Source organism: Anas platyrhynchos, chromosome Z, assembly GCF_047663525.1.
Source record: "Anas platyrhynchos isolate ZD024472 breed Pekin duck chromosome Z, IASCAAS_PekinDuck_T2T, whole genome shotgun sequence".
In the NCBI taxonomy this organism is placed as follows: domain Eukaryota; kingdom Metazoa; phylum Chordata; class Aves; order Anseriformes; family Anatidae; genus Anas; species Anas platyrhynchos.
Window position 1 is genome coordinate 41785266 of NC_092621.1, and position 144179 is coordinate 41929444.

The window sequence follows — 144179 nt, forward strand, 5'->3', positions numbered from 1 at the left end:
AATCTAAGAGGAAAATACATTTTAGTTAGAATATTGTAGCTGAGAACAGAAATCTGAAAGTCTAGGCATAGCTAAGACTTGACAACAACCTTAAATGTACCTTTTTTCCCTTGTTTATTTTTCCTATTACTGAAGGAAGAATCATTTCTCAGGGAACAAAATACACTTATTTATAACACAGTATGTAATCAGTTCAATCTATCCCCTACCCATAGCAACAACAAAACTTCTACTCAGAACACTGAACAGGAATACATTAAAAACATGACATGAGCCCTTCAGAGGTTTTCAATTATTAGTTTTCTTGCATTGCACAAAGGTACAAGCTGTCATTGTACAGTGGCTTTTTAAAATGCAGAGAAATAGATGTGTTTCCTCCATATACAGCCTTAAACATAAGTGTTGCAAAATTTCTAACTCTCCTTTTTTTTTTTTTTTTTTTTTTAATCTCCCAGTTTCTTCATGAACTCCCAACTCCTACTTAACCCAGGGGAAGAAAAAAAAAAAAAAAAAAAAAAAAAGGATGGAAACTGTAACAATGAAAGGCAGCAGAGTCCACAAGGCAGGATATGGATCTTTGGGATGCTCTATTTCTTTTCCAGGCTATACCATTAGCTCCCTGTGTTGCCACAAGCAGGTCATTCCATTTGGCTACTGCAAGTTCCCTGCTATGCAAATAGTAACAAGACCACTTGTCCATGTCATAAAGTCTTCTGAGGAAATAAACTCAGATTTACTTGTTACAAACCAACTGATTCTGAAGCTCAAGACTGAAATCCGTAAGACTACTTTTGTTGGAAGTTAATTCATGACAATTAATATTACTGCTAGCAATAATTTAAGTACAGATAATCAAGTTATTCAGATCACCTCTTCATCTTAAGTATACAAAAACTTTATACTATAGAAAATTTATTTAAAAATAACAGTAAATCCAAATGAACTGATCAAATGAACTTATTCCTGTTACTGAAAGCTACATCTTTGAAATTCTGCTAGTGTGATGACAAATGTTAAATGTACCTTTTAATATAATACATTTGTGATCTTCACCTTGCACATAATTATTTAATAAAGTCTATGGATTAGGGAAAACAATCTGAAAATGAAAAAAATATGGCCTTGAAAACAGTCACCAATCAGACTTCTATACACGCAGTTTAGAGGTTCCTGCTATGACTTTCAACTGGAACAGGTAAAGATGTGCTTAATCATAGCAACTGAGTGCAGTCAACTTTTACTTGCTTCCATAGGAATTAGTACCTTCAGCATCAGAGAGTGAAGCAGTCATAAACTCATATGAGGTTTATCACACAATGTTTTCTAAAGATTGTATGAAAAAGAATATCACTGTGTCTGCATTTATCTTGTGCTTTTGTAGTCAGACACTTGTAGAAATATGGTATAGGACACATACCTCATTAAAAACTCATACACTCTATTTTACAAATGTTGGTTTGTAATTAGTACTTTCCTCAATTACACAAGCAACCAGTTCAGTGTTAAAGTTTAAAAAAGTATATAACAACAATAAACTACTTTAATGACTTAGTTCTTTCCAAAGGTGTCATAATGGCAAATAGGAAAAATCAGAACATTTTAATATATTTTGTAAAATATTAGCAAATGTAGTTCAGGAAAATTCAACAGAAAGTGGTGTAAAAACAGAAGTACTATGCTGATATGATTGCAGCCATATGTTATGTTGTTTTATTTTTTCAGCATGTCATCAACAGTTTTCTTTTGATATGATCAAAGAACCACACACATTCACTCAAATAAGGTATAAAGAAATCTGTGCTTCTGTTTTTCTTTAGTTTTCAGTCCTTCATTTTTGTCTGTTCTCTAAATCAGAAAATTTGAGTGTTCTCATGGCAAGGATGTGTATCAATTAAAAATGAACTGTTTACTACAGAAAAGCTAAAAACTTTAGGACCTTTTGGATATGCATATCAATGGTAGGAACCTGATTGCACTCAGGGGAAATGCTCTCAGTTATCACAGAAGTGCTCAGCACTCTAGTGATATGTGCAGGAAAAATACACATAAAGAAAACTGGATTAAATGGAAGGAAATAATTCTGGCCAAGTGAACAATGCCTACAATATAATTGATACACACATTCTGAGATTTCATTAATGGCTAGATACGTAGATAGTCTTGGGCTCTTCTGCTGTATGGCTGGACTACATGATAGTGCATCAAGATGAAAGGAACTTCCATTTATTGTAATGATGTAAAATCTCCTAGTGTCTACAAGTGCTAAAAGTAGATTTTGAAGCAGTAACATAGCACAACCAGTTACATTGTACAAACATTTCCTGATCCTGTTAAATATCCTAAAACAGTTTGTACTAACACAGAAAATGTTTTAGGGCTTCTTACTGCCAGTGATATTCATTACAGCCAGTGAACACAAAAACACATCTGTCTCCTACTTAGGGGGAAGGAACAGCGTCATGAAGCTGACCATCTATCTTACATATTTAGGGTGCTAAGCACTGAAAAATTGTGACCTGGCCAAAAAATTATCTATTCGTGTTTAAAATAATGAGGTTTTTTTTTTTTTTAGTCTTTTTTTAAATGTAAAATTTAGTTTTTTTTTTTTTTTTTTTTTTTTTTTTTTTTTTCATGTGTCCAGTGAGCTTCTTCCTTAAGAGATGACATGCAAATTTTAAGTTTTTCCCTTCAGCTAGAGAATCAAGTGTTACTCCATTAAAAAAAAACGGAGGTACACTAGCAGATCCACACCTCTGGGATCCATTCTTTACTCTACAGGATGTGGAGAACCTTACAGGAATGAGACCCAGGTCCTGAGTTCCTATTAACCCCCACTTTTAAGAATATTCAGCACAGTTCAGCACTTTTGAAAATTATTCCCAGAGTCATGTCATTTACATAACATTTACATAACATTTCCTTATATTTCCAGTTCTTGCTTAGCAAGGTGACTGTTTCTGTCCCTATAATACAGATTTGTTTCAGCCATGATGATGTTCACGATAGCAAGTATGGTCAGTGAGGCCCAGATGGGCTAAGGACTGGAGAGCGACTTTTTACATAGGCAGATACAGATAGGACAAGGAGAAACAATTTTAAAATTTTAAAAGAGGGTAGATTTAGATTAGATGTAAGGAAAAAGTCCTTCACTCAGTGGCTGATAAGGCACTGGAACAGGTTGCCCAGAGAAGCCATGGATGCCCCATCCCAGGAAGTGCCAGGCTGGATGGGGCTTTGAGCAACCTGATGATGTGGGAGATGTACCTGCCCATGGCAGGGGGGTTGGGACTGGGTGATCTTTAAGGTCCCTTCCAACCTAAATCATTCTATGATTCTATGACTTCACACTTTTTTTTTTTTTTTTTTAGATGGAATATAGAACTACATAAAGCATGACCATATCCAAATATATACTGGAGCCCTAGAAATTTCTCAGCAGTGCTCTTTTCAACTGGGCACTAATTTTTAAATTGTTAACAGTTAAGCAGTTAAGCTAAGGTTGCTTATCTGTTAAGAGTAATGATACTTAAGTATTTTAAAACATTTATGTCTGATCACTGAGACCAGCCTTGTTTAAACTAAAACAGAAATAAACTGTTTCAGAATTTTCTATTAAAAAAAATAAAAAACACAGCAGAGAGGGACAAGAAATGGGGTCTAATATATAGCTTCCAATAAGAACACAGAAGTTAACCTAAGGATCTTGGCCATGTTTCAGTTCTAATAATTGCATTTTTGTTCTCTTAATTCCCTCTATAATTTCATATAGGTAGGGATTTCTTAACTTCCTGTCCTAAACTGTTGTGTAGCTTGCTATTCATTAATGAACAATGCCATTTTCTAGTCAGGTGAAGCTTAAGTCATACATGAACTGTCTGGATTTTACCAAATTAACTATTAAGAAAATTCCCTAATTTCAATTTAGTCACATGTAACTTGTCAGGTAGTTTCACTAGTAAAAAGAATTGTAGTTCTCCAAAGCTCTACTTCTACTCTTCAGCTGAAATCTGTAAGGTATTAATATTTTAATACACAGCAGTATTTTCACCGAATAAAAGGGTATACATGCTGTATTTTGAATAAAATAATTTACATTATTCTGATCCCCACAGAAGGATAACATATAAATGTTTATGGAACATACACATAAAACATATATCATTAATGTTCAACAACAAGCATGTGTACCAAAGTAACTCTGAGCAGTTTTCCCTGAATTTTACTCTGTCATTTGAGTACATTTTTCCTGATGCTTAGTTTTTACTGAGTGCATTATGGACTTCTCTAGGGAGCAGAAAATGTGTTTTTTAAGTAAACATGGAATGCCTTGATAAATCAAAACATTCAAATGAGATTACTATTGAAAAAAAAAATCTATTCTGTTTTTAACTGAAGTTCTATGTTTAGGATAATAATAAAACCTGTCATCCCAGAAGACTGAAACAAATTTTTATTCATTGTTGCAATATTGCACATTTCTTAAAAACAAAATTGTCATATGAAATGTAAATAATGTATTCCCATAAGCTAATCAGAAAGAAGTAGAAATTGCCTACAGCATACTGAGTGATAGATATTTTAATGTGGTAATTAAAAGGAACAGCACCTTTTAAGTACAAATATTCCTATATCATAGATGTTCACTGTTCTACACCTTTACCTACTAAACAAAAAACAAAGCAACCCACAGCACAAATGAATCACACATCTTTAGAATACTGACCTAAGACAATAAATTTCAGAGCACTGCTTAGAATGGTGGCTGGGTAAAACACCAGAGGATTGTTTTTATGTTTAAACAAACAAACAAGCAAACAAACAACACTTCTTGCTACATATTACTTTATATTGTTTTAAATTACACCTTTGAATCTTACAGCTGTGCAGAGATTTGTTTTTATGAAGATAAGGCCCCAAACACCTACTTTAAAGTAAAAGCCTTATTTTTCAGCTTTAAAGTCCAGATTACAAGAATGATATTGCTAGGCAATGTGCACTGTTCAGTAGTGCCTACTGTCTGCAATAAGCTCTTTACAATTAGTCAAGACAACTCTTTAAGTGGAAGATGCAACGTATGTTTCTACAGCCACCACTTATGTACTGGACTACAAATGCTAACACTGGCATTACAAAGTAGTGTAGAGCAGGAGCCAGATCTTCAGACATGTAAATCACAGTAGTCTTATTGCAGTTGACTGAGGCACAATGGTTTATAGCACTATAGGAGTTAGCCTGGCATTACTGGGAGATATAAATATGAACTATAAGAGTATGAGTCACACATGCTAGCATTTGGAATGCCTAGATAACTAAACAAAAATTAGTCAGTGTTTAGATAAGTAAAGTACACATGAATATTGTTAGATCTTTTGCCCCAAATTGAAATCTAAGTCTACCACCACTTTCAGCTTCACCATAAATTCTTAGATCCGGAGACAATCTCAGAAAGTTTAAGATACCTAAATCATAAGCCTAACAGTCTGGTACAAGTCCAGCAAGTCATTTAGGTATAAGCTTAATTTTAACCTAGTGACTAGCTCCACTGAGTTGATAGCACAACTCATGAGCTTGAAGTTAAGCAAATGCTTAAAGTATTTTACTGACTCGGTTACAACTATTAGACCAGGGCTTTGTGAGCCTGCTTCTCAGACACTGCCAAATCTGTAGTTAGTTTGAAACTAGAACTGGTGTTGATGTGGAGAAAACCTCAGCAATTCTGTAAAAGCCAAGGGGCACATGAATTATATGTCTTTGCAGGGATTCCTGGATTTACATGTACTAACCTTGGAGCTTCTTACTGAAATATAATAAATAAATTACAGATTCCACAGCCCTGTACAAATATTAATTACAGCAAGTCTTATCACTCTTCCTTATAGCAAAACTGAAACTAAATTGTCTAAAACCAAGCAGTGAGTGGTGGAGCGGATAACACACTTCTAGCATGCATTTATTTGCTCCCTACTTTGATTTGATATCTGACTCAAAGATCTAGACACTCTGTTCGACAAATCAGACTTTGGGCTGGTGTTATTGCATTTTAGCTAATCAGTTCTAGGTGGAACAGATGTAAAATTCATTTCTATTCTTTCTGTGTCTTTGCTTGCAAGGAAGAGAAGTAGGTGATGTACTTCTGATTCATTTAAAAACATACTTGGTGCAAATTTACAGCTAGAGAATACCATAAAGGTGAAAGAACGGGTTAGAGACAGTGTGTGAGCACAAACTCCTCCCTCCCGGATCCAGAGAACAAGAACATCTTGTTTGAGGAGGGTGGGGAGGATATCTCTTGTTTCAAGTATGCCCCTATTTTTTTTCCTCCATTACCAGAACTGCATGCCCTTCCTGATCTCTGCCTGCTCAAGGCGCTGCTAGTCCTGTGTCATCATGAGTACTGACATTTTTCTTGGTACACAAGTTGCAAGCCTTAACATTTTATAACGTTAAAAAAGCAGTCTAAACATTAGAATCCAAAGTACTCCTTTATGAATTAATTAGCAACGTGGCATTTGACCTCCTACGACTGTGGTCTGTAATTTGAGGGTTATCATTAGCAGCCCCTATAAAACGGCTACAATGGATCTGTGAAAATTGCCTTCTAATTCACAAAAATATTACTCTTAAAATTGGGCTCATTGGTGTTCTTTATTTGGGGGGAGGGAGGATAAGGAGGAAGGGAAAATGAGGGAGGAGAGGAGGGGAGAAATATTTGAATTCAGTTAAAGGAAACTAGTATTTATCTTGCTTTCTTGTATTAAAAAAATAACAAGCTTTATTCATAATATGTTTGGTAAACGTAGTAGTAACAGGTTGGTGTAGAAAATAGGTATAACGTCTTTTAACTAAAATATCTCTGATATTTGGTAGATAGAAAGCTTTTATAAACTGTTTTCTGCTGGGTTACCATCTTCAGAGTCTCAAAGCTTCCTCCAGTTAAGGTTAATTTATTGTTTGTAATAGTGCATATGCCTTAACAATGTAAAGAGCATTTCCCACAGATCAGTTAATAAGATGCAGCACAGAGAAAGGACCAATGAATCTGTTTGTTACAGTCTACTTAGTGAAGCTATGACTACAATACTCCAATGCTGAAGTCAGTGAAAAGACACCCGCACAACACAATCCAGGGAAAATGCAAGCTGATACAGCACAAAAGATTCTTTGTTTAAGAGCAGCAGAAATTTCCAGCAACTGTCTGTACAAAAATGCAAGATAGAAGAGAATGTAATTAAATAACAAAACAAACCCAAACTAAAAGAGAATCATTATAAACCAGGACAACGACACTTTGTTTTTAAGTGCACGCGATGAATTTTAAAGATCTTTCCTCAGAAAGGGCAATAAAGTATTATGGAGGAGTGACACATTTGATGGATGGGTAGGTTCTGAAAAAACACATTATCAGTTACTATTTCTTGTTTGGTTCTGGTCCAGTAATTTTTATTTGAACAGGCCACATGCTAGCATGGTTTTGACTGCAGGAAGACTGTTGTTAAAGGAGGTACAGTTTCATTGACTGTATTCAGGTTTACTCTACCTCTACCCCTCCTTTTTCTTTTTCTGATAGGGACTCCTATGGCAGGCACTGTTTCAAGTGTTAAGGGGAAAAAAAAAATGTTTGTTTAGCAGATTACTCCTTGTTTTGTTTTCAGTCACCTCCCAGTTCAACCCAGTGTATCTTGCAGGTCATTTAGGAAAAAAAACAATTTTATTGCTTCTCAAGTTTATTTCCCAAATAGTTTGACCCTCTTGGTTTTGTTCCTTCTCTCTTTTTCACCAATATTCATCCAAAGCAGTGTCATTAAACCTGATGGAGTCGCTTCACTTGAGCTATGAGCAATCAGGGAGCAAATCCCCATTCATTGTTTACTTAAGTAAACTTTTCAGAGCCTTCGTGAGATTGCCTCATCAAAAAGGATTAGTTATCAGGAGGAAAACTTCACTGTTTACCTTTCAAACAGGTGTAGGTTAAAGAACTGCTGATACCTGGAGTACCTGGAGTGAGGATGACTACATTACACCCAGTTACAGAGATAAGACCAGTCCTTCAAATAACAATCATTTCCCATTTACTTTCTTTAACTGTGGATTGTCAAGGTCCACCCACAGCACCCAGTGAAGAGAATGGCATTGTTTACACTCAGTTTTCAAGGAGAAACTTAACTGGAGAGGAATTATTCTTCTTATTTCTCAGGAATTAAAGGTGTATTTAGAGTACAACCCTGGTTCTTCATTGGATGAAAATACACTGCCATTGAATAGAGTTTTCTGTTGTTTTAGAAGAATAAACACATATACAGAAGCTATTTTTTTGAATTAGTCTCTGCTAAACACATTAATCTACTAGTAAATCTAGCTACTAAAAGAGATGCGTGTGTCTTAGTCATGAATGTTGCTCCTGAGGAAGGTGCAAAGACAATAAAACTGTTTCACAATACACAGTATCTAAATTTCTGATTCCCAGTGCTTGCTGAGTCTGCAGGACAATAACAGCATGCAAGTCAACAGCAATGTATGACTGCAAATTAAAAGAGCAATGGTGTCTTCTCCCTTTCAGAGCAAGCGGGAAATTTGCAGTATAATGTGGAAAAAGAGATCTTCAAAATCTTACTTGCATTCTGAATACATATATCTCTCTATATATTTAATTCTCATATATTTTTGATCTGTGTAGTTTACTCACTTTTACCAAAGTAATGTTAATATAGTGATTATTAAGAACATTAAATATTTTTAGATTCCATATAATATTCTAAAGGAATATTACATTAAACTATTTTTTCTTTATTTTGACCTCTTGGAAAGTACACCTTTCCTCACGCTATTAACGTGCCTTGAACTTGTAAAGTTCAATTGATTTACATAGTTTCCTTGCACGACAAGATATGTGGTTCTAATACATATCATTCCACAACGTTAATTCCTAAACAGCGATGCCTTCCTTCTCAACAATTCAATGTGAAAACACATCCCCTTTTAACTTAGTATGTGCTTTTAAAAAAGCTAAAGATTCAAAAAATGTGAAATAGTATTCATTGCACCTAAGAAGCCTTGAGTTAAAGATTTAACTCAAAGAATTAGATTTATTCATTAATTTATATGGGCCAGAGGCTAAATAGTGACTTTCATTGATGGTGTTGCAAAGGCTTGGGGAACTCTCTTTGCCTTCAGAGGCATGAAGTGCATCTTGGGTAGCAAGAAGGCATGCTAAATCTGTTCTTATCTTCTAACACTGCTAGCAGACTCAACATTGCAGTAAGCATTGAAGCCTGGTTAGGGAAGATGGTAAGCCACATGTTTTCAGATAGTCACAGCTTCTAGGATGGAAGTCCTCATTCTTCCTGTGTTGGGGGTGACTGCATGTGAGGTCTGTCATGTGAGTGAGTGACTTCCTCATCATCCTAACTCTGCCTTTCAGCACTTAGCCAAGCCCACACATTGTCTTATGAAAAAAAAAAGACAATTACTTTTTTGAAAGCTAAGGAAGCTTTGGATCCAAGCCTGCAAATGAACTGATAGATTTTTCCTAAGATTAACATGTGTCCTGTGAATAAAATGCGCTAAGAAATATTGTTGCATTCTCATCAGAGTTGTAATATTTATTTAGCTAAGATGTGACTATAAATGTGACTATAATATGTGAAAATACTTGATTGAGGTCCAGCTTTGCAGATCATGTCATATCATTATTGGTTCATGTTTATTATAAACTAGAAGAATGGAAGAATGTTGATACAAAATGTGGGTTAAACAGCTTCATGGCTATGGCCATTTAACAAATATTGTAGAGAGGCCTTAAGACTAACTCCTTGCCTTGCAGAAAGCACTCATATCTAGAACCTGATAATAAGGTGCATATGAAATTTAGTGAAGCATGGGATTTTGCAAGACTGCTATGAGGGAGTTTTCTTCCCTAATAAATTGCAGGGGTTTTGCCGCAGGAAAAAAAAAATCCTTACTGGTAGTTCTTGTATTTCAATGAGAAAGGGAGCATTTGTCTACGAAAAATTACTTTAATTTCAAGTATCTGCCTAAGCCATTCTGCACTGTCCACATTTGCAAATCCAACCTCTAGTATATAACAGGCCCTAAAATGCTACCCTTCCTGCTGATAAAACTTCTGCGGAGTTTAACAGAGGTTTTCCTGTCATATCCCAAGAGAATTTACTGTAAGTAGAATTGTGTCATTGCAAGAAGTTTGCATGAAATAAATCAGGCAGGCCTGCAGAAATAAACAAATTAAGACCATGAATCCAGAACACTAATGCCTGTAAAAATTAAAGAAAATGGGACTTTGGCAGTGTTGAAGAAGAATGTACAGACTTCATTAAGAAATCTAGAACACGAAAACTGCTTTGCACAGATTTCTTGTTTTTGTGAGAGGGATACTTATTAACTGACATATAAATCATCATATTAAACATAGTATCATAAGTTCTCCTAATGTGCTTATTAACAACATACCCCTATGGTCACTAACAACTAACTTAGGAAGTTGTACACAGTGATGGTTTACTGAGACAAAGTCACTTGATAGCACTTGTAAAACACAAGTACACAAAATGGATGTCATGTTGTCACATTCTTCTACCAGTAAAACCTGGCTTAACACCCTAATTAAAAGTTTAAAGCAGAGGGAACTTAGTGCCAATTCAACTGAAAACCTCCTTGAGTTTATCTTTTTGAAGGCTTGTTACATGGTGTATTTAAATATGTCTACTAATTTAGGACTTAGTATAAAGCATTTTGAATTGATTGATTTGTCAAAGAACTTCTCACCTTTATTTTTGCGAACATGTGTGCGCATGAATGTGTGCTTGTGAGTACACAGCTGACCAAGCAGGGTGACCTGGTAACTTGGTCTCAAATTAAAGTGTAATAAGTTGCAGCAGTAGGCACAGCCCTGTTGGTCTTCAGCTACAGTCATTCCAGACAGGAAATCTGTGGGGTTACATACCAAATGGCCTCAGGATTGGACCTGTTATTAAAAGTCCTCTGGTACTGATAAGTCTCTGTATTAAGGTTATGGCTCAGCTATAAAAAGATCACCAGAGTCTGCGAGTGGGTTAGACAACCTTAGCTGGAAAATAAAATTTCCTCTTTTTTTTTTTTTTTTTTTTAACCTATCCTTTAATATACATATATAGGCACACATTGTTCTGTTCATTTTAGACCTTACATTTTAAATATAAGTAAAAGCAGACTAGTTCTGAATCAATAGGACCGAAATAACCACTTCATAGGAGAAAAAGAATGGATGAGACACTTTGCAGCCCTTAGCCTCTCTGAGATATTTCACAAGGCTTTTTTTTTTTTTTCCACCAGCCCAAACTCAACACACTTACTGTGCCTGTAAAACTGCCTAAATATTTCTTGCAGTTGATTCACTTATGAGAAATCTTTAGCAAGATGTGTAAAACATTTAAAAGCTACCTTCTCTACTTGCTAAATAATAGTACAGGTTATATAACCTACCATAAAAGATTTTTCATAAAAGAAGGAAAAAACAAGGAACTTTAAATACAAAACAACCTATATTTAAAGATCCATCAAGGCTGTGTCAGAAGTGACAAAAGACAGGAAAATAGAATGACATTGACATCCTGATCTTAATTCACATCATTTAAAAGTGCCAAGTTATAGCACACTTTCTCTTAAACTTCTGAGTTTTATGGATCTTGCAAGAATGTTGCAAAACTGGGCAAAAATGCACATTGATTCATTTGTTAGAGTTAAGTAGGTACACACAGTCATTTTGGTAAAGCTCAGCAAATCTAGCTCTGTCAGTAGGACAGAGCAACATAAATTCACTGAAGACAAGAGAATGAACTATGCTGAGGCATAGATAATGTCATTGCCAAAGTGCTCTCCAAAAGAAGAGGGACAGCTTTGATGGCAGAGCTCTGTATGTTTGTCTGCCAGTGCGCTGAAGACCTTTTACTCTGGAACTCTGTACTTCACGCAAAACGAAGGCAGGGCTACAGAGAACACAAAATCCTCCTGTTATTTCAGAATTCAGTATCTTCAGACAGAGCGTTTATTTTATAACTGGACTAGTCCTTCTCTGCATTGAGGATCCTAAAATTATGGTCTGAACCCACCCATCATATTTCCAGAAACACTCACAACTCCACAGAGTCCCATAATTGTTCTGTTCTCGCAAAGCTTTCAAGCACCTGGGTGTCAAGCACAACACTAAAGCATTTGCAGGCTTTGCAGCCATACCTCTGAACGTCGAGACGTGCTCCTGGCATGTAGTGAACGTTCTCTGTTTCAGAGGAGCTGAAAGTGCTCCACTGCTTCGTGCAAGATGCTTGTGACCAATCCTTTAAAAGCATTTCTGGTGCTGGACAGTTCATAACACAAGCACAGTGGTCTTTTCATAATTATTCAGGTGCTTTACCTCCATATCTTCTAACAGTATTTAGAGGCCTAAACTCCACTGGGGCACTGATTATGAGCTCTGTAAATGTGAAAATACCAGCAGAAATGAAACCTGCAAGCATGACAAAGCCTGGGTACTACTATGGCTAATGAAGCCAACCTTGTAGGCATTTTTGGTCATAGAAAAACAAAAGGTGAGAAGGACACATTTTGGTCAATTTCCCAGTGACCTGGATTTTATATTAGGCAAAAATGGCTTCAGAAGGGTTTAGAACCACTTGCCACAAAACACTCCTAGGTTACAGTACATGCCAGATTGCAAGCAGACTCTGGTTACAAACTCCCCTTCAAAACAGAAAGGTGATGAATTTCTGCCCGGTACCTCCTAAACTTTAGACGGGAATGGAAGATGGATGTCATCACCACCTTCTTCAGGTGGACAGATGGTGCCGTCACCACCAACACCAGCATCCTGAGGTCCTGACCACCGGACCAGCCCTTGGAGGGCAGTCAAGGAAGGCAGAACCTTGGTGAAGTGGTCCATCAAGGTCTCAAGCTGCTCAGCAACTACAAGCTTTAGCCAGAGAGAAGGGGGTGGTAAAGAGATTTTACTACTACAAATGCAAATATGTGCACGTTAGCTACCATTATTAGGGCACTAATTGCTGAGTGAAAGTTTTGAGACTATGGATTTTGAGCACAGGCATCCAAAGTGACGTGACTAAACCACATCTATTTTGCATGCAGGTTTAAACGGCAGATCTTCAGGAGTACAAACTGCTCGGAGGCAAATCTAAGCATGACAGGCGCAGACAAAAAAAAAAAAAAAAAAAAAAAAAAAGCAGCCTGAGCCTATCGCTCGCATGTGCACCGGTGCATGGTGTTGCCTGAAGTGGGGCTTGGCAGGAAAGTTGCCATGGGGTCTTTCTAGGACACGGCACCGAGCGGTGCGGGGCTGCTTTCCAAGAAGTTAGGGCTCCTGGAGGGGACAGGCCTCCCTGGGTGTGTTCCCTCCAGCCTGCAGACCACGGAAGCCGCCGCGGCCGCAGCCAGGCTGCCTGTGGGACCTCACAGCTATCTGTCAGCTATCTGTTGCTCCTTGCGGGTGGCTCGCAGACACAGGCTCCCCGCGCCTTCAGAGACACCCGGCCCGTGGGATCCGGCGGCCCCTTCGCTCCCTGCGTGTCTTTAGGAGGGGCGGCTTCAAACGTCGGGTCCCCTCCGCCCGGCTCCGGCTCCGGCGAGCGGCAGCATCCTCCTCGCCTCCTCAGGGCGCCGCTTCCGAGAGGAGAGATCCCGTCCCTGAAGCGCTGCCAGCGGGGAAGAACAACAACAACAAACAACAACAACAAAAAACTTTAATTATGTCACCTTCAGACGACAACAACACCAGGAAAAGAAATAAAATAATAAAATAAAAGCACACACAGCGCGGAGAGGGGCGGCCTCCGGGGTGTGTGTGTGTGTGTGGGGGGCTGCCGCGCCCTGAGGCGCCGGCCGTTACTCGACCGTTACCCGACCGTTGGACGCCCCCATCCTATATGGGGGGGGGGGGGGGGGGGAGTAGGGGGGGGCAGGGGGCTGTGAGGCGACGCCGCGGGGCCGCGCTGGCCTCTTGCAGGCGATGCTGCCCCCAATTAGCGCTGCCCCCCCCCGGCGGGGGCGATCCGGAGGGGGCGGAGGCCGCCGCGTCCCCGCCCCCCCCCCCACCTCAGCTCCCGCCGCGCCCCCGCCCCGCGCTCTGGATGCGGCGGGAGCGGGGAGCGGGGAGCGGGGAGCGGCGGCCGGCAGCGCCCCACGTTACTTTGATTGACAGCTGAACAAATGTTTCCCCTGTTGCAGCGCCGGCGCTGTGGCACGGCGGCGATCGCAAAGCCCCGCCTCGGGCGGCGGGGAAACAGCGGCGGAGAGGCCCGGGCGGCCGCCCGATTGGCCGCGGGTCCTCGCGGCGTCACGGCCCCACGTGGGGGCCGGGCGCGGGGCCGCTCCCCCCTCCCTCCTGCCGCGGTCCCGCACGCCCATTTGTCAGCGGCGAAGTGATGGGCATTAACACAGAACGGCGATTAATGCGCGGGCGGCGCTGATTGGTCGGCGGCGACGCCCTTCGTGGGCGGGGCGGAGGAGGGGGTGAGAGAGGGGGCCGGGCGGCGCCGCGGTGCCCGCCGGGAGGGCGAGTCCCGCGCGCTCCGCCGCCCGCGCGGTGCCGGCGGTGCCGCGGGCCCGCGAGGACTACAGCTCCCAGGGTGCCCCGCGCGCGGCGGCCCCCGGTGCGCCGTGAATATGTATCAGAATGTTAATGACGAGCCGCTGCTAAATTTGGGCAAAGGAGTCACCGCGCCACAGCGTGCTGGGGGAGCGGCGCGGAGCGGCGGCGGCGGCCGGGCTGGGCTGGGCCGGGCCGGGCAGGGCTGGGTTGGGCTGGGCCGGGCCGGGCCGGGCCGGGCACGACCCCTCCGCTCCGCACCGCTCCGCTCCGCTCCGCACCGCGCGGCGCCGCTGCCGCTGCTGCTGCTGCTGCCGCCGGCACTTCCCGGAGTTCCGCCCGGCGAGGAAACAACCAAAACAAACACAAAAGAGAGAAATACGTAAATAAAGCAGCCCGGACCGTGGTTTCTTCTTCATCCTTCCACTCCTTTTTTATTTTTTATTTTTTTATTTTTTTTTTTTTAATTTTTCTTTAACCACCACCACCAACAGCAGGCACCGGCCACGCAGCAGCGCCCGGCGCGGGGGATGCGGCCGGGGCGGTAGCAGCAGCAGCAGCAGGACCCGCTCCGCACCGCTCCGCTCCGCACCGCACCGCGCCCCGCTCCCCTCGCTAAAAGTTTGCAGGAGGGGAGGAAACTGCGAGCGGGGCGCGCACCGCCGGAGGGGCTCTCCCCGCCCTCCTCCTCCTCCTTCTCCTCCTCCTCCGCCGCCGCCGCCGCCTCGCACGGGGCTCGCCGCCCGCCGGAGCGCTCGGCTGGGCTCGGCAGCCCCGCTCGGCGCCGCCCGGGGGCCCCCGGGGGATGTGGCAGCGGCCCCCGCGCCCCGGGGACGCCGCCGCCGCCGCCGCCTCCGCCGCGCCTCGCTGCCGCCGGGGGTGCCCCGCCGGCACCGGGGCGGCGGGGCCGGGGCGCCCCTGCCCTCCGCTGCCGCCGCCGCCGCCGTCGTCGCCGCCGCCTCCTCCTGCTGCTACTCGCCCGCAGCCCTGATCCCGGCCGCCAGCGCCCCCCGAAGCGGCGTGGATGATCCGCGACCTGAGCAAGATGTACCCGCAGACCCGGCACCCGGTGAGTGGCGGCGGGCAGCGCTCCGCCGCGGGCAGCGCGCACTTGGAGCCATTTTCTTATTGTTGTCCAACGCCGCCGCCAACGCCGCCGCCCCGGGCTCGGACCCCGACCCGGAGCCGGAGCCGGACCCGGAGCCGGGATGGCGCCGCCGAGTTGCCCCCAGCCGGAGCGCGGCGGCCCCGGCGTCCCGGCGCCCTGCCGGGGGGTCCCGGCGGCTCCCGGCTGCCGCCTCCCCCCGCGGCGGCCCCGTCGGGGCGGGAGCGCGGGGAGCCCCCGCGGGCGGCGGGCGGGGGCGCGGGGGGCCGCGGCTCGGGGCGCCGGCACGACCCGCTCGCTGCCTCTCCTCTCTCTCTTTCTCTCTGTCTCCCCGCCGCTTGCAGGCTCCGCACCAGCCAGCGCAGCCCTTCAAATTCACCATCTCCGAGTCCTGCGATCGGATCAAGGAGGAGTTTCAGTTTCTGCAGGCGCAGTACCACAGGTAACGCCGTCCCGCCGGGCACACCGGGCACCCCGCGGGGACACCCCGCAGCGGGGACCCCCCCCCGGCACCGCCACCGCTCCCGCACCCGCACCCGGGGCGGCGGGGACGGTGCGGAGCCGTGCGAGCCCCTGGGCGGGGGGGTTGTGGGGGTTGTTGTATTTTTTCCCCCTTCTTTTCCCCCATTTTTTGTTTTCTTTGTGGGGTGGGGGGTGTGGGATGAAAGGGCGTCCGTCGGGGCGCACCCCCCGCTTTTTTTCTGGGAAGCGGCGCTCAGGACGCGCATCTCGCCTTGGCTCGGCCCCCTCGCGCCTTCCATTGACATGTCAAGTGCTGATAACCTGGGAGCGAGGCGGCCAGCGATTTCATTATCCCGAGCCGGAGGAGCGGCGTGTGCTCCAAGTGACAAGTGACTTCTGGCAGGACTGCTTAGCGCGCCTCTGGAAGCAAACAAACCGAAAAAAAAAAAAAAAAGGAAAAAAAGAGGAAAAAAAAAAAAAAAGCGATGGATGTGTTCGTGTTTACCGCAGCATTCCTTAAATTACCTGCGGTATTTTCCTAGTCATCACTAACAGCCTCCCCCCCCCCAAAGAAAAAAAAAAAAAGAAACAACAAACAAAAAAAAAAAATCCCAGCAACTTTTTGCTTCTCAAAGCAGTGATACACATTTGATTCCTCTGTGGGCTGGGTGAAAACAAGAGGTGTTTCCAAAGCTCGTTTAAATAAAAGCTAGGAAGACCAAAGCATGGATTTCTGAGTGGCTTCTCAAGCTTAAGTGTTATAGGTGAGGACATGTGTGCCTGTCTTCTGTGAACCGGTGTTTTGTTTTATTATTTTTTTTTTGTCAGTGAAAAATGCTCTCCTGCGTACTGTATGCAGTTCGCTTAGGAGGTGAGGATGTTGCACAATCTCTCTTGAAAGATGAAAAGTATAAACCCCACCCTGAACTCCCAGGCAGGCGCTGGAACGTGCATTTCTGTTTGTGTCTTGGGGAAATGCTCGAAAAGGGGAGTACCTTGTGCTCAGAAGAATGTCAGTTTTGTGTTATGAAGTACCCATGCTTTTTTTTTTTTTTATGTCTCGAACAGTTTGAAGCTAGAATGTGAAAAACTGGCCAGTGAGAAGACAGAGATGCAGCGACATTATGTCATGGTAAGCAAGCTGCATAACAAATTCAAAATGTCTATTAGCTTGGTGTGCTGAGATTGAAATACGTTCGGATTGCTGGAGGCGAACAGAAAGATTATAGTTGGTGCTGCTGCTGCTGTGGAGGTTGCATCCGTGCTGCCATTATCCACCCTTGGTTTCAGGGGTTTGTAACTTGTTTGTGGCAGTTAGTTTCTACGTGAAATCCGCTCTTCAATGTTTCAAGCAACTGGGGATATTTCTTCAAAGTGGTAGCAGGTTACTTGTCAGCCCTTTTAAGGCATGTGCAACTTCAGCAATATTCCTGGGGATGATGTATTTTTCACTTACACTGACTTCTCACAGCTACTGTGCCTCTGTAAAGCGGTTTGGGGTCACATTTTCCTTTTTTTCTGTGATGGCAGTAAGCCCAAATTGCACATGCATGTCTATAAACCTGAAGCCCCCGTCCTTAGAAGAACTGTTGCTTCTGGGCTGCTGGTTCATTGTTTTACTGAATTCAGAGCGGCAGGGATCTGAGCTGTGAAAGGGATTTCCTCGATGGTTGTGGTCTGCCTGGTTAAATAACGTGCATAGGAAGACATCCCTAAATACATAATTGCATGATGGATCGTGATAACTCCAGAGGAGCTCTTGCTATCCTCTCCCTTGTGCATCTACGAAGGATTAACTGTTTTCCATTTGTATGTGACAAATAACACACAAGTATTCACAAAAAAAAAAAAAGAGCAAATAACCTGGAAAAATTCTTAACCAAGAGCACAAACATATGTTAAGGCTTGCATTTGTCTTTTTCATGCCTGATTTGCTTAAGTCTTGGAGATTGTTTGGTACTAACATAACACACTGACCTGAGTTCCCTGAGATGCTCAGGCACATCAGGGGATATGTAGGGTGGTGTGCCTGCTTTGGCTCTGAATTTACATGCTCTTTCTTTTTTCGCATCCCTGCAATTTAATTGTAGCTTTTTTGTGTTTTTAATTTAAAATACTGAATAACCGGTCTGTTAGTCGTTGCTGATTTATATGTGTGTCTGGCTTCAAGCACTTCGGGCGTTTTTTGGCATCTTTTATGTGTGCTAGAGAATAAAATCTTGAGTATTTTCTGTGTGTGTGTTTTTTTTTTTTTCTTTTTTTTTTTTTTCCTCCTGCTTCTAATCTTTAAGTCTGGTTGTGATTACTTCTTTTGATTTTTTTGTTGTTGTCTGGGTTGGGCTTTTTTGCTTAGTTTATGGCCATCTTTTGTAGATTTGTCAAGAAGCAATGTAGATAAAATAAAAATAAAAAAAAAGAAAAAAACAGTTTACTGTGAAATGCTGTCACAAATTCCAGGAGCTCTTCTAGCTAGTAAATGTTTTAGGTCTCTGTGTCTTTGTACAAATGATGTTAGAGTCAAAGCGAATTTGGGAATGGTTTTCACAATTGCAAGGTCTAACAGAGGCATTTTCTTCTCTCATAGTATTACGAGATGTCCTATGGGCTGAATATAGAAATGCATAAACAGGTAGGTAAATATTTTGCTTTGTGTAAGAGTGTTCCCTGTAATTTCTCCCATCAGTCTTAAAACAGATGTCTGTTACGTGCGAGCCGCTTTAATTGCATGCTTAAGTGCATTGGAAATTTTTTGTGCTGCACGCTGCTCTGAAACTTGCACCTTGCGTGCGGTGCGTGGCTCTGCGGAGGCAGCGGTGTTGTTCACCAGGTGTGTGTTTGCTGTGTTGACTTCTCCACGTGCAGCCCCTGTGCACGCGGGGAAGATGGAGGCAAGCAGGGATGGAAGGGGTCTCGGGTGGTGGTTTCAGATCCGACCAACCTCATGCCGTTGGGGTTTGCTTTTTGGAGTGATAGTGACATCGTAAATACACGTTGGGTGCAAAGGGACGTGTGTTTGCATGTGGGAAAGACTTCCCTTTGGTTAACCTGGACAGATTTAAGCTGGAACTACAATAGCTATTGATGCTCAGCCATGTTCCTGTCTCCCTCAGGTCACTTACTTGGACCTTTGTCCAAAAGCAGAGTCTCAGCTTCTCATCCATGGAAAGGGTAAATGAGCTTTCCACAAGGATGTTAGCTTGCTCAGTTTTGTGCCTTGAAGTCTAGCACTTAGGCCGAGATTAGCAGGAGATTACTCGGATGGAGCATGGTAGCGTAAATCAGAATTTCTTATTCAGTAATGTGTGTTTTTAACCTTCTCCAGAGGAGAATGAATTAAACATCTGACCTCTTTTCCAGTGAGGGAACTTTTAATATGGTGGAATTTAATACTGACAACTCATTTTAGCGAACGGTTGAGCAATTTGCCAGTGTTGCTTGGGAGCGTAAACTGCAGAAATAAAGAAATGGTCGAATGGGAGAAGAAAGACCATCTGAAAATTGGTTTGTATGCGTTCCTGTTCAAAATAAGGGGTTTGAAACTTCTCTGGGTTGCCGAAATAGGATTTCTTTATCTTGTTGAGAGCAGACATAGATATCAAATGTTCTTCCCTCTTGTTTATTATTTATTGTATTTTGTATGCCATTAGCATCCCAACCCAAATGACTGGGGACATTTGCGTTGGGTGGCACGCAATCCCGAGGGCGGCAGGTTTTCCTGCCTTGCAGCGTTTTGCGCCCAAGGCCCAGACCTTCAGAAATGTAGGTGCGAAATGTGCACGTGAAGGCTTGAGGGGAGCAGTGAGAGAACTGCTGGCGGGAGCCGGCAGCACCTGCAGCGGAGCAGCTCGTGCTGAGTGGGATGATGCAGGTCGTGGGTGCTGCTGGACGGGCTGATGGCAGCCTCTCGGAGGTGCTGGAGCTGGTGAATGAACGCCCAGGTTGTTCCAGGTCCTGTCTGAAAAAACAGCACTGACATAGTGGGTACGAAAGCAATCCACCAAGTCCGAGTCCTCCTTGCAGGCCACCTACGTAGTAAATGCTTGCATGCGCTTGAAAGCAGCCATTGCAGTCAAACTTGTTTATGTTTCTAGGCGCTCTGTTTTTACAGCAGTTAGCTGTATGTGGACTTAAACTGACTGTGCAAAATTATGTGGGACAATGTTGGCTTGCAAGTGAAATGTGTAATTAGATTGTTTTAAGCAGGGGAAACCCGCTTAAAACCAAACCCTTTTTAATTTCTAAACGCTTTACTTCAGAAATTGTATACAATTATGGCAATGGAGACGTCAGTGATACTCTGGAAAAATTAAACACCTAGTTACAACTAAATGTGGGGATTACGAAGGACGGTTTTAATTAAACACCTTTTTCCATTACTGTTCAGTCTGTTCAAATTAGTAGTTTAAGTATTCTGCTCTCATGCAAAACACTTAAATATTTTGTCAGACGTTGATTCAAATCAACTGTGGCTAAGAAACTTGTTCGCTATCATTCCTAAATCTGACGCTAGTTCTGTATCTTTCATGCCTCCCCTTCTATTCCCACAGCATTTTTATCCTTCCTCCTCTTGCTTCAGCGACCGCAAAATATTTCGCATCTTGCTTTATGATCGCAGTGTGGGGGCCCAATTTTGTACATATAGGGAGCTGATTGTTTCATTTGACGCGCACAAATCTTTTTTAGTCTTCCACCTTAAATCCCCTTTTCTTCCACTCCGATCTTTGAATTTTACTTGGCTGAAATTGAGCGATTCACCCTCCTCCCCTCTTCCCCCCCCTTTTTTCCCTAGCTTTCTAAATTCAATCATATCAAAAATCCTGAGGGCAGTTTATCACATTATGAAATACAGACAGCCCTGCAAACCACCTACTTATTATATTTTCTTTCTTTTTTTCACTTTAGCACAGAGGCATATCTGTCTTTATTTGTTTTTCTGGGCAGACAGCCTTGGTTCCTCTTAGGTTCTTTTCCAGATGTACTCGCTGGATGCCCTTGTAATGGAAAGCAGGCAATAATGCAGTGAAGTTGCCCTTCGGCGTAATTGGGCCTAGTTCTCGAGATCAGGTTAGGCTTATTCACTTATTAGATTTGCGTCTCAAAGGGTTCAAGAGCAGGACTCCCTGGAGTCCTTGGAAGTACCCTAGTAATTGGTGGCCCTGATATTTGAAACCTTTGTGTATTTTTCTGTTAAAGCTTCTGTTCTTCTTGGCTGCTCCCAGCCACAGAGTATTTATTTTTAGAGAAATTTTTCACTGGAACAGAAAATGATGGCTGTGATGGAGTCATGACTCTGTGACTTAGCAAATTGATAAAAGGATAAACGTGGAGCGCAGCGATAGTGTGTGTGCACGGCGGGCGGGGGAGCGGGGGGAGAGCATTGCTTTTCCCACCCCTCATGTGATGCTCATCATCAGTCATCCTGTGTTGATTTTGATAGAAGACTATTAAAGTGAAACCTATGGGGAATTTGTCATTCTGAAAGGAAAGCTAATGTAATTAGTACCAATTAAAGTACATTTAGTAAATTGGATTTAATCTTAATTAAGCCTGCATAATGTTGCCAATTTTTAACAATTATGTTTGAGAACATAATTAATTTAAATTTTGGTAACTGAGTAAATAGCATTAGACTGGTAGAATTAGTCATTTGTATTTTTTTAAAAAAGACAAGTGTGGGGTGTGTTGTGACATGTGGTGTTATAGCCTAAAACAGTAAGCTAATTTTTGATATTCTGTACCACTAGGATCAATAGAGCTTCAAAATAGACAGATTCCTCCCTCCCCGTCCCTCCCCCCCCCAAAAAAAAAAGAAAGAAAAGAAAAGAAAAGAAAAGAAAAGAAAAAGAAAGCCAGCAAGTAGGGGATTTTGGGTTGCAGTATGTACAGATACTTCCCTACAGTTTTTAATTTCAGCATTAGAACAAATGGAAATGTTTGAGTGTGGTCTGAAGATGTCCATTTCTTACCAAGTTTTTTTTTTTTTTTTTTTTAAGAGGCTCAGTGGATAGTTTATGAATGAATAGTTGAATAGAATGAATAGTGCTGCTCTATGTTTCTAATTCAGTGTTGCTACTTCTTGTTGGTGGTCATTTGGTTTAATTTCTGAAATGAGGCTGTTTTAATGTTATGGTAAACAGTTTATTTAAATTGCTGTAATCAAACGTGCTTTCTGAAGGTTTTAATTGAGAATTGTAATTATCACTTAAAATAAGTGTCTGTATTTTGCTACAGACAACAGATATTTCTGAATGGGACTGATGGAAAGCATAAATAGGATACAGCATTCACTTCTTATTTCAATTATGGTTTTGGGGGTGGCAGTACGTAAATGCTGATTCTTTCTTCATGGTTAGGCTCTGTCTTTGAACTAATTCATGTGCTGGAATGTCGGATTTCAGCATTTTTGAAGGAAAATTCAGATCTGTTAAGAAGTCGGGTGTTAAAAAATAAATGAAATGACTTCTTAAGATCACAGTAAAGAAAAAAATAAAAACAAAAACATCGCCATTTCAGTCCAATCCATGTAAATTTTATTACGAGACTTGGGCAACAACCATTTGAGTGCTGCTAAAATATTAATTGGATAGAAATGAAAGGGCTCTACTAGCTGATAGGATATCATAATCATAGCTGCAGTAGTCGATGGTAAATGATGATAAATGGCATTAGGAACCTTTTAGCAAACTGTAATAACTACGAGGAGGGAAGCAGTATGGATTTGCATTATATCTGATACCCTCTAGTACCAAGTGGATTGCCAATACTGCTTGTTTAGCATTTTCTAAGGGCAATAGGATATTGATTTCTGACTTACAAGGAACGGCTCTATTTTCACCATTGAAAAGTATTGCAGGTTGTTAAGAAGAAATTGACTTGAAGAGGCCTGACTGCTGCCCATCATGGAGCAAATAAAGCAAAACTGCCGAAGCATGGTGGAGCAGCGAGATGGGGCCCTCAGCAATTTGTTGCTATTAATTTACCATGCTCGACAGCAAATCAATCGGCATCTACTTCATCTGCTGGAGAAAATGCTGTCCAGGGCAGATAAAAGGCCCTGCGTGGTATGGGGAATAGGCTGGATTGGCCAAACGGAGGCTGCAGTTAATGTGTAAATAAGTGAAATCAAGGCCACTGTTGCCGAGAAAGCTGTTTTTAATTAGGTTGGGGCTTTATAGTGAGCTATTTAAGAAAGTAGTATGGAGCTTGGAGAGTAAGGGGAGATTTATTGCCGACTGAGTTAATATATGGGTTGTACTGCATCCCAGCCTTGAGCCTGCTTGCTTCTTAAGCCTTAGTAAATTATTTTGGTAAAAGGGTAAAGATGGGAATCAATTTGTTTAATATAGGGCTGAGTTTTGACCATTTTTCATCTTCATGGCCATAAAATGCATGTATCACAGAGAACTGTGTGCTATATATGTAACAGAAAAGTACTTTTTTTTTGTTTCATTAACAATGGGTTAGACTTGGCATGAATGCGTGTGCATACATGTGTGTGCACACCTTGTTTTTTTAACACAGTCTGCAGCTGAATGCATATTGTCTTCCATTTGAAGAATAGCTGGAGAGCCAGCTGAAATTATACTGGCTGAATTTGTTCTCCATTATGAACAGTAGGAAAGATTTAATAGAGATACAGGCAGTGGGTAGTCTGAACTGAGCTGGAAAACTTCAAAATGCAAGGGCTTAGACATGAAATCTCGAAGACTGCAGCTCACACAGGACTATTAAGGAGGAAGGGAAAAACAAGTGTTTTTTCCATCAAAGTCGCAAAATATAAAAAATAGGTTGTCAAATCAGTTTGACAACTGAGGCTTGTTTGTCCCAGTTTTAGGTTATTTAGCCTCTGAAGCCAGTAGAATAGCTTAGAAGCTTATGAAAAGTTAGAAAACATGTTATTCTGCAGTTAAACCGAAAACCTTTTACTTTGTAATAACTGCTGAGCTCTTAAACAAGATTCTGTGCTTTTTTTTTTTTTCTCTTGATACAGTTGTTAGACAGCCTTCCTGTTAATTACTTAGAAGTTTGTTGTTTCTGCTTCTCTGCAAGTTGCTGTTGAACTAACCTTCCCCCTCAAACCACAGAATAACATGCATTAGGACAAGAACTTCTATTTCATCCTGGTTTTGCCGTTCATAAGCAAGGGAAAATGTCATTTTCTCCCACTTATTTTGGCAAGTCAGGCAGATGCCTAAGACACAGGAAGTAGCACAAAACATGCTGAGCAAACTTTTAAATTAAGACATACGTTCTGTTTTTACTGGCAAAAGGCTGTACTTGACAGTGCTTAAACATAACAGCATTTTTCTGCCTTTGAAAGATGCTAATTGCTGTGATGCTGCCTCACCGGCTGTGTTAGTTTATAGGCATGCTTGTAATTACTGAGGGGGCCAATGGTGATCCTATGGTTGGGGCTGCCTAACGCTTTCTGGTGTAAAAAATTATTGGAAAAATGTGTATGTGGTTGGTGCTTTTTTTTTTTTTATTCCTTGCAAGAAACTCTGTCACCTTGACTATTTGCAGCAAGGGACCTTGTTGTGGCAGGAGCCCCGTGTTCTTTTTCAGCAGCAGGGGAGAGGAAAGATGGGAGGCAGAAGGAGGTGGTCTGCAGCTCCTGCCCGGCGCGGCCGGCTGGCACGGCTGGAAGTACAGCTCCAGCGTGAGGCTCGTGCTGAGCCACCAGAGCTCACCGCCTGCGATGCATCTGACAGAGGAGGAGAGGGAAGCCATGTCACTGTTTCATATTTAATTACATTTGCATCTTTTTCTACGATGAGGTTTCCTCCCGTTCAGGGGCAAAAAAGAAGTACCGAGGCTGTTAAACACAGGAATAAAACATCAGTGGACAGGTTTCAAAGTGAGGTACTTGGGTGCTGGGATGCCCAAGCTTTACAACGTGCGTGTTAGTTTGGTCCTTCCCTATTGTGTATGCGCATTGTGGTGCAATTTTTATTTACACACTATCCGATCTCATTACCAGTTTTCCTAGAGGACCTCTTTCACTGCACAAAATAGACATTAGGAAAGTAGAATTAAGGTTGCAGAGGCGACTGTAAAGCTGGCTGGAAAATGTTTGACTGCTTGGCTCTGCAACCAAAATAAATAACTTTTAACATAAGGATTTAGGGATGTGAAACAATAGTGATTGGAAGCTCCTCAAGGCAGGGATTCTGTTTTTGTGTGGCAGTGAAGGGGATGTCCTCACACGTCAATCACAGCATATGCCATGGAGTTAGTGTATTAAAGCATGGGAGCAGATTTTTTTTGACACTAATACCAAGGCCAACAAACACCAAGAATTCAGAGCTATCAGTTTGGTCTTACTTTTATTTTATTTTTATTTTTTTTTAATGAGAAGATCCAGCATATTACTTGTGGAGTTGATGGAGAGCTGGGTTTTTCAGAAACGCGTGCCAGCGTGAACAGAGTGATTGTAATTGTTACAGAAGTCACTTCTGCTGCTGTCTGCAGATTGAGCACATCTGTTGCCAGTGACTTTCAGAAAACCTATTTAGCCACAAGGCACAGAGGGAGCAGAGCAAAGATGATAACATGAAACACAGGAAGTATAAAATGATGCTTGCATTAACTAACAGATGACAATACACTTGAAGCTAAACCTATCCATACTCAAGAAATCTGATTCTATGAAAGAAATTAAATGTTTGAATGAAAAAGTAATCTTTATTTTCAAATGTAAAAATATGAGGTGTCTTTAAGAATACCTGTTTGTGCCTCTGTTTATCTGTGTGTTTTTACAAGTTTGGCTTTGGTTCAAGATGATATTTTTACGTTCCACTGCTACCTTGAAGTACTTCTTATGTGAAAATTTCCCCTTGATATTGTTTATCTTAGTGGTGACACAAATGTTGTAGTAGTTAAGTGTAGTGGGAAGCATATTGGCACAATGTCAAGAGCAGGTGTTTAATTTTTAATTTTTTTTTCTTTAAAATATAATTAAAATATATCAGAAGTAGTACATTGAAGTCTACACAGTATTTTCTTCCCTGCTGGGATAGGATTTAGACTTACGGAATCATCTTTACTAGACCAGGACAGGTATGTAATGTTCTGGCATTGAACACTGTGGCGTTATGGCTGAGATGTTTAAATGCACAGATGTCAGGCCAGTCAAAGTTATAGTCCCCACAGTAAACTTGAATTGGTCTCTTTATGGTTATGTATTTGTATGGTACACTGTATTGCCAACTCTAAATGTTAAATCATGCCAGTCCCCAGAAAATCATGAGATTGGCTTAAATTAATCATGGAATAAAAATAATATATTTGGGGTTCTTTTTATTTCCCTTCTAATCTTAAGCTGCCAAACTACACTTGGCTCATGCTTCTTAGGTTTTTCTCCAGCATTCTTCTATAATCGTTTTTTGCTAGTAAAGTGTAAAACATCGTAAGATTCACAATAAAGTCAAGGGAGCTGGATATGTGTTGCAGCTGGCAAATTTTGTCATGATTTCCTGTTCTTGGAAAGTGTGTGAGGTGTACTCTTCTAAGAAAAAATAATACCAACTTAAAACTATGTACGTACTCAATTTAGAATAGCTTGTTAAGTTTTTGAGGATTATGTACCATGATGCCACAGACTTGGTGGTGATTTCCCCTTCTGCATCAGGAGAAGAAGGAACACAGGATGTAGTCTTGAGTGCAGGTCTTCTAACTTGGCCTTTCTTTTGGTCTGCTTAAATGGTTTCTCCACAGGATCTTACACTGCCAGAGGTTTCTGACATTTGCTGGATGAGATTCAACTTCTTCAAAGGAGGAAAAAACCTCTTGCTATTATGTTTGGGATGTGGAACATTGGCAATGAGAATGTGTGCTTTTCTTTTTCTTGTGTTTGCTTAAAAACCTCAGCAGAGCATCTCACAGTTGAGCAAAAATCAAAATCTGTCCCTTTCATGCTATAAAGAGTCTGCATAATAATAGGTCCTGCCACTAGATTTTGTTTGGCTCGTGTTGAGAGCTCTGTGCATGTTGTGGATGATCACTGAAAGCACTTTAAATTTTTAAAAATGCTGTTCTTTCCTCAATCTTAAATGCAATAAACTTGTCATGTATTTGCTCCCATCTCTTTATGTGCCTGGCTACTCTTGGTGTCTTGGTGGTTTGGGAAGTATGACAATGCAGGAACCCCTAAGCCTGTTATCTGCTCCTTAGCCCAGAAGGAGCAGTGGCTGCCCTGGGGCTGGCTAGTTGGTAGTAATAGATGGGCACCCCCTTACAGTAGGTAGGTAGCCTCTGTCTAGAGAGCATGGTAAGGCTGTTGCTGGCCCATCCGATGGGCTTCAGTTACCTGTGTGGCCAGTGTTTGAAAAGTCTGGCTGGCAGAGTGCTCTATCCGACAGCACTTGGATGGCTGAAGCTGTCATTTGCTGTATTGACATGATAGCGTTATTTAAAATTAATCATAATGCAAAGTATAGTGAGTTTTTCGCCTTGGGTCGAGGGAGAAGAGGACATTTGGGTCGCTTGTTTTCTTTCTTGTGTCCCTCTGTTCAGCGGCAGAAATTGAACTTCTTTTTCCTCATTTCTTAGGATGCAGATAGCTAACAGGGCTTCTAGTTTTATGCAGTTGGATATCCAGTTAATGCATGAATTACTCCTATTTATTAGTTGATTCAAATTTTAGCTTCTAAAACCCTGGCGAAAGTGGAGCAAGCCTAACATTTATCTTGGGCAACCACTTTTTGCCATTTCTCAGCTTTCCCAGGGATGAATAAGGAATTTGCAGCTGTGCTTCATGGCCAAAACACTTCTGGACCTAATTTTGAAAACACAGCGGTGTTCTCTTTCCTATTGATATAGGAAAGAGAGCCAAAATAACTGCAGTGCAGCCCAGCCAAGGCTTGGGGAAGAGTCAAATATGGACTTCACAATGTTTGTCTACACATTTTTATGAAAACCACTTTGCTAGCGACTGTTCAGGGCTGGGTGTCTCTGACTGTTCTCTTTCCTCACCTGGGAGATCTTGCTCAGGGTTTGAGGTGGTCAGGTCATCATCCAGCTGGCTCACAGTCAAGAAGCCAGGGGCATTTTGGACTCTGCAAGGTCATGTAACTCCAATAGCTGAACCAAGATGTGTTGTGGTTTTGGCATTAAGAGAGGTGTGGGGCTCTGCTGGGCTTCTGTGGTATCTGCAGGATGAGGAGATGTGAATTCAGTATTCATCCTGTGTGGAGTACTGTGGGTCTGCAGAGAAAAGCCACTGGTGATATGTGTCCTGTTTCCTGCTGCAGATACTTGTAGAAGTTCACATATGTCCTTGGCTATCTTAGATCTGGAGGGGAGACCATTCAAATGGTGTGGCAATTTGGTAGTTGTGTTTTCTCTGACTGTGGGCTCACACTCTGTAGCCCTTTGTGAGAATCTCTGAACGTTTCTGTGCCTCTGTCTCCATCTCTGAAATGGTGATGATATTTACATGACAAGAGTGATGTAAGATTTAATTTGTTAACTTACATTATTAGATGAGAGGCTCTAGAGAATCACAGGATATTGAATGAATATATATTTGCTGTGGAGGAAAGAGGACTCCTTCCAAACTCGTGTCAGCTTTGTAACAAAGTCCAGCAATACCTTTACTACTGTGTGTTTTCCTTTATCCTTATGCCCCAGGAAATAACAATAGAGATGCAAGAGGTGTCCTCCTGCTTGCTCCTCTGTTAGTTTTGTATTTGGAGATGAAAGTTGGAAACAGGGGCCTGGTCCTATGATAACATTCGGAGAAGGAAAGCAAAGTGTGCAAGGCCAAAGCTGACCAAAACCCTTACGCCAGATTTTTGATTTGAGGGGGAAGCCAAAGAACAAGGAATGATTAGAGGAAATTAGTTAACTGGTTTTCTTCTCACATCTCATATTTCCCTGCGATACTGTTCACTCTGTATGACAGCCATCCAACTTCACAGTGCTCCCTTGGAAAGACAGCACTGTGGTGATGTGCAAGAGAGTCAGCTAGAATGCCACTACTGTCTGCCCTTTGTAATTTCATAAAGCATGTGACTACGTAAAGCATGTTGATACCTCTTCTTAAAATATCTTGTGTTTGAATAACAAGAAGCTTGGAAAGACTTTGTACGTAAAATACACTCTGTGTGTTTGTGTCGGCGTGTCAACAAAGAATAGATAGGACATTCTTCTATGCAGTTTAACCAGTAGGCTTTCTGTCCTAACTGCAGAAGACTCTTACCATCTGAACAGGTTGCTTATTTGCAGGTCCTATCAATGTTTCTTAGTTTCTGGGGAGAAACAGTGTGTTTTTAACTTAGTCTCCTCTTAAACAAACAAACAGAAAAAATGCAAGCATTGATGAGGGTCTCTTCTTTGTTGATCTAAAACACTAACTGTGGGGGAGACACTGATTTCTCTGAGCATCAAAGGACTTTTTTTATGTCAGAGTCAGTTACTGTCTATTTGTCCATGAATAAACATGGTGATGTTACTGTTTGAAAGTAAGTTACTTGCAGGTTCTTGGTTAATGCGATCAAGAGTGATGTCCTGTTTCCTTTGCAGCTGTGTGTTTCCACGTTCTTCTAGAGATGGCTGTTAAATCAAACAAGGCTAATAATGTGTCTTTAACATGGATAACATGAGAAGAAGGGCATTTTCCATGCATTGCTAGAAGACATTTAGCTCTCTCCTCCTCACCACTCCCTGTGGTTTATCTCTGCAGACTGGTGACACCAAAATATGCATGATGTTTCAGTTGTTGGCAGCATAAAGAAAGTCTTACAATTTTATGCCTGTGGCATCCTGGAAATTTCTGGGGAATGTTTGTTTCTGACATTCTTTCTAAAACCACATTTAACTGGGGATGACAATTGTTCATGTTCTCAGGTTTGATCGTGTAGATAGATATGTAAAAATCAGGAGCACCACAGAACTGTACTAGAGTCCCGATGAGCATACGTGTGGGGTGATTTTTTTCTGAGGTTGTGGATTTCCACTGAAGATGAGTTTTCAAAAATGTTTATGAGACACTTTTCAGACTAGCCATAGCAGCCTCATTATTATCCATTTTCAAACTCTTATCTCTGTTATGTAAGACCTTCATTTGAATGTAGAAATGTCCAGCTTCTTTGTGTATGCAGTGTGTTTTTCAAATACACCTTTGGCCAAATAGGCTTATATACTTTGCGAATGTATGAAATATTTTGTCTTTTATTTAGATGCAGGTTACTTAGCTCTGTTTTCTGCCTGGAACTCAGGTGGGTATTTCTTTTAAAGCATTGATTTTTACCAAGTCTTTTGTGTGGGTGAGAAGAATCCTGGGATAATCTTAGTTTACACATTTTCAAAGAAAAATGCCGCTGTAAGTATGCACTGTATTAAGGGTCACGAGGTTTGTTTAAGCCTGCAACAGAACCTGGAGAGCCTGAAAATCTGTAGACACAGGAAATACCTCTCAGTATTAATATGAAGCAAAGCACAAAGCTCCCAGGTAGATGAAATAAATCATCTGGGGATTGTGGAGACCAGGTGCAAGTGTCTGGTCTGTGCTGTCAGAGGCTTCCTGAGACCTTGGACCATGCACTGCTCCCGCTCCCAGCTGAGAAGCTGGGGCATTGCAGCAGACGCTCTTGCACCACTGGTGGGATGTAAGGACAGCAGAGTGAAGGCAGAGGGAAGCTTGCAGCGTGCGGGGCAAGCCGAGTGACTCATCATGGAGCCAAAGAAATCCAGCACGTACAGCGGGTAGCTCACAGGGAAATGTTGAGGTCATGGGTGTGCCCTACATCTGGCACTGCTTGAAGGCTGAGACACCTGAGGTGGTGCTGCCAGGACATGCTGCCTTCACTTGGTAGTCTCAGACCAGAATTACCTTTAGAAGAGTGATTCCTGATTTTCATCTCTCCCAGGAAAGTGAGTAGAGATTGGGCTATCCAGCAGAAAGCTGGTTTGCGTGAGATAATTGTTCAGTAGAGCTGAAAGAGGAGGGATGCTGTGCTATCGCCATGGAAAGACTGTGGCCAGCTGGAAGGGGTTTTGCTGGGTTCCTGCCCCAGCCCCATTTATATTTTGGCCCACGGTGTTTTTTTCACATGCAATGATTGCGAGCAGGATCTGGAAAAGGGACTTTTCTTTTGCAGTGGAAGAACTGGGAGTATTTCCTTCCCAGAGTTCACAGAAGCCTTTTAGGTAGGGTGTGCTAAGAGGTGGGAAGGAGAAGTAAAGAAAGATTTAAAGTAATGTATGTAATGCTCTGATTAAATTCTTTAACCACTAAGCTGTTACATAGAAGTTTCTCTGTTCTCCACCCCTTTTTATTTTTTTCAAACGTGACTGCTGCTGTGTTTCATGTGGGAATCGTCCTGGCAGGAGTTCCCAGCTCCCTTGGGGACATGGGTGGAGAAGCACTGAGTTGGAGGGGGGTGTTTGCCAGGGCTTAGTTGTGAGCTGGGTTGGATGCCAAGGACACTTCTGAACATGTCTGGGAAAGGGACTGAGAAGCATTTACTGGGGAGCTTCAGTGCTGGAGACAGACACTCCTGCATGCTTCTGGTGACTTCAGCATTGCGTGTTCCCAGAACACGTCCCCGTAGGTGTGTTTAGATGTTCCCCTGTGCTTAGGAATTCTTGAAAAATCATCTTGGGCACTTATCTGCTGACTTTCTGTCCAAATTAGCAGGTTTAGGCGTTATTAAAAATCCCATTACATACCTTCTTGAGACTTCACATGTGGCCTTTGCTGCTGGAGTTCTCTGTCTGGGAAGTGGAAGTAATACCATTGCTGAAGCATAACCACAGTGGAATTTTTGGAGACCGATATGTTAAGTAATAAGAGGTGGGATATTATTACATGGGAGTCACTTAGAAGTGTCTGTCTTTATCTCTCTAGACTGTAAGATGCTTGGGGCAGGGTGTTATTTCCCAAGACAGTTTTGTCCTCATTTTGCCTCCCATGTGAGTTCTGCTGTCTTTTCCATCCCAGCTGCAATTAGCATGCTCCAGTGATGTGCCTTTCGGCAGTAATGCAGTCAATGCTTTAATTTGTATTAAGGAGGCTTGTCCCTTGGTAATCTGTCTTCCCAGCCTCTGTTCTCCATCTGGAAAACAGGATAATACTATTACTACTTTTTTTTTTTGTAGGATTCTGGGAGGAAAGATGAAACTACACAAAGAGCTTTCTCACCTTGTGTAGTGTGTCCCTATCTTCTTTCTGCATGCCCCCTGGCAGGGACCAAGGGTCTGCCCAACCCTTAACAAATGCCAGAGATAGGGCTTATTCCCATACACCAACTGGCTGCAGCACAGTGGGATCTTGTGTCTCTTGTACAAGTAATTTTATTGTCAAGTTGAAGAAAATGTAGGTGTTGATGAAGCCTTTCATACCTCCTGGTTCCAGGCAGAATTAGCCTGGGATAGGCTTCTGGTGTAGATCTCAGGTACCTTAATTTCCAGTCTCCTCAACTTCATTGGAATTACTACCTGTCCATTTTTTGGCAGGGTCTGCTTTGATTAATTGGTTGCAGAGGTTGAAAGAAGATAATGGCAATATGAGTTGTCAAAAGATTAGGCAAACCCTCTTAGTATTAAATAGAGAGGATCACAGCTTTGCTTGAGTCTTAGCACATCAATGCCCCATGTGTGAGAAACCGTAAATGTAGTTTTGATGGTAAAAGGCAGTTGGACATTGGACAAAAATACTAGTCAGAAGGCTATTTTAAATACAAAATAGAAGAGTTTCATATCTGATGTTTTTCACTGAAATACTGCTGTGCTTTTCCACCTTCTTGAAGCAGTGGGACTTAGAAAAAACAGGTCACTGTCTCTATGTGAGCATCACATTGCTACTACCTTTCTTGGTAACTAATTTTGGATGCAGAACAGCTGTGAAGTTAGTAGGACTGTAACAGCTCTTGGTGCATAGTCTACTTTGGTCTGTAGAGGTGGAGAAAGCCTCATTTACAACTAGATCATATGGGCTCTACAAAGGTTTTGCAACAGATTTTGAGAGTAATTTTGTATAGCCAAGGGTAGCACTGGCAGAAAATGACATCTGTTTTTAAAACTTCACTTAAATGTCCTCACTTAAGATAATGTGTGGTTTGTGGTGCGTGTAGATGGTATCCAGGAGTGTGACTGAAGTACTCAGAGGTGTGCTTTGACCACCTTTGAACAGACTCAGGTCTTGCTGACTGAGTAGCCTGGGAGTCTGGAGGTCAGCAAGGGTTGATTATGTTGAGTATTTCTTGGTCAATTCTGCAGGTAGTTTAAGGGAACTTCTGTTTTGTGTTCATGAGCTGAAGTTATGCCTGCGTTGGCAAACTTGATGCAACAAGGTTTGATGACTGAAAATCCTATTTCACTTTTCTTTCCTTTGTTGTCACCTATGCCACATGGTATGTTATAATAGGGAAAAGTGACTTTTTCGATAAGAAAGTCAGTCACTTTAAACTGCCTTCCCTTTATATTAAAGGTTAATATTTTCCAACTTAATTCTTTTATCTTCACTGAAGCTCACACAAAGAAAACCCAGTCTGAGCTATCCAGTAGTCATCAAACCTATTTCCCTTCCTCCTCCCCCTGGCTTTTTCCATTGTCTTTGTGAAAAACAGACAGTGATTATTCACGAACAGGTTTGCAAACAAATTGTAGGTAGTTCAGTGATTTTAAGGTTTCCCTGTATTCTGGCAAATTTCTAATGCAAACAGAATCGCACAACTAAGTCTCTAATTGTCATGGGAAACTACTGTTATGAAAGGGAATAATTATAATAGTTTGTGCAAAACAGACTCTCATAAAACAGAATAGATACAACCTTTGTCTGTTTTTGTGGGTAAAAATATTAGGATTTGAATAAGTGCTTTTCATATAAACACTTGCCTGAAACCTTTTTGATTAAAAGGGTGGAGAGATTACAGACCCAGCTAACTAAATATGAAATTAACAAGCCCAGAGACTGCATTTTGGTAAACCATAGAATTACTCCGTGGCAAAAAGCCACATATCCATTTAAAAAAAAAAAAAGAGAGAGGGGGAGGGACACACGGAAATGTGGTTTTGCTGTCTGTCATGCTGTCTGCTATAACTGAAAAACACACATTGTTTTGAGTCATTTTCTTTCACATTTTTGACCACAACATTTAATTACTTAATCTGACCACTGCCAGGCTAGTAGTCCACCACTCATTTTTACCAGTAAGTATTTATTATTCTGAATTCACTGCACAATTGCGCCTGGGTGATTTGGTTTACCAGATGATCTAAGCGGTGGCTGCAAGGACTAGTTGAAGCTTGCAGCTGAAACAGATCGTGATGCTAACCCGAGAGGTGAAAAGGTTGTTGTGTGGTTGATAGGAACATGTCTTGGTTGCAGCATAGTGGAGGAAGTGAAACAGAGTGCCTTCCCATGCTGAGAGGAGTATCGGTATATGTCACAAGACGAGAGCAGCTTGCCAAGAGCGCTGCGGTGTGGTTTGCTCTTTTAACTGTGTTCTTGTTTTCTGGCTTAAAGGAGGAAGGTGTTGAGTACTCACAAGAAGTCTAAGCATAGAGGCTTTGGGTGTCTGAGACTGCAGTTTTCTCTGCGCTTCAAGCTGGCAGCAGATGGCATTGATAATGAAGGGAGTGATCCAGCATTTGACTTTATATCTCCTTCTTTGGGTTAACCCTAGGGTAAACTGGGTCTGGGAATGGGATTTGTATTTAAAAAAAGAAAAAAAAAAAGGAAAAAGGAAGTTTGGGTTAGTTTCAGCTTGGATAAGTTCCTGGTTTGGTTCACCACATACCCAAGAAAAGGCTAGCAGCACAAGGGTGGGTTGAGCAGGAGCAGCTGGATTAGAGGATCAGTGGCACATTTCAGTGCCTGTTTTTACACCAATTCATGTGAAAACCACAATGAAAGCCTTCTGTCTCCAAAACAGGTACAGCGTAGCTGGTGAGAGCACTGCCCATGTTTCTGACCCAGCTGTCTTTACAGGGGCGTCATGGGTGCTGAACTGGGCTAACTTTGTGGAGGAATCCAAAAGTGATGATGAGAACACATCTTAAGGCAAAATGTGTTCATGCTATTATCACATGGTTAATCTGTTGATAGAATTGATCGTTTACCCCTTTGATGTGCTTGCTTTTGACCTATTTCCCATGTTCTAGATGTTTTTATTAAAGTCTCTATGCAGAATGATGAGGAGCACATTTAACATATGGCACATCTTGAGTATTTGTCTGAAATTAATGCAGTTCATAGGAACTCTTCACATAAAGTGTGATCTCACAGGGAGTTACAGCACTGGAAGAGGTTTCACGGAACTTACATTTCTCCACCAGAGAGTTTTCCTTTGCTCCATACCTCCTGTTATGCTTTTTACAGCGTTTTCTTAAATTCCATGTTTCTTTAAAAAGTTATGTTAAGTTGAAATCCTTCATGGATAAAAAGTATTTGAAAACTTCTATAATGGTGATTTAATTTCAAGATAAATGTAATTTAGTGTTGCTTGACTCAGAGTCTGTCCTGGCAGGAGTTTTACTGGGGAAATGCCATTCAAATGAATTGAATATGAAGATGTACTTAGTGTATCCAGCTGTCTTGGACAAGCGAATTTCCTGGATGTATTAAGCATTCATGTCTTACAAGTGTCTTAACATTTGCTTTGCAAATGTGTCCTCTTAGAAGGTTAAAAGGCGTATTGTAAACTGCCTGATTATTTTAGATGTACTTCACTAGCGAAACTACCACTTGTTAGATATTCACATTTTGAAGGATAAAATTACCTGTTCTTTTCTAGTCCTCCTCCACTTAAGAGAAAACTGGTGAGTGCTGCAGGGAACTCTGGTTGCAGAAATGCTGAAATCCAAATAGAGTTATTGTCAGCAGAGGTAGTTATGGTCCACAGTGATTGAAATTATGAGCCATGACAATTCATATCAATATTTTTTCCTCTATAGGAGTCAGGGCTACAGACTGTTACTTTGTTGTTGCTCGCAGAAAAGCAGCATTTTGCTGCAGCAAGAATCCTTTCCTGTTAAGCTAATGGTGGCACCACGTTTTACTTAAAAAAAAAAAAAAAAAAAAAGTGGGTACAAAGCAGTGTTGTCTGAGTGGCGGCAGAGATGTGTGAACTGCTGGAACATTCAGTGTTTCACTACTGTGTGAATCTGCTCAGTGTGCCGGCTCCACGGTGCTGTCCCACCTACACTGTGGGCAGCCTGCCCTAGAGAAGAGGAATTGGGATCCTGCTGGCTGTGCCAATGTGTGTGGGGTGAGGTGGTGAAAGCCCCAAGCCGCAGGGCTGGTGGCAGTTCATCATCTCTTGCCTATCTGCAGGATGCCATGGCATTGAGGTTCTTGGCCGATAACTTCATTAGAAATGTGGTATCGTCTCATCATCTCAAAACATGATGAAATCAAGAGTTGGCACCTGAAGTTGAAATTTCCAATTATGTTCCGAATAAAAAAAAACTTGTGCTCTACTATACACCCTTAGCATTTTATATAACTTTCATTTGTCTATTGAGTGTTGATTAAAAAAAAAAAAGAAAAAGTTCTCTATAGTTGGGAAAGGGAGAGAGGTATCTTAAATGTAATCAGATTCTGAGATAATGTCTTGATTCCAGAGGAAGGAACTTGGTAAGATACCTCCAAGCGATACAATAGAATATCTATTTATTTATCTTCAGAAAGATTTAACAGGTATCATACTTACAGGGTTTAAAAATTGGGATGGTAACATGCTTCATTTGGATATGTGTCATTGCAAGCATCGAAAGTGGATGTTTGATTATAGCATTGCTTTAAAATCCACTGCACTATTCTTTCTTCTCTTTGGGGGGCATAATTAAAATTAAATGTTTTTGTGTACTGGCTTAAAAAGGGTAAGATTTTTATCTACTAAATTATGTCAAATACCAAAGTTTGTTACCTTAATGTACGGAAATTACATCTGAGTATTGCTCATTTTCATAATACAACAGGAAGGTGCAGTGGAAAATGAGTTAAAATGTTGTTTCCTTTGCATAGACTACTTTTCCTTAAGTAAACATTTTTTTTTTCTTCTTCTGAATTTCTTAACTAAATGATAACTATCCAACACATCGTGTGAAATCTCTGGGCAGGAAGAAGAGATGAAGGATTGGAGATGAAACAAGACAGTGTTGGAATTCTTGTAACCAGACCCAAGAAATCCACTGCACAAATCAGTGTGCTGATTCCTAGTATTTATCATTTTAGAAGCAAACATAAACAAATGTAATTATAAATGAAATGAGTGGGCTTTGGGCTCCAACATCCATGATCTGCAAGGATGAGGTAGCAAAGGCAACCAGAAGTGGAGGACAAGTAGTAACCATATTCCTGATGCAGAAAGGTGGGTTCCTGGTCTCCAGATGAGTTTGAAAGAGAATAAACTGAGTTCAATAGTTAGCTTTTTTGTTGTTTGTTTGTTTTGTTTTGTGTTTGAATGGAGACTTGCTTTTTTTTGCCCTTTTTGTAAGTTTATTGGTCAACTTTTTGTAGTTCATTGAAACCTGGGCCAGCACAATGTTTGCTGGAAAAAATAATTTTTATTTATTTACTTTTTTTTTGTCTGGAGGAAAGCAGAAATGCGTTGACAGTGGTTGCATGGAGTTGGTGGTCAGGACTGGACTTGTACAAGCTCATACACATAACTGGAAGTCTGGCACAATCTTCATAGTTCTAAGGCTTGATAGTGTATCAGCTTCTTAGTGATGACATTGGGAGCATACTGCTCCAAAGTAAGCACTGGAACTGGAGAGTGGAGGTCGGATAATGGGGGCCTATTGCTTCTTCTGAATGTTTTCTTTCTTCTTTTTTGTCTACTTGCAAATGAAGGGCGAGTGTTGGTGGGGATCAGGAGTGAGAGCTGGGCACTTGAACCAGCTCTAACTATTTTGTGGAGGGAAAATGATTTTAGTGTTTCTTTTGTGTTAACACTTGAAAAGAGCATCGGAGTCCCCTTTCCTGAGCACTGTTTGTATAAGTTTTAAAAGCATGGTTTAGTCTGAATTAACCTGGTAGAGGCATTCAGCCTTTTGCTAAAAAGCTGGCTGCTTAATATTTTGCCAGCGCATCTAAGGACATCCCAAAATAACGATAAGTCTACTGAGAACGGGTTTTGACTCTCACCTTTCATTGGTTCATGATGTACAGATTGAAACTACTGATCAGCAGTATTTCTCTTTGATTACAATTCCTTCAACTTCTGAGAAACAGAGTATGAACTTGTGATGTAAATAAATAGGGGACTTACTGCACCCGATTAAATTGAAACTGTGCATTAAAAGCACTATATCTATGTATTTTTATGGCCGCTCTGAGATTGGCTCGTGTCATTTCCAGTAGGTATGGAAGAACTGTGTTCAGACTGTTTGGACGATTGTGTGAGGGGAAAGGTCAAGCAGTAAGAGAGCAGTGATGGTGCATGTTCCATCATTTCAGCTGTTACGGGCAAACGTTAAAATGGAAAATTCTGACCTAATTAGTTATGAGATGGACACAAAAGATTGAGCTCAGAGCTCAAGCTGCTTTAGTGGGATGCCACAGGTTTATAAGCTTAAAAAAGAAAAAAAGCTTAAATAAGCTTAAAAAGAAAAAAGAAGAAAAAAAAAACAACAGCTATGAAGTCAGATTCCTTGAGATGGTGGAGCAAGCTGGAAACTTCTCATTCTTACAGTATGAGGCCATATTTTACAAACTCTGTAATCCTATGAAGTGTCCTGTGTGAGGATTGCTGTTAAGTGATGGGATAGTACCTTTCAGGGTACTACAGTGCTCTACTGATGTCTTTCCTGAAAGACCGCTGTGCTTCACAGTGGTCCCTTCTTACTTGTTTCAGTCTGCTTTTTGGGCTGTCTTGGAAGAAGGGAAGTTGAAGCCAGTTTCTGTCATTTTAAATTCTATTTGCAACCTTTCTTCTGGATGCTCTGCAAGTATTTCTGGCATGGCAAGACAGGATGCAGCTTGCTACCTAGTGGCAGCCTGAACTGAAGATGAGACACTCCAGGCAATGTGTTTCTGTGTCCGTACTTGCTGGAAGACATTGATATTAACAATAAACATGAGTTCCTCAAGCGACAGGCTTGAAGCAAGTTTATGTTACCTCACTTGATTTTCTTTTTATTGTCTTAATCATGAATGGTTCAATATGTATCTTTTCTTGTTCAGTTGAGGTCCATGTCGTTCTTGAGACATTAAATAAAAGCTATGTCTTATCACTTTAGCAGCCCACATATTGGGATGTATGTTAGTAAATTGATTTTGAAAATTCTGCCACTCTAGTCTATTGCTGATATTGCTGTCCTCAGTATTTTGTACAAAATAAGCACATTAATTTATTAAAGAGTAATTATCAAGTTTATAGTACTCTATAGGCTTAGTTGCAATGTTTATAAAGGAGATTGATTAGGAAAGTGAGGGGAGGTAGGTATGTGTGTTTATTTAGCAGGATCTTGTTGCATTCAACTCTCTAAGTACATTTCATACAAATAAAAAATAAATCTTCTATTGCTCAAGTTTAGTGAAGAAGTTTTCTGTTTAATGTCCCTCTCACTAGAGATCTTTGTCCTCCATTCTCTTTGAATACAGGACTAGATTCTTTGCATCTCTGTTTCCAAACAACATTCCTTAATGGCTGAAGAGGAATTTTATATTCAGGGCTTGCAATATTTTCTCCAGTTCCATAGAACTGGAGTAAGCACTTCCAGACAACAGTCTGTGATTAAAACAAAACACATTCTTCTTTATGAAAGAAGAGTTAATTTTCTGTGAAATACTAAGATTAGCTTTTTTGCTCGCTTTATTCAGGATCGTGATATGTCTCATACAGTGTAATAATGTTTTTTCCCTCACTAATTTGTGAAACGCTTGTTTAGATACTATGGGTGTGTGCATGTGTTCTTGGTAAGCACTTAATAAACTAGATTGATCTTTTTGGCAAAGGCTGCATTGTGTAAAACAAATTAAACCTGAAATAACAGTTGTTTCAGATTATTTTTCTGAAAGTGTAATTGCATATATTCTTTTTCCTACTGGCTGCTGAAATGGGTTTCCCAATAGTGTTTTATTATTCTGTTTTATTTCAACAATACATATATAGTAGTTTTGTTTCCATTCCACTGACAGACCTACAGCCTCCAGTGGTAATTCTTTACCAGCAATTTTTTATAATTGTAATAACTATGGAACTTCATGAAATGTAGTGGAAATATTTTTCCTGAAGTTTATATACTATAAATAAAATCCCAATTTTGCTTTTTTCTCTGATAAAAAGGAATGCAAATGGAGATTTTTAAAGCAACAAATGGATTCTCAACCCTGTACGTGTTAGAACATTTTTGAGTATTTCAGTATCTGAAGTTTATATGACTCTTGCTTCTCTCTTAGGCTCCAATTCTGTTAAGAATTGGGACATATGCTAAAATACTTACCAAGGTACTTAAACACGTTCCCATATTTTATCATGTGCTTAAGTCCAGTTCTTGCTGTGTGCTGCAAAGGTGAATTGAACTAAGTCCCTAGGTGCTACCATCAGAGGAATTCGGGAGTGTGGTGGTCTGTTGTGTTCTCTCTCATGTGTGCAGCTGGTGGCTGCTGGGCAGCAGTTGTGCCATGAGCACTCCGACACCAGTAACTAGCTCTGTTCTGGGTTGGGCTGCCTCATGGGGGCTTCTTCTGCACAGCCTTGCCCACAGGCTTATCTGCTGAACATTTTTCAGGAGTACCCAAGTTTTCAGAGGCACTTGTGTATTTGAAGGTCAGATTTTTAGATATACTGGTCTGCGTATCTAGGCAATTAAGCATCATTTAAATACTGCTCCCTGATTGCTTTGGTCAAAAAGATGTTGGCTGAGCTGTGGAATTAAGCAGTTGCTCTTATGTTGTATCCTTTTAATAATTTTGAGGCACTATTGATTGATACAGGTCCTCATTCCTTTACAAGGGTCAGATTCAGGCACAATTATTTTGTTATCATCTCTTTATATGCATACCAAAAACGTAAGGGAAAACGTATTTATTAACCTTATAGTTAGGAAATGTTTAACCATTCATTTAAAGAAAAAAAAAGCAACAATGTAAATTGTTTTGGAGAGCTTAAAACTGTTAAAATAGTGTTTTTTCTTAGGTGGCTCTCAGAGGGAGTCAAACAATACAAGCTTGTGTTAGATAAGTAAAAAGACAATTCCAACTCGAGCCTTCGCTGCCTGCCTCTCCCTCATCCTTTCTGCTTCCATGCTGGTGTGTTTTTATGCAAAACCAAACATCTTTTGTGTTTAGGGAAAGGAGTAATAGAAGTGTCGGTGTTTGTTAACATATTTGACAAACTATGGCAGCAAAAGCTATCCTTTTTATATTTTGGCATGAACAATTGCCCTTTTATTGGGCCATTAATGCTATTTCAGAGCATCATGCTGTATCCACAGGCAATAATTTAGCAGCTGTTTATCAGGAGCTTTCATAAAGCTTTGAATAGTATTATAACATTCAGTAACCCTAACAACAGCATTTCAGAATCTGTGCCGGTTTAAATGGGATATCCGTGAATGTAGTTGTTCAGGGATGCGTGACCCACATAACCTATAAATTTGATTGGAAGTTACAGTGCTGGCATAGGCTGATGGATAGCAGATTAGAGCCCTGATTAACCATGTGATTCACAGGCTGGGAATATATTGTCCTAAGAAAGATTCATCAGATGCAATCAGAATTTCAAGTGGTCAGATGAAATTCAAATGCTCTCTGTGCTTTTTCTTTTTTTTTCCTTGTGCTTTTTTTCCTTAGGTTGCCCTCCGTTATTTATTTATTTATTTATTTTATTTCCAATGCTGAAAAATACTTCTTTGATGAATCTGCTCCTCACCCTAAAGCTGTCTGTCTGTTATTCATCAGAAAGCAGGTCGCAGTTCAGTGAGCAGAAGAAAAGATTTTAATAGAAGCTGTGCCAAGGGCTGTAATGCATCATTTTAGGGCCCTAATTACATTACAATGACAAATATCAATGGTGACAACAGCAATAACCTACATCCTTTAATGGCTATGCTGGAAAAGGAGTTTGGGCGCTGCGCCATTAGATTAGACTTGGTTTCAAAATATAGGCCATTAGAAGTGTGTGTCCACAGCATTATTGGCCGATAACTGAAGCCCAGTGGAAAGGCCTGTAAATAAATGATGCCTCTCTAAAGCTTGGTCCCATGGGACAAAAGAGGCAAAATTAGATGGCCGTGGAAGCAGCAGTGTTTCCGAGGCAACTTTAGCTTTCAATGTGAGGAATTGGCTGCCTTATTTTATGAAATCATACTTTTTCCTTCTCCTGCCAATTAGGCTGATCATGAAAAAAACATTGGTATGGCAGCTAAGAGAAAATAAAAGGTCTTAAACTGGTATTTAAATGTATATTTTTAAAAATCTCTGTCAATGTGGAAATGTAAAGCAGACTTGTGTTTTTGTTTTGTCTCTTACTTTGTACATTACGCCAGTGGGAGTTTTCAGGTCTTGTCTAATTGTGGTTGCAGTAGGCCTACCAAGACTCTAGCCTGCATTATCAGTGTCTGCACCTTCAGATCTTAGGGTGTCCTTGTGAGAAATCCACTCTGACTAGCTTTAGTTGGTTAGCTTTTTGTTACATTGCAGTTGTAATAAGCACTTGAGTGTGTTGCTGTTGGATTATTCTATGCAGTTAATTGCAGAAGTGCCATGGCAGAGGATACTTTGTATTTACTAGATTAAAATGTCTGTTTCAAGTTTTGTTTTGTACATCACTTACTTGTTTTTTTTTTTTTTTTCCTATTAAGCAAAAAACAAATACACAAAAGGTGTGTTTTGGCTCTTGAGTTGTTACGGTTTGGGATCATTAGCTTAGTACCTAACACTGAGCAAGGCGATGAGAAAACATTCTTGCATCGCTGAGTGTTGTTGTGTTAATTATTCAATTCTGGACCACTGGAAATGCTTACTGCAGACAACATTCCTCAGGCAAAACGAACAGTATCCTCAGGCATCCCTGCCATCTTTACACTTAAAATAATAAGCATTTGTTTAAAAATGCCTTTCACATTTGACTGTTTGAGTACACAGCATGCATCAGGAGACTTTACTGTTAAAACACTAAACATGTTTCATTCCGTTTTTTTAACAATGTGTTCTCAGCTGCTTATAAAGCCACTTTGAATTCTCAGATCATACAGCTTTCTGCCTCTGATAACCTGCTCATTGCTATAAGCTGACAAATGTGCTGTGAGCATACAGCTTGCCCATACTTTTTGCTATAAATACTTGCTGATGGCTAAAGAAACAAATTGTTGGTATGAAATTACAATTTAGAGAAATTGTATGAAAATTTATGAAAGAAGCAAGTTCCCCTTAAAATTTTGTATGCTGCTTCAGGCATCATGTTTCAGTCCCAAGTGCTGAATGTCCCTCTGCCATAGAGTCCATCACCTCTGTGGGGTTTCAGAGTAGTTTCAGAGTATCTGGAAGAAGGGTGGACTGAAGTGCATTTCAGATGCTTTTGGAAACACTTGTAAGAACATGAACGTAACATAAACCTAGGTGAACTTCATCTGCAGGCCATGCTTTTGACTAGTTTGTAAAGAAGCCTCTGATTTTTTTCTTTTCTGAATTTAAGGAATAATTGAAGTGTAATTAAAGTCTTCCCAGCAATATCTGCAGGCACTGGAGGGCTAATGCTGAAGTGTAACTCTTTATGGAATACTTTTGAGATTTTTGAAGACTTCATCCTTGAATATTCAAGAATAGGTCAGTGTCTGTTTTACAGTTCTCAATGTCTGCTTTGGCAATAGCAAGAAACATCCAAAGACAACTTCCTGAGAAAATTGAAATGCGGTTGCTTTATAGTCAAGCCCCAAAGCATTGTGGAATAATAAAGTGGATTGCGTACCCTTCGTGAAGTCTCCCCATCTCTGGCAGACAAAAGCAGATCAGGTCTTTTGAGGTTGTCAGACTGCACAATGTGTCATGTCCTTCATAGCATTTGTGCATGTACCTGGCACTTTTTTTCCTGCGATCTGTGATCTCCAGGGCCAGGCAGCCCATGTCTCAGTCGAGCTGTACCTCTGCAGACCCTCGGTGAAGTCCTGCTGCTTTTCTGGGGTGTTTCCTTGCTGCATGCTTTCTTTGCCAAGGAGCAGAGAGGTCTGCTGAGTGCTATGCGAAGTGGCCTACTCCCAGAACTGGTGTTTTGACTCGCTCTTCATCAGGTGGCTCTATCACTGCCTTTTGCATAGCAGCACCATGAGATGTATTACTGATCACTTCCTCCTTTTGCTTCCCTTGCCAGGACCTTCTAGTAGTTATTTTTGCTCTTCAAAACAACTGTCTTTCTGCAAACTGCTCTGAATTTTATTGAAGCATTAGTGCTGCAGGTGGTAAAATTCAAGTGTACACAGAACCACACAATGAGGAAGGCTCATTGCCATGGGAATTGAAGACCATTTTAACAAGGAAGTCATCTTACTTCTAAAGGCTGTGCCTAGGAAGGGCTTCTCAGCTCTGTTGTGACTGGTGCAGCAGGTCCCATGGGTAGCTGAGAGCTATGGCTGAGGGATGTCTCAGCATCTCCTAAATCCCTCATTGAGCTCTTTTTCTTCTCTGTACATTGGGCCAGGTGCTTTCTCGCTCATTCCACCTTCCTGCATGAAAGGATCCCCACTGTTCTGTACTCTGGTGCGGCTGATACCAAGAGGTCTGTTCAGGTTGTGTAACTGCTCATATTCCATCAATGAGTTTGAGTTGTCCAGCTAAAGTGGGGAGAAGTCTTTTGCTGAGCATAGCCAAGGGAAAAGTCGCCTGGGGGCTGTGTGGGAGGTGTGTGTAGTTGTGACAGGCATTTTATGTGTGGAATTGTTTAGGAGGAGTTGTTCCATAGTGAGGAAAGCATCACTTCCTTATTACTGCTTAAATGGTAGGCCAGAGGGACTCCAGCTTGAGTCACAGGCAGCAGTGCTTTGGTGTTTTCTCTTCATGTGGAAAAGCCTTTGAGAGCAGGACATGTAGTTTTCTTTTTGGTTTTAAGGCACTCAGGAGATTCCTTAGGGGAAAAAAAATGTGGCTGGGACCCAAAATTTGGAAATGACTGAATTAATGGTGCTTGAACTACTACAGCACAGGTACTTTGTAAGAGTGCGTTGTATTACAGTCTACAATTCCTTAATCAAATATTGCTTCTCAAATAATGCAGTACTAGATCACGAAGCCTTTCTGGCTGAAGCTTAGACACACACATCTCGTAGCTCTCTGTATTGCTTAATGTAACAAGCAGTTCATAAATCTCAGGATGAAATAGCAAACACTGTCTATTTAAAGGAGTATTTAGGTTTTACATTGTAGCATGTTTGATATTATAGGCATGTGTAGACCTTTGGAATCAGCAGACAATTTAGCTTTGTGATGAACATATTCTCAAGTGTCATTTAAGGTGTCTATGCTTGCTGGTAAAACAGAAAATGTCCAGTAGATGAATGTCAAACATGTATTAAAATGCATAACTTTAGTGAGATGGGGACTTGCATAAATCATGAAGATCAGTGAGAAGATGCTGGGACAGTGCAACATTGAGATTGATACATAAATAACCTATGGGAGTTTAAATGGATTTTGGAGAAATGAAGAAATTGTATTGAGAAGTAGAATGTGTAAACACGAGCATGTCACAGTACGCACAAGGGGGCAGAGTTAGTTTCACACGTGCCCTTACCTCCAGCATTCCATGTCTTCTGGTTATGTAGCTGTCTAACTGTAATATTCCTTGAACACGGGTTTATTTTCTGTGTAGTACTGTCTTTTTTAATGTTAGTTCTGGGCCTTTCTGTTCTGTCGGTTCATTTCTAAGGTTGTGCAATTTAAGAGACTGCATAGCAAAAAGGCCAGAGGGGTTGCTGATAAAAGAAGGAAGCCCAAATTGCACAAGTTTATACGTCTTTGTCATATGCTTAGTGATTTCGCAAGAGGAAGAGCATTCTGTCCTACTGTATAATGAAGAACTGGTCCTGGTTATAATTTATTATAAGAAAGTTACAATTTATTGTAAGGAAGTCTACATCGCCTTAAATATTCTGTCACTAAAGCTGTAATTCTTGTGTTATCTCTCCAAATCTCCTCTGTCTCTATTGAGATTTGCAGATTAGATACACAGAATAAGAATTGATCTGCAGTGTGGAAATAAAGCATCATATATTATCCGTTTCTGATCATGATTATGGTCTGTATCATGAAAGTAACTACTGTTAACCTTGGATTTGATAATGGCAAAAATATGATACAATTATGTAAGAATATATAAATACAAATTTATAAAATATGTGTAAAATTATTATCAGTGAAGTTGTATGTAGTATTGCTAATGTTCTCCCAGTGTACATATAGAAATATTTGGTTTATCTGATCCCTTCACTTACAGTGGCATTGTTGTAATTTGAAGTGATACTTCCTTTTGCCTTTTAGGAGAGATTTTAGTGCAACACACGGTATTTTGCTTTTGTTTTTTGTTAAATCTCATGAAGAGTCTTTCCTTAAAAACAAATGTGTTTGTTTATATAATGAAAATTAACTTCTCTTTGTATTATATGGAAGTTCTAAACTGTAGAATTTTTTAGCCAGAAATGACTGTCTGCTAGGAACTATTGAACCGGCTCCCAAATGCTTCTGCTAAGCAATCCTAGCCAGAAGATGGCTAGAGATGGATACAAACAAAAATATGTCCTGTGCTCATGGATAACAGTTGCGTCTGAGAATTTATATAATTAAAACTTATTTCTTCTTGTCATTTGCAGGCAGAAATTGTCAAGAGGCTGAATGCTATATGTGCACAAGTTATTCCCTTCCTGTCCCAAGAGGTAGGTAGTAGTCTGCACTGGTACTAATCTAAACAGTTGCCTCATCATATCTGTTATAAAAATGGGACTTTGTGTTGAGACTGTTCATTTATGAATCTCATAGTGCTTGTAGATGACTTTCCACTGTGTTGTCCTCATTGTAACTTAATTATCCTCTCCAATTCTATTATAATATCATTTAAATGTGTTTATGAAATGGAGAGTGTTGTAATGTGTTAAGCAAAATTTTAGTTGTTTAAATACTTTGCTGTCACACACAAATGCAGTTTTGCTCACAATTCTGACTTTGTCAATCTGAAATCAGAGGGTAGCTTGCAAAAACACTAGAAAGGCATGATTTGTGCTACATTCCTGGCAGCGAGCTTTAAAGTTTGGCAGAAACTTCTGTTTTGGTGAAACAAGTAGTGGTGCTCAACAGAGTAGACCTACAAATGCAGCTTTTTTTCTGCCTGTTTTCTCTCCGCATCCCAGATTACTTATTACCATAAATCCTTTTATGTTTTCTGTGTATTTGGGGAATATAGACAGAAGATTGAAACTCACTGTGAGCTAATTTCTCTAAGCACTAATTTTCTCCAAATTACTCTTTGTCAGTATTATCCCGAGTGTGCGGTAGATACTTGGAGGGGCACTGGGATTTGGGGGAGTTGGTTGGAGCTAGCAAGGGAGCCTCGGAGCTGCAGGCATGTGCAAAGTGAAATGGCAGCGTGGCTCATGACAGGAGATGTCGGGTGCGTGATGGCTTCCCCTGCCCACCCTACTGGGGGAGAGGGACTGGGAGGTGGGGTCTGCCAGTGCCCGCTGGTGCGCATCTGTTTAACGTGTGGTTTCGCTTCAGTAGCTGAGAAGTCAAAGCTGGAAGCTGTATTTCTTTGTGTTGCATACATAAAACATCATATCCATGCCTGAGAATATGCTAGGGCTCTTTCCACCACCTTTTCAGCTGCCCGTAAAGTGCCATTGCATTTCAAGAGAGCTGCTCATCCTGCTACATACCAGGGGCCGTGTGCTCTGTGCCAGCATTCGGCTGATGCTGCCTGTGTACATGTGCCCGCGTCTGCCTGCGTCTGAAACGAGAATGACGCTATCAAAACTAGGACCTGGCAGTGTTTGCGAGTGCAGCAGTGCTCCTTGCCTATAAAGATGGGTTTGTGGAAACTAAATGATGTGTAATGATCTAGTTAGATTGCTGGGGGACCAGAATTCAAGTGCTGCATGGATCTAAAATGGGTAACTGTTGATTTTGTACTTCAACTGCTACGGAATCGCTGTACTTCTAGTTAGGGGGTTTTATTTGCTGCGCAGGAATAACACGGCATATAAAAATGAAGTGTAAAGCTGATTCATACTCATGCTAAAGCAAGCACGAAAATGTCACGATTTTGAAACAAAGGCAGGGGTGAGTACTTGGCAGGCAAAGCTGTGATCTTGGCGAAGGCACACGATCAGTATTTCCATGACAGAGACATCTTCTCCTGAGTATGTGATACAGTGTTTAGAAACTCTGTACCACTAAACTACTACTGGTACTGCTATTTTCAGATGAAATCCTAAGCAGAACTCTGGTACACAAGCAAGTTGCACTGTTCTGCCCATCTGATTCCAGAACCTAGCTTGTTTTTCCTGGAGTGGGTCTGGTTCTTGCCAGGGAGTACATCTGAAGTGAGATGTGTTTTTTTCAGAGTGACTGCTAAATTCTGGCCTTTGGCTCTGATTTTGAAAGTGTTAGTGTCTACCCCATCTATGTGGAATGTTTTTTTTTTTTTTTTTAAAGACACAAAAAAAGGGCAGTGAGGTTTTGAGCTTAAGTGTTAGTGGCATCCCACATAGGTGAGCACAGACTCTCTCCTTTTTCTCTGCTCTGTTTTGCACCATGCTCTTCTCTCCCTGGTACTAAATCACCCTGGAGTCATTCTTCTGAAAGCTGGTATTGGTACAGTTTAAGTGCATGTATTAGAGAGAGGAGGCATTGTGATGGCTTCACATCATGCTTATTGCTTTTCCTCAGTCAATGCGAACCTCCCTTGTGATGCTCACATGTTGTAACTTTTGAACTATAAGCTAAAGTCTCTGATCACTGTTTGACAACCTCCTGGCCATCAAGCCAGGCATGGAGAACATAATTTTAATATAATCATGATCTTAACCATTTCAGTGACTTTCTCACTAATATGCTTGTTGTAAGAACTATATAGATAGACAACAGAGATGATGCGGATTGTAAATTTAGTAAATGATGTTGTCCCGCTTCTGTCATGGGTACTGTACCATTCAGTAAGGGCTTAAGTGCACTATTGTCAGTATGGTTTGTGACCACCATTTTCTTTTTTAGGCTTTAAATCAAAGCTTTGAGTTAAGTTTTTAGATCTGAAAACAGTATCTCTTACGGTTTCTGTGCTAGTGAGCCTTTGCTTTTCAGAACCACGGCCCATAAACTTTTCTTCACCTGTTTGCATGTCTTGTTTACCAAGTCCTACATCTGCTTCTCTGTGTATGCTCTGTGATGTCAAAGCTCTTCAGGCTACAAAGGAAATGGAGAGGTCAAGAAAAGTTCACAACTTCAGCATTTTTACATGCATTGACAAAGACAAAGGGAACACTTCCAAAAAGGCAGTGTACACATTTGTCTTGCTTGGAGGCAAACGTGTTTTTTAGTTCATCTAGCAAGAAGGGAGCAGGGCTAGACAGCAAAGAAAGATTGAAACGGGAAGTGCAAAAAAACTTTTCACATTTCTTGACAGTGCCACTGCTGGTGATAGTTTTCATATCAGGGTTAAGAAAATACTGGTGACTGCATGACTTCTATAAGTACAAACACTTCTTAAAATCAGGTTATTTTGGCAGCATATGCTGACGAGACAAAAGAGAACTGATCTCCAGTTTTGAGTGTTCTGCTAGTCTTGGTTTCTATCTAATTTGTATCTTTAAGAAGTGAGAGTCTTAATGGAAGCCTCTTTATTTCATCATCTAGATTAATAGAGAATTGAATTGCAGCATGCTTTTGCTGTTTATGCAGTTTGCATACAGTCTAATTGTGGAATAGTGGCTGAAAAATGTGATCAGACTCCTTTGTATTGTGCCTGAGGGAAAAATGAACAAAATACAGTGGTTACATGCACTGATGGCAACATTATTGCCTCATAATAGCACCAGGTTAACTTGTCTTATTGCTTGTTAACTTTGTAAGGAATCAATGGCTTGCGATAACTCACTTAGAAGTAAGAAATCGTGGCCAAAATCACTAGAGATCTCATGAAAAGGATGCAATTACAATACGTCACCCTACTGTGCCTTACTGCCTGCTTTGTTTCAAGGAGCAATCCAGTAAAATATTCAGGAAGTTCTCCAGACACAAAACTTGAGTTAGTTTTACAGTGCTGTAGATTACCTAAGTATACCTTGAAAATAATTTTTTTAACCTGCCTAAATATGCAGTCAAGTGGTACCTTGTTTTTACGTTGACTCCAGCTGAGGAAGACTGTAAAGAATATCCTCAAGAAAGACAAGCTTCCCATTTTGATAAGAAAGAATGACTTTGTGGTCGGGGCATGAGATGAACCTCAGGGGTGATCAGCGTTCAATTTCTGTTGCTGTTGCAGACTTCCTGTGTTGCAACAGCCATTTTCCACCTCTGTGTGATGTTGTAAGATATCGGTGTGTTCAAAGTACTTTCTATTATATATGAGGAAGGGGGTGCCTACAAGCTGTAGGTAAATACTTGGAGTAGCTGTTAGCACTCAGTTAACTTAGTGTAGATTGGCTGCAATTGGCATAGGTAGCTGATGTTCATATCATTTGATGATCTAGCCAGTTAGACACTATTCATTTGGGGTCTAAAGCTGTAAATTATGCCTCTGCTAATTTATGCTTCTTCTCTGCTGAGTGTACCAGCTGCAGCACAGCATGGCGTTTGCATAACCCTGCGGCTTTCAAGTGGAGTCTGGTTCCTGTCTGGTCAACATGGTGTGTGTGACTGGGTGCAACCAGTGACTATTGCCTTTCGACCCTGATAGTGTGCCCTGAGAAGCAAATGATCTCATGTGCTGGAGTGCTGTGTTTGTTCAGTGTGACTACTGTTACTCTTATATCATGGTTACCTGATTTTGAGTAAATATTGACTGTGTTTATATTCATGCAGACGCACCACAAGCTGACTGATTTACAGCTAATAAAGTAGTCGTGGCAGTCTGGAGCTCAGCACAAGCTACAAACGTTGCTTGAGAAGCCAAACAAATGTTCATAGGATTATCCCATGTCGACTCATGCCACATTTCAAGCATTATGTAGACTGGAGGAAGCTATGAGAAACATTTTCTGAAGGTTCACTATACCTTCCAAGTACCAGTCAACTTAGATAATAACAAGCCAACAACTTGCTCTTTAATAGAGGTCTTCAGTTTCCCATGCAAAATAAGGTGGTCATGTTTACTTAGAAGCACGATCAAATGCCAAACAATGTGCAAATAAACACACAAAAATGAAATGCTGCATGTGTTACCAAATCCAGTCTTTTCTGCTCAAGAGTCCTTAAATGTTATTCAAAAGGAAGTAGTTGTTGGTCTGGGATATGAGAGGCTGAGAAACTCTGAGAAAACTATCTGCCTCCATCTAGGGCTTGCCCAAGACTAGAGCTGAAACAAGTAAAAGGGAGCTGTCAGGTATCTGTAATCCTTCTACCAAGAAAGGCATCTTATTAGCAATTTATGCATATATCACTAGTAGTTTTCTTAGGATTTTATGAAGTGGTTGTTATCTCTTGTCTGAGTTACAGTGCGTGGATTCAGTGACCCTGCTGGTCCCTTTTAGTTTTCTAAGAGTGCTGTACTCCACTGTAAAAGTGTTTTTTCTCTCTGGTTCTCACTAGTGTTTTCAGCACTGCTTCATCTCATTATGCTGTCTCTAGATCAGGCTTTTCAGAATGACACTGCCGCAATTCTTAAGCAAGACCTGGTCTGTACTCCCTCTAAACAGATAATACAACAACAAAATAATATGAATAAAACATAGCAGAATCCACTTGCTTCTGCAAAGTCAATTGTTCATCGAGTTTTGCATCAGGTTTTGTTAGTGGTGCTGAGAAAGGCTGGAATTAAGTATTTTTAACACCAGCTCCTGTGCATGCTTGTCAGGAAGAATTTCTGCTGCTTGGCTGCCATCAGCATGGCTCACCTGTCATTGGAAGCAGCAGGGAGCTCTTACATGTTATAAAAAAAAAAAAAAACAAAAAAAACAACAAAAAAAAACCAGGTATTTTCTACCATGCTGCAATGCATGTGCAGGAGCCAGGGCTAGGTGACAGACAGTGTGATAAGACAATATGATGGTGAAAACGCTTCCATCCTACTTGTGGTCTCTGTTGCTACCCGCCATGAGACTGAAAGGAGAAGATTTTCCAACAGAAGGCAACTGCAGACACCGTTCATTACAGAAAACAGAAAGGGATGAAGAGAAGAGACAGGGAAGAAGTTAAAAACGAGAAATGATACTAGTCAGGGTGACAGGCAGGGCGCAGGGTATTGAGTTCATTGCTCTGGCCTGTTAAATGCGATGCAAAATACTGTTTTCTCATATCTGAAGAAAACCAGTTTGTCATTTGCTTGTGTGCAGGGAGGAAGGCTAGCATTAAAGTGTGCGTGAAAGCTGCAAACCCGTGTCTTTCTCGGTTGGAGAAAAGAAAAAAAAGTCACATTTTTTTTATTTCTCTATTTCTTACTTGGTTTTAAACCTTTCCATTACCACTTGAGGGGCAGGCTACTGTGTGGTGTTAACATGGTGCTGCAGCAGAATGCCTCCAAACATCCGTCTGGAAGTGGGGCGGTCTGTCCTTCCGTGCTGCCGCCCTGTTCAGTGTCTGCATTGCCTGCCCCTCACCTGGGCTTCGGGTTGTGCTGGGACCCCGCAGCGCTGCCCTGTGCCTTCTTGTTTGCTCTGCTAGATCTAGAGGTCTTTACCCATTACGGGGCTGTGGTCAGTAAGTGGATCCCCCTGCTCCCTTACAAGGGGACAAATAAGTTGGGGTCCCCGTGCCAAGAAGGTGCAAGTCAGCGCAGGGACTGCTCAGTTTTCTCTTGCTGTGATGCTCTGGTGTGTTTTGTTTGCATCTGTGACTCAAAAGTAGCTTATGGGTTGCTGGGGACAGGCCCCCGGTGGGGTGTCGAGGAGCAGGGAGGAAGTTGGATGAGAGTGGGTTGCTGTGCTGAGTTGGAAATGATGGAGAAGCTAATTACAGACCATCTATTTTGGGTGTTGTGCATACCGTGCCACTGAAGATTAAATCAATGTTAAAGCAGCTAGCAATAGAGAGTTTTAATTGTTTCTACTATACCTAATTTAGGTTCAGTGTTATAAGGCCCATGGGTTTTCTCCTCTCTATGAAGGCTTGATCCCAAACCTATTAGAATCAATGAAAGATGCCTTGTGAGACTGCTTAGGGAATTTCTGTCTTACAATGCTTTTCAGCAAAAATCTTAAAGTGAGATTTTGGTACTTGACCCTTCCACCTTCTGTTCTTCTCACCTGGGAATGAAACGATGTTTTTCCCAAATACTCTTCAGAGACATTCTTTGTACATTTGCTGTAAAGGAAAAGAAACCATTTAAACTGTTGTGGAGTTGACTTATTTTTTCAAAGCCTGGATGGAAATTGGAGTCATTTCCGTAATAGCTTTGATGTTTTAGGCCAGCTTTCTGCAGGTTCCTCAAAAGTTTTTCTTTTCCTCCCCATGGCCCTGGGAACAGGATTTAAGTAAATGGGTGTTGGAATTGTAAAGAGTGCTCATATGTACAAATCAAGAGCCACATTCCTGTGTTTATGTCCATGTAAAATGGCATTGCCTAGGGCATGTTAGGAAAGCAATGATGACTGTAAACCTCTCAGTAAATGAGGTGGGTTGTTTTTGTTTTTCAAATGATCAGTTGTGGTGTCTTTTTCTTTTCTTTAATATTATTTATTTATTTATTATTACAGGATCAAACGCTTGATCCTTTTTTGATATAATTGACCTCCACCAGCAAATGGTGTTGTAATTTTTATGGTCACCCCCTTGCCTTATAAAGCCACGTATCACAGGGCTTTCAGCTACATTATTGATGCAAGCTGTACCTGTCCTCATCACGTGATGACCTGGAGATGATAACACATCATCAGGAACTCGAGGCTTGAGAATTGTAATTTCCTTTTTAGCGGTTATCCGTGATGGTGATACATCAGTCACTGCAGGTTTTTTTCCCAAATGCCAAGAACACATTTGCTCATGTTCAGGCCTGCTTTTTGTTCTTTATGTTGGCTGCTCTTAAGTGACAGATTTGGTTTATGTTAGCACTGTAGCTTTAGAAAACTCTAAATGGGACTGCTGTGATTCTGTTTGCAGCAGTATGTTATTTGCTCTCCTGGCATTTCCGTCATTTAATTCTTCTTTGCTTAAAAACAAACAAACCTTAAAACCATTTTCTACCTTCCAGAAATGTTTCTAGATTACCTCTTTCATTATTGCAAGCATCCACTTCTCATAGCTGGGGGTCAACATTTTTCGTGGTTACGGGTGGATTTTTAGGCTTGGTTCTCCTTGTTCTGAGAGCTTTTAGGGGAAAGGACAATGCGATTTTTGTTTCTGTGTTGCAGACTCTGTTTTTCCTTTGTTACAAAGATAGTAGTGCGGGGAACACTGAGAACTGACATACCTGAGAGTGCCAAACCCTGGTGCAATAGAGCCTTTTTGTAGGGCCCTCACTCCTGTCCAAGCTCAGGCTGCCCTACCATGCTCAACTTGTGGCTGTAAATAAAAGGTGATTCACACCCAGTACCTATCATACAGCCTACTTGCAGTTCGCCCTGGCCCTACATTGCACCAATTTGTCACTCCTAATGCTGATCCTGCAAGGCTGCATGTACAGATGAATTTACCACCAGTGGAGCTCCAGACTGGCACAAGTCTGGTTGCAGGATTAGGACCTTGCTTTTATTTGTAGCTGATGTTTTCAGATAAATACCAATCAGTTTTCAGCATACAGCAATTTTGAATTTACTGCAGTAATACAGTATCACTCAAACTGAGATAATATAACCACTGAAGCTTGTAAACTGTGTTGTTAATTAGACCATGTGTTTTTGATGGACTTTTTAAAGCTATTAAAATTTACATGTTGGGGATTGAAATAATTAGTTCTCTTTCACGTGTTTGACAGAATTGTGAATGGCATTTTAAATTTCTTTCTTACGGTTGAGCTGCTTTGAAATGTACCAAGGAAGAGAATCTGTATATCCTTCAGTGATGTGGGCACTGTGTGGTTGTTGAAAATACATACCTTTCATTTTCCAGTATGCCTTTTTTTTTTTTTAATGAAAAAGTTTCCATGCCTTTGAAGAAAGTGGTTTGCTTTTTAAGGTGGCATGTAAATTCAGGAGCACACTGTGCTTGTGAACAAAAGGAAGACAGGTCCCCCATATAGCCAGGTTATAAAATAGCTCTTTTTGGTGGCAAGGGTGTAATTCTTGTCAAGTAATAGCATAAATAAAATCCTCCTCTTACCTTATACACAGAATTTGACTGCCTGTTAGAGAACAATTATTTCAAGCCCTGCATATAATTTAAAAGAATAAAAAGTTGAAAAAAAAAAAAAAGAAAATTTGTGCGTAGTATTTTGTTTAAATAATTTTATTCTGTTTCTGATCTTCATTTATAGCACCAGCAACAAGTGGTGCAGGCTGTGGAGCGTGCCAAGCAAGTGACCATGGCAGAACTGAACGCAATCATTGGGGTATGTGGTCTTTCTGTTTCAGCTCTAATAGTATTTGAAAACAGCTTTCTTCTTCTTTCTTTCTTGTTTTGAACGCATTTCAATCAGGTGGGCAAAAGCTGGGGGCAGTGGGGAAGAGTTGGGTAGCTTGATCTTTGTAAAAAGCTGGTTGCTGCTTGAAAACTTCCACTTGTGCTATGCTGAGAAGACTAAGAGGGTTGACGTCTGTGTTGTATCCATTCCCTGAAGCGGAGTGGCTGTTTTCTGTTGTCCTTTTTAAGCCACATTGCTTCCTTTGCATACTGCTTGCCAGCCTGCTTCCCTAGCCACACTAACAGATAGCCTTTGTATGATGCGCTGTGCGTTACTGAGGCGTTGGTTTATTCCCCTCACTGTTGCCCGTGTGTTTTCCTGTGTGGTGGCCCGAGACCATAAATATCCACCACACATTTCTCTCTGAATGCTAAGAAATAATTCAGCTACCTTTTGCTTAAATAAAGGAAAAAAAGCACAATAACCCTTCCCCAGTTCATTCACAGGATCCAGTCCCAGTTGTCTAAAAATACAGGTGTGGGGAGCCCCCCTTTTAAAAGCTTTACGACCAGCAGTATTGGCTGGTAGTACAGAAGCCCTGCAAGGTTTATGGGTGTGGGCAGCCACAGTGTTTACATTTTATGAGTGGAGAGGAAAGGCATAACAACAAAAGCCATGGCTGCTCACACTACATAAAATAAAGGTGAGAAGTCATAGCTTAATAGCACATTATTCACATGTGTAATTATGCAGCTGGTAAAAGCAGTTGTTTAAGTTATTCTAATGAAGACACTACAACTGTACTTCCCATATTCTGCCCCCTCCCAGACGCTTTTTCTTTTGTGTATAGATTATACATAAAAGTCTTTTCCTTTTTTTTATTCAGTGTATCAAACACACTTTGAAATGCTAATTATTCCATTTACTTTCATTAAAATTCAAATTGCTGAGTGAAGATGTGGATAAGGGTCGCCGAATAATCAATCTGAAGTGAAGATATTGCTTCAATTATGCCTCTGTCTTTTAACAAGGAAATCAGGACTCTCTGATCATTGCTGACGGTAGTGTAGAGCAGTGGTCTGATTGTAGCTTGTTTTTAATAGGCTGTTTCTAACTCTATTTTGTATCCCTCTGACCACAAGAAAACACTGGTAGTCAATTAGAAGATATAAATGGAAAAGAGTAACCTTTATTTCCTCTGAAGTACCCGTTAGAAAGAAGGGGGTGAATCAGAGCGAGTCGTGTAGAATCATGAATAACATTTGTTGTACGTCTTTTACGCTCCAGTGGGGAGAGTGGGAGATGAATAATTTCCCAATTAGTTTTCATTACCTAACCAAAAATATTGCCTTCTATTAACATTCTTTGCATAAAGTAAGTAGCTAAAGGTTGGCTTCTTTGTTGTAGAAGTTTTTATATGTCTGCTTTGCATGTGTGTATGTAGTGTTGGTGTGTATGTGCATGTACCCTTGTGTGTGTGCGTGTGTACATGCACACGCATGCATATGAATATGTCACAGTCTGTGTACGTTTTTGTCATTCACCCTTGCATATATTAGGGAGACTGTGAAAAGTAATTAGATTCCTAGTAAATGTTAAGTTTATTGATGTAGAGCATGTGGCATTGTAGATACTGCCTATTGCACTTGTTATTTAAGTTTACCCTGCCTTCATGAACTGCTAAACTACACAGAATAAATATAAACAGGCTAGAAGCTTGTCTGGGAGCCTGGCAGTTACTTCTATTGGTCTGCCCCCAGCAGACAGAAGTGAATTTTCTATTTTGTCTGTTGCTGTCTGAATTTATCTTTTCAAGTCAATTGAGATTCCATTGCTTGAAATCTTTGTAATATCTGAGTTTTGTTTCTGTGGATTAAAAAGGGATAGCTCTCATCTCCCTCAGAAGAGTGATTTTTACCTTCCTTTTTTCACTCTTGTTTTATGTTGACTTAAAAAATGCTGTGTAGCCATCTGTTTAGTTTTAGAGAAACAGGAGCAATACAGACTGAAAATTTCATGTACATCAGATTTAAAGGGAAGTAATCTAATTCAGTCTTTGAGAGATTCATTAAAAATTGAATAAATAAGATAGCAAGTTATCAAGAGAGCTTAAGTTCTAGTTGCATGAATACCTACAATAATTTCATGCCTGCTCTTAGAGAGATTCAGAGTCTGAAAATGTAGCATGGGACTCAAAAAGGCTTGTCATAAGTAAAGTGAATAGCAATAAAAAAAAAAAGCAGAGCACATAATTAGAAATCATGTCTTTTTTATATCTCTAATTATGTTGTTTTATATTATTTTGCTGCTTGGTAAGTCTGACAAAGTTTGTGTTCTTTTAACACCGATATTTAAAAAGCTTCCAGTGTTTGTTCTCTGTTGATAGTTTTTCAAAAGACATCTGCTAATTACCCACTGAATTTTGTATTGGAGGAAGGCAGAAGCAGTGTCTGAGTTTTTGAAACACAAATGTAGCTTAGATTTCTCAGTGTTTTGGGGCCATATTCAGTTCACCTCGTTGATGCTGAACTGTTTTTCGTTTGAGTGGAGGAACTACAGTTAGAGTTTAAAATGGATTTTACTGGAATGGAGTATGGCACAAGAAACAAATGTGCACAAATCATGTCTCTCTTTGTGTTTCACATATATATTTTTATATGAATGTTCTCTGATTTAATGGAATCTGATGAAGCACCTTTTTAACTTTGCAATATTATTCTATCTTCATTGGTAAATGAACCAAATCACTGATCCGTACAGTTTAAATGCAAAATACTGAAGTGAGCCTGGAACCTGGAGAGACTGCTTGTTCTCCTGACAATAAACTCGTTGTGTTTAATGGAATGAAACACTGTTATAATGACTTCTTTCACAGGTCATGTTCAGTTTAAAACTGTTGACGGACTGAAACAAGTTAAATATCATCCATCTTCTTCTTGCGAGATACAGGGAGAAAAACTAAACCGAAACTATGTATCATAAGCATGCTCTGCAAGAGGATTGTAAATCTGCATCTGGTGGTATTTGCCCCGGGCAGTGTGGTGCAGGATTCTTGCTTGAGGTACTTAGTAGGGCACAGTCAGTGTCCCTCTCCAGTTTCGGTGCATCGGCATGAGCAACATGATGCATCCAGTTGATCTTGTCATGTGCCATAGCTGCCTTGTTTTTAAATTAAAAACTGCAAGTTCACACTGTTGGAACAACACACAAATTGTAGCCTTAAATCAGTAATATGATCTAATTAGGAATGATGTTTTCATTTCCTGTATTCCTAAATTGAGCTGTCTAACTCTCTTAAAATTTTATTTATTTATTTATTTTTTTAAAATCCATTGTACTATATAATCGGAACATGCTGTGTGAATGTGGTTACGTTTTAATAAGGGAGCCAGGGAATTTAACTTGCAACTTTATAAGAATTTTATCAGAGTATGTTTTTTCCCCCTGTTTTAAAATAGTCAGTTTTAAACTGCATTTGGATAGTAAGACAGAAATGGAGGCTACTGCCTGTTTATCACAGAAAGAGATAAATGCACCAAAAACTTAAGAACAGGTATGTGATGGTGTTCAAAGAAAATGCAGTTTAGCACAAGAAATGCTGAACCTCAATTTTTAGCAGTGACATTTTAATGATAGGAAGTCTGCAAAATTATTTGCCATCAATTGTGAAGGCAATAACAAGCCTTGGTGGTTTTTCACACTCTCTGTGTTAAGTGCTTTCAGAATGACAGCGTAAACTGTGTTAGAGAACTCCAAGGAAGTAAAACTGATTAAAATGTTCATGCTTGAATGGTGCTGATGGAATAGTTCATTTGGACTTTCTCTACCTCCTGCAGCTCAAGCTGAAATATTAAAATTCAGTGGATTTAAATCTCTCTCCCCTCAGCTCAGGAAAAAAACATTACATTTTAATAGGTTTTAAACTCATAATTCATTGGTTTGGAGCAGCACTATTAAATCTATTTAAATATTACTTGTATTACTAAGGAAATGATTTAAATGATTTTGCCTTTACCATTCTATACATCTGGGTAAAAGTAAAAAAAAAGAAAAAAAAAAAAGGAAAGAAAAAAAAAAGAAAAGAAAAGCTTTGGTTTGATTTTTAAGCATTTTGTTTTATTATGTCAGTTTTATTGTCTTCTTTAAAAATAAGCAAATGGCATTTACTGGAAAAAAAGGATGCCTCTGTATTGTGACATATAACCATCAAGCTATAAAGTTCCTTCTTTAATACACTGCTTGTCAAAATCTCAATCCTGTGTTTGAGGCGGAAGTGCTTGTTTGCTCCATCTCAGAAAGTATGTAATTTCTGGTTATTTTCAAGTGAGTGTTCCATTTTTACAAATGTGGAGAACAACGCCTGTTTAAGTAAATTATGTACCAACTTTATAGGTGTGCAGGTACACAAAGCTGTGGAAGTATTCAGATGCAGATAGGTGCACACAGGCTATAATAAAAAACTTAGCGTCAGTGCATGCTGTTGTTCCCGTGGCCCCCGTGCTCCAGAGCTCCTGCTGCTAGGTGCGAAGGTGTGCAATTTAGAGGCATTTCTGCCTCCTCACGGATGGTGTTTTTTTTTTTTTTTTTTTTTTTTTTTTTTTTTTCCTGCCTTTTGTGTGTGCCTGTGCAGTGGGGAAGAGAGGAGAGGTGCTTCTTGCTGAGCCGCAGCACTTGGTGGGCCGATGTTGCTGGTGGTACCTGGGCAGAGGAGGGCTGAGGCTCGGACTGGGAGCAGGGATGCTCTTTGCCACCCGGTGCCCAGTGCCCAAGCAGAGAGATGACCATGGGGAGGTGTCGCAAAAGCTTTTCCTGTGTAAACTGTGAACGTCTGCATTACGGTTTTTGTGGTAAAGCCATTCCTGCCAAATGTGTGCCTTCAGAAATGGGAACTTCAGCGAGGATGGGGAAGGGCAGCAAAATGCCCAGCTGTGTTGTGGCACTGGCACAAGCTGCTCATCTCTTGGCCCTTTTGTATTGTTTGTGCAAGGGCTGTGCTGGTCTCAAGCAGTGGTTGAAGCTTAGATGCTGTAAAACAAAGTGGCCAGCTGCTGTATATTGTACACAGATTGTTATAGTGGGAAGGTGGCAGACAAGGTTGACTTAATGGGTACGTGCTTTTGGTTGTGTTAGTTGTGTACCTGAAGAAATAACCGAAATGCACTCCTCCCTGTTTAATTGCTCCTTTGCTCTTTGTATACTGAGAATGTGTGAGACATGGTCTGCAAATTTTTTGACACTGCCTAATCCCTGAAATTGAATTGTAGGAGGAAAAACATTTCTGCAAACATTTTTTTTGTTTTTAATTATTTGTCTGAGGCATGGCTGGGTTGAAGACACTGCTTTTTTGGGGCGGGGGCAGGAAGTGGAGAGTTATTTTTTTTTTGTAGTGTTTTCCCATGTGGCAGCTTCAGAGAGAGCCTTATAGGTAAGGCCTGATTTAAATAAATCTCTTCCATATGCAGCATTATCCTGATTTAAGGAAGGTGAAAATGAAGTACACAAGATCTTTTTAGGGATTTTTGAGAGAAGTAATTAGAATGTAAATAATTCCAGGTTCCATATTTCCTGAAAAAACGCTCCAAGGGTGGATTTTAAATGCTGTTTCTACACTTGGAATGGGCTGCCACTATTTTCCTCTTTATGCAAGCTGTTGTAGCTACTGAATTTATATTGGTCTATCACTGTAGGAGCAGTCAGTAACATGTTTCAGGGCGAAGTGCAGACCACTTATTACATCCCACTGCCAATATGCTGATGCCAGAGGCCCTGCTCGTTATGCTTAAGTAAGTGCATATGACACGAGTGCTACGGCTCACATGCTGTATCTGATCAGGCAGGAGAGCTGACTTCTGCCTCCATGTTTCTCAAGATTTTCCAAACTCTGGCACCACAGCTAATTGACCACCACATCTTTTCTGGGGGTTAGGATTAATCAGTGCAGATTGGAGGAGGATTTTCTGTGGAGATTTTTTCTTTGTGCATGAAGATCCCAAACAAAGGCAATTTGCTGAAATTCAACGCAGCATGTATCTATAACTATGAGAAAACTGTATCTATAACTATGAAAAAACTGAAAGAGCTATGTAGTCTGTGCTTTTTGGCAATTGCTATCCAGAAATTTGATTTACTAGGGGTTCACTCAAAAAAAAAAAAAAAAAAAGGCATTAAGCAAATGCATGTATGAGATACGTGATATGCATTTTATGCTAAGACTGCATGGCTCTTTGACTTTACCTTGTGAGGAAGTTTAGAAGTGAATTACTGTTGCCACATTAAAAGCTCTGATGGTAGAATCGCTTATAGATTTAGCAACTCAGGTCTCTGTATGATCAGTGGCATTTCTTTTCTTCTAGCTTTTACTGTTATTATTAAGCTATACATCTCAGATGGTTCTGACACCAAGTCACAGTGGAGACACCATTTTCCTACCATCTGTCCAGAGTAGAGAAAATCTCTTCCCAATGTCCATGGGTAGGATGTGAATAGAGTGTCTGGATAAATCAGGTGTGTGTAGATAAGATAAATCAGGACAGCGTGCACCTGTCCAGATCTGAATTTTGCCCTCTGTAAATGAAGACACCCCATTGCTGCTGTCACTATTCTTTTCTCTGCACTGGTCGTTGTAAACGGTTTTAAAGCAGAGGTTTGTAATGCGAAGCACATGTGAAGCCACTGGTGTTTCTTACGGTAAGACCTTGAGCACAGCTGCACTTGGTGCTTTCTGCCTTCTCTTGCATATGCGAATTTCTTTTTCCTAAGCTAACAAGGGGACAGGGAAGAAGGAAGAGGAGAGCTTAAGTGGCATGATTTATGCAAGAATTTCTGCCCTTTATTAAATGGTAATACAAAGTGATTTTAAAGAGCCGAATTCTTCCTCCCTCCACTCCCAACGTGAAAATGAGAGAGGAGTCCTGCAAACAGAAAAATGAACTACTGAACTCTGAGATTCTGGGGAAAAATGCACTGGCCTTTTGTGGGAAACTAGCTTCCCCCCCATCCCCCATTATTAAAATGCTGTCCTCTTTAACCACAGGTCTTTGATTTGGTAGTGGATCATATTTTTTTTTGTTGTTGCTTTCATCCTCTGTCTTTGCTGTTTCGCTGAGTGAAAAATAGTCATAAGGGGGGAAGGGAGGACAAATGGCGAAACGTATCCTGACAGATGTTCCTGTATATATGATTAAGAACGGAAATGTTCCCTGCATATATTGCCTTTCATCCCGCAATATGATTCTGGAGTTGACTTCTTATTTGTAGATCACTTTAAAGATCTTTAAGGCAATTTGTAGAGATATGATTCTGATAGTTTCTTTGTTATTTATGTAGGAGTTCTAAATGCTCCCCTTCTGATTAATGACAGCTATTGATTTTTCCCTTCCCCCCATAGTTTTCTCAGTGGAGCTTGCTTTCCTTCTGTGGAATCAGTATCCTCAAAGACAGAAAATACTGATTCTCAGGGAGGAAGAATTTTGGCATTTGCTTGATGGCTTTTATTTATTTACTTACTTATTTTTTTATTTTTTATTTCTGTTCTTTTAATTTATCTCATTTTTCTCCGTTTTTATGTTTTTTCATTCTGTCCTGGATTTTCTAACCTGTGCATCTGTTTTCCTTTGTGAGCAGAAACAAGCACTGTGTTTGCTGCAGATGAGCTCTGTGTGAGGGTACTGAGTTCCCACCAGTTTCTGATGCCATCCTTTCACATTGGGCAGATGCAAAATGATCATTCTCTTACAAGTTCGATCTTAAGGATAGTAGGTTGCCATATCCTACATCTTTAACACAGTCTCTTTAAGACAAACCAATCATATGATATATGTGTGTATAGCTCCAGGACTGTTCCACTGGAAGAGCTATTGCATGACTGTACTTCTGTGCTGTTTTGCCATGTTGTACCTTAACATTAAAAACAACAACAACAACAAACTGGTTTGGGATGGTATGCCAGCAGATAAAGGAAACAGAGACAGTGCACATCATGTCAGGGGGTGCTAACAGGCATGACAGATAAAAATTCATATCATTTGAAACACGCTTAAAATTGTGTGTGCCAAAGCACTTCCTTTTCTTGCTGGTCTTTGAACCATTGACACTGTGTACTCCAGCCATTGTTTTTATCTCTATATATTCTTTACCCTGATTAGCATTTTGTGTGTATACTATCATAATAATGTTTCTCTCTGAACAGTCAGTCACTTCACCTGAATAATTTCATGAAGCTAAATTAGTCAGATGCTTTAGTGTCCCCCCAGCAGTATATATAGCAGGTTTGTGTGTGATTACATATCTTTTTGAGATGTTAGTTTGTTAACATTAGAACTGTCTTCGGGTTAGAGGAGTATGTTCAGGTTGTTTGGATAATGGCTGCGCACTTCCAGGGTCTGTAAAGGAAAAAGTGGTAGATTACTGTGACACAGAGCTGCTTGGAAATTATCCAGTAAAAACTTGAACCTTTTCCAGGAAAATAGGTTTTGAATGTGCTGACTATAACAAGAGAGCATTAGAAGCTAATTTGTTAGTGGGTTTATTATCACATTTTGCTTTAAATTTGATCTCTTAAGATGTGTGGGGAAAAGAATTAAGCTAAGCATCAATATTTATAATTCCAGTTGTAAAAATTAGTGATACTCAGATAAGAACCTTTTACAAAGCCTTTTTATGCATTTGTTTAGACGTGGCTTTGGGAATTATTTTTTCCCTTGTCACTGTAGATTAAGTAGAAGAAAATTCAGAAAATTTAAAAACCCAAACCAGATTAATAGCAACTAGATGTTATCTTTATTTGATATGGCTTGGTAATTGTTGAAATTTTTAATTCATTTTTTAATGACAAACTGATTTAAGTGACTGTCTTCCAAAACTTATTACCAAAAAAGTGAAGTTTTCTTTTTTTGGCTTCTTTCTGACTGCTGATTTTACCCTTGCTCTTATATTTTTGTGTGTTGGATATTTCTTAAAAACAGTCCAGTAGCATTCTATAGGGCATGTTTCTTGGTTGGTAACTGTAGCTGTTTTTATTTCTAAATAGTTCTAGAAAATTTACAGCATAATAAAGCATGGTGTACTGTTTTTGCAAGTTTTCACCTGTTATGAAAATGCATGCTTGATTTGATGCATACTATAGTCAACTGTTCTAGGGTTGTCTAGTTAACCATATGCTAAGAGTTCACAAATGACATGACTAAGGATAATAAATTAAAGAGGAGATGAAGGAGTGGGAAGTGAAAGCATTACAGCAACATCAAAAAATTGTGTGGTTGCTCAATTGGTTTATTTTCAGGCATTCCTTGCAAGTTTTTAAATTGTATCGGATTTCATGATCTAAATTCATTCTATAGGCAGAATGAATGTAACCTGCTTTCTACAGGGGCATATTTGTGGGGAGAATATCTGTCAGTTTTCTTATTTCGTATCTTTGGCATTTTGAGGACTAGAGAGAAGACCACTTTTTTTTTTTTTTTTTTTCCTTGCTACTTTGTATCACTAACCAGATGCCTATTGGGTAAGGAATTGAGGTGTTTTTCTAACTTTCTCTGTAACCAAGCAGCTGTGTACAGGCCAGTCTAGAAGATAATACTCACTATTGATGTTGATGGGTAGTGAAAAAGCAAAACCAAGCTGTGAATGTTGCAGACATTTGAACATAGTAATAGATTTCAAAGGTTTGGATAGAGCAGCTGGGAAGGTGCTACCACTTTCTGGCTTTGCCTTGAGTATGTGTGTTAGAAAACAGTGCTTAATTATGTCGTAATTTACTTTTTTCTTCTTCTTCTTTTATGATTGCCAGCTTTGTCCCCACAAGGCATTGTGTTCTGAGAGCAAAAGTCTACCCAGTATTTCACTTGTATTTTTTTCATTTGTGTTTTCAGACCACTTTGGACATGTCTTACTTTGGACATACAACATTGCTCAACATGTTGGAGGAGCTCATAGTCCTTTTCTGTACTGATGCAGCCCTACTCCCAGTCCACATGTTGTTGAACTTCCAGTCCTACCCCAATCTATAACTATGCACCACGTTATCTGCAACTGCATGGCATAAGCAAGTGGGTCTATAACAGACTTTGGGATGTTAACTTAGGTTAGCAGTCTGCTTTTCATACCAAAGTGTTTTCTCTGTGCCATCGCAGTGTAACTAAATCACACCAATTTTCTGCTGTACCAGTGAATGGCACTGTGTTACTATGGAGCCATCTTCCATGCAGATTTCATGTTCCCATCACTTTCCATGAAAGATCTTCAGAGTCCCTTCAGAAAAGTTGTATGCATGGTTTTCTGTGGCAGGAAAGCTGTGGATTTGTTTTTTTTTTTTTTTTTTTTTTTCACCTACTCTCTTCAGTTCTTTTCAGAGGTGTCTGCAAGTCAACGTGCAAGGGAAAACATTTCAGTTCTTGGCCAAGAGAATCTGGGCCAGCCATGCAGTTCTGGGTGATCTCAAGCAGCTGCACTGAGGAGTCATTGCACATGCTAATCTTAATGCCCAAGTTATGTCCAGGAGGTGTTAATGTTTGGCATAGCCAAGATGCAGAGCCTGCGGTGCTGTATGGCTGAGTTATGTAGAAAAACTCCCAACAAAATCCAGTGAAAATGCCATTGCATTTTTACGGCCGTTTTCTTCAAGCTCCTTGGAAACCATCCTGTGTCCACAGAGGAGGTCATATAATGCAGATTAGGTGGATTGGTAGGCAAATGTCTGTGGATTGTACAGAACTGTGCAATGAGTGACCCTTACTTGTATACTTTGATCAACAGTGAAAGAGTTAACAAGAACAAAACTCTGTCACTGCTGGTATTCTCTAGCTCTTATCAAAGCCACTGGCAAACTCAGGAAGACATCTTCTTGCATTGGTTTATAGCACATTTTCAAAGAGGAACGGGTAATCCATGTTTAAAATGAAATCCAAGATTCTGGATTACAGGGGCTTTTGTCTACTCATATTCTTTCTCTGTTTATCATCTCTCTCTGTCCTCTTCCCTCCACAAATCCAGCATGCCAGCTTGTTCTCTTGCTGTAAGGTAGCCCCATGCAAGTCCTAAAGCTAAGCAACAAACAGTTGTCTCTTGTTTCATTCTGTTGTAGTTAATTTTCAATTATGAGCAATGAAACATCCTTCTATAAGAGCACTAAACAAACAAAAAAAGTGTTTGATACTTTCTGTGAAAAAGGACACTTAACTAGAGTGACATGGGCTCGCAAGTAGGGAGAGGATTGATCTTTCTTTCTCACCTGCAAGAATCTTGTTTCTTTTTCTTTTTGTGTCTTTTTTTGTCCTATTTTTTTATATTTGTGTTATTTTTTCCCTTCCTTTTGGGTCATTCATTTTCCATCCCTGGCACTGGGCTGAGTCAGATGCCATGTACGTGCTACTGTCACTCAGATTCCGCAACCTAGATTGTATTCTGAAAACTAAGAGAAGGATCTCTGCCTTCACAGGAAAGTGTGTGCGTGCAGGGTGCTGCATGAGTTATGTGGCGTGCAGTATATATGACTTGCATTCTTTTACTTTCAGCTCACCCATATGTAAAGATTCATGCTAGGGAGGGGAGGGAAAATTCAAGTGAACAGTATTATTGCCTCTCGATTGATTAGAGAGTTAGGCTGTGAGGTGGGAACTGAATTTAGATTCAAATGAAAAACAAATAAAAGCAAAACTTGAGTCTCCGCAATTAGGAGTTTAAAATGGAATGTTTTTATGCAAAGTGAGTTAAGTTTTTATTTCTTCCTCTTCCAAAGTCCTTTATGAAGATGTGCAGGGAAGAGAGCAATCCTAGAGGACTTCTGATTTGATTTACCACGAGTCCTGAGAAGTGACTGCTTGGAAACTAAGAGAAAATTTCAAAGCTAATCTAGTTTCTGTATGAACAGAAATTAGTTGGACAGTTAGTGGGCAAGTCTTGGACCTAAGCAGATCTCTCTTGGGATGTATTTAACATAACTTTTTTTTTTTTTTTCATGCCTTCCCATTCAGTAGCAGCAAACAAACTATCTACCCACGATGGTTAGCATAGCACAGAGCTTGATGCAGCCCTGGTTGAGGTCAAGCACTCCAATTCGAACCTCTCAAGGGCTTTCTCTATGTGTTGCCAGTGTACTGGTAAAAATGACTTTAAACTCTTGTCAGCGCAGTTACTGGTGCATGCATCACAGTCCCACTCAAATAAACCTGTCACAACACAGAGTCAGCAGCTAGAGAAGAGTACAAGGGCAGGCCTCTAGCTTTTCATTCGAGCATCACTAAACGTGCACAGAGTGCCCAATTATTTCAGCATTATTGAGCAAGCCTACAGGAGGACCCAAGCCTTGCTACATTAGATTTTCTTTAGTAATTTGCTCAAGTACCGCTGAGGACACTTAAAGGGCTTAAAACGGTGGCTGCAACCAGTTTCCTTTTCTGGATTGTTAATTCAGGTTTTCTCTTTCAAATTAACTCTCACTGCATGCTGTGCAGTAGCGCTGGGAGAACTGTTTAACACTAATTTTCTCAATTTTCAGCTTTTTTTTTTTTTTTGCATTATATAACTGCTTTTATAGTTACATATGTTTTGATTAGGCATGTACGTGGTGTGTTTCTGCTAGCAAGAATAAAACGTAGCAGCTCTATCAGAGGAATAAAAAAAAATCACTAAAACTGAAGAAAATCTCTCTCTTTTTTTAAATTATTTTTGTTGTTAGTTCAGCCTGAAGTTTACAGATTGTGTTGCATCCAAACATATGGACATTTTTAAAATGCCAAGATGTTTGTGAGAGTTGATACATGGGTTGATCGGATGTATGGGTTGATCTGATCTGTTAGGTTTGATGTATAGGATCAGCCAGACAACCCCCATCTCCCTGAACAAATTCAATATCTGTGTTTCATTTTTCACAGCAGCAACAACTCCAGGCCCAGCATTTGTCACATGGACATGGTCTGCCCGTGCCGCTCACTCCGCACCCCTCAGGCTTGCAGCCTCCAGCCATCCCACCCATTGGCAGCAGTGCTGGTCTTCTGGCACTGTCCAGCGCATTGGGGGGGCAGTCCCACCTCCCGATCAAAGATGAAAAGAAGCACCATGATAACGATCACCAAAGAGGTAGGTGCTGCCAGATACGTACATGGCTTCATTTGTTTCTCGTTCCTTCTTTCTTTTACTTTTTAACTCTCCATATGTTTTGAAAAACATGCAAACAACAATATTCACAAGTAATTTTCTAAAGCTAATTGCTTAAGTATTTATTACCTTGTAGTAGCCAGAAAGTGTGTTCAAAAGGTGGAGTTCTGGTTTTATAAATCTGGCTGTAGGGTATTAATAATTAACTGTACAGAAAAGTTAACATCTGTGCAATTTATTATTTAACAGATATCAAGATTCTTTCTTCTGAGAATGATAAATGTGTAATTTTATGTAAACTAACTAGTACTTTTCTCTTTCTCTCTCCTTCCCCCCCACCTCCACATCCCTGCTGCTGCCTCCTCCCCTCCATGCGTGTGGGGCTGCTCTGCATGCAGACAGAGACTCCATTAAGGTAGGACTCCATTTTGCAGGTGGAAGGATAGGCTCAAAAGAGCTGCACAATGCATTTTTCTGACATGTGGTCTGGAGTGGTGGAAGAAGTCACTGAGTGAAACCAGGGTGTGACCTTCATTATCAGAGTCCTGAATAGGCTATGTATCACACTAAGACCGTGGCTGGTCGTAATGCAGCTAGGATTGCAGGTGATGTACCATCATCCAGTGAGACTGGTGATCAGATCTCTGCCCCTTAGCCTACTCTCAGTGTTGAGGCTGTTCTCACATATGGTAAAGAGGACTGTCCTGAGTCTCTGTGTAAACTTAGGAGATAGAAAGAATTAGCCAGTGGTTTTAAGTCTTCAGAGGCTGTAAAACTATAATTCTGATATATCTGCATAATACCATTTGCATTGCAGTTATGGAGAGCTGTGTCACTTGCAGGAAAGAAGCAGGGTCCCACCTGCTGTGGTTTCAGGAGCTGTTGGCTGACTAGAGTGAAAGGAGCTGCAGAAAGCAGCACTCACTCTAAGAATCCTATGTTCCTCTTCCAGAAGTCAGTTTTCATGATCTTAATGACTCTGTGGTATAGATACGTGCACCATCCTGTGAATGATAGTGTTTATAAACAGCCTTAATACATACCTTGCAGCTCATGTAATTTTGAGCATTCAGTGATGCATACTGCAGCAATTCAGCATATATTCCTGGGTGCTCGTCTGTGCTTGATAACCATCAAAGTCTCACAGAGGATGCTGTAGTTTTAATGCTGCAAATGGAAAGGTGCATCTTGGCTCTGCCCTCTCCTGGATCAGCTTCCTTTCCTTGCTGCCACTGGCCATTTACCAACTCACAGCAGAAGCGGTTGGTGCTGGTTGCACGGTTACCTGCATAGCCTTGGGTAGCTGGATGCAGTTACAGAGTAGGGCTTGAACAGCTTGCACAATCTTTAGGAGTGTAAGATTTAGCGGTTTTAGGTGATGGTGAGTGTGAAATGGAAGAGATGCTTGTCTTACAAAGGGCAAGACCTGTGTACCTGTCTTACTGAACACTTGCAAACAATTTGTCAAGTTTTCAGTGGTGCTTATTTAAGAACTGTGTGATTCATTCTCGGGGGTGGCCAAACAGCAGAAGAGGTGTTCACAGCACAAGTTTTAGGAGCATTTGATGATATTGCCAGGAACTGGCCAGTAGTGTGTCCTCAGGGCTGCATTTTGGAGCCAGCTCTCTTCAGTGTTTTTTAAACAATCTGGATTCAGAAGTCAAATGCATACTAAGCAAGTTTGCAGATGATACTAAATTAAGAGGAGCTGTGGACTCCCTCAAACATAGAGAGGCCTTGCAGAAAGATCTTGATTGACCAGAAGGAGGGGCTCTGCTCCTCTGGGGACAGCGACAGGACCTGAGGGAACGGCATGGAGCTGGGACAGGGGAGGGTCAGGCTGGGGGTTAGGGAAAGGGTCTGCACCCAGAGGGGGGTCGGGCACTGGGACAGGCTGCCCAGGGCAGTAGTCAAAGCACCGAGCTGCTGGAGTTCAAGAAGCCTTTGGGTAATGCTCTCAGACACATGGTCTGGTTTTTGGGTGGTTCTGAGTGGAGCCAGGAGTTGGACTCAACGCAGGTCCCTTCAGCTCAGGATTCTGTTTTGCTCATGTGCCCTGGACAGAGTCAGAAGAAGCACAGTGCCAGGCACGGGCTTTGCCCCACCAGAGACCTGTCCCACCAGCGGGTGCTGTGTGAGGGGGCATGCCTTTGCTTCTCTAGCAGCTCCCAGTGGGGACATGTCCTGTGCCCTTCCCCACATATCTATTCTGCCATTGGCAACTTTGCTCTGTCCCAGCAGAATGAAATTGAGCTGATTGTTGTCAGTTTTGCTGTTACCCATGTGGTTCTGCATAACAACCAGGAGCTGACAGGAACTGTCAGTTTTTACTGTGAGCAGCAAAGGCACTGAAGCTGTCTATCCACCGACACAGGACAACAGTGCATTGGATTTCACTTTAGCTTCTTTGTCACGAGGGCTAGAAACTGGGATTATTGCCTTGTGCAGTGAAACCAGGCACAGATTAATGATGATTTCGGCAGAAAACCCCCTGTTCACTCCACTCTGAGCAAATAGTTTTAGCCGTTTTTATTTTTTCTCCACATCCAAACAAACAAGTGCAAGTAGGGCAGATATCTAAATATATCTGAGAATACAAAAATGCTCGTTTTCTTTATCAGGCTTGCATACCTGTATAGTTGAGACCACAAGCCTTTCACTCATGAAGGTGAATAAAGAGAACTGTTAGCATATAGGGTATGCCAATTACTGTTTTAAATAGATTTATTAGTCCTGTTTCTGTAAGGTCTGGGGGATGTTGGGGTATTTATGCTGGTACGAGTATTGCGGATGTGTTTATACTGAAAAGACTGATTTTGTTTGGTTCATCTGAAATTACTTAGAATGATTCAAATGCACTGTTACTCATACAGCTTCTGACACTGAGAGGAGGGTGTCACTACTTTGTAGCAATTTATTTTGAAATGATAAGTAGATGTTTGTCTTGTACAGTGTTCAGGTTGTGAGTTGGCTTGTGTGTCAGCATTATGGGGCTTGCTGCCAGCCTTGCAAGGTGAAATAGTTTGCTAATTTCCTTAAATGTTTTCAGTGATGCCCAGAGTAGCAGTTAGTCGCTTGTTCTATTGATCTGTCCTCCCTTAAGTGGCTCCTGGTTAAGAGAGGCTTTTTATGATCGTCTGCTGTGTGACTTGAGATGTTTTTTGTCAGCCAGAACGTGCCAGTTGCCAGCAGCTGGAGTCTGTGTGCTTGTATGAAATAATTTATTCATGCAGGATAATGCTCCTTAACATTTAACAGGTAATGAACGTGACATAAATTTCCTTCTTGCTTTTAATTTTTCCCTTTCCTCTTCTAATGTGCAAACAGGCAGCTCTGGTACTCTAAATAATAAGTAATTTTTGGCCATCTGTCAAAAGGAAATTTCAATACAAATTTAAATTAATGGTGCCTGAAATTTTTTATAGCTCCTCTAAAAGCCTCTAATGTGCAGAAAATTCTGAATCTGCTGGTAGTAATTAGTGTAGCATGTAATGAGGATATGGGCAACGTTATACAGCCCCAGTGTAACGTTTTGATATGGTAGCAAAATTTTGATTTATACAAGGTTGTGCCTGGGTTTAATTGTGAGAGACACTTTAAAGTGTTTTCTTGCTGATACAGATTATTAAGCAGGGCAGATTTTAGAATAGCTCGTAAAGTGTAAATTTACGCTTTAGTGTATGATTCAGATAACGAAGGTATCCTGCCCATCGGTATAGAGGAGCTTGACTGAGGTGTCCCATTTCCCCTCGCCATTTCGTGCTACCACTTCCTGTGTCTTTGATTTGGCAGGCAGTTTTCTTCATGAAACTTGTTTCCAGTTATGCTCACCGTGACCCTCCCTGTAGTTCTGCCCATGGAAAATGCTATGCTGGAGCAGCTGGAAATGCTGCTCTCAGTTCCTCAGCACAGAGCTGAGCTGAGCTCAGCACAGAGAGAAATGAGCAGCGTGTGGGTGAGGAAGAGAAGAGCTGGGCTGGTAACACCTTTTGCATGCAAGATTTTGTGGGTTCTTTGGAGGTTGTCGCAGGCAAGTTGTTCATGTCACCTGTGAGCACTGAAGCCAAGATCAGAGGCTGCAGCCATGGAGTAAGGCAGGCTGGCATCAAAAGGCTGTTGCTTTTCAGACACAGTCCCATTTCGGTTTGTATCACTCTTCTAAACATGACACTTTCTGCCTGATAAGAGAGTCCGGCCTTGCATCCTTCCCAGCACCTCCCTGGAGCAAGCAGTTCACTGCTGAAAACGAGTAGGGACCTTCCAGATAACATGAGATTGTCCAGGAGCTATTCCTAAATAATAGATCACCATCTGCACAGCAAGTTCAGTGGAGGAGGATGGCTTTGGGAACTCTCTGATTCTGTGTCAGATTCAGTCCTCCAAATCCTCTGCAATGTTCGAAGTGAGGAAGAGCTTGAGATGCAGTAAACTGGGTCATGGGTCTGCTCTTCAAGGCAGAGGAGAGGGGAGGGAAGGGCAACAAGGGGCTGTGCTGACAGTGTAGTGGTGGCTTAAGGGGTCTGACAGAATAATATGTGTTTTGACACAAAGATAAACAAGCAGCTCCACAGTTAAACATGTGGCTTTTCTGAGAAGACCTGATGTTTTCCCTTTTTAATGCAGTAAGCTTTTTTTTTTTTTTTTTTTTTACTAACTAGTAAATAAATAAAATATGATTCTGCAGTGCTGCAGCGTGCCCTTGCTTTCTATTTGCACCCTGCAAGGATTTTTCCACCTCTTATGAGGACTGCTGAGTCAGGAGACGTGTCATTCTTCCTGGCCCTGCTCCTCACCCACTGTCTCTGGGACAAATTTGACAAAAGTTTCTCTGGTCCGTAACAAAGCCCCTTCTGTAAAAATTACCCTCTGAAGAAGCTTAAGGAAGCATTTTGTGTGTGATGGTGTCATCTGGCAGACAGTAATCAAGTGGTAGCAGTCTCTTCCCATGGCGTTGGCTGATACACCCGGACTAAAGGAAGCTCCCAGCTGCTCATGAAGCTTTGGGTCTGTCACAGCCAGTGACGTCCCTTACCAACATATTCAAGAATTTCAAAGTCTTTCAAATCACTGCCCTGTACATGGGACTAAACTTTTGCAACTTTTTTCCATGTCTGTTGTTAATCCATTTCTGTTTTTTATACCCATGTGGTGTATCTTTCCTTTTTCCTTTTTTTTTTTTTCTTTTTTTCATTTGAATTGTAAATTATTTGGGGCCAGGCCATACCTGTAGTACGATATGCCAACATGGTGGAAACTGTTCATTTCTATGAGTTCATCTCAGTCACAATAAGTCAATAATTAAAAGCTGCTATCTTGTGGCTGGAATAAAATAGCCTATTTGAGATCCCTCTGGAAAAGAAAAAAAAAAAAAAGGTTTACATGAAAGGATAATTTTAGTTTCTGAAATAACAAATCAAATGCAGATTGGAGATGCATTTCTGTCCAACATGTTAGTGAACTAGAAGTCTGTCAGTGCAAATTCAAGTGGGTTTAGCAGTAAGATTACTTTTTCCTTAATCTGTGGGAAGGCTAATAATTATACATGTGGCAAATACAGAGAAAGGGGACTCATTGGTGTGAGTCTCGTGTTCCATTTACATTTCTGGTGGCAGGTGCTCCAGTGCTTGCTAAAACCTGAGCCTGTCTCAATTTAGCTTCTCTAACTGTTAGCCGCTATTAAGTGTTTAGACCTCTGTTCACTTAGTATGTAAGTAAGAGTAAGCTGCTTACTCCTGCAGCTGTTATTTGATACTTGTAATGCTTCTGAAAAGAACAAGGTAGTTTAAAATAAAAAAGACCGACATATATGATCAGAATTCTGGATATTACTAAGTGTGATCGCATTGCTTGGACTTTGTTCTTCCACTGGTGGAAGAACACCACAAACTGATGTGATGTACTGCATTAGACTTCATCTTAATTGTCAAGTTTCTTTTAAGTGAGACTTCCTCCAGTGATATGAGTCTCCTGCCAAACACCATTGCATTCAGTTTGTATTTAACGAGCCAAAGAAACATAGTTATCTGTTACATGCCTAAAGAAAGTTAGAGAATTTATTTCCTGATCATTTCATTTTGCCACTTTAATACCACTCAGCTGAAAAGCTCTTCACAGGCTTGTAAAAATCAAAACATGTTTCGTATTCGTGTCGTGGCTTCTGCGTGAGCCTTTCTCTGTATGGAAACAAGGCGTTGCGTGTATTTTGCTTTCTGTAATGATGAAGTGGTAATTTTTGAGCTGAACACGTTTGAACTAAACTTTGCTCCACAAGAGTTGTGTTTTGATCTTCATGGGTGTTTTGAGGGTAGCATTATCAGAATATAATGAGTAACTTCTGTTGGCTTGCGATACAATAATTTGTTCAGTATTAATTGATATCTGCCTCTGGGCATGTAAGCTGTGCTGAATGTAACAGGTGCTCTAATTCCAGAAAATGTGTTGTAATTGTTTGTATGTGGAACAGATGAATAAATATCTGTAGGGCATAGCTGGTCCTCAGGTGGTGAACGTGAATGGATTAATGATGTGATTGGGTGAGACATGCTTGTTTGTTGCAGTCTCGTCCAGTAACTGTCTGCTGAAGCAGAACAAATATTAATTAGCAGGGTCCTGTTTGTTGTCTTGGTCTATCCTATGGAGCTGATTTTTTGGCATTGCCTTTTTTTTTTTTTTCTTAATAACCTTTTCATAGTTAGACTTGTAGCATGTCATTCAAGTCTGTGGTTTTTAACAGATTTTAAAACACAAAACTGAACCTCAGGTATGTCTCTCTCTCTCTTTTTTTTTTTTTAAACTAAATTTTACATTCCTTTCTTTCATTCAGTGTCACATCATTTGCCTTTTTAATGAGGTCATCTGGGAATTTTAATTTAGTGAAGAGCATTCGTATGAAAGTAACAGCATGTACTCTGCTATCAAAGAATTAGTTGATTCTGCCATGTCTGATGTCTTCACTTCATTTACCCGATGTTTTTTTTTTTTTCCTTCTTCTGTATATAAACTATGCTGGCCTCTTCGCTCGTGCCTGTTACGGCAGGGTGACTCTTACTCAGTGGTGTGCCCACATTTGGATGAGCTCCTGCAGTGCTTCTCACTATCAAACTTTATTTTGCCACTTGGTGATTTAGGGTAACTCAAATGTTCTCTCTCCAGATGCTCTCTTCACCCAGGAGGCAAACACTTATATGGGCTGTAATTTCTAACCTGAGCAGTCATGTCTAATTATTTCCATGGCAACAGACTGTGATGTTGATAATACAAGATTATGACTTCACATTGTAGAGTAGGAAGAGGAAGTTTGCTGGGGTGAGGAGGTGGGTGGAAAGGTCTTCTCCAGCGCAAAGTCTTTGACAGTGTAATAGCTAGGAGGAAAGAAGCAGAGGAAGGAGATGGATTTATTTATTGTCTTTTTTTGAAGTCCTCATTATAATGTAAGTGTGCAATTAAAATCATACCCTGAATGCTGGCATTCGTGTTTACACCAGTTTTCTCAGGGTGAACGTGTCTGGAATGAAGCACATGTTTGCAGGTTCGGATAAAGAGGTGTTAGCCTAAGGGATAGGAGAAGATACGTAATATTCATCAACTTTTACTGAAGCGGGACACAAACTAGGTGGCTGCTTTATGTGCTTATGCCAGCAATGTGACAGGTTTTCTCTCTGCATTGAGCACTAATCGCCTATTTTAATTTTGAGTTGTAATTAAGACCTTTGCATCCAAGGTATTTGAGACATCCCTTACTTTAATGTGTATCAATGGATTCATTGGGCATTCTAATTATCTACTAGAGGGAGAAGAGGAGAAGAGATTACCTTGTGGAGTCAGCAACATGGGCGAAACGCACTGCAACTTTCCATCCCCTGCCTGAAGTCGCCGAGTGCCGGTAGCAGGTTAATGCTGGTGTTACACGGCTCTTGCTGTCTCTTCCCCCGCACTGGGAAAGAAGTAAATTCCCAGTCAGAGTGTTTTTGGTTTCTGAGGCTGATTTTAGAAGAAGCTGGAGGAAATGAGTGGTCTGACTGATTCCTAAGTTGTTATGAAAGATTGTCGAGTGCATCATGAATTGCAAAGTTTTAGATGTGTTTTTGAGCAATTACGCTGGCCAGCGGGAATCAGCCATTGAGGACAATTTGCAGGAAAGTTACACCGGGCCTCCTGCCTCTCTCTGGTACACTTCTAATTGAGTCGAATAATTAATTAAATATCTGAAGCTCGATTAGCTTATTCTGCATGACGATTTGAAAAGTTCTGTGTTTTCTTGAGCGACATTTGGCCTTTTGAAGAACAAAAAATTGGAAATGCTAATGTTTTTTCAGCCAACTAAGGGAAGAAAATAAAAATGTCTCCATAGCAACAAAGCTTCTTTCTAGATGGTTTCCTAAGATATGCCTGAACCAGAAGCAGATGTCTGATTTGAGAATCTTGCCTCCTTCAATGTAAACAAATAACTTCTAGGCAGGTGTTGGAAATAATATGGAAATCCTATTAAGGGGCCCTGGGTTCCTGTCACTCAGGAAGCCCTAGCCACAAAAGGGTTGGTTGTCTGAATAAAGGCGGCAGAGTAAATTCTCATTAGGCTTTAGCTTTTCCCAGGAAATGATTGTCTCTGCGTGCTCTTTCTCCCGCGAACCTGAATGTAAGCCGCTTCGGCCACTGATCCCCTCCGCCGCCCTCGCCTCCTCGCTCTGCTCTGCGGCTGGATTAACGCCTCGTGCGCGCTGCTGCTGCTGATGCCGGTGCTGCGAGAGTCGTGACAGTCGCGATCGCGGCCCCGTCGCCGGCCGGAGCGAGGGGAGGACGGGGAAGGGGCGGGGAGGCGGCGGAGCAGCGGCTCCTTTCGGGCGGGTTTGCGATCCAAAAACGAGACGGCGAGGTTTCCCTCACTGTGTCCGGGAAACTGGTGCGCTCCCCCCCCTTTTTTTTTTTCCTTTTTTTTTTTTTTTTCCTTTCTTCTTTTCCCCTCCGTCCCGCTGCCGAAGCGGCTGGTGCGGCCCGCGGGACGGCTCCCGGCCGGGGCGGGCACGGGGGACGGGCTTCATGCGGGATGGGGCTTTGCAGCCTAGGGCTTTTGCAGGCTGGGGCTTTGCAGGCTGCAAGCGGGGATCGCTCCCTGCCCTTCCTCTCTCCCTCCCCGTCCTTTCCCCGTCTCCGCGTCCCGGGGCGCACTTGATGAAGCCAATGAGGTGCCCGCCGGTGGTCTCCCGTCGCCCTGGCAACAGACCGCGGGGCACCCTGTGTGTGAAACGTATGCACATCTGTGAATTAACCTTTTTTTTTTTTTTTTTTTTTTTTTTTTTTTTTTTTTTTTTTTTTTTTAAGCTTGTTCCTCCCTCAGCGCCGGGGGACCCGGGGCCGCCCCGCTCCGTCCCCGCGGTGCCGTCGGGGCGCTGTTGTCTCGCTTCTGGCCCCGCCGTCCCCTGGCTTCGCTGGGAAAACGCCAGACCCGAGCGGGGGGAGGCTGGCAACAAGCTCAGCGCTGGCAGGGGGCGGCATGGACTTAATGAAGTGCTGGGAGCCGAACGCTGCCCCAGCCGGCTGATGTGCTCGGGCCGCCCCGCTCTCCGAGCTGCGGGCTTTCAGCACTGAGCGCCCGGGCTCGCTGTGTTTGCACCCCGTGCCCCGGCCTCCCGAGGGACAGCTGGGGGAGTTTCCCCATCGCCTGGGGCGGGGAAGGGAAGGGTTTGGGCACGCCGCCTTCCTCCCCTGATTCGGGGGGTGGGGGGGGGGCGAAGAGCTCTGCGCTCGTCCTCCGCGGGTCCGAGTGGGTGTCGGCACGGGTTTTGGCGAGCCCGGCGGGATCCCGAGCCCTTCGCTCGTTTTGTTTCGGTAACGAGCGGCCAGGCGATGCGGAGGTCACTGCTGGAGTTTGAAAGCCAGCGCTGACCTCAATAAACGCAGCCTCCCCGTGCGATGCTGCAGCGCCGGGAGTTAGGAAAGCACCGTAATTGGCTCGAAGTAATTATAATTGCGCCTTCGCTTGCCTTGTTTCTCCCTGATGTTTGCTGAATTTCTTTTTGTTGATGCCACAGGTCTGTCGCACCTCTGTTTCAGGGCTGCTTTTAAAAACACCAAACTGCAATTTATTGTGGCCCTGAAGGAAATAAATGTTATGTTTTTCCTCCCCTACTTGGAGAAGGAGTTCCTTTCAATTCTTTCACCTGCAAATATTTTGTGGTGAGCTTTGCTGTCCCATAGTGGGGGAAAAAAAAAAAAAAGTGAGAGGAATTCTGAAAAACGTCTGAATAATGTGAAAATAAGCCCTTTAAAATCAATTACCAGTAAACCTTGTGCGGAGAGAGACACCTTTTTTCTGCCATTCCCTTGAAGTAAGGTGTCTTTCCAAGTGCCCTGTCACTATGCATAATTGGTGTTAGAGTAGGAAAGGCACCCTGCTTTCAGCATAAAGACAGCCTGTCCAGGGTCAGTTTGGTGCCTTTGTAAAAAGCACTGTATGCTCACTACCTAGGCAGCCTGAAAGCTTTATATCACACCGCGGGGTATTTGAACGCAATTAAGCACTTAGCAGACCTTCTGTGGGACTCTTGTGTGCTTCATGAAAGTTTTCTGGTAGCTGTGTTGCCTCCAGCCATGGCACAGGCTGGAATTGCCATTTTGGGGCCCCTCTTCCTGCTCCGTAGGATAGGAAGGGGGGGGAAATTTGGTGTAATGTCTCTCCCTCTCTCTCTCTCCCCAGTTCTCTTTAGAGTATCTAGCACCAGACAGTGCAGTCTTTTCTCCGGTTTGTGCAAGCTGAAACTCGTTTGATGCCAAGTGTTTTTTGTGCTGTAGTACCTCTCCTTTGTGCCTTTGGTCCCCATGGTCCCTAAACAATTTTACAAATATTGCTAATCAACTGAACCAATGAAGGTGCTGCTGTTAGGACTACTGATAAACAAACCTAGTGTTGCAAATAGTGCTAGTTTGATTTATAGTAGTAAATGCAACTGAAGTTGCCCACCAAGTGGAGTAGGGCTGGAATGCCTACAAACAGCTGCGGCGATCACAAAGTGACATAGCCGCATCTACGTACTAGACGAGTGTTTCATAATTGTTTTGGACAGGAATGGGATGAAATTTTTTTTTGACTGAAGAAGGTTTTTATGTTGACAACACAGAACTCCAGAGATTGTTACAGTGCAATCACTCTAAAACTGTTTTACAAACAAAATATGTTACAGATTTTAATTATAAAAACAAAAATATGTGCTTTAATTTGACATACAGACAGAATTTCTCTTGCTGTTTTGCTAAGTCTTAAAACTGCCAGGGATTCTCTTTGGAATACTAGATATTCAGCATGCACGACTGCTACTGTGGATGTCAAAAATAAAATATTTATAAATGTATTTGATAGTGTGTTCTGGCTCAAAATATGTATCTGTCCAACACTACACTGTACTGATGTATATGTAAACTGGTCTTAGATGAAGCAGTTGCTCTTATCTAGGCTTAGTGGTGCCAAACGTAAGATTAAATCAAAATAAGCACCAATACTTGTTAACTAACATTTTCTTAAAGTTTAAAAACAGTATGTTAATGCAGTTATGTGGTTATGGCCAAAGCCAACAAAACCAAGGAAATGCATGTTCTGAAGGTGGCTGTTTCCTTCACTGAAGAGACAACTGAGGGAAAAAATGAAATACCACTTAAACATTATGCCTTGTAACACTGGTTTACGCTGCTCTTTGAAAGTGTAAATACGAACCCTCATGAAACCTCTGGAGAAAAGCGCGTGAACGTTTGCCTGATAACTGAGGAGAAAGAAACACTGAGGTGGGTGATTAGGAAGAGATCAAATGAGCAGTGGAGAGAGAGATGTGGGAATAAACGCACGTTGCCTGTGTCCACCTTACTAATGGTTGTGCTTATTTTTATTCACATATTACATATTCTCTGGAGAGGGCTCTTTTACAATTTACACTTGAAAAAAGAGGAAGAAAAATTGTAGGCAGCAGCCTTGATTATGCCGTATTAAGATCAGGCAACTAATAGACCGACGTGTACCTAACACTTGTATTTTAAAAACTTGTTTGCTTTCTATACAGTAACACCAGAAACAATGCATAGGAAGTCATTAATTCTCTGAACACTATGCTTTTCAGGATCATAGGTTGCCATTGTCCTCTGCTGTGTCAGAATTTGCTTAATGTTTCCTTTTCTCCTGTCGGACATCTGGTAGTTCCTGGGAAATATTTGAAGAGCCATCATTTAGTAGTTTACGGGGAAAGCCTTGAATAATTCAGACAACAAATGATTAGGCAAGCACTTGTCTACCTAACTGAATTATTCTGCATGTTTGCTGAAGCAGTAAAGCAGGAGAACAGCATTTCCTTCTCTGGAGGGTTTACAGTGGTAGTATTGACCCACCTAGTTATTGGGTTTCAGCCTTTTGTTGACACTGTTGTAAATGAAAGCAGCCTGGACAGGCACTGAGCAGCTGGGCTGGATAATTGTGAAGGATTCATGCTTGTTGCTGTTACCCCCAGTGTTTGTAGTGGGTTGTTTGCTTTGACTTTTGTTGAACTGTTGACAAAAGCATTAGATACAAATAGGAACAAATAAAGTGTTGAGATGCCAGGAGGGCTTGGCAGTAATGGTGGTTTTCATTCTGACTTAAATGGGGAATGTCGACACTTATCAGGATGGGAAATGGAAGGTGTGTTCAGTGTTTGTGTACTCCCCCCTCCCTTTTTGCTTCCTTTACTCCCTGCTAAATATGTTTTGGCAAACACAGGTGAATAAAAACAGAGCAGAGGCAATTTCACCATCGCCTTAACTCTTTGGCACCATATTTTTGAAGCTCTTTCTGACTGTGGATGTCTTGCTGGGCAAATCCAGTTCCTGGCATGAAAGGATTAAGTATAAAAAGGGATGGGAAGAAAAAAAAAAAAGGAAAGAAAAGGAGGGGGAGGTAGAAGGGGTAGAGTTGGGAAAAGAGGGGATTAAATAGAGCAGTATACACTGAAGTAGTATAGCCAGCAAAATTGAAGTCATTTACTGGAACGCTTTTAATTTGGTTTAAACAAAATACTCTTTTGTATATTCAAATGGGGAGTAGCTCAGCTGTTGTGAAGCCAGAAAATTAATGGTATTTTTAGTGAAATAGCAAAAGCATGTCAACAACATAGCTGAGGATGATAATGTTGGCATTTTATTCATGAGGAATTATCAATGCAGGTTACTGGACAACATAGTGTGACTGGAATGATTGAGCACAGGGGGGAAGCGGCTGTCCTTCTGTAAGATGATTTCATTTTGCATTTAGTCTTTCAGGAAGAGAGGAAGGAGAGCGAAAGGAAGCATTTAAAAATACATGTCTAAGAGGCCTATCCTTGTGGTTTCTGGCTCCCAGAGTCTAACCTTTTTACCTCTGTCTGACTCACGGTTTTGCCACTTCTTTTTTTGTCAGCTGTCCTTTCTTTTCAAGTCTTTCATGAGGGATGGCAGAAAATAGAGGGAGAAGAATAGAGTTACTTTAGGATATCTTTGCTGAAAAGGCCGTTTCGGCCCTGGAAGAGGTGCAAGTTTATTCTAGCTGTCTCTGGCTCTGAGCTTTGTGCCTGCGCATTGTTTGCATGGGACCCTTAATGCATTTAATGCATTGTGAAATATGGTTACCATGGCTGGTTATGGAGGAAGTTAATGTATGATCTGGAAGGTCTTACCACTTAGCAGGAGAGATGCTTCATATTTGTTATTGCAGCTACAGTTTTCTTGTAACAATCAACCTCTGAGTATTGTGCAGGTCAACTGGAAAGTGGCAAATAGAGTTCACAGGGGTGAAGACGCCACTATGATGAGAGCTGAAAATGCAGTTTTTTACAGCTGTCTGAAGGCACACAAAGGTCTTCCTTGCTTCTGCTGCAGTGTGCGTGCCCAGTGGTATTTGAGGCACCCTGATGGTTTGGAGCACCAAAGTTGTCATATGCAGGTATTTTTTGTTGCCTGCCTTCGTGTAGCTTCAAGTTGTCCTAAAACCAAATGCCGTAGTAGCAAGGTAATCGTGGCATTTATGGACCCACTTTGAGCAATCATCCATGAGTGTTTTCTTTATTCCCCTTTGTTATGGTTGCCATATTGTTCCAAGCCTCTTCACAGCAACAAAAGGAGGGAAGCACAAAAAGAGATAAGGAAGAAATTGCCTTTTACTGCTGCCATTGCTGAGTTTTTTTTTTTTTTTTTTTTTTTTTTTTTTTTTTGTAACTTGCAGTGTGTTTGTTGTGCCAAACCAGAGCCCTGTGGACGTCAGCAAGGAGCGTTTTGCCCAGATGTTAAATACTGTGGGATCAGGGCCTGAATTTGTTATTAATCCTACAAATATTAAAAGAAAGTGAAGAAATATCAAGCTATTTCCAGCAGGCATGTACTGGGAGTGGTGTTACTGTAAATATCAGCTTGTGCATGATGAATCCCCAATTCTTTTTGTCTCTCTCTTTAGGGAATACCCTTAAGAATTCACAGGGGGCTAAAGAAATTCTCATAGCAAATTTCAACCCTGAATGAAGGAAAAGTGAGAAATCTCTGAAAAATAGAGACTTAAAGCCCAATCAAAACAAATATATCCCATAATCATCTCTGCACAGCATTTGGGAAATCCAGTTTTGAGTCATCTAAATTATGCGAGAATTCAAAAGAAATAACTCATGAATGTTCTACAGCATTGCCTGGGTGCTTTTTAATCAAGCTTGGATAGTTTTCTGATTTCATGTGAAATGCACTTTCCCCTGTACTTGGTTACAGAGAGTTAGCTCTTTGGGCTAATCTGCTTTGCTCACGGACCTGTAAGAATGGCCCCAAGCTGTGCTTTACCAGGAGAAAGCACAAGTTTTGGGAAGCCAAGACCTGGAAGCAGGAAAGTGCTTCTGGAAAGAATTTGCATCGGAGTAACAATAGTTGTGAATGATTACAGCAGCAAGAAGAAGGGAGATGAGTGGTGTACTACATAGGTTGAGAATGGATTTGGACTCAACCAAATTACAAAGTGATTACGCGTTACAGTGCAAGATTTTTTTCATAGACTGGCATCAGACGGCAAGAAAGTGGAGTGCCAGCATCCAGATAGAAATAAGAGCAGAGTTGGGAGAGGACATTAAAAATAGAGCATAGGAAAGTGTAAAATAATGAGACAGAATAAGAATAACAGAGAGATGATGCCCTAAATCAGTGATGCACAAGCCTTCAGCACAGAAGGTCTTTATTGGCAAGTTGCCATAAGCCAGTGGGCTGCACCTATTTTGCATATAATTTACATTGGATTTTAATCAGATAAACACACACCCTGTTTGTTTGTTTGTTTTTTATATTTATGGAGTGCTGTAATTGCAAACACTGTGTAGCAGAAAGCAGGGCATGGCTGCATACTTAGTAGGCTATAGTAAAACAAGTGATGATGGGAAGACTGGCTCTGCGAAATCAGAGGTTCATCTGACATCTGGCTGTCTTTGAGATGGCCTTATGCATTTTGAAGTACAGATCTGAGTTTATTAGGCAGCTGCAGGTTTGGCTTTGTTCACATTTCAAATGCATAAGTTTAATTTGAGAAAAATCATTTCAAAGACAAGCCAGCAGATAGCAGATTTCCTGGTTAATTCTGTTACCCATGGGTAATTCAGAAAACAAACAAACTACAACAACAACAACAACAAACAAAATCAACAACAATAATAATAATAAAAAAACAATCTCTGAAATGTTGTTCTTTGGTACTTATTTACTTCTCAGATGTAGCGGTTTTAGCCTCTGAGTTCTGCTGATGGCAGACTTATAAACAATGCAGAAGTGTTTCCTCTTTTACATTTCATATGTCTGTGTGATATGGATGTATGCAAATTAAGACTAGGCTAAAATTACTATTTGTAGACATATTAGTTGCTGGAGTATAGCCACTCTGTTATAGTATTTGGATTGCTGTGGTTGTATTTTTGCTGATTCAAGGAATATTTTTTTCTTCCCCACCCTTATTTGTCCATTTCAGTCTCAGGTACTTAATGGATCCATCCCCATAATACTGAAGTACCTCCAAATCTTCAACACATTAATCCTCTCACCAACCCTATAAAGAAAAGAAAGGCTCTCTAGGCTTCTGAAATTATCCCTATCTTATAGATAATGAACTGAGACATGAAGAGGCTTAATTGACTTCACACAATCAGATAAAAGAGCAGACTACTGAACCTACATTTCCCAAATATAAACATGATTTTTGATCCTTCCTCCCTTTCAATCTTAGTGCATTTGAGTCCTATTCAGGGCAAATGTATAGATGATGCTTTCTGATGGTAGCTCTTGTGGGTTAAGTTTGCCAGCTCAGTCCTTCAGGGCTAATACATGTTTCAGCCGAGTACCTAGTCTTTGTACATTTTTTCAGAGGAGAAGCTTTAGCTGAACTCTCATCCTTCCTCAGGGTTTGATCAGATTGCTGTTTTTGTGTGGAGCAGATCCGTCTGTAGTGCTGGGGGCTGTAGATGTGGCAGAATCAGGGGAACCCCCTTGCACTGCTGGGAGAGCCACAGCATGGGGAGCACGCCTGCCACGTCCCCCTCACCTAACCCACCCACTCAGCAGTCGATCACCATGCCGTGCAGCATGCCACTGAGACCTGCAGCTAACGTGGGGTGCTGAGGGGCTCCCAGGTGCTCCCCCGTGTCCTCTGGCGTGTATGCAGAGGGAGCAGCCCCACAGGTGGGTATGGGAATGTGATTTTTGGCGGTAGTGAAAGTACTCTGTGGGGAGATGGTGTAGGCAGAGAAGAAGGATTTCCATCTGCGGGCTGGAGCTCTGGATACAATTACGCCTGCTGTGAAAGAGCTTGTTACACTTTCTCACTGTAAGGGCTCCATCTGGTGCTCTAGGTGTCTTTAAATGGAAATTTACATTTACTGTCAAAACTAAAGTCTGCGAGCAACGCACAGTCTGACGATCTCACTGGCCACAACAATGCTAAAAGCCCTTCCTTAACTTCCACCCAGTAATGTGGAAATGTGGAAATCGAGGGGAATGGACTCAGCGCTTTCAGCATCTGTCCTCTAATTACAGGAAGCACTAATGAAAATTCAAGATTTTCTCTAACCTAGGGGAGGATGTAGCTGTGTCTAGGAATAAGCAAGGTGGTGTTTCAAGGAAGCAGAGTACACTCTTGATCAGGCAGCCCAGATGTCGGTCAGTAACAGCAGTGTGACTTACAATTCAGCTTCTTAAATTCTACTGAGAGACTTGCTGGCAGTTCTCTGTGCACACGGTGAAAAGACCCCACTCACTTATCAGGACAAGCGTGCCCTACATTGATGTCAAATTTGAATCTGATGTGTGCAGAGATCATCATAATAATAGTCAAGTCTTGCACTGGGACACAGGTTGCTAGCAATGCTGACTTCTGCCTCGAAAAGTCACGGTCTTGGCAGCTACTAAGGAGAACAAATGCACTGACAAACTGCTGCAATCTGGGATCTAATAACACTTCCCAACTGAGAAACCCATTTTGCAAATTAGAGGCAGGCATCCTAATACACCTCCCCAACCCTTTTTCTTGCCTTCTCACCATCTAGCTGCTTCGAGTCTCATCTGGATCCGTCGTAATAGCTAAAACAGTCCCTGACTGTGCATAAAATCAAGCCACTTGCTTAGGTGTCCAGTAACATGTAGGTGTAAGTTTTTTACCTACTCCACAGCAAAGTGAAAAAGGTTATTTTTGCTGTTGCATTAGGAGAATGAATGGTGGGTAGAGGAAATTTCCTGTACTGAAGGTAGCTTGAGGAAGCTTTCTCTTAACACTGACTCGTTGTTTTATAGCATTGCTTGGGCCTTTGATCTCTGTGTTCTTAATTGGCTCACAGGGTGGTTATTTACAGTCAACAAGGAAAGTACCTTGAACTTGTCATTTTAATAAACTTGTTACTAGCCAGCTTTTCTATAAGCATCCCAAACGGAAATAAACATCTTTCTTTTTGTTTTCTAAATAAATTTTAAAAATGGTTTCCTAGACAACCTTGATGAAATGTCAACTTCTTCGCAGATCTAAAGCCACACCATAGGTATTGTCTCCATCCCTGCTGGGTAATTTGTACACTGCAATAGTTTGTTTGGAAACATGCCTGTTGTTCTTTAAAATGTACTTAATGCTAGATTAGAGAACACAAGATTTCCCCCCCACCCTTATTTCTACCAGCTCATTTCTAAACCATTTAAAATAAAGAGCTTGAGCATGTATGGTATTTAAAAAACCTTTCACATGATGTTTTTAAAACAGATCAATTTCAGCATTAAAATGTTAGGAATTCAGCCAAGGAAAATTCAACTCAGGATTGTATAGCTATAATGATAATGTATTATACTCATCTTCCTTGAAAATGATTGTAACAGTAGAGTTGAACCTACTGAATTACATAATTTAAGGAGCGTTTGCCAGGATGCTGTTTTAGGGGGATTACTGTAGCCTTCCCTTAACAAAAGCAAAGGGGAAGATGGATCTTACTACGAAGAACTTAAATGAGAGAGAACAGTCTTCACAAATTATCTGAGATAACTCATTTGAATTGAACAGAAGGTCATATGTGTGCATGCCAGTTATCACACTTAACTACTTGGCAGAGTGTGTAGGGAGTACAAGAGGGAGATTTTTGCTTTTCCTCTCCTATAACCTGAATTAAAAATGTATTGGCTGCTCATTGCTGACATCAAAACATTTCCAGCTAGCCTGAAGTTAGTATTTGATTGTGCTTTTAACGTTTTAAAAAATTAACAGCATGACCTGTCTAATATAAATAATGAAAGGACCAGAAAAATAAAAGCTACTGCTGCTTCTCTTGGCAAAGCTCTAGGATGTTCAGGAGCTGTAATGCATCTAAAAATCTGGCAGAAGGACTGTGTGTTTTATTTTCTCAGTCTTCAAAGTAGGTGTTGTACATATAATGTGCTATTATATACTGATGTAACTGCTTTAAGGCTGACTGCAGGATCTGTGTTCCTACCACTCTTCTATCCATTCCACTTACCATAATCCTTGATTTGAAAAATAAGTTTGGGCACAATTATTTTTGCAACCAGCTGAGGTCCTGAGTCAGGGTAGCACAAAGTAGGCATCCAAAGTTCAGCACATATGTACATTCTTCTGATTTCTTTATCTGCCTTGTGACTTCTCTGAGATCAAAGTTTGTGCCTCAAATCTGGCAACTGCTTGAGTGCTTTCCTGAATAGGAAATAGGATAATTTCCTGAACAAGGGTCTTGGGAACACAAGTAGGTGAGTGTAAATGAAGTGAGGCAAAGATACTGGGCTTGGATGTTATGTGGGCAGGGAGGTGAATGGTAGTGCTCAAAGATTTCTTTCTGGAAAATATTTTTTTAGATGTTTGAGAAAATGCTTTTCTTCAGAATCACCATGAACTGCAATTTTCCAATACTTCGTAGCACCCAACCATGTTTTATTTACCTGCACTGGTTGGATAATTAATTCTGTTTTCGTGGAGGAGTAGCAGTGGCTCTGGTTTCCTCAGTCATGGAGGAGACTAGAAAAGGCTGAAGTATATTTGGTCTTCAAAAGCAACACAAGATCTGACGCAGGAAGAGATGAGTGAGCAAATTGCCAGTCTCTGATTTAATATCCGAGATAAACATGAATGCTTTGCTGCTGATTGAAGCAATGTGGAAGTAAACATAATGTTTCTATTGAAATATAGGGTGCTTTTTGTAATCTTGGTATCCTCCATAACTTCCTATCAAATCAGGAAAAAATAGGATTAAAAATAAGGGGAAGAGATGGATCAAGTTAGGAAGTGTGGAAAAAGATCGTTAGTATTTGAAGCCTTCGAAGTATTCAGTAAAAACAATCATTTGCATTGTTTTCATGTCATCTCTGCAGCAAAGCAACTTTTGAGACAGGCAGAAAGAAAAAAAAAAAAAAGAACGTTTTCCTCTGAAGAATTTATATGTATGGATACGTTGGAAAGGAACAGAAATGTGAAAACTCAAATTGATGCTTTTGCCATGGATATAACCTGTGTTAGATGTAACCAAAAGTAAAAATGTGGGGCACTGGGACAAAGTATCTGATCTGAATGTCTGCTGAAAGCAGCTAAATGGAATGTCCCACGAGACTGCCTTCAGACATGATCTCTGTGGTTTTACAGCAACAAAAAAGGCTAATTAGTGCCAGGTTATATCCTTCCGGTCAAAGTAAAGAATTAGATAGGGGACATAAATCCCTGGAGAAAGTTGTTAGGACCTGTCACATGAAAAGTGAATCCACTTAGCTATCCCCAGAGAAGGTAAACCTTAAAATCTGGTTGTTATTACTTTAACATGGAAAATTTGGGGGGTGTATGTGTGTGTATTTTTACCTCCTGACCTCTGTTGCTAGTACTGACGATATTTTTTATAACCCCCGTGGCTTGAGCCACTGCAGGGAAGTGTTCGTGTTCAGCTTGGCTCAGTGCCGTACAGTCCATTTTAATTACTGTGCAAAGTGAAAGGATAACAGTTTTACTTTGGTACTCAGCCTGAGAAAAGGGCCAGCTGTTCTTCAGAGGGATTTCTTGATTCTTATAGATATTTTTTTAACAAAGTATAAAGCATACTGACACAGGCCTTTAATGGATATCATAAAACATTCCGTCTTTAGTGTTTTCTTACTGTTCTAAAACTAACCAAATTACCATGTGTGCTCTGTTTAGATTCAGCTGCTATGGAAATGTAATTAGTGTTAATATTCTGGAGATACGTTGGATGTTGGGAATTTTCTGTGTGCATCCGTCACCGGCTTTTGAAGAATGCTCACAGAGCGCCGCTGCTTTTCCTCGCATTGTGGCACGCTGCTGAATCAAAGCCTGTAATGCAGGCTGGTGGTTATCTGTCTCTCTCTCTTTCATGGTGGTGAGCCCACAATTAAATTGCTGCATTGAATGCTCTGGCTGGTTGAGCTTTTTCTCTTATCCTGTGATTGCGTGCTCTCCCTCGCTTGTTCTCTCTAGTTAACTCCCAACACTCTCCTCTCTCTTTCTGCCTCTATTTTGCTAGAGCTGCTCAAACTGTTTCAGGTCTCCGGTGAAGGAAATAGCATGAGAGATCAGTAATTGGAACCCCAAATAAATATTTGAGGAGAGCAGAGCTGTAGTTCTGTGTTTCCTTGGCACAGCTCTGTTCCTCAGATTTCCAGAGATGATTGTATTTACCCTCAGTCTTTCTGAATCTCTGTAACTCACTGGCCTTTGACCCTTCTGTTTCAGTGTCTCTGATTTTGGTTAAAATAACGTTTAGGATTCTGTACGCTGTGATGACTGATATGCAGGCTTGTCCCAGATTTTGGCATTTATTTTCCAATATGCCAGCAGCAGAATTTTCTCTGTCGGGTAGCATTTCTGCACTTGCACACCTTGTTTCTTCAGGAGTATTTATCTGTTCTGGCATCATTAAGAACAGAATTCCTTTGCATCTTGCATATGCCCTGGGGCTCTCACCCTCTGTATTCCCTGTACCAGTTGTAATTTATATGTTAACACCTTCTTGTAAATCTTTTCATTCTGTCCAAATCACCTGCTCTTCTGTGTGCTGAAGCCCATGGTCTTGGTTTGGGATCTGTTCAAAAGGGAGGAGACTGAACTGAGGGACAGCAAGTGGGAAATGGATCAGGTGAATTGCTTTGCGGATTAAAGGGGAGAATGTTTGACAATGCCTGGGTTGTGTTACCATCAATTAAATTCAATATTTACGAGTTGGCAGATGTGGACAAGAGTGGGCTTGATGGTAAATGTAATCTGTGAACTCTGAAGCTTCTGTAAACCTATCAGAAGTGTTTAACTCCTTTTCCTGCCCCGTCTGTTTCTTTTTCTTTTGTTCCCTGCTGAAACCAGGTCCTTTGTTCAAACCATCTTGCTTACCAAAGGATGCTTGTTATTCTTGCCACACTCCTTGATTTCACTACCTTCATGTGCTTGTGCTAAGATATACTTTAACCTAAACCTGTCTTTCCTTTTTGCCTCACAGCTATGCTCCTCTACTACTTCACTGCTTGTACTTAAGCCGCATTGGTTCTTCTCTCCATCCTTTGACCCTCACAGTGTCAGCAGTGATTAGGCCTTATGTGTGTTATGTCCCTCAGCCAGTGATTACTGGAGAAGCTGTATTTTAAAGGATTTATTGCAAAAATCCATCTGTGAAAGGCTAGCCAGCAGCCCTCACCATTGCTTTAAACACCTCCTTTTCCTGCCACCACTGTGTGCCTGTACACCAGGAGGGACCGGAGAAACAGCAGCACACGCTGACAGGATTACATGTCAAAATTGCTGGGTATCTCCAATTTCTCCTGTGTGGCTGGCTCAGTTCATAGCAAATTGATAAGTGTATGTTAAAATACACGACTAGAATTAACATGCATGCTGTAGTGGTTTATTGTTCGTTTTATCACCCATTTTGTAACATCTAGACTTTGGTGCTTTTGATTAGGTTAGATTAGAAATCACAGTGGTACCAGCAGGGCAGGCAGATCACCCATGTAAACAGTTGCATGGTTATGTTTAAAGAAATTACAAGCTCATACGCATTATGGATATACATATCTATATTTTTATTCATGTAAAACTTCTGAGAACACTTGTCTTTCGAAGATGAACTGCTGAGCCCACACGTTCCTTTTACTGTGGGCTTTTTTTACGGCCATTTTGTTGCTCTTACAGCAGCACTGCACATCTAGACTTTGATGTTTTTTTATGACACCCTTATCCACTAATTAACTTCATTAATTTTGCAATTAGTGAAGTTAATTAGTGGGTAAAAATGCTATATAAAACTTCAAAGTTTGCATCTTAATCATAGTTTGTATTAAAAATAATTATCACACCCTTGATTACTAAGCTCAATTCAGTTAGCTCAAGCAGGGTCATGTGATATTAAAAACAGCTTTGTTCTGTGTCTTTCTTAGCTAGTTAGTAGCATTTTTCACTGAAGATTACTGAGACTGTGGTATCTGAAAACGCAGATACAGGGAAAAGGCAGTGAATGAGACAAAAAACACAGCTTGATCTTGATGTGGCAGACTAGGTTTTGGGTTTCAGTTTGGGTAATTAGAGAAATACGTTGGAAACAGCAGGAAATATTTAAAATGTTCGTTGTGACTGGTGATATATGTGGGGAACAATACTTGGGTCTCTCCTCATTTGATGAGCCCGTTCTGGGCTGTATCAGTGTGATCACAATCTAACGTGTATACATAATGGGATAAGGAAAAGCCAGTTGCCTAAATAAGGACAGCAAAGAGAGGATTTGTTAAAATAATGCAAATAGCAGAAATTCAGTGAAGCTGGCATGGATACTGGGATGTAGTAATAGTGATAATAAGAGCAAAAAGCTGTAGTAGCAGTGGAGGTGTGGGTGGCCTTAGGAACACAGCCCCTGTACAAACAACACCATACGGTACCTACAGAGCAGCCCACGGTATTTCACACCACCTCCCTCAGTTTAATGGAAGTAATGTACATGTGTGTACAGAAGTGTGTAAATGAATGCATTTTTTTTAAACAGATGGGTGTTCCCTTATAGCTGGAGCCATGAAGAACGTTTGATGTGTGGGAGCTTAGTTGCAGTTTTTCTCCATGGGTGTGTGACATGGCCCTGGCAGCCTGCTCCAGACGGTTTTCATTACCTGCCTCTAAAAAGAGGAGTGGAGGTGAAGGCTGGGTGACTTGCTTCACCATTTCATGGAAGAGGCAAGAGGGCTCCTTGAAGCTGTTTGCCTCTTCCACACATGCATCTCTGGAGCTCAATGGGGCGGCATGTGATTTGTGCAGGCCTTTGTAGGAAACGTGGTAGCCAGTGAGGTTTTCTTCCACGACCTGAGGGATGGCAGCATGGTGACAATTCCTGCCTTGGCTTGGGCTGGTGCAGGCCATATCCTAAAGAGAAAGTGTCATCGCTCTGTGTCTGGTGGCTGGTGCCAGGGTTCTATGTGTGGTTCCTGGTTCCACGTCTCAAGGGAGACAAAATGGAGGAGGTACAGGGAAAGGCAGCTGAAACAACCAGCAGGATGGAGCAGCCTGTTTGATAAGGGAAGGCTGGGAAGGCAGAACCTCTTCAGTCTGGGGAGAAGACTGCTGAGTGATGATGTGCAAAACCACAAGGCCGCGGGTAATGCCAGGCTGTGTTCACCAACAACTGCAGCCCTAGATCTAGGGGGCATGACAAAATGAGTGGGAAGATTGAATCTGAAACAGAAAAAAGAAAGGCCTTTTCACACAGATAATCTGAAGCCTGCTGTTATGAGAGGCAGCAGAGGCAGGACGGTCACCAGCAGTTTCAGAGGGTCAGGTGAGACAAACCCAGATAGGAGGTCTGCTGGTGGTTTCTGAAGGGGGTAGGAGGTCTCAGGTGGCTTCTGTGCAGCAGCCCAGGGTGCTGGGGAGGCTGGAGGGACAGAGCAGGAGCCAGTGCCTGCCCAGGCCTGGAGCAGTGCCTGCAGGTGGTCTGTGGTGGTTGTATGCCCACATACAAAATTGGTGCCAACCATCCAACCAAGCAGCATTACTGTCCTGTCGTCCCTGGACTGTGATGCATGCTGTATCCATTTTTATAGTTTCTTTTATACTTTCAACAGACTTTATAACAGCAATAATGTCATTCAGATAATTATACTGTAATTGACCTTAGCGTTGAGCATCCTTGGCTTTTACTGCAGTTTGCTTAATACTTCAGGATGGTCAATTATCTCATAATTCCCACTTTGTTGGGAATTATTGTTTTAATTATTACACTCCAAATACATCATTTTGGCGTAGCGGTAAGGGTACGCTGGGGAATGGTCATATTCATGAATGCTTTAAAGAGTTACCAGCTTTATCATGTGGGAGGGCTTTTCATCCTGTCATCTCTAGTCATTACTTTTAACACTTATTCCATTTAATTATCACTTAGTCTGCTCAAGCCAGGTCTTCATCTGCAGGAGCTAGCATATGGGGAGTTGGGGCTTACAGGATTTGAGAGAAGTTGGAAGGCTGCACAATCTGACCATATTGATTTTTTTTCTGTTGTGTTGCAGCATGAGTCATCTGTGTTAATGCAAGGAACTTCCAGTGGAAGCTGGGGTTAAAATGGTGATCGTGATTCCTCTGATTTTTTTATTTTTTTTCCAAGCAGTCTGAAGTATTAATTATCCCAAGTAGACAGTGAGCACGCAGATGTTTGCCTTGTTACCGGTGAGAATTTTACGGCTCTGTAAGAGGCTTATATTGCCCTCTTTATGATCATCTAATTTGTTACTATGTGGCACTGATACTCCACCAGGAGCAGCACCCTGCAAGCGTAGGAGAGAAAATGGACTGCTTTATGAAACTCCAAATGGCCTTCATGATGGGTGATCTTCTTGTTTAGCACTGTGCTCAGCACTGCCCAAAATACACAGTGAAGTATAACATGTCATGCTTTATGGTCTAGTGCAACAGATAGTGTGGATCCAGCACTAGAAACAGATTCACTTCTTAACCAAACTACATGAACAAGGCAATGTGCTCAGCCTTTCTATAAATGTATCTGTTAAATATTGTTTTTTTTTTTTTTGGTCAGCATTTTGTGATGTATTTAACATCAATAAAAATGTCCTACCTAAGCAGAAAAATGAATAACTGGTAGATTTTGCTAAAATGGAAACTAGGTGTAACCCACTTTTACCAAAGAATATTGTTTCCTATATTTGATCTAATTATTATATGTGAGCAAACTCTATGTTGGTTAGTAGGAAAATGCTTCTCTCTCTGGTAGATGAATGCATTTTATTGAAGAAAACAGCAGTGCGAAAAGTCTTTATTTCTCAATAAATTTTAATAGTTACTAAAATGAGGACTCTGGCCCATTAAGTTACAGCCTGCCAAGGTATAATGCTGAATCACTTAATTTCTCTAAGTAGCTATCCTACTCCAGTTTCTTAAAGGCAGCTGTTAGAAGAGCGCCAATGTTTTAATTGAGGAACAGGGCAGAGTCTGACAGCTAAGTGGTTGCTTAGATGGAGGTTCCCTTGCACAGTTCACAAATGTAAGAATCTCTCTAGGAATATATATGTAGGCTTGCAACATGAGAACTAAGATGTGTGTGGATACAGGATTGTACATAGGAATTTGATATCGGTGGAGACCATGAAGACATTGTTACGTCTAAGTATTTCTCATTTGTAGCTAGATCCTTACAGGTGTTGATAAGATGATAAACAATTAGCAGGAACTTGTTATGGGTCATAATGTTGTCCTTCACACACTGAAGTTAATAGGAGTTAGGTGCATGTGAAGATCTAGACCATAGCCTGTTGGCTGTTGGCTGAGCTGACATGCTGTGGTCTTGACGTATCATTGTTAATCAGAGAGAAATTTAGATCTGTCAGTACCAGTACTAGAGATCCCATGAAGTTAGAGATCTCTGTGTGGCATGTGCATTAGATACTGAACAGAAAAGTAGCTGGTGTTGCAGGAGTGTTGATTTGTTGGGTAACTGGGGCACCATGCAAGAAAAGGGGTGAAATAGTTTTAAGTGAGAATGTTTAATTTGTTCTGTAGTAATTGACTCGTTAGGTAAAATACTGTTAATCCAAGTTCAGTGACCAAATTTCAGTTTGGGAAATTAGATTCTTCCTGCTTTCTTCACTCCACTGATTTGCCCACTCTTCCCACCAGCTGTCATTAAGTTAGTTGTCTCCATTTTTTCTACTAATGTCAGGTGGGATACCATCTCTTCATATCAGTATCAAGTCTGATCCATCTTTGAAGCAATAAAACCATTAAGCACTATGCATTGCCCCAGTGCCCAATGTGGTGCTCATCCTTTATGTGCTACTGATAATTAACTACTTTATCATTCTAGTAGGGAGCTTTAATTTATTACTTTATTAAGCAGTGAAATCAAAGATTAAAATGGTATCTATAGCACATAGCTAACTAGATTGTGAAAAATGAAACTATATGGTTTCAAATTTATGAAAATAAATATTTCTATTTAAATAAGTGCAGTAGTTTGCTTTAATTCTTTAGACACCCCTCTAATTTGTAGTTTACTGGTGATTATTTTTCTTCGTTTTAAAGTAATTTGCTTTCTGTAGGGTGAAGTTGAGAAATAATGAATTGAATTCACATTACAAGCTACTGCCTCCCAAACTGTAAATGAATATAAATGTAATAGGAGTATGCTATTAAAATCTTTTGCAAAAGACTATGCTATATTGTTGCAGTAAACAAATACATTCTTTCAAGCCATCAGTTCATTTAATACTGTATTTCTACTTGGCCTTTATTATAAGGGTTTCTGTGCCTACTGTCACTACTGCCTCTGAATGCCTTAACGTATATTGTCTTTTCAGAGCAAACAATAGCATTTTTAATTTGTGTCATTTACAGTATAATAGTTGATTAATGATCTACTTTAAAGCTAGATCAGTGAACTCATTATAAGATGTACTTGCTCAGGATAGGAAATCCTTGTCTACCTATTGTATACTGTCAGGAAGGAAGAAGAGAGGGAAATGGGAAAGGCACAGACTGTGCTCGGCACTGCCGTTGTTCTGAAATTTTAATTTCCACTCAGTGTACTTAAAGGGTAAATAGCGATCACCAATCAAAAATTGTTTTGTTTTTTTTTTGTTTTGTTTTCCAAATTCTACACTCATTAATCAGAGCTACTGTTGACAAGAACTGGAAATTTTAGAGAAGTAGAGTTCTGAGTGTCCCAGCAAGGATAAATGTTCTCATACGTGACTTGGGCAATGATCACGGCTCCGCTTCCGTGGTTAAGTGTTTTTCATTCTTACCAGAAGTTTGTGGTGTAATAAGTTAAGGAAAAGAAGAAATGCAGTAACAGCAATGGAAGACAAGTTGCACAGTGTAAATGCTAATTCTTGGTTTTGCGTTCCTGGTGGCAGTGATTAAAATAAACCTAGGGAGGTGTTCCTTCAGAACCCCAAAACCAGAGTGTTGTATTCTACAGCTTTATGAGGAACAGCAACTGGTCATAGCATGTGGAAAAAGAACCCCCAGATGAGAGCTTCTAGATGAACAGGAGTGTCTAAAATCCAGTAGTAAGGACTTCATTAGTTGTTGTTCCTCCGAATCCCTTATATAAGGAGGATAGAGAGATGGAAACAGTCAGCAGGGTTTCGACTGAGGATTACTTTCATCTTCATTCCTGTCAGTTCCAATTCTGTAAAGTGCCTGAACACATCCTTACTTATGTACGTTCAACCATTGACTTCAGTGTGAGATAAAATTTAGCACATGGTTAAATGCTTTCTTGAATTAGGGCCAAAAGCTGCTGCTGCTGTTAAAATCAATCCCAGAGGGAACTTTGCATCTTTTATTACTTCCTTGTTTGTATACCAAGATAGAGGTTCTACCAAGCTCTGGAAATGTGGTAGGACTTGATAAATGTCACCTTTCCTGTTTAAAGGAGTAGAGCAGAATTGCTGGATGACAGTGCATAAAGTACAAATTACCTTCCTTTCTCTCCTGTCCCATAAATGTGCCTTGTAACCATCATTGCTAAGTGAGGGCCGCAGAATGACAAGAGACTCCATGAGCCACTATGTTGTGTTCCTGTCTACTGCAGACACACCTGGTAGTTGTAAAAGGAGACGGATTAAAATCAGTTTAGGTGTTTTCCCCTATTCTTTCCAGCTGCAAGATTGTTAGTTCAGAAGATTACTTCGGCCTTTGCTAGAAATCTTCGTTCAAATGTTTGCTGAGGTCTGACTTACCTTGAGTCATCTTCTTGTTTTGATTTCTTTGTTCTTTTTGTTTTGATTCCTGCATGCACACATACACACCCCTCTTCTTGGAGTTCAGTATTGATTTAACCCTGCATATTTGTACAGGAAACAAGGCAAGACCAGGCCAATGTACAGTACTCTTAAAATGGTCCAAAGTAGCTCTGCATTCATTCTGTTGACACCACAGATATCAAGTATTCAGTGATGTAAATTATTCTCCTTTATACGTATCTCTTCCAATGCAGTGCACTTTTAACAGAAGAAACTTGCTGGGTAGCTAGCAGTGATTAAAACACAAAGTGCTGTCCATAAGAACAGCTCTAAATCACCTCATTGGCTTAAGTTGTATCGAGGGAATGTGACAAATAAACCCCTGTTTGGAATGAGCATCTGATGTGTTTTCGCCATCTCTTTTCTAACTGCAGAGCTCTTCTGTATCTCCCTCAGCCAGTTTCAGAACAGCGGAAAAGCACAGAAATTCAACAGATTACTCTTCAGAGAGTAAAAAACAGAAAACAGAAGAGAAGGAAATAGCAGCTCGTTATGTGAGTAAAACATTTATGTTGTGCACTGTTAAACTTAAGTGTTCCTCAGTAATTTCACCAATTTCCTACTGCATAACTAATTTTAAAATTGTCGGTCAGGTTTTTAGTATGTTATTATTATGTGCATCTGTGATAGGTAGAAGGTTTGGGTGTGTATGATTAATAGTAGTTTTGATAATACAGATACAGAGCACTTCAAAGGCAGGGAACAAGGAAGGAGCATTAGTTAGGCTGGAACTTGAGAAATCTGGAATATAGCTTGGCTCCAACATGCAGTACAACTTTGGGTGAAGATTTTCATCCTCAGGCTTCATTCACTGTTCTGAAAACTGGGAAGAATGCTGTAGCTGTGAAAAACTATTAAGGAGAAACACCTAAATATTACATTTATTTTTACTCCAAAAAGTTTGATTAAAGTAAAGGATATATTACATAGTTGTGAGCAGCTTTGCATTTAATTGGCTTGTTTTTTTCTTTGTACTTAAGAAACATCAGGATATTAAATATATATTTTTACACACTATGATTTGTCATTGCAGGACAGTGATGGTGAAAAGAGTGATGATAACTTGGTAGTTGACGTTTCCAATGAGGTATGCAGAATTGTGTTTTTTGTACCTTACACTAGCAGTGGTGGGGTTGGTCGTGTATTGAACGATTTCTGGGTGTATTGGGTATAAATAAGATTACAGCTTTTGCCTTCATAAGAGGGCCTGAAATGCCTAAGGAGGTCCAGTCAGGTCTTTCTTTAGAATGCAAATCACATCTCTTAATACTTATTTCTACAAAGGACTTTTTTGTTTCTTATTCACACCAAAAGCCTACTTGAGATTTTTGAAGCCAGCCCAGCCCAGCAGATAGGATGCAGTTTGTAATGGTATCTGTGTTTTCTTTCACTGTGGCCCAGACTTCCTTTGTGAGCTTTATCAGGTCTGACAAATGCCTTAAACCTTCCCAGTCTGTCAACTGAAAAAAATAGATTTATTTCCCTATTTCAATATCCATGGGTTTTAAATATTTTTCAGTATCCATAGATTTTAAACAGTTTTTCATGTTTAATGGCAACAAATTTTAAGGCTTTAAAACTATTTCATTATTGATATTGATTTTACATTTTTGCCAACTAAATGCTTAAGAACTGAAGAAAGATGTCACACTTTATGACAGAACTTCACTCCAAAGTGTGAATTGCTCAAGACAAGCACTAGTGGCTAGTATGAAGTTTTTATGCTAATCCACATTGCTGATGTTTAGGATCCTTCCTCTCCCCGGGGGAGCCCAGCACACTCTCCACGAGAGAATGGCTTGGACAAGACTCGACTGCTGAAGAAAGATGCACCAATTAGTCCGGCGTCAATTGCATCCTCCAGCAGTACTCCTTCCTCCAAATCCAAAGAACTTAGCCTTGTAAGTGCTTCTGAAGTCTCCAAAACCTGTGATAATAAGCTGAAATAGATGCTTACCAGCTTTCTATCTAGACACCATTTGGATTTCCACAACTATCAGTAAAGCATCATGAAACATTAATTAAAAAAAAAAAGTAAATTTTATAAAACAGTAAAGAGAAAGTCCACAGCCTTTTTTTTTGGTATAGGAAGAGGTTATTTTCATTGGTGGTGTGGGTAGATGATAGATGTGCTGTGCTGAGAGATGTTTTTCTCCTCCCCCGTATGAAAAACTGTCATTCTAAGAATAAATAAGAGTACACAGGGGTTCCTTGAGCTGTTTTCCTGCACTGTGGTTTATAGCAAATTCAGTTCCTGCTTGGATGTGATTTGGTTGTTAGCTTTGTTTGAATTACCAGGCCATATACAACAACAATAATTTTTATTTTCTATCTAAAAAGTAATCTGTCATTTACAAGAGCCTTCCTTGACTTGCATTACAAATCACAAGGCAAAAAAAGTGCTGCCAGCAAGTTGGGGGTTTTCTTTCCTTTCCTGTTTGTGACCACATTTAATCACATTTCTGAGCTGCACAGTAACTCCCATCTTCGTTCTTCACAGGTCAGGGTACATGATTATTTAAAGAAATAAAATAAATAAAAAGAAAGCTTAAAGTGAATGTAGTGCTCAGGAAAGGTGATGGAATGACATGTTCAGGCTCAGGAGTCTGATGAACAAGCCTGTCACAAGAGTAGCACTGCACAGTTCTGACTTAATACTCATCACTGTCTCCATCCTATGTTACCAACCCCCGATCTGGGTGTGAGTTGTTGGTCAGTTGTTTTTTCTGCTCTTCTTGTCTGCTGGGAAGTGGACCCTCGCAGAAGCTCATAACACGAGCACGTCCACAACAAGCAGACCAAGACCATCACCATATATCATGTGCTGCCAATATAATTGCCAGATGGCAATGATCTTCAGTCATTGACCTCATTCTGAATCACATGGATGCCCCAGGCAAGGAAAGCTGTGAAGGCTATAGTTAATTTGCAAAGCCATTCTGTATTCTTCATTGTCTCTGTAGCTTCTTTTCATTGCCAGTGACTTTTGAAGCCCAAACTCAAAAGCTAGATTTCACTAATCGTGCATGTTCTTATTGTCTTCCACTCTTTTTTCAGACAGTACTCAAAAAGGTAATATAACGAACACACTGTTTTTCATTTTCTTTTTTTTTGGCAATTAGAATGAGAAATCTACCACTCCTGTATCTAAATCAAATACCCCAACTCCACGGACTGATGCGCCAACTCCAGGCAGCAACTCCACTCCCGGACTGAGGCCTGTGCCGGGCAAGCCCCCGGGTGTGGACCCACTAGGTGAGTATCAGTCTGTCTCAGCAATGTGAAACTGCTGCCATTCATTTCCTTACCATGGACCATGCCAAGTCAGAATGTTATGACTGCTTAAATTGGATGCTAAACTGGTTCTTCAGCACTTACATATATATGTTTTATATATGTATAAGTGCTTGTTTATATATATATATATATATATATATAAAATTTTATATGTGTATATATATATGTATAAAAATACAATTTAGTGGTTCAGGAAACTCATATTTCATTTAATGGGTCTGGGGTGGCTGTGTGATTTCTCTGTTTTTCCTTCAACAGCTTCAGGTTTAAGGACACCTATGGCAGTGCCGTGTCCCTATCCAACTCCATTTGGCATCGTTCCACATGCTGGAATGAATGGGGAGCTGACCAGCCCTGGAGCTGCCTATGCTGGTCTGCACAACATTTCCCCTCAGATGAGTGCAGCAGCTGCAGCAGCTGCAGCGGCAGCAGCTTACGGGAGATCTCCAGTGGTAAGTGTTTGCTGCTAGTGCAGTTGGTGTTGAAAGTAATTCATATCAAATTTCATATCAAATGTAAGACCTGTGGGGTTATATCTAGTGCAGTCTCTTTGTAATTTGGGAAGTATGCTACGGAGAAAGTGAATTAAACAGTCTTCTCTTGCCTATCTCCATCTTTAATATACCTTTTTGTTTTGCTTGGGAAACCTATAGGTTGGTTTTGATCCACATCATCACATGCGAGTCCCAGGCATCCCTCCCAATCTCACAGGCATCCCAGGAGGAAAACCGTGAGTATCAAACATTCAACATCACAAATTATTCATCTGCTGAAGTTATGTTCCCTTGCTGGTTGGAATTCCCCTTAGCTACTGAAAATTATTGTGTGAATAGGAATAAATACAGCTGTTTGACAAAGGAAGAAGAAACTGTTTAATCTTAAAGTTGCATGTGTAAAATTTGTTTCAAAAACCAATAGCAGCTGGCAAGTATTGGGTGGTATAGAGTAGAGGAGATAGAAATAAATGGAAAAAGGAGCTGAGCTTCGAGGTATTACATGCTGAGTCTGACTGGTTAGTCTTATACAGAAATGCAAAATGGAATGGGATCTCAGCTTTCCTTCTCCACTGTACTCTGCTTCTCAGTTTAAAAAATGATTTCTATGTTCACAACAGCCTTGCAATTACTTGCAAACTTACCAGCTGCTATAAACAGCAGTGTGCAGAGAAAGGAACACTGAAATGTTTTATTTGATTGAAAATACTGGAAAGAATTATTGTATCGTAATGTTCAAATTCATCCTTGATGGAACTGACCGTAAAAGGTGACCTGCTCTACCAGGCATCTCTTGTTGTGAGCCTCAGAAAAAGAATTACACAGATATGAAGAACTCTGCGCTCACATCCCTCTTGAGTTAGAGAGGGGAAAAAATGAAACAGTAATGCAAACCATATTGATTCAGGTTTTATGTGACGGTCCTCCAGTTCCTGTGTGACACCCATGGGAAATTGTGGCTGGCTAATACTGCAGAGGTGGTAGGGCAGGGGACGTGGTTTGTGCTATTCCTTCTCTCTGTGTCTCACGTATGAACATGTTTGTGGGGGAGTGGATGGGAGATAGTCACGCACCTGCATGTGACTGAATGCATATTTACCTCCCACTGAGCTTGTGGACGTGCAGGATTAGTAACCTATCATGGGAGAAGTGATCAGTCCTAGTGCCTGTAACTCCTCTTGTACAAACATATCACAGGAATCATAAACTATATCTGACTCTCAGATTGCACACACTGCAGTTCGCCTCAGTTGACTTTCTGCCAGTTGATCTGCTCTGATAGGCTGTTGCATAAGGTGGGTTTGGAAATTGTGTGCAGCAGCCACCAGGTCAGCTGTTTGCATTAAAAGTTCTGCGGGGTGCAGACTTTCATTCTACACGTACAGCGGGCACTTAGAAATTTCCTGATGTAACATTCAGATGTTTGCACTGTTCAGGTTCATCCTTGGTGGAGCCGGATCCAAGAGAGGTGACCAGCTCTGCTAGGGTTTGCTTGCTGTGCACTGAGAAATGTGAACTGTGCAGACCTTTCTGCTCATGTAGCAAACTGAAATCAAACCAGTTCAAGTTCTGTTACATCTCAAAGGATTTTGAATGTCATTGACATATTGATGACAGTTTGAAATGACAGTTGCATTTAAATATTTGTCAGCCTGCGTTTCTGAAACCTTTGAAATCTGTTACTCCTTTAGCATGGCTGCATTCCTTTTTTCTTCGTTGTTAGGTACATTATTTTTCAAAGCTACCATTTGGGATTGTTGCTTTCTCATTTACTCTTTCTTGTCCCTTAAAGCAAAAGTTGCGTAACTCTGCACTATTGAGCATTAGTTGAAATGCAGTTGGTAGCATGTGGCACATCAGGGGTCTGGCTATTAATAATTCTCTTTCCACTTTGGACATATCTCAGAGAACTGAGGATAGTACAATACATAAATAGAAAAGGTAGCTGATCTGGACAGAAGAAAAAAAGTGCTCACTGGGTGTTTATAGTGTCAGATATTTTGTAGGTTATTAGAGTATTTCAAATAAGCAACATGCCGTGTGATTTTATTAAAAAAAAAAAAAAAAAAAAAGCAACAGTTTAATCACATGTGCTGGTGGGAATAATGGTTAGAATGAGAACACTGTAGTCACTGATCACTCCAGAACTAGGCTTTATTTCTGTGGTTGTTCAAATTTGTTCCCTACGTACTTCATAAGCCTGGCAAAAATCTCTCTGACTGATGAAAACAATAAACAAAGTGCTCATTCTCGCTCTACAGAGCAACTGAAACTTTAGGCAGAAATCAGAAGAGATGATAATGAAATTCCACTTGTTTTGTTAGAGATTTTAGCTTCTTTTTTCAGTACCTTACTGCAGCAAACAGGAATTAAGGAGATAATGGGGAAGATATTTCAGATTTCTGTGGTGATAATTGAACCCAAGATTCTACTTATATTGGCAGTTTGCTGCTTCTGACAACCACAGAAATCTGTCCTACCCTTCCCTGAATGTGTTTAATGTCAAAAAATGGAGAATGATGATACGATCTGTCACTCAGACCTGCCAGAACAAGAAACAGAGGGCAGGATGAGAAGAGTCTGTAAAGCTCTGGGAATTGGGCAGAAAGGTGAAAATGCAGTTGCAATTTATCCTGCTGAAAATTATTGTTCAGATGTTAATGCACTATGAATCTTAAATAACAAAATCAGTAGTTGAATTCTGAAGCCTGCCTTCCTCAACTTTCAAGCTACAATTAAGGAAATGAGCTTTCTAAGTAGTATCATAAAATGATTTTTTTTTTTTTTTGTGAGCTCTTCTCATTCTCACCATTGTGACAATGTTTTTTTTTTTGTTTGTTTGTTTTTTGTTTCTTTTCATCTGTATTTCTGTGATGTTTTAGGTCTAAGGAAACTAAAGATTTCTGTTAAGCATGCATTGGTGTGTTTAGGTGAATCCTCTTAAGTTTGTGCTCTTGTAATAGATGTGATGTGTCAGGGAGCATCTAAGAACAAGACAGTTTCACAACCTAACTGTTCTCCTTGGAAAATATTTTGAGATGAAGCTGTTGATAGGTTATTCACAGGTGGCATAGCTGGCAGTCACACAACACATTCTTTCTCAGTGAGAGTCCTGATTCTGGCAAGAGAAATTGGGATTTGTAGTTGTTGTGTCAGTTCCACAAAAAAAAAATAAATAAAAAGGGAGAAAGAAAGTAAGCTCAAAAGAAGGAAGAACATCCCAATGTATTTTTGCTGGTCTGTCATGTCAGGTGTCAGCAAGCATGCCTGAGGGCTTAACTCCTTGATGGTGGTGTGGTGGTGGTTTCCCTACACCCTTACACATAGTGCTTGGCAGTTTCACTTGAGCTGCATGTGATCTGTGGTGTGTTCAGGGCAGCTGGGCAGCAGTCCAGCTGAAGTCCACGTTAGTCAGTAAGGGAACAACCAAATGTCCACTGGCAGTCACCTAGCCCCAGTGCTCTGCAGCAACAGGCTGGCTATTTCTGTCTGCCAGTGGGCCTTGACCCGTCCTTCATTTGCATCTCTGCAGGCAGTGGTCTCCCCACACATTGCCAGAAACTGTCATTGCATAAGTTGTGAAAGCTCATTTGATTGGTAGATGGTCCTTTGCTTGTCCCATTAAAAGCGTATGTTTTGAGATCCATGCTGTAAATATCTAAAGGATTTTTTCTTTACATCACTGAAAAAATTGCAGGAGGAACTAAGCAAACAATCTGATGAATGCCTGCATTGGAAACACATCTATAATTCTGTTTTCTTAAACAGGCTTGAAGAAAAACTTCTTCAGTCTTATTCCTCTCACCCCTATTTTTTTTTTTTTTTTCCCCATAGAGCCTACTCATTTCATGTAAGTGCAGATGGTCAGATGCAGCCTGTTCCTTTCCCTCCTGATGCCCTCATCGGTCCAGGAATCCCTCGCCATGCCCGCCAGATCAACACTCTGAATCATGGGGAAGTTGTGTGTGCAGTTACCATCAGCAACCCCACAAGACACGTGTACACGGGTGGCAAGGGCTGTGTTAAAGTCTGGGACATCAGCCACCCTGGCAACAAGAGTCCCGTCTCTCAGCTGGACTGCCTGGTAGGTGAACGGTGGCATATGACAGTGGAAGAAAATGGCAGGTTCTCTTAAGGTTGAAATGCTACTGATAAGGTACAAAAGACAGTGGCTATTTGGGTGTTGTCATTGGTATCAGAGGTTGGTATTTCATTTGTAATTTCGTTGTTCCTTTTTGAATGGAGTTTAAAGTATATTCCTTGTAGTACTCGTGTCTTTTTTCCCCCAGTGAATCAAAACATTTTTAATATCCTAAAATTGTATTTGCAGGGGGAAAGATCAAAGACAGCACACCCGATATTGTTTATAAACTTTGACATTTGTTGGCAATGTTAAAGCTTGATACCCTATCATGCTAAAAATTGCTGTCTTGCAGCTGTATTCTCAGAGAATATTTGAAGATTGTCACATATTTTGTGTCTGTGTATGTGTGTGAATGCATCGCCCTGTCTTAATGTGACAATTAAAAATATCCCTGAGTGTTATTCACAAATTATTTGAATGTGCTAACAAGATGAACCATTGTTAGCAGCCTTTCTCATGTCATTTACCAGTTCTTGGTAAGATGTTGCTTCTTGTTACAGAGGCAGTAAAATGAGAACTGTGCAGCACATCCAGACATATAATGAATTGCTACACAAATTGCTACACAAATGAAGAAAATTGCCCAAATATTTTTCTCTGACATCTCCGAGATGGTGGCAGCAAGTCTCACTGGAGCAGAGCGGGGGGGTGTGCAGTGAATTTGGTACTCCCCCATGCCGAGAGGTTAATGTGCTGAAATAAACAGCGTATGAAAACGTAACTTTCTACACAAGCTGTCGAATACAGCTATCTTGAATTGTTTGGGGTTGGGTTCAGGTCTTTGCATTCTGATGCTAATTAAGATTAAATATCTCTCACTACTGAATTTTGTAGATCAAGTTTAAGTACTTCCCTAATGTCATGTAATTTTCTGGCATTAATATACTTTATCATTGTCATAAGTATAAATGGCTCATTAAAACCAGGAGGGAATACAATACTTTTATGGATTTCTGCTCTCATGTTAATGCTGTTTTCCTTTCCTCATGAGTAATCTCTTGATGGCTTCTGTCTCCACAGAACAGAGATAACTACATCCGTTCCTGCAGATTGCTCCCTGACGGCCGCACCCTGATTGTTGGTGGGGAAGCCAGCACATTATCCATTTGGGACCTGGCAGCTCCAACTCCACGCATTAAAGCAGAGCTGACATCTTCTGCTCCAGCTTGCTATGCCCTAGCGATCAGCCCTGATTCCAAGGTCTGCTTCTCCTGCTGTAGTGATGGGAACATTGCAGTGTGGGATCTGCATAACCAGACTTTGGTAAGGTAGGTCGACAGAACCAGATCATCGGGTTGTGAAGAATTAATTAGACATAGCCTTACATGCTCTTCTGCATAAATACACTCTTTTTTTTCATGGTATCAGAGTCGCTGCTCCTTCTATTTCATTGCTAGGCAATAACTATGGTAGTACTTTGACAGAAGTCTATATAGTTGTTTGTAAGCTTTGAGAGTTTCATAATTTCAGGCCTACCAAACAGCCCCATAACTATAATTGCCTAAGATCAGCTGGTGTTGACACTGCTATATGTTCTTTGAACAGATGGATTTCTTTCTTCCTATGCAATACTCTGTGCTCACACTCCAATCTCTTTAATCAGTGCCTCAGCAAATAGGTTTCAGGTACAAGTGTGTGTAAATTACTGCATTGCACACCTGAACTTCTTAGGAATATGGGTTGCTGTTCAACACTAATGTACAGTTAGCTAAGAGCCAGTCATACAGACCTTCTCTGTGCACTACACTGTGTACATGCTATTACATATACTCTTTCAATATTGCATGTAAAGGCAGACTTTCACCTTCTAATATTCTCAGTTTTGCAGCTTTTTAAACAAACAAACAACAACAACAACAAAAAAAACACACCACCACCACCAAAAAAAAACCATTTTGTTGATGCCCTGCAGTTTTTCTTAAAGCAAGTGAATTTTGACAGACATGCAGTCATGCTATTCTTTCAGGGGTATGTGGTATTCCCAGTCAAATGGTGGGTGTCACACAGCAACAAAGATCCCTAAAATACCTAATTCATAAAGCATGCTTCTTGAGGCGTCTGGCCAGATTGATTGCTTCATCAATTCATCACAAAACGCACATGTTCATCCTAGACTTTAGATTAGTGCTGGATTTCCACTGACATATACTTTTCTGTTGTCTTTAATGGCTGCATGTCAGAGACTGAAAGAAAAAGGAGGTATTTTGAGTACATGATCAGAACTCACTCGTTCCAATGCAAGAATGTGTGAATCTTCTTCTGATGTTTTCAGGCAATTTCAGGGTCACACAGATGGAGCCAGCTGTATTGACATTTCTAATGATGGCACCAAACTATGGACAGGAGGCTTGGACAATACAGTCAGATCCTGGGACCTCAGAGAAGGGAGACAGCTACAGCAACATGACTTCACATCACAGGTTCAATCTAAGAAGCTTTGGCATGTTAAGAAAAATCTGTCGAGCCCTTTATTTAAAAAAAAAAAAAAAAGACATAGAGAACTCCAAAGAATTTTTCACTTAGTCTCACACTTTTTTTTTTGATATGGCAGCTAAACATCTTTCTGGATTATAACTGTTTGACAGATTAGTATTTCTCCCATGAGAGCAGTGGAGAATCCTTTTTATTAAAGAATTGCCAGATTAAAGTGTTCTTGTACACAATCTGCTCCTATTTCTGTAGATCCTTGTTCAAAAATATTTTACAAAAATATTTTAAAATGCTGTCAGATAAGCTAGGACATTAACTTTTATAGCTTGATTCAGTGCTTTGCTATTACAGTTTTAATTGAGATTTGTTTACATGAACTAATTTATCTTGATTACTATAGTAATTGGATTACCATGTTTTTAAAACTGTGGCAGACCAAGATGTGTTTTCGCATAGTGTTAACAGTGTCACAAGAAGTCGGTTTTCAATATCTCGTTCTCATTCCTTACTAACTGAAGCATGTGCTGTGCTAATTCCAGATCTTCTCACTGGGCTATTGTCCAACCGGTGAATGGTTGGCAGTAGGAATGGAGAATAGTAATGTTGAAGTGCTGCATGTTACTAAGCCGGACAAGTATCAGCTGCATCTTCATGAGAGCTGTGTGCTGTCACTCAAATTTGCTCACTGTGGTAAGCAAATATTTCCATGCCAGTATTTTCCTTTCTTACTTCCTGAGTAATTCATTAAAGATCACCTTTAGATGAAAGTAGAGATATTTAAAAAAATAGATATTAAATTGAAGTATTAAAATTTTTAAAAAATAAACAAAAATCTGTATGGCTGCTTTTTTTGTGAAAACTCCTTATATTGTCATCAAACACCTTAGTGTAACCAGATAAAAATATGGCTGTTCTTTGGATAGATATTTCATTAACATGTGAATGCATTGTTTTTATGACTAGTCTATTTCTTGGGGTGCATTCCTTGAAAACAAAATGGAACAATAACATTTAAACCATCTGTTGCAGGCAAATGGTTTGTAAGCACTGGAAAAGATAATCTTCTTAATGCCTGGAGAACACCTTATGGAGCCAGTATATTCCAGGTAATAATCTCCTAAAAGCTGTTTTCCACTTCACATTACAGTGCAGTAGAGCTGCACATCCCACAGTCTGTTAGTAGCTCAAGGAGTTTATAACAGAAATTCTTGGCTAATTGTTACGTTTCCTTAAGACTTTGTCTGTAATTAAATAGACATAAGCATTTGTCCTTTCTAATGTTTTAGTAATTTGTCTCTTACAATAAATTAACCATTTATTCTGAAGCTGTTTTTAATACCTTTCTTTCTTACCTGCTTGTCCATATTGCAGTAATACAGCGCCCAAGTTACGTTAGGTTAACATTCACTGAAGGTCCTGTAGCTAAACTAGTGAAAGATGTATCCAACACATATTTTTACTGTATGGAATGCATAAAGTTAGTAGATTGGACAGGCAGACTCCCGAGCTGAAGATTGTGCCCTTATGGAAGGATACTGTGAAGTGTAACTGGGAGTTTTAACCTATCTGCAGTTTTTAGTCCCCCTGAGCCCAATTTTAACAACACTTCAGTGCCATTACAGAAAATCAGGATTTGGGGCATGTCTTTCTCTTCTATCACCTACAGGTACTTCTATGCTGGGATTTTTTTCCAATTAAGTTAGCTGGTGTTCAGGGTTAAATGGTCAGGTCTCACCTGTACTGATACCTGCTGTGGTTCTGCCTTTCAGGTTAGAGCAGTCTGTCTTGGCAAGAGAAATCTGAGTTTTCTTAATGGAGAGTATTGAGCTATGGAATGACCTGCCACAGGCAGTTTGAGTTGTCCTTTCAGGAGCCCATCTAACTCAAAACTATTACTCCTAGTATAGCTTTCTTAATAAGGAGTAGAGAAATAAACTTCTTGTGCAGTGTAGCAGAGGTTTCTTTGCAAAAAACTTATCATGACTGGATAGTATTTAGCTTTTGCAGTGACAGGCAGAAAAGAAAATGTAGACATATATATAGGAAACATGCAATAAAACAGCAAGTAAAATGTGACAATACATACACATAATCTGAAAAAAAAACAGCTGGGAAAGACAAAGCTACTGCATCCTGACATATCCTGTCTTCCATTCACCTTCTTATTACACCACAGTATCTTTTTTATATTTATATCCTTCCTGATAATGTAAATTAATTTGTACAAGGGTTTTGTCTTCTGTGTTGAGCAAATACTGAGATGAGATACAGTTTCTTCTCTGGAACTGTTTCATACCTGTAGGTAGTAGAGCTCTGTAGTGCTTCTCCATGAGGTTTAAATCCAAAAAAAAAGAAAAAAAAAAGGAAGAAGAAAGATGTCTTTTATGCAAAGGCTAATGTATAAAATATTAATAAGTGCTCATTGCTTGTAAAGTGTATAGAAGGGACTGCTTGTTTTTGATGGATTGACAGATTATTTCAAGGTCCATAGTGTTGAATAGAACATTCGCTTTCCTTTCTGCTGCCCTTTTTTGTTGTCACAGAGCCTTAGGTGAAACAAGTTTGGAGTAACAGTCTTGTAGCAGAAGTTGCCACCCTGTCACTTTAGATCTGAACCTATAGTGAATGTATTTAAGTGAGCTTTCTATGTATTCCCTCTCAATAAACTCTTCAGATTAATCTTCAAACCCTTCTGGATGGAAAGATAGAAAATATATAATTTTCTTTTTGTCTTTTTCTTGTAGTCCAAAGAATCCTCATCTGTGCTTAGCTGTGATATCTCTGTGGATGACAAATACATTGTCACTGGCTCTGGGGACAAGAAAGCTACAGTCTATGAAGTTATTTATTAGAGACAAATCTAAATGCAGGCAGAACTCCTTCTCCTAGCACTTTGCTGTATTTCTTTTTTTTTTCTTCTTTTTTTTCTTTTTTTTTGTTCCCTTTTCTAAACTGAGAATTTAAATGCTCATCACAGTTGTGGAATTTATTTTTACCCTCTTAAGTTGCTGTTGATTTGTGAATGCTCATTAACAAATTGTGATACCAAATTGTCAGATAGCTACTTGGAAGATTCAATAAGCATACTTAACAGTGAACTTGACTCTTTAATTATGTATTATAGCTGTAATGTATTTATTTTGTTTAAAGAAGGCTTTCTAACAATGAACTGACTAAATAAAGCTGTCTGGCCCGGCTTTAGTTTAAAAGGTGCATTGTATACTTTGTGTTTTTGCTAGTGGATAAATTGGGGATTTTGGAGAAGGATGTTCAGGAGATAGTGAAGGTTACACTAAATAGACTTGTAGTTTCTATTTAAAAAAATAAACTTTGTTATATTTTTTAGTCCTGTTCTTGGATGAGACCTCTTAAGTGTTATTACAGTATAATTATTTGGTGGGAAGATGCTGTAACTTAACTATTTTAGACAGTCTTGGAAACTTAGGAAATCGCAAACTGTAGCCAGTAATCTACATGCCTGTGATGAATGGCAAATTCAGTTCACATCTAAAATTCACTTTAAGTAAGAATGTGCTAATTTATATATTTGCAATGTTAATATAGCATCTTGTGTACAGATTTGTTCTCAATGCTTTTCTGTTGATGAACATAAAGCATTTTGGTGTCAAGCTAGGTTTTTTAATATAAACACCTCTCTTTGTTATATTGTAGAGAGTACAATAAGTTGCCTCAAAGAATCACCTTTGTTACTTCTGGAAACTTTTGCAATGTTTCCTTGAAAATGGGGATATGTGTCTTTGGGCAATTTTTCAATTACAAGAGATTATGAAAAATATTTGATATGTTCTTTGGAAACTGCACTGAAATAAGAATGGATGCCTACCAATATACAAACTACAAAAGCAATGACCTCTGAGGTAGGATTTACAAGAGCACTCATTCCGACATACAAAGTGGAATGGAATCTCATTTGGGAAAAGGACTTGCTTTGTTTGCCAGCAGTTCAATCCAAGTCTTGATTGGATGTCCCTAAAACGGACATAGACTGAGCCATTGTGCCAGAGACAACGTGTTATCTTTTTATGTTGTTGTTGTTGCTGTTAAACTATGATCTGTGACTTTTTTTTTTTTGAATGCTTTAAAAAAAAATCTTTAAGTCTGTGGATCTGCTGATGTACAGTGCCTTTGCTGCTATGGATCAAAATCAAAAGACCCGTGTAGATAAATCTTATTGTATAAGTAGAAAATTACTTAATTTCATACTAGAAATGGATTGATGCTGCAAGTTAAAATGGACTGTTCATTGAAGTTCCAAATGTGGTAGCAAAAAATGGTGTCTTAAGTGCTTAGTGTTTGATGTCATTAACAGTTTCGTAATACTCTACATTGTAGAAAGATTTTGATACTAAACTGTGTCATTGTACATAGTTCTAATGCATTGTATTGACCACCAGTACTTCTATAATGGTAGATTATTGTTTGTGCATTCAGACTTTTAAGCATTAAACATAAGTAACTTCTAAGATGCATTTTTCTAAGTCTTTTTTCCCTCTCATTCCTTTTGCGTACGACAGTCTCACCTGTGTAGAACGCTGTTTGTAGGGAGAACTGGCATTCAGTCAGAGGGCATGCCAGTACAGATGCATGCAATTTTGTCTCTGATAGACAGTTTTAGGTTTCACAAAGCTCTTCCCAGCCAGCTAAATCAACAAATTTATAATGTCTTAAGTTTCTTGACTGCCTTCATTCTCAGCTTTTGGGAGTATCAGCTTTTGGAGGCCACAAGACTTCAAGTACGTCACCTAGGAGTTTTTCACCTCCTGTTTGTGTCATGGGATAAGATGACACAAATAAACTGACACAAACTATCTCATCAGATATAAAGCTTTATGTTATCCCGTATGTCCATGGGAGGGAAATTCAGAACAACTCAAGCTCCCAGGCCTGCTGAAGTATACAGAGCTCAGCAAGATAAGGGAGAGGGATGATGCACTGAAATGTTTCCTGGGTTTCCTCATCAAGGACTAAAACCTGTTCATACCAGTGCAAAGGCTTCTCTTGACTACAGTAGGCTTTTGATTAAGAAGTCAATCCAGCTTCCATTGAGTTAGGACACAAAATGAGCTATGGGAAATCATTAGGGGAAATAGAGTGAACTAGAGTAAATATATACTATTGAGGGAGAGGGAGGTTGTACTAGTCATAATGGGAGAAATGGAAGAAATCCAAGTGGAAATTGGAATTAAACCTTTCTCCTTTAGCCTATATCTGAAAGTGATGTGCATGTTACAAATTTCAGAGGTATAAACCTCTTGTGCTTTGAGGTCCAGCCTATGGTAATTTCTGTTTCATGAACCCCAGGCTGAGAAATTACTGTTTTTCTGAAGTACTAAAACAAGGCTTAAGCTGATTAGGTCATTTACCTGCATTGTGAGTGATGGGGTACTACTTGTCAGTGAAGAAGAGTGTGGAGGGAAATGCCGGTATTTTTTCCCTCAGAGTTGTCAGATTTCTTACAGTTAACGCTGAAGAGGAGTTTTCCAGATGTCCCCCAAAATAACATGAGGTTTCACTCACACGGAGATTCTGTGCTACTTAGTACAATAATGCATTGTAAAGATAAACACTGTGCAGATGCTTTCTGTTAATTGTTACTCTTGTCTGAAGAGATATAATTTACCTGTTATAAAATATTATGTTGGAGACACCTTTTATTTTCAAAGCCATTCAAAAATTTAAAAGGCTAGGGGTGTACTCCATTTACTAACAAAAGAGAAGCCATCTACTTAATGTTTGCAGAGGATATTGTATTTTTGTGCAATAGTTCAGGCATAAGAGATTACTTTAAACCCCTAAAATAAAGCTTTCCTTTAAAAAGAATAAAACACTGCATATCTTGAATTTGTACCAGAGCTAGTTTTGACAGTACAGTAATACAGTTTTAAAGCAACCTGCCATATATCTGCCTATTAATATATGTATTGATGGCTTGTAAACAGTCTAGGAATTATGTGTTTTAATCCAAGATGATCACAGTTAAATGTGTAATCATCCTAATTTTTCTCTCCTTCAGGGTTCAGTGCAAGTGAGAGGTGATAAACAGCTACATCCTTTTTTTCAGTTAAACTCACATAGGTGCACCTTCCTTTTTCATTTTTTAGTTTCTACTACCACTGCAGAGCACAACTTCATGCAGAAATGTTTTGTTACAGCTATTTTTTGTACCACAAACGTGGCCAACATTCTCCATAGTACAAAAAAGCAATGGCTCTGTCTTGAATCTCTTTCCCCTCTCAAATGCTTTTTAGTGCAATGATGCATTAGGAAAGCCATTTCTTCTAATCTGTCTGTCTTTTCTTTCTGGCCACTATAGACATGTTTGGTGGGAGTACTTTCCATCAAAATGGTATTTTCTAAAAATATGCAACTTTAAATGTTATTTCTCCTGCACGTACTTAGGCATGATCTTTCTCTCCTAGTTATTTTTAAGCTACTCAGTTATATTATACGGTAGATGTATAACTTGATGTGATTTTTCTGTATTTTTAAGTCTGTACTAGAATATTTCAAACAACAGGGCTTTGTTTTCACTCTGGCACCAAAAACATACAGAAAATTATTTCTTCCCAAAATGCTGGTGAATGAATGAGAGAAACAGAAAGGTAGGTTTGCAGATACACAAGTATTTGGAGTATCTTCTAGAGAAACACAGGTCATGTCCTTTGCACAAGTGAATGAATCTGTTCTTAAGGCAATAATGCTCCCATGTCATATGCAGATGAAACTCTAGCTCTACTACATAGAGGATCTAATTAAACTACTTTTTTTGCTGCTGGTGGTGGTGTTTTGCTTTTTTTTTAACAGTTTGGAACCTCTTTTGTTCTACTAGCATGCTTATTTGGGATCAGTCCCACTGAAATCCTGAACTGGCTAGCTTCTATTCAAGGATTTATGCTCTGAAAAAATGACAAGCAAAATATTGTTAAATAAAATATAGTCAAGTTTTTGCATGTACAGGAGTCAGTAAATTCAAAGCAGTAGTTTGGTCTGCAACTGTTTCTCATTTGCATTGAATTTCCTGTATCTTTATGGTACCAAATTAACACTGAATTCAGCAATACAAAATATGCTTAAGAACATCAAGTATGGCTGCTGTGAGAAATACCACTTCGAATTTTTCAGAACAAATGCGTACTGAAGAGCTCAGCCAAAAAACTGCTCTTACATGGGATATGTGGGACGAGTAGTTGCATTCAGTATTGAAGACCTTCTCTGGAATTAACATTCTGTAGTGACCACAGTGCTGTTGAAGTGGGTTGGGCAGTGTGGGCTTGCACATGCGGACAGGCAGCTAGCCGGTTCTGCCATATATTTACATGAGAATCCCCTTCCCAGGCATAGCAGGAGATGAATCCTGGAGTAGTGTGCTGTACAAGATCATCTCTGACAAGCTCTTAAATAATGCACCTGCCGCGTCTGCTTTTGAACCAAGAGTTACTGAACATAGCCCTTGAGATTTCACGTTTCTTCCGGTATTTGGAGTACAGTGTTTCCACCTCACGGCAAGAAATTTTTATGTCAAAACCAATAAATGTTCTTACTCTTACCAAATGATTTTCTGTCCTGGTTACAAGGAAACAGTATTATAGTGTCTTTTTTTATTATTAAAAATGGTGTAGTCTGACATATACAACATGTCCATAAACCTGCCATCAAGTGCAAAGAAGCTCTTCTGGGGGTCACTCTGAGTCACATAGATGTGTTCTAAAATGTTGTTGCAGAAATATTTTTTTCCCCTATTTTGGGAGAATTAACCAATGGTAGTACACATGTAGTATATACATTAAGTGAGGGACTTTTGCATCCATGTCTTGGACTTAGCCAATTACCCTAAAATGCTTAAATGCATCTGAAGGGTAAAATCAGTAAGTACAAATATTTAAGGATTTTTTTAAAAAATATCTGCTGTTCTACAGTAATTATATTGACCCAAACTGTCTTTTAATGTCATATCAAGGCAAGCATCTGTATTACACCTTCTTTTCTTATTCAAATAAAGGAGGGGGTGGAAGAATTTAATGCTAATCTTTATGTTTCAATCAAATATGTTCTTTTAAAAAATACCCTAATGTAAGCGCTTGGAAGAGTAATTGTCTTAGTTTTATTATCATTATTCTTGAAGAAATTTATAACAAATGTGCTGTGGCATGGTCTACTGTAATGGTATAAATGGGGATAGGTGATGGAGTAGCTATTAAAAATCGGTCTTTGGACAGTGCTGCTGATATAAAAAAAAAAAAAAAAAAAAAAAGCCCACATGACCTGGTAGTCAACGGTGTTACCTCATTTCCTGAGCAACAGGACCTGAATTTTTAGCAATACATTCAAGTGCATTTGGAAGTATATCTAGTGTGGCTTAGGGAAATTTTGATGGGTTTCAACAATTCTTTTTTTTTTTTTTTTTTTTTTTCTTTCTCCTCTAGTTTAGTATTTGATGCAAAAAGTGGTGCTTTTTGATGGATTGGGTCCCAGGGCCACAGTTGGTGTCAGGTGGAGCAGACTGCCCCATGTTGTTTGCTCTTAGGCTGCACTCTGCCTCCTGGCAGGTAGTGAGATGATTTGCATGAGCCCTGTAGAAAATGGTTTTTTTTTTTTTTTACATTCTTCTGCACAAAGATATTATCTAAATACTAGATGTCCTGTACTTATAAGAATTTTTCACACCCAAATTGAAATATAGGGAGACATTTTCTGTTGGGAAAAAACAAGGAGGGCCTCTGGGGAATCAAGCATTTCAATCCCTTATCATCACGGTAAACGTGCAAACAAGGTAGCCACACAGGTGTCTTACAGACTGTCAGTCTTCTGTCTAATGGCTGGAAGCTGCTAATGGGGTAGGGGAAAAAATCCTAAAATACGTGGTATGAAGATAATAGACTTCCATGTGTTCCGGCATGGCTTTAAGGTGTTAGGTATGAAGTCTAATTACATTTGTTTTAAAATAAACAAATGTGAATGCTCTTGTGATACTAAAGATGGCATGGGTAGCTAGCTTGCAAAAAATAGTGAGGTTTAAAGAATGAAGGTAGTTACCAGGCTTTCTCCTTGGATCACATTAAGCAGTAGTATACACAGAATTCTGCTCCCTTTACAGTATAATCTCCTAAGTGTGAACAGCGTTTTTAATATTTCAGTGAAAATATTTCTTCCAGAGCAACGCTAATGTTGTCCCCCTATTCCCTCACACATATTTTTTCTGATATAAAAAAATTCCCATTTCCTTTGCAAATTAGCCTGTTTCATTCAGACCTTTAGGAAGCAAAAAAAAAAAAAAAAAAAAAAAGCTTCTGTTTGTGGTATTGTGTTTGTGTGTGGCTTTGCTGCTGCTTTCCCACTCCTTCCTTCCCCACTGAGAAATGTACCAAGGCTGAGGAGATTCTGTGGTGTGTGGCTTTTTTGGATCTTGGGGGCTGCTCAGAGAATGGGAGTGGAAAGTGTTTACGGGATTTGCCTGGCTGTAACAATTGCCGTGACAGCTGTTGCAGGCTCGTTTATGCCTCTGTCTTCCTCTGAGCAGTCTTAAATAAAGAGATGCAGTAGGAGCAGCCCTCGGTCTAGCTGACCCTTATGCTTTACCAGGTTTCACAGGTGTTCATCAGCTGGAAATGATGGAGGAGGAGAAGGAGCGGAGTGTCCTGGCTGGGCTCAGCATGCCAGCAGGAGACAGCCATGAAAAAGACAAATGTGATCTAGGATGTGTCAGGAGAGACATTTGCAGCAGAGAGAGGGAAGTATTGCTGCCATTATACAAGGCACTGGCGAGACTTTGCCTGGAATAGTGAGTGCAAGTCTGGTCATCTGTGTTCAAAAAACTTAATTGAAAATGGGACTGATAGGGAGAAGGGCCCACCAGACAGACTAGAAAATTGAGGGGATGGAGACTGTGTCATGTAAGTAGAGTTTATGTCCTTTTAATCTAGTGAAGTGGCAGGCAGAGAGCAGATACGAATGTCATCTAAAAATGCTTCAAATGTTTATTCATCGAGGGTGAAAAGGTATTAAAACTGAAAGATAACGCTAGCACAAAAAGCAAGTGCAGAAGACAGGGTAGCCTGGAATTAAAGAGGCTCCTGTCAGAGCGGGGAGGTCCTGGAGCAGGCTTCCCATCCAGAGGCAGCAGAGAAAATCACAGACTGCTTTTAGCTGGAGCGTGATGCATTTATAAAAGGATGCCCGAGGCAGGAGGGCAGTGAGTCCACAGCACCACGTGTCTCTTCCAGTCCTTGCTGTGTATTTGACCTGCATGTATAAGGGGTGTATAATGGTAAGGGAATGAAGTGATGTTTATTTTGAAAAAAAAAAAAAAGTTTGGTGTGAGGGAGGGAGAGAAGGGAGGTGAGTGAAGAGAGTGGGAGAGAAAGCCTGTCAAACAGAAAACATTCATTTGGAGTGCTTCACTGCTACTGAAAAACGAGTGCTGCTTGCTAGGTCTATTTATTATGACACTGCTTATCTAAAAACAATAGTTAAAAAGAAAACTGCACATTATTCAAGCTCTAATGCATCATGTTGCAGCCTACTTAGACTTGCTGGGTTTGTACTCTATCAGCCCAGACAAGTGATCTGGTTTCTCTTATAAGCCAAAATGTTTGGATTTTTTTTTTGATCTTGGAGACATGGCAGATGCTTCTCCACGTCTGTCACTGGTCATGTCCGGGGCATGTGGGCTTGGTGGAGTAACCCAGACTGCAGCTTGCAGACTGGTTAAACTGCTCAGACTAACAGCAAGGGAAGAGGGAAAATTTACTTATTTATTTATTTACTTTTTTCTACACAGGAGGGAGGCAAGATGATTACAGCTGGGGGTCATCAGTCGTACTGGCTGCTTACTATGCACTGCTGAGAGAGATGTGGGCTGGGGACAAGGATTGCTGAAAATTCCTTCACTTACCACGTCAGGAAGAGTAGGGGAAGATGGTATTAAAAGCCAAATAGTTCCATGTGAAACTCAGGCAGCTATACTACACCAGGCTAAATTTTATTAGCTTTGTCTTTGAGATGTCTTTTCTTAATGCTTAGCAAAAGGAAAATTCCTGATATGTTGCCAGAAGTATTTATATACTTTAGTTGAGCAAGGTTGCAGCTGGAAGAAATGTGAACATGCATGTACAGGCTTGATATATCACCTAGAGAGTTGTTTTATGTCTTCTCACTTCTTTTATTCCTTTTTTTTTTTCTTTTCTTTTTTTTCATTTCAAACAGTATTTTCTGAAGCTGAACACCAGTCCACCTGAGAAATCTCTGTCCATCACTCTGCGTAGTTTTCCAGAACTTAATGTACCAAAGTGCAAAAGGTACCAACAGAAGGAGAATCTGAGCTGAGTTTTGTGTGGCCTTACACCAGTTTTGGGTGTGAAACAAAAGAAAACAGAAACAAATAAAAAGTCTAATACAGCTGAAGTTAGGTGCCTTGATGTTTTGATACTGAAGTAAAACAGGCAGGTAGGGAAACACCCAGAAGACAGAAAAAAAAAAAAAAAAAAAAAAAAGTAGATGGCTGAATTTTCTAATGCAGAAAACAGTTATAAGGGTGATTACAGCTGGCATACTCAAACAAACAAACAAATAAATAAAAGGCAAGAGCTCTGCTCTGTTCTTCTGCACCTTGAGAATATGCAGTGGAGAATATGCACCTGTGCTCGGTAGTTCCTATGTAACTTTTCATCACTCTCTTGCCATGACTTGTGAGAGGAGACTGCTGAAGACTCTTCCGGGGGCCTAAAAGGATTATATGTCTACTGCTAGCGCTGTGGTAACATTTATTCCTGGCATCTTTTATAGCAGCCTTCCCTTAGGGAATCACCTAAAATAACTAGTGACATTTATGTAGCACCTTCATCCAGTGTACTTGACAAACCACAGGCATAGTCCAGGGAAAGCTTTATTTACTGCTGAGCTCCAGACATTGCAGGGTTGGCAGGAGGCAGCCACTTAGCAAAGGCACACTAAAAAATAAGTAAGGCTCTATGAACCTTTTTGAAAATACAGGACAGCTACTGGTGGGAATGTGCTCCATCATACCCGTGCTCATGTGAGCAGGTTCTGATAATCTTTCATGATTATGGTGTTGGTGAACCCAGTTGTTCACACACTGCCAGTAAGATTTCTTGAGAAAGAAGCACATGAAACAGTCATGGAGCACTGAGGTTTGTCTTACTGATCTCACTGAAAGGTTGACCCACACTGGAAGTACTGAAATCACTGGGATTTAAGGAGCATCAGTCTTTTCTACCTGGCAGTCCTAGGTTGGCGTTGCAAGTCTGGGCATGGAGGGACTCCAGCTTCAGGCACATCAGTGCTGTGTGGTCTTCACTATCACACCATCCTGTGATCTCCTCCCACCACATCTCACCTGCAGCTCTGTGACTTCCAGCACGAGTGGGATTCTCATGCCCGTGGTAACTGTATGAGAGGCATGGAAATCTGCTCTAAGGCATCTGAAACTCCTGTGACTGGGACTGCTTGTAAGATGGGGGTATTTTGAGTTTTTATAAGGACTTTTTTTCTCAGCCACTGCCACCTCATCTGAGATACACCCTTCCTTTGAGATATAATCTCAACAAGTCTTTCAGGAAGGGAATTTAGTCTTTTATGTTGCTTTCTGATAATCTTTTCTATTAGAAAATAAATTTGATGTAGACCCTATAGATTCTCAGGACAGCTGCCTATTGTGTCCAATCAAAGCCTCTCAGCTGCTTCGCAGCCTTTGGTTTTTAGTTGTACTTTCAGCTCAACAAAAGTACAATTTTTATTTTTATTTTTAATTTTTTAGAAAACAGGCATAATTGAACATGTGAGTTAAAAAAAAATATTCTTAAAGAATATTATTAAATTAGTTGAAAACATATGAAGTCTTTCCACATTTAGAGGTAAAGAAAAATATTTCATCATCTGCCTTTCACTCCACGTCTCTACATTGCCTTAGCCCAGTGTGGGATAAAGACAAAAAAGAAGAGTTGTTGTTCAAGCCACTCAGTGGTATGACTTCCACAGTATGTGTGCTGCACAGTCATGTTTGCCAGCCCAGCTTGATGAATATTTGCCTTCTATTATCATATTTTTGCTTCATTTCAAAACATTACCTTAATAGAGATGCTGGTCATTCTTACGTTTAAACATTGCTAGGACATCAAATGCATCAAATTACAGCAAGTTAAAATCTTAATAACAGTAATAATACTCCCCCTCCCCCCCCCCCCCAGTAAATCAAAACACCTCAGGAAAAATGTCCTGGTTTTCCTTTGTAGAAAAACTCAAATCATTTTACTAATTTACTTTTTTAATTGAAATTTTTATTTTAGACAAATTTAGACAAATTCAACTGGAAGCTTTCCCATGACTCAGAACTCTGCTTTTTCTGCTGAAATTAAGACCTCCCTTCCAACATGAGGGCATCCTAGGCATGACCAGGGTTGGGATGGGAACCCCAGCTCCAGCCACCTGCTCTGCTGAGCTCAGCCAAATAGCTTGAACAGCAGCATTGCCAGCGTGGCAGGCTACTGATCCAAGCCATCACATACACATCCGTGTGCCTGTGTCTATCATCTTTTTTTTCTATCTTGTTTCCTGGGCTGCAGCCTCTTTGGTTTTTGGGACTGCCTCCTGTTCTGTGTGTGCAGTGCCTGGGCCTTTTTGAGGTCCTTGTACCTTACCACAGCACAAACAAAAGTCATGTTCTGGTGACTGTGTCTAGAGATCTAGACTGAAACACAAGTCTAAATTTCCTTCTGAATTATTTTATAATCTATTTTACTGCTGATTGATATGAACTTTCACATTAATTGATTATAACGGGTCTAGAACTTTTTTTTTTTTTTTTTTTTTCTTCTGTATTGGCAGTTAGAAAATGAAATATCAACTCCTACTAATCCTACTCCGACCAAGCTAGAGGATCCTGAGGCATGTTTAATGTTGTTTTTTGTTATGATGTGTGTGCCTACAGACATGACTTCAGCTAGTATGAGATACTAGAGTCTGATGTAAATCATTTCCCTATTTTTCTGTAATGGACATAATGGATCAGTTATTCCACAGTGACTCCTAATTAAACATTCGGATAATGTCTTACAGTGAAACATACAGATTTATTTATCTATTTATCTACTTATTTATTTATTTATTTATTTATTTAAATGAAGATACTTTAACTTAGCTCTTCTCCATTATTAAAATATTGTTGATAAATATGCTTATTCTTTATGAGATACTTTGATAATTATGGATTAGAAGGGGGAAGTGTGACTATTATCTTTTCCTCAGGAATTACTTTATAAACTCTATAACATTATTTCAGTGGATGATTACATAAAGAATAGAAACATATTTTTAACACATCAGCTTCAGGAAATTTGAGACCAAAAGACAGGCTAATGTGAAAACCTGACACATCTATAGATATTCCAGAATCCAGAATGCTTGCACATTGTGTCTCATTATGCAGGATCAGGTATAAAATGAGGTACCTCCCTGAGGGTTATCATAATGTCTGTCAGTTGGCATTTGCCTTGCACTATGATGTTACTCTCAGATGTGCTGTTTTCTAAGGAGGACTTAATGTAACAGGGAGGCTTGTAGTAGATTCCTGGGCAGACCAGAAACTTAAAATATTAAGCCTACTCTGAGTCTCAAAACAGCCTTCTATTAAATAGGTTATCACAACTGGAGTCTCATTTCTCCTTTTCTGAAGCTAGGTTCCAGATGGGTGAACTTCAACAAAAGATTGCATTATAGTTGAAAGCTTTTTCTAGTCATTGTTACGTGAATGGAGGGCATAGGGGCAAGTGTATAATAACTATATTTCTTTTTTCTTTCAAGTGCATCCTTGCTCATTCTTTATAATAATGGCATTGTTAGTTATGAAAGTCTGTTTGTCATATTATATTTGGAGTCCTGTATACTTGTTATACCACAAGTTGAGGTAAAAGTGTCATTTTCTGTGAAAGGAGACAGCTGAAGTTACTTGATGAGCAAGAGGGGTTAGAAGACATTTTCATTTATTTACACTGGTTTCCTTGTTTGCATATCTATTCCAGGGTCTGCTTTACAAGAAACTGGTAAAAATATGTTGACCATAAACATTGTTTATGCAAGGATTTGAGACGAAAATGGTGCCAGTAGAATTAATATTTTGCAGTTAAAGGAAATGCTGGGGTTTGCTAGAAACAGTGTTTTTCAAGATCCTCAGCTACTAAAGAATTTTAAACAGCCTCTTAGTAAACACAGAAAAATCTATTATTGGTTATGTAAAAGTGTTTCAAATTCTTCTTCTCTCATAAGTAATGTGTGGTGAGTAGGTAAATTAATGTTCACAGTAAATCTCTTTATCACAGTAAAATAAAGGAATTCTTATAATTTTCCTAAAATGTGTTTGGTTTTCAACAGATAAAAGACTATGAAATAATTTCTCTAAAGAAAACTATTTTCTGCAGTTGTTAAACCACTATTATCAGTATAGACAGTGTTAGCTTATTTAAGTGTTTTACCTATCCAATAGGTAAATGCTTCAGTTGCACGCAGGTAAGCTACAAATGAATGACATTTATCAATTAAATATTTTATCTAGAACAGAAATTATATGATTTTCATTTGGAGATGCCAATATAGTGCACAGTTTCCATTGTGTGTTTTCCTGATGGCTTACTTATGGCTGACTTTTATGTTTGTTTGTTTTTAACAAGTGAAACATCACAAGGTCATATGAACCATTATCATCCAAGAAGTTAAGGTAAAACATTTTTTTCTGTATAAACATTGGTAAATTTTGATGGAGATAGGTTTCACCTTGTGCAGGATGGTTTGTGGGTGGCCTAGGCATTAGCTTGAATGTGTTTCTGATAGCTGAAGAATCTGATGTTCCATTTTTTTCTGAACTGAAGTTAAAAAATCTTGAAAACATTTTCATCTTTTTTTTTAAAAGATGCAATCAGCTGTAATCTGCCTCCTTTCTTGCTGAAGACAACCTTATTTTTACAGGCTGCTGGTATTTCCTCCTGGAGAGGAATGTTTTCTTCCACTTTGCTTTGCCCTATTTTCCACAGGACATCAGTTTTAAGGAATAAACCTCTCTCATCAGTGCAGGCAGCTACCTGTAAAATAGGATGGTGGGTATAGCTGTGGTGCTCCTCCCAAGACACTGGTAAGACCTCTGTGTAGCCTGTCAGAGCCCTGACACTGCATTGTCATTTATCTGAAGCAGAGCTGTTATGCTGCCGGATAGCAAAATGGGGTTGAAATTTGTTGTTGCTACTTTCACAGCTGTGTGTTAAGATCAGTGCTGTCCAAGTGATTGGTGATGTACTTACCTCTGTGTGCCCCTCCTGCACCTTCCAGCTTTCAAAAAAAATCTGGTATTTGATACTGAAGTAATTGACACTATAAATGTTCTCTACAAAATTCTTTTGAAATGAAAAATGAGCTAGATCTCTGAAGTTGGGTTCTTTTACATAATACATAAAAGGTGACTATGTATAATAATACAGTAGATGTGTTCACTCATTATGCTATAATTCATTTCATGTCCTATTGTGATGTGCCATTCTGTTTAATATCTGTAACTTGCTCAACTGAAGCACAAAAGTAGCAGAGCTGTAATCCAACCATTCTGAATGATATAGGGTGATATCATTTTCTTAAAGGGCCAATCCCGTGATTTTCACCTACTCTTGCTTAGACAACATGCCTTTTACTTCCATATGTTTGTGCTTAGGGAGAAAAAAATAATAATCAAACAACAGCAATAGAACCATGAAAAAAAAAAAATCATCTTCACAGAATAAAAAATAAACAAACAAAAAAGAAAACCTTAGACTGAGCCTTGGTTTATTTGCATTACAAGCAAGTTAAATATGAAGTACATACAGGCAGGAAAAATTATGATAAAAAATCTTTATAATTTATAAGCAATGTATTGCTGAAAAGAGTGTTCAAAAATGTAATATGTATTTTATGTAAATATGTATCTGCAAATGCAAAGATACAAATGTGAAGACAATTTTTGTTCATGCAGATAATACCTGTATACAAAAAAACTAGGTCTGTGCTCTACAGAAAATAGGTGAATGTCTAATTGCAATCAACAGCAAGAAGAGATTCGTGTTGTTAAAAATAATTGTTATTATAATTAGACCTGTTGTAAGGAGAGCAGCAATCGTCAAGGTAGTTTGAACTGTATAACTCCTTGAATATTTAAAATATAGAATACAAAGTAATGTTCGCTGTTAAAGAAAGAGCTTATAGGTTATGCCAAACAAAACTGGGATAGGATTATTTTGTTTCTGTTTCTGTTTCTGTTTCTGTTTCTGTTTCCGTTTCTGTTTCTGTTTCTGTTTCTGTTTCTGTTTCTGTTTCTGTTTCACCTCCTCTCTTCCTAATGTCCAAAGAAAACCATTGGATGAATATGGTTTTGAACATGAGTTTCTACCTCCAACATTAATTTATTTATATAAATACTGCAGACAACCCTAAGTGGATGAAGGCCTGATTTGGTCAGCAAAGAGTTCCCCTCACAATGTTGTAAACAGTCATTTTTTAACAAGGCATTGTAATTATTATGTGTGTGTGTGTGTGTGGTGATGGGAGCAGAGGAAGAAAAAGAACGTGAATTCCCTAACAGATTTCACAGACCTGATTTCTTCTTCAACAGAGAGAGTACAGATAAATGCCACTTAACTGATCTTCCTCCCTGAGAATTCCTGCCAAAGATCTTAAAGAGGGTGGTTTGAGGTTTTCTCACCATTCAGACATCTACTTATTGATTATGATACAAGGTGTTTTTTGTGTACACTCGCCGAGGAACTTAAACTGAAATGTTTTTAGGTCAAATCAAGTGATTCATGGAAACAGCAGAAGATCAAGAGCTAAGCCATGCAAAACCACTCTTGTGGCACAAGCAACTGGAGCTCAAGAGTCTGAAATTTAGCTGCATCTATGCTTATTAACAAAAGGGTATTTCATAAAATGTCTTGTCCTTATCTTGTATAGGGATGGCAGGGACTTAGTGATAGTGATGCCTGATGTTATAACACCGCATGATTGTGAAGAAATGCTGATTGTTCTCCTCAAAATATGGAGACATGGTTTAGAAGTCACACAGGAGTCCTAACTAAATGATTTCTCAAAATCACAAAGTCATGACTGTATAATAAGGAGGATATAATATAATGAGCATATAATAAGGAGGTGATATGTGACATGGCTTGTCTAAGGCCAGATTGTACCTGACAAATGTGATGTCCCTCTGTGATGGTGTTACAGCATTGGTGAAGAGGAGAAAAGCAGCCGATGTCATCTACTTGGACTTTATTTTACATTGTCCACTGTGATATCCTTGTCTCTAAACTGGAGAGGTGTGGATTTGATCGATGGACCACTCAGTGGGTAAGAATTTGGCTGGATGGTTGCACTCGAAGAGTTGTGGTCAGTGGCCAACATCCATGTGGAGATCAGTAACGAGTGGTGTTCTTCAGGGGTCAGTATTGGGAACAGTACTTTTAACATCTTTGTTGGTGACACGGACAGTGGGATTGAGTACATCCAGCAAGTTTGCCGATGACCCAAGCTCTGTGGTGTGGTTGACATACTTGAAGAAAGGGATGTCATCCAGAGGGACCTGGACAGGCTTGAGAGATGAGCCTGTGCTAACTTCATGATGATCAACAAGGCCAACTGCAAGGTCCTGCACCTGGGTCAGGGCAATCTCAAGCACAAATATGGGCTTGGTGGGGAATGGATTGTGGGCAGCCCTGAGGAGAAAGACCTGGGGCTGTTGGTTGATGAGAAGCTTGACATGAGTCAGCAACATGTGCTTGCAGCCCAGAAAGCCAACCACATCCTGGGCTGCATCAAAAGCAGAGTGCCAGCAGGGTGAGGGAAGTGATTGTCCCCCTCTGCTCTGCTCTCATGAGACCCCACCAGAAGCACTGCTTTCAGCTCTGTGGCCCCCAGCACAAGAAGCACATGGAAGTATTAGAGCGAGTCCAGCTGACGGCCACAAAGATGGTCAAAAGGCTAGAGCATCTCTTCTATGAAGAGAAGTTGAGAGAGTTGTTCAGCCTGGAAAAGAGAAAGCTCTGGGGAGCTTGTAGTGGCCTTCCAATACCTAAAGGGGGCCTACAGGAAATCTGGGGAGGGACACTTTGTCAGGGAGGGTACCGATAGAACAAGGGGGAATGGCTTTAAACTAAAAGAGGGTAGATTTAGATTAGATATTCAGAAGAAGTTCTTTACTCAGAGAGTGGTGAGGCACTGGAACAGGTTGCCCGGAGAAGCTGTGGATGCCCCATCCCTGGAGATATTCAAGGCCAGGTTGATGGGGCTTTCAGCAACCTGGTCTAGTGGGAGATGTCCCTGCCCATGGCAGGGGGAGTGGAATTAGATGATCCTTAAGGCTCCTTGTAATCCAAACCACTCTATGGTTCTATAATGAGACAGATGTCATGTATTGCAGCTGCAGTCTGCTTATTGGCAGAGCAGTAAACAAGTGTAAACGGTATTTTCTATCTCAATTTGTTCTTAACCATTGGGGAAATAATCTCTTTTCCCCAGCTCAACCTACTAACACCTCACACTTTTTTTCTGCATTAATATATATATTATATATATATATATATATATAAATTAAGTCTATTCCTTATGAACTCATACGGGTTTGTATTTTGTACTATAACTCCAGTTCACATTCTGATTCTCAGCCTGTATTGCTGGCTGGGAGACACTATTAGGCAAAATGAAATGAGAGAGCAGGAAGAGAAGTTGCACTTGTAAAGATGAGAGTGATGGGCTGGGTGAGTGGGTACCTGGCCCTGATGCCATTTGCTGCCACTTTCAAGGAGACCTTGAATTGCAGGAAGGCAAGGGAGAAGGAGGATCATCCTGCAGCACTTTCAAAGCTTCAAAAGCTACTGCTGACAGGTGTGCAAAATTTAGAGCAATGTGTTACAGCATCTCATCCCTAATTTAGAGCTAAAGCATGTTTCCAAGAATACGCTGACTGTTGCAGTAACCACCAGTACAATGCTGAGAAAGCTCCTCTCAGCAAAAGCAACCACGTTAGAGAATAGATCCTGCTATGGGCCTAAAATCAGAGCTGGCTGCCTGCCAAGGGGCAAATGCTTTTGGCAGCTCAGGAAGAGGATCCACAAAAGAAAGTCTGTTAACACAAGAACAACTATCAGTTGCCTCTGGAAATATATCCTGGTTTGTGGAAAACCAATTAAATACAATCACTGAATCCTTTCAGCTTTTTTTTTTTTTTTTTTTTCCTTTTTTCATTTGCATGGATTACATTAGCATTTTGAAGTGTAAAAACTGTATTTTTGCTAGTATGAAATAATGAGATTCTTCAGACTTACTATAGGTCATGCACTATTTTATGCTGTTCACATTGTGTAAAAATATATACTTATTATACTCTGGAAGTAAAATAAAGAAAAATGTCCTTTAGCTGAGCTTAAATTCTTATTAGTTGTATTACAGGTATTAATCACATAAAAGATATAAGTATTAATCACAATAAGAGAACAATTAGCAGTAATACTTTCAAAGGCACCTAGCCATCTCATTCCCATCAGCTTACAATGGAAAATTTGGCAGCTAGAGTACTGAATTGTGCTTTGAGACTCTATTCCTCACTCCTTTTCCAATACCACAATAAAAGTGAAAGCATGAGTGGCTACACTTGAGAATTTCAAACCTTTTGGACCTTAAAGATCTGAAAGAACCTAGGCTGGAGAGACTTCCAGTTGTCTTACATGCTGACTCTGGACAACAGATTTCTTTACAGAATATGGTTTTTTTGCTTGTTTGTTTGCTTGTTTGTTAGTTAGTTTGTTTTAGATGTTTTCAGTTTTAGGTTGGATGTTAGGAAGAACTTTACCGAAAGGGTTGTTAGACATTGGAACAGGCTGCCCAGGGAAGTGGTGGAGTCACCATCCCTGGAAGTCTTTAAAAGACGTTTAGATGTAGAGCTTAGGGATATGGTTTAGTGAGGACTGTTAGTGTTAGGTCAGAGGTTGGACTCGATGATCTTGAGGTCTCTTCCAACCTAGAAATACTGTGATTCTGTGATTTTCAGAATTGCATGCCACAATTCCTTGTTGAACTTTGTAGTTTAGAAGAGAATTACTAGACGATTGTCTAGTGTTGACAGACTCTGACTTTACAAGTTCACTTTCTTTGGAAAGCTGAACTGCACCAGGCTGGTTCTGTAGTCTGAAACCATATTTTTATTAAAAGTTATTAAGTCATAGAATCATAAGGGTTGGAAAAGACCTTCAAGCTCATCTGGTCCAACCCTACTACCAATGTCACCCACTAAAACATGCCCCTAAGCACCAGGTCCAACCTTTCCTTGAACATCCCCAGGGATGGTGACACCACCACCTCCTGGGCAACCCAGTCCCAATGCCTGACTGCTCTTTCTGAGAAGAAATGTCTCCTAATTCCCAAGCTAAACCTCCCTTGGTGCAATTTGAGGCCGTTCCTTTTAGTAGTTTTACTAGTTATCTGCAAGAAGAGGCCAAGCCCCAGCTCCCCAAATGTCTGTAAATGTTTAACAGGGCTATCAAACAGGATGTATTACATATATAGTCTTTATACAGGTAAATACAGCCATGTGCAAGTCTTGATGGCAGTCATAGTCTGCCTGCTATCTCAGGGGGTGGAATAGATTACACAGTGTTGACTTCTCACACCATAAACGGGTGAGTGTACTTTGAGGGTATCTCACACCAGCCACATTCCAGGCCTGTTCTGATTGTCTAAAACATTTTGATTTTTTTGTTTGTTTTAAAAGCCAGTTGTAACTGATTATATGCATATATATAAAGCTTTTTTTTTTTTTTTTTCTTTTCCTTTAAAGGAATCAGCTTGCTGATAGGACTAATCTCTACCAACAAGTCTTGGCTCATTCAGCTTGTGTATACAATGGTGTAGTTTTGTTGTCTGGTAAGATTAGTATGCCATGAAATTTATAGATCATGTTTCTGGAACTAGCTGTTTTTCACTCTTTCCATTCCACTTCTTCCTTTGAATCTTTGGAAGCTTCCAGGGCTGCCACCTTCTCTTTTAGTTATATGATAAATACTCCTGGCTTCCCAGTGAATTTTGTTTGTTTGTTTGTTTTATTGTTTAGGAAAACCTGATAACGAAACTCTTTACATTAATTAAATAGGAAGGAATTAGAGGAAGAAATGTTGATGATGGTTGAAGTTCATAAATAATAGCTCATTAGAACTTGCATTCAGAGCTTGAAACTTAGGTCACCCTTTATTACAGTAAGATGGAGCTGTGAGAAGAATGAAAAGGTGCTGGGAGGGACTTCTGTTTGTGACTCTCATTTAAATGGATTTTCAAGCTAACTGCAACTTGAATCCTCTAGTTGCTTAGAGGGTCCTTTACAGGTCACATTTCTACACTGGTTATGTAATTAATACCTGTTTTGCTAAGGAAAAACTCTTACAAACTCTTCTTTTTTTACTCACCCTTGTTTTGATCATTATATTTTGTATGAGGCCATAGAATTATAGTATTGTTGGCTGAAAGTCTGTATATCAGTTATAATAGAAGAAGATAGACTCCCTTCCCTTCCCTTCCCTTCCCTTCCCTTCCCTTCCCTTCCCTTCCCTTCCCTTCCCTTCCCTTCCCTTCCCTTCCCTTCCCTTCCCTTCCCTTCCCTTCCCTTCCCTTCCCTTCCCTTCCCTTCCCTTCCCTTCCCTTCCCTTCCCTTCCCTTCCCTTCCCTTCCCTTCCCTTCCCTTCCCTTCCCTTCCCTTCCCTTCCCTTCCCTTCCCTTCCCTTCCCTTCCCTTCCCTTCCCTTCCCTTCCCTTCCCTTCCCTTCCCTTCCCTTCCCTTCCCTTCCCTTCCCTTCCCTTCCCTTCCCTTCCCTTCCCTTCCCTTCCCTTCCCTTCCCTTCCCTTTCTCTCCCCTCCCCTCCCCTCCCCTCCCCACTTCAGGAAATTACTTAAGCATATATTTTGATTCTTTTCTGTCCAGGGCAAATCTGTACTTTTATTACTGTTTCCACAGCTATTACATTTTTTTCTTTGATAGTGTATTGCATGCTTGTATTCCCTATGTAAGTATTTATGTAATCCTTTCTCAGAATGGAAAAACAGGAGATATGCAGATCTTCTGAAATAAAAGAGAAGGATTTTATGTTGCTCTTTTCTATTTGGTTATATATCTTAGTAATATTTCGTCATGAGTATTAAAAGAGGATATACTCAAGATTTGGTTAGTTTCCTGAAGGTTCTCTACTCACAAGACAGTGTTGATCAGCCTACTGTTGGTAACTTTCTTAGGATAAAGACTTGATTTACAACTGCTCTTTGGAGTGCTTATGTGGACATAAGTTGCAGAGGTGACTAAACTTTATGGTCCTGAATGTTTATCATTACTGGTGTTACTGGGATCAGAAAACTCAAAATCAAAGCAGTAAGACTGCTGAAACCTTGTCTAGTACTAGTAGAGATTGTGACATTCTGGGAATAAAATAAATTTTATTTTGATTTGGTTAAAAACTGCAAGCATAGTTTTCAGAATTCAGAAAGCTTAATTTATCTGAATTGCAGCTCTGTTCTTTTTCAGTTTGAGAAATTGTTCATGACTGTTAAAATAAGAAAGAAAAATATGGGAATGAAACAGATGTTACTTTGCCTGCCAGATCAAGAGATGGCTAACACTGAATATATCTCTCTATAGTCTTAACAGATATTGCCAAATTACTGAATGAAAAGGGTGTGTACTGGATCTGAAATATGAATATATATATATTACTTAATATATGCATGTATATATGCTATGTATTAATAATTAATTTATAATCTAATCCTTAGTATAGCTTGAAATGGGCATAGAATCATAGAATAGAACCATAGAATATCCCGAGTTGGAAGGGACCCATAAGGATCATCCTGGCGCCACACAGGTCTACCCAAAAATTCAGACCACGTGACTAAGAGCACAGTCCAAATGCTTAAACTCCAACAGGCTTGTTGGAGTTTACATCCCTGGGGAGCCTGTTCCAGTGAGTGACCACCCTCTTGATGAAGAATCTCTTCCTGATATCCAGCCTGAACCTCCCTGTCACAGCTTGACTCCATTCCCTTGGGTCCTATCACTGGTCACTAAAGAGAATAGACCAGTGCCTGCCCCTCCACTTCCCCAAATGTACTTTGAATACTCTATTTTTTTTTTGTTGTTGTTGTTGCTATTAAGTCTATGTTCATTTTACATACACTTAAAATATGATTTACTACTTGAGTAGTGTTTGGAAAATAGTTTTCCCTGTAGATATTGTATCCCTACTTTGTCAAAAAGGTAGTATTTCCAGAATAAAGTATGAAAATAGACATTCCATTCCATAACAAAATATCTTTGGAGGGGAGAAGGTGTCTTGCAGTAACTGCTTCAGTGTTTTTCCCAAAATAGACAAGCTTCCAGTGTTTTCTTCAAGTGAAGATCAGTCTAAAGCATGTCTAAAGGAGGCTAGTATTTCTAAAAAATGATAAAGTCCATCACTGCCATAGCTAGTAGCTAACATGAGGTTGAGTACGGATAGCCAAGTTAATACAGACATTTGGCACCATGCTCAACTACTTCTGTGTTTCTAATAGGACACTGGACTGAGATTCAGAACACAGTGTGTGCTATTACTGGTACCGTAAGTGGTCTCAAACAGATTACTCATATCACATTTTTTTTGGCAAAATGCTTGAACACATACTTATGTCCCAATGATCACAAGATGTGTTTCATGGAATATAAGAAATTGTCTCACTACCACTTAATTTCTTGCATGAAAATGAGGAAAAACACTGCCATTTTTCTGTCCCTCTTTTTCTGCCTGTTTTTCTTGAACTGTCAGCTTTCCAAGGCATGAAATTTGTTTTTTTTTTTGCTGGAGAAACACCACTTTTTTTTTTTTTTTTTTTTTTTTTTTTTTTTTTTTTATGCTAGAAAAAACTTATTGCAATTCATGTTTACTCAAAAACTTGGTTCAGGATTATCAACTGTCATCACTGGCTCTCTAGCGGTGGTTACTTTTCCCTGAGGTTTCTTGGCACAGCTCTTTGAATAGGCATCCCCAATCCTGCTTCAGCCAAATCACTAAAACTCCTGCTATTGAGCTTATTTTTTTCCAGCTAATTTGTGCTCAGATGAGGTCCTCATGTAGGAGCCACGATATCTCCTGACACTACGTAGTTGTCAGAAACAGGGAGTGGTTGCATTTTCTACTGGTCCAATCGTGGTCAAAAGAGTTTTATGGGTCCACAGCTCTCTTGTAGACATGATAAACACAATGCAGCTCTTTCTGCAGAGACCCTCAAACTGTACAGCTGTAGAAAAGTCTGTTATACTTTCTTTTACTTTCTTTTTCAGTGATTGGTCTGTCATCTGACAGCCTATGTGTACTTGTAACATTTATGAAATATCATTTTTTTTCTTACATTTGTGTATCTTTTTTTTTTTTTTTTTTGGTTTATAATATGCTTTTATCTTGGACACATGAGATTTTGGTAGAGTTGGATGTTTGTTATTTTTGAACACTTAGCCAGTATATTTTATATCCTTAAAACATACATATAATTTTGTGCTTTAAAGCTATAAGAAGTTATTTGTCAGTCAATCAAAATATAAATGTCAGAAATGCTAGAATTGTATTTTCTTGACTGAAACTGCCAATCCCTCTTTCGAGACAGTAATATTACCTTTTCAGTCTTACTAGCTTTCTATTTTACCATTTAAGAATGCAATTTCATACAGAGAAGATATTTAAGATTATGTTCTGAAAAGTAATGAAAACCATATGCAACATGCAGGAGACCTGAACCCATAAACACTCCCTTTTTTATTTGCACCCTACATGTGAAAATTTAGGATCGGCTCTTCATTCAAATTCCATGTTCATTCTTCTTTATAATATCAGCCTTTGAAATAGCAAATTGAACTAAATGATATATTTCTAGAAAGTGTGGAGAATAGAATCATAGAATTGTAGATTATCCTGGGATGGAAGGGACCCACACAGACATCATTGAGACTCCTGGCTGCACACAGGACCACTGAATGTCAAAAATCAGACCATGTGTCTGAGAGCATTGTCCAAATATTTATTGAATTCCAGCAGGCTCAGTGACATGACCACTGCCCTGGGCAGCCTGTCCCAGTGCCCGACCACCCTCTGGGTGCAGACCCTTTCCCTAACCCCCAGCCTGACCCTCCCCTGTCCTAGCTCCATGCCATCCCCTCGGGTCCTGTCGCTGTCCCCAGAGAGCAGAGCTCAGCGCCTGCCCCTCCGCTCCCCTCGTGAGGGAGCTGCAGGCTGCCGAGGCCTCCCCTCAGCCTGCTCTGCTCTGGGCTGAACAAACCAAAGGACCTCAGCTGCTCCTCATATGTCTTCCCCTCCAGACCCATCACCATCTTTGTAGCCATCCTTTGGGCAGGAAGGAAGTTTTATGTCCTTCTTATATCGAGGCACACAAAACTACATGCAGCACTTGAGGTAAGGCCTCCCCAGTGCAGAGCAGAGCAGGACAATCCCTTCCCTTGACTAGCTAGCAATAACATGCTTTGTGCACCCCAGGGTATGGTTAGCCATTTTGGCTGCCAGGGTGCACTGTTGACTCATATTCAACATGCTGTTGACCCAAACCTCCGGATCCCTTTCCATAGGGAAAACTCTTCCCTCTTGTCCCCAGTCTGTACGTACAGACAGGGTTGCCCCTTCCCAGGTGCAGAATCCAGCACTTGATCTTGTTAACCTTCGCATTACTGATGATTCCCCATCCCACTGGTCTGTCAAGATCTCTCTACAAGGCCTCTCCACCCTCAAGGAATTGAACAGCTCTTCCAAATTTAGCATGGTCCACAAACTTAGTATATTCTCAAGTCCTGCATCTAAGTCATTTATGAAAACATTAAAGAGAACTCATATGAAAATGAAGCCTTCCAAAGACCTCTGAAAAATAATTAAGAGAGGCCTTACAATGATAGCCGGCTCTCTGAGTACCCTGGGATGAATCCCATCAGATCTCATAGACTTATATGCATCCAGTCGGAGCAGCAAGTCTCACAGAAGTTTAAGGTTTTCTGGGAATTTATCATTACCACAGTCATGGTCCCCCAACTCAGGGCACCTTGGGTCCCAGAGCTTATCAAGGAGATGTTGAAGACAGTGGTAAAGAACCATCTCTGCTTTGTTTACATCCCTATTCGTGAGGTGAACGTCTTCATCAAGTAATGGACCAATGTTTTCTCCGGTCCTCCTTTTCTTGTTAACATATTTAAAAATATATTATTTCTTATTGTTCCCCACAGTACTGGCCAACTTTAACTCTAATTGAGCTTTGGGCACATGTTTTATCCTTACGAAGGCATGTAACATCTCTGTAGTACTCCACTGTTGCCCAACCTCACTTCCAGTGGCCATACCTTTTCTTTTTCCACCTGAGCTCTACAAGGAGATCCCTACTTAGCCAAGCTGATCTTCTGACCAGCCTACTTGACTTCTGACATTTTGAAATTGCCTGTTTCTGTGCTCTTAACAGGTGCTACTTGAAAAGTGACCAGAACAGATGGACCCCAACATCTTCAAAAGCAGTTTCCCTGGGCATCTTACTAAGTAGTTGCCTGAGCAGCTTGAAGGTTGCTCTTCCCATATCCAGTGTCAAAGTTTTCTTACTATCACCAAAGATAACTTGAATAGCTTGTCAACTTGAGTAGCTCATGTTGACAGTGGCCAAGACGGCCACCAATCGCCACTTCACCCATGAGACCTTCTCTGTTTACTAGCAAAAAAATCTAGAACTTTCCTACTTGTCTCCCTTAATACCTGTTCCTGTTGCCAATCCATAGCTTATCACAGATGGACCTGATTTTATCCCTTTCCCCTGTTAAGTCTAGTTTAAAGTCCTATTTATCAGCCCTGCTAACTCCTGTGCAAAAATCCTTTCTCCCCCTCTAAGAAAGGTCGATTCCATTCCAGGAGGCCAGGTGTTGTGTAGACCATTCCATACTCAAGGAACCTGAAATCCTGTCAGTGACACCAGCCTCAGAGCCAGGTATTCTTCAGCTGGGTCTACCTGTTCCTTTTAATATTGTTCCCTGCTACTGGAAAGAAAGAGAAAAACACTATGTATGTGCCTGATCCTTTAACAAATTGCTTCAAAGCCCTAAAGTATTTCTTGATTGCCCTTGGAGTTCTCTTTCCTACTACATCACTGCCAACATGAAAAACCAATATTGGATAATAATAAAAGGGCTGTACCAAGTAAGTGTCTTTTCTAGTAATGTTTCTTACTCAGGACCCATGGAGGCAGAAGACTTCCCTAAGGGTTGCGTACAAATGGCATATCAGGCCCCCTGTTACCCTCAGCAGGGAGTTCCCTATGGCAATAACCCTTCTTTTTTTCTTGATAGAAGTTATTGTTATATGTGAGGTAGGCTAACTTGCCTTAGACAACCCCTCATATGGCTTATGTGGCCAGGTTTTAGCAGTGGGGAGCTGCAGGAGTGGCTTTGTGAGCAGATCCCAGAAGCTGCCCCATGTGTGAGAAGGGCCAGTTTCAGCTGGTTCCAAAGGGACCTGCTGCTGGTCAGAGCCAAGCCAACAAGCAATGCTGTTTGTGCCTCTGTGAGAGCACGTTCAAGAAAAGGAAAAAAATGCTCCGCAAGAGCAGCTGGGAGAGTGAGGAATGAGAACCAGCCCTGCAGCCCCCAAGGTAAGTGCAGCAGGAGGGCAGGAGGTGCTCCAGGCACAGCAGCAGTTCCCCTGTGGCCTGTGGAGAGGCCCCTGGTGGAGCAGGCTGTCCCCCCGCAGCCCATGGGTCCCACATGGAGCAGATCTCCACGCTGCAGCCCCCCCATGGGTGGAGGAGCCCCCGGTGGAGCAGGTGGATGTGGCCTGGAGGAGGCTGCGGCCCATGGAGAGCCCCCGCAGGAGCAGAGGGTCTGGGGGGAGCTGCTGCCCACCCGTGGGGGACCTGTGCTGGAGCAGTTTGCTCCTGGGGGATGGATGGACCCCATGTGACAGAGCCATGTGGGAGCAGTGCTTGGAGAGCTGCTGCCTGTGGGCAGCCCCTGCAGGCTCAGTTCTGGAAGGATGGCATCCATGGGAGGGACCCCACAGGGGCAGGGAGGGACCGAGAAGACATGGAAGAGATGAAGCGTTAGGGACTGACCAGAGCCCCATAACCCTCTTCCCCTGCACTGCCCAGGGGGGAGGAGGTAGAAGAAGGTGGATGAGGGAAAAGGTGGGTTGTTTATTATTATTATTATTATTATTATTATTATTATTATTATTATTATTATTATTATTATTATTATTATTATTACTGTCATTATTATTATTATTTTCTCACTGCTCTAGCTTGTTAGTAGTAGGTAATAAATTACATTAATTTCCCTATGCTGAGTCTATTTTGCCCATGATGATAATTGGTGAATAATCTCCTTATCTCAGCCCTCAGTCCCTTTTCATCTTATTTCTCCCCCTTTTTTCTTTGCAAACGGTGAGTGAGAGAGTGATTTTGGTGCAGGTCAGCTTCCCAGAGGAATACCCTGGGCAGCTGGCCTACCACACCCCTTCAGTTTGGATGGATCTTCATCCACATCTTTTCTTGCCTGTCCATCAAGTTCCAGAGACTCATACCTGTTGTATAAGGGCACTTCGGAAGGTGAGGTTGGCAGGGAGGGCTCACATGCCACCATAAACCTGCTTCCATTCCCTTTTCTCTCTTAGGTCCTCTCCTACAGCCTGGTGGCAAGAGGGTAGGGAATCCCACATTTCTTGTGCTGTGACTGGTCAATGTGTCTGTCTCAGGGACAGTATAGTATGATTCCAACTATGAGCTGATTCCAGGTGTTATCTCCTCAAACTCCCCAATATTCCTCAAGCTGCCCACCTCCTCCTGGAGGAGTATAGATAGATCACTCTTGGTTTCATTCATTCATTCGTTTCTTCTACCTATCCCGAGCCATGCCCTTCATCTCATTCTTCAGCTGAAGTTATTTGCGGGAATTATTTTGACGATCACTGATGTTTTCTGAGCTTATAATAGATAAAGTCCATAAAATGATTGTACCTCACTTATAAAGATGCTATGTGAGATCTGAGTACAGTCATATGTTGCTTTTTCCACCAGCCTAAGAATTACAGATGGTGATCTATACATAGGCCTGGTTGGCTATCACCACATCCTTTTTGGTATTGCCAACTGAAAATCATCTTCAGGCAAGAGGTGTTGAAAACTTTTAATTATCTCTGTGCATTTTGCTCCATATTCTGTTTTAGTGTTGACAAGGCATTGCTGTTGCACGTTTTCAGTTTAGTTTTTAGTTTAGATCAGGCAGCTGCATCAGATCTTTCTCACTTGTCTCAATGCATTCTTTACTGTTGGGTTTTGGGTTTGTTTTGATTTTTTCTGACAGTTGATCTTGTTCTTAGCTTATTCCCATTTACAATTTTTTGGCTTTTTTACAGTTGCCACTTATGTACAGACACGTACGCACATTTCTTGTCTTAGCTTTGTGAGGATAACTTTTAATTCCTTCAAACATATACTATATTTTGGATCATTTGTCATTCTTTGTGAAGTTTCTAAACCTTTACATGATGCAGCCCATGCAGATTCCAGATCCCTTAGTTATTTCTCTTCGTCTGCTTGATTCCTCTCTGTATGTCTGCAATTCCTCCTTATCACAATGGCTGATCCTGGAGATTCAAATGTACTCGTGTGTGAGCTTCTGCATAGACATCACACACACACTTGAAGACAGATCTGCTCCATCCAAAACACTATATCAACACTATTAGGTCATTTTCAGTTATCTAAAGGACCACAAATATGTACATATAAATTTCAGATTAGAAACTAACACACCAGGTATTAGTCGAAACTATTTTAATCTGAAATATTGTTGCAGACCCTTCAAATAAAATCTTTTCAGTTTTCTTTAATATTTTGCTCTCCTTGTTATCTACAGAATTGGTTATCCTAAGTAAAATCACCCTCTTATCTTTCTAAGAGGCTGTGTGTAGAGCAGGAAAAAAGTGAAAGACGTAAGACCACTGTGGGGGCTCTATGAGTAACTCTAATAGGGAGTGACATAGTTGTATCACTGCCTGTACTAATCATTGCAAATTTGCTCTCCTCCTGGAGCTTCATACCACCCATATTCCTTAAAAAAAAGTGTTTGCATTAATGTTTTGTAAACTGCTTTGGTCCAAATGAACCATGTTAGCAGAAAGAGTAGAAAGAGCAGCTAAAAATGAGCCAATCTGATTCATTTTGGAAATCATATGTGAGCAAGCTCAGCTGGAAAATCTGAAGGGATAGTGACTTTCATCAGGAGGGCATAAGAATCAGGTGTGGAGGCTGATCCAGAACAGGGAGGTCTTAAGCTCTCACTATAACTTAATTATCTCTCTTCTAAGAAAAGACAAGCTCAACCAACCAGCATTACTGCTTTTGTCATTTCCACAAATTCTCTTATATTTAAAAAAAAATAAAATAGAGCTTGAACAATGTTTTAGATAAAAATGAGATGGGGGTTTTGATTTGATTTGATTTTTAGAAAACTCTTGCCCCATATAAAAATATGGTTTGAAATTTATATTGAATATTTATATTTCTCTTAAATGTGAGCTGAGTTTTCATCCAATGAGTTGCAATAAAATTATAGAATCACAGAATGATTTCGTTTGAAAGAGACCTTAAGGATCATCTATTTCCAACCCACCAGCTATGGGCAGGGATACCACCCATTAGACTAGGTTGCTCAAAAACCCTTCCAGCATGGCCCTGAACCACTCCAGGTATGGGGCAACTACAGCTGCTTTGGGCATCTTGTCCCAGTGCATCACTGTTCTCATAGTGAAGAATTTCTTCCAAACGTCTACTCTAAATCTACTCTTTTTCTTTTTGAAGCCATTACTCCTTGTCCGATCACTACACTCAAAAGCAAAAAGTCCATCTCCTGCTTTCTTTTATGCCCCCTTTAGGTGTATAAAGTATAAGGTCTGACCAGAACCTTCTGTTCTCCAGGCTGAACTACCCCAACTCCTTCAACCTGCCTTCACAGGAGAGGTGCTCAAGGAACCTGATCATCCTTCTGTCCCTCCTCTGTACTTGCTGTAATAGGTCTATGTCCTTCAACAGTTTCATGTTCCATGACTGATGTTTAGATAGGCTGACAAAACAAAACAACAACCATAACAAAACCATTAATCAAACAACAACAATAAAAAAAACAATGACAACAACAACAAAACAAAACAAGAAAAAAAAAAAAAAAAAAAAGATTATCAACACAGTCTAGTACTCCTTTGGTAGAAAAGCTGAAAATGGAGAATGATTGCCTGCACAATGCCTTGACATCTGAGTCTCCAGTTCTTTTGATATAGCTATAATTAATAGCATAGTGACAGTGGCTACATCAATATGAGAGTCCTCTTACCCTCAGTAGACAGGGAGGCTTACTTTAATAGTATGAGTCAGAATGCAGTATCTGACTTTCCCTGGGCTATGTGCATGTGGATGCGGGCATCCTGCATACTTTCTTTTCAGATTGAGAGAAACTGAAAAGGTTCATCTTGGTGTTATTAAATTTAATGTTATATTTCCTGTTGATCTGGTAACTTCAGGACTGGAGTTCTGTGTAAGCAATAATATTCCAAGATATGTCAGTTTGCTGATGACAGAACAATCCTACTGTACAGCTGTAAGTGCTCTCTAAAAGTGAAAAAATAACAAACATCAAAGGGCAAGCTGACATGGTAAACAATCATCAATTATTGAAAATAGTTCTGTGAAAAACTGCAGTACTTTATAAGTTTCTAACATGAAATGTGAGAAAATTAATTCTTTCAAATCACCTTCAGCAGAAATTGAAAATTGAACAGTATGTTTCCTCTTTAAAACCAATATTCAGTGAAGCTCCTTTCATTTAATACTAGTGAGTTTATTTTGTACTGACTCTGTAGGAGTACAAGGGTTAGCCACCAATCTTATGCTTCTCCTGGAGAGTGCGGGTTGTTGTCTTGGTTTTGTAACTATTCAGCCTTGCTCAGCCTTGTGCAAGTTATCCTTAACCGAGGACAAACATATTAGGGCAGACATTTTTAGTTCATTGAGAAACCACCCCACTCAACTCCCCTTCTGCAAAGGTGCTTTATGCATCTTGTATTACTGTTGAATTCAGTAGCACTGTGTGTGCGCCTGAGCACCCGCTTAAGTACATTGCTTACATTCGTCTTGATATGAGACTTGATCCTGCTGTTATTTTCAGGTGAGTGGTGCCACTGTTGTAAGAGTCTCTTTAAACTTCAAATGGGTAAGCACTCCTTGTAAAAGTAAGTGCTTCCAGAACTCTACACTTGTAGTATGTAACAGATACCCTGGTTTCAATCTTATTTGATGTACAGTTCAGCCATATATCTAATGGGATGCACAGTAGGCAAGTACAGTAAATAAACCAGGGGAGTTGATTCTACAGCCCTTCTCCTGTCTATAGGATTACAGCACAAAGTACTGCACAGTTAAAATTTCATGTCCTTGATGATGTGTAATCCCAGATATCAGCATGCTTGATCATACATGTGAAACAAACAAACAAACTGGGTAGGCTTACACAAGGATGAAATAATATATTAACCTTTCTCTCCTTTTTCCCTGGAGAAAGTGTGTTTTAATGTATATATCTTTTTATGAAATTTTAAAAATATTGCTGTTTGTTTTTAATTCTAACACACCACAAAAGTAAATAAATAAATGAGAAAAATCATTTAAAACATATGTAAAATGTACCATTTTTTATTGATTGTGTTAGTATTTTTATGCGGCTATTAGCTTGGCATAACTCTTTATGTGTTAACAACAATGCTGTAAAGTAGTAAATCAAAATACACCAGGCAACAGCTGTCTTCCAATGTTGCTGCCATTTGCAGAACATAATTTGTGGAAAAAAGACCAGGGATTCTGGAGAGTGGATAAAAACCCAACATCCACTCTGTCAGAATGATTTGAGACTTAAAGCGGAGATAGTCAGCTCTTCCTTAATGCCTATCACCTTGTGGAGTTGAAGGCCCTTTCCAGAGGTAAACTGGTATTGTGCCTCCAGGGACAACCAGGATACAGCCCTGAAAGGAAATGGACCTACATTCAGGTGGTGTCAGATGTAAAGTGCATCACAGCTGTGATACTTTGGACATGTAGGGATGGGAATGGTGGCCTAGAGGGAAAAAAAAAAAAAAAAAAAGGAGTCTGGGAGGGTGAGCCACAGCCATGGGAAGTGAAGTTGTTTCAAAAACGCTGAGCAAGCCATTTCCCAGAGGTGGGTGACGGTGAGCACAGAGAGATGTGGCCTGGTCACATGAGTAGACAGGGAGCAGCAATGGTACTATTTAGAAGATATTTATGCTAATGTTGCCTTCACAGTTAACAAGCTAAATCTGCAACAACGAAGACTTTTAAATATTTACTACTTTGCTTCTAAGGCAATCATTTCTGACAAGCTAGGAAGTAGCATTAAAGCACTATGGAAAATGGTTTATAATCCTCTTATATTTATCACTCGTATTTCTGGGGTCAAAGATGATGTCATTTTTCAATGGTTGCCAGCAGCCATATGCTCTGAAATTACAAACAGTGGTAAGAAAAACCTTCACTTGTCAAAAAATCCAGATTTTTTTTTTTCAAGTGCTTTCTCTATGTCATCTTCCAGAGTTCAATTGTTTCCCTCATGAAATAAATACTAAATGTTAATCCTTTTAGCCTTGTTAAACATTGCAGAGCTGTATAGGGCTGTTATTACAGTCCTCATTTAGTTGTTTTTGAAGCATCAAGACATGGTTTGTTTAAAAGATGCACAAGCCCAATATTTTATCTGATGTCAAGGATGTTTTCTTTATAATCATTCATTACCACTATTATAAAAGTATGATGGCAAAGAGAAAAGTATCTCACTGTAAAACACTAGTAAGATATTCTCTTCCTTCTCCCCCACCCCCCCAAATTACAATATGATGTGATTCAGTGAAGCAGGCAACAACTTAACTTGCAAAATCTTTGTTCAGCATAACAAATAAACATGCACCTAAAACACTTTGCAGTTGGTGTTTAAATTTAAACATGTGCTCTTGTATTAGTTGAATCCCATTCATGATACACCCAAGTATGTTTTTTTAATGAATAATCTTTTTTTTTCTTTCTTTCCATTTATTTTAAAACTAGTCAAACCACATTCATTTCGGTTCCCTTTGTTAAGCATTTGATCTTTTCCCAAATGTTTCGTTTAAGAAAGGGTTCTCTTCTCATACTGTGACTTTATGATTGTGAGAATTCTGTTCCACAATTATGACTTTATGTTTGTGAGAATTCCTCTGCAGCAAAACTGTTGAGAGCTTGCCATATTTTCCATCTTATCATTTCAACTTGCCTCCAGTAAAAGCTGGCTTTATTGGCAAGCTAGGTGTAAAATAAAGGTGATCCTGAAGTGGAAGATAAATCGTAACTATAAACATAATGATTGTTTGCATTATTTTGTACACAGTAGGTACACTGCTCCAAGGTAAAGAGTAATTTGTTTGGGAATTAATAATCCTAATTCTAAACAGGGATAAATTACATCAAAGTAAACCATTTTATATCAGGCTATCAATGCTATACCAGCCATGAGAATATATATTTCACCAATGAGACAATATGTGTACCGAAATTCTTATTGCAGACAAATCTTTAGTGGCTGTGCTAGAAGTGGTGGAGCTTGCAGGGATGCATGATCCAGTCCCTCTCCTAGTCTTGCACACTGGAGGGAGGTGGTGGATGGAGTGGGGGCACAGCTGCTGTATGACTTGTAGGATCAGGACAGACTAGTAGCATATGTCTGTAAACAGGACTTGGTATATGTTCCCTGGTGCTAACTGCTGTTTCTCCAGCCTTATCTGACCACCACATAGGGCTGTGGAGAAGGGAGGTGAGGGGAGAACAGGGGATGGAAAGGAAGGGGAAGGGAGGCATTTTTTTTTTCCAGCTTTTTTAAAATTTATTTTATTTTAATTGGGTTATTATTTCACACCAAATCAAAATATTAATCTTGGTTTAAATCTGAACTGTATAAACTGCTTTTATGTGTCCTCTAGCCCTTCTGTTAACATTCTTGCATTTTTATAGGAAAGTTACTTTAATTGTAAGATTTC

The 144179-nt window shown here is 40.4% G+C and overlaps 1 protein-coding gene and 2 long non-coding RNA genes across 4 annotated transcripts; 2 read left to right on the forward strand and 1 right to left on the reverse strand.

The window, feature by feature from the left end:
• Window positions 1-14821: 14821 nt before the first annotated feature.
• TLE4 (TLE family member 4, transcriptional corepressor) lies at window positions 14822-112449 on the forward strand. Of its 2 annotated transcripts, none has more exons than XM_027446250.3 (20): window positions 14822-15656; window positions 16037-16134; window positions 17223-17286; window positions 18739-18783; window positions 46908-46970; window positions 55652-55726; window positions 68608-68812; window positions 69229-69245; window positions 97975-98094; window positions 98634-98687; window positions 99349-99501; window positions 100723-100855; window positions 101156-101349; window positions 101551-101627; window positions 105226-105475; window positions 106556-106803; window positions 107808-107955; window positions 108505-108655; window positions 108995-109071; window positions 110710-112449. In XM_027446250.3, the coding sequence occupies exons 1-20, from the start codon at window positions 15612-15614 to the stop codon at window positions 110815-110817; spliced, it is 2325 nt and encodes a 774-aa protein (XP_027302051.2). In that variant the 5' UTR covers window positions 14822-15611; the 3' UTR covers window positions 110818-112449. The 2 variants fall into 2 exon arrangements, with proteins under 2 accessions (XP_027302051.2, XP_038026667.1); XM_038170739.2 differs by having other exon boundaries at window positions 68611-68812.
• On the forward strand, window positions 70677-77134 carry LOC140000664 (uncharacterized). The gene is made up of 2 exons (XR_011805761.1): window positions 70677-76260; window positions 76618-77134. It is a non-coding gene; the product is annotated as an uncharacterized lncRNA (long non-coding RNA).
• LOC140000663 (uncharacterized) lies at window positions 76040-78072 on the reverse strand. Its single transcript, XR_011805760.1, has 4 exons — window positions 77460-78072; window positions 76642-76763; window positions 76285-76380; window positions 76040-76191 (listed from the first exon to the last, which is right to left on the reverse strand). It is a non-coding gene; the product is annotated as an uncharacterized lncRNA (long non-coding RNA).
• Window positions 112450-144179: the final 31730 nt, after the last annotated feature.

Coding starts and splice junctions, on each gene's coding strand:
- TLE4 (XM_027446250.3), top strand. CDS start 15,612: ATGATCCGCGACCTGAGCAAGATGTACCCGCAGACCCGGCACCCG. Junction 106,804..107,807: donor CATAACCAGACTTTGGTAAG/GTAGGTCGACAG, acceptor TGATGTTTTCAG/GCAATTTCAGGGTCACACAG. Junction 108,656..108,994: donor ACTCAAATTTGCTCACTGTG/GTAAGCAAATAT, acceptor CATCTGTTGCAG/GCAAATGGTTTGTAAGCACT.